Here is a 144,179-nt window from a genome sequence, read left to right as displayed (position 1 = left end):
TTCTGGAAGCAGCTGATAAGAAATTAACCGCAACATCTTACTGGTGGTGTTTGGAATTTGTAGCTGAAACACCTCAATTGGTTACTGCATAAAATATAATGACTAACTCAATCGACGATGCATCTCAATACAGGTACAATCAAACGCGTGAATGGCAAGCAGCGTTGAAAGATATCATCGAACAATATAAGGTAAAAGAAAAATATATCGTCGACGACTGGTTAACGTCGACGTGATTGTTTATTCAGTAGCCGCTGTTGTTGCATGAACAGGTGTTATATTGTCAACAATGACGATGATGGTACCAGTAGCCGTAACAATCTGTATTTCAGCCACAACAACAATTGCAGGTGTTTTTAATATCATAGCAAAACAAATATGCACCTGCATGAATGAAAAATTATCCGATTACGTAATAAAATTACATACAGCGACGGTCGCATACTCGAGGTTATCTTCGTTGTTATCTGCAAGCCTCAGCGATGGAATAATTTCTGTTTTTGAGTTTTCAGAAATGATTAAAATATATAACAGTGCTGTTAAAGGTACGAGTATTAATAATAACATCAGTAGAGCTACTCCAGCAGATCGTGACAAACACAACCTCGCACAAGACCACGATGATATCGGTAAGCTCGACTAATCCCGAATTTAGTGTTAATTTTCCAACTGCGATTCGCGCAAATGAAATCGCGTTAACACAATTACGAGTATATTACAGCTGGCCAAACATCAGATCGAAATCATTTAATGGAACACCAGCAAATAATTCGCTTGTGTTCGCTAATAAAAACAAACCAGATGGAACAGCTGATTGGGTCGTTGTTGGAATACCAACTGTCAGTTATGAGGTCGAGGAAATCAATGAAGAATTTCAACGTAGAATAAAATCAATAACAGGAAAAGAAGCAAAAATATCAATTAACGTTCATGAGCCGACTTTATCAGCAACGATTGAAATACATTCACCTGATTACGCCGTTGATATTTATCAATCTTCCATAAGATCCGTACTAGGTTGGCCTGAAATTTCTCCACCTGAAAAACCAATACCACCAGAACCGAAAAAGTCTGATTATGTCACAGATAGGCAATCATATCATGAAATTACCCCATCATACAAGCAAAAATTACTTAATATAAAAGATTTAGCGTCAGTTAGTAATTTTATGTTCCTTGATGATAAGAAAATTAATTGGAGATTTATGCCTGAACTCCCTAAAGAGGTGGGTTTCAGATTTGTTACTGTTTATGATATTGACATAGATGAACTTATTGAGTATTTTAAAGAGATAAATCAACATCATAAACAACAACTAGAGCGACTACGGCAATATTTCCAAGAATGTATCTTTGATGCAACAAGTTCATGTAGAGAAATAATTGGTCGCGTGGATGTATTAAATCAGCTTGTATCTGACATGGAATATCTTAACCAACGATCAATTCAGGCGGTAACTGATGATAAGAGAGGCAAGAAGCAACAATTTTTAAACATGTATTCAATAAAAGATGTAGATCTACCGAATTATAAATTTCCCGGGTACAACGCAGATGAGTTAAAAAAATCTCTCAATGATCTTATCAACGAAAACTTTCATGAAATTCTTGAGGCATGGAGAAAAATGGTCCGACCAGCAACTGTTCTTAGATACAACAACGACCCACAAGGAGGTGGTACAAATGTTTCACCAGGAATCGTTAATATAACATCACCGATCGCAGTCAATCTTGTTTGTGACGTAATCGATGGCAGCTATCAAATAGCTCTTGGAAAGTCAAATCAGGCTCAGCAAGGATATATTTTATACACGTTCACACCACAAGTATCTCCTGGGAGTTTGATTGTGCAAGAGCCAACCATTCCTGTTTATCTACGTACACATAATCAGTATTTGTCACGAATCAATTTCAAACTCACCGACCACATAGGACGATTAATTGACCTGCGTGGGGAGAAATTGATTGTGAACCTACATATAAAATCTTAAAGACTTTTATCGTAATGATTTCTGTCTTAAAGACTTTTGTCGTGATGATTTTTGATCATAGATCTTTGATCAGAAATATTTTTATTTTTTCAGAAATATTTCATTTTTTCAGAAATATTTTATTTTTTCTGAAATTGATGGGGTAGTTGGTACTCAAAATCATGCAAACCAATTTCGTAATTTTGATGGAGTAGTTGGTACTCAGAATTATGTAAAATGATCAAATTTTCAGAAAAAATAAAAATATTTCTGATAAAATAAAATATTTCAGAAAAAATAAAAATATTTCTGATCAAATAAAATATCTCAGAAAAAATAAATTATTTCTGAATAATATAAAATAAAATAAAATATTTCTGATAAAATAAAATGTTTCTGATAAAATATTACACGTGCTCGGTCGTTTCATCAGTAACAAAGTTACTCGCTGACATAATTTTTCTTAATTGTCTTATACAAGTACTAATTATTTTTTTTTGCCTCGTATTCGTGGGCTAACTCCGATCTAATTTTTTCTACTGCAGCAGAAAGAGGAACGAATTCCTTCACCTGATCATCTTCTATAGTTGCTAGCGACTGAAACATCGCCGCCTGAATTCGTTTTATGAACCTGTATTCGGATGATAGTGTGTGTATTCCTTGGTTCTTACGTTCTTATAAAATTTCAAAATCAGAAATTATTTTTTTTCAGGATTTAGTTCATCAGATATATTAATACCATCTTTTTCTAATTTTTTAAATAGCAGAAATATTATCATTAATATTTTCGTAGTTCATTATTATATATATTTAAATCAAATTTTTAACAATGAAACAGCCGCAAATACCACCGTGTTCTTGGGTGTGTTTAGTGAATGACGACACGGTGGTATTCTCACAACAGATTTTTACACACTCTCTCTCAACCGATGCCAGTAATTTTCCATTGACGTCAGAATGGAGTAATAACCAGTGCCAGTAATTTTCCATTGAGGTTGAAATTGATAGTAACCGATGCCAGCAATTTTCCATTGACCTCAGAATAGAGTAATAACCAGTGCCAGTAATTTTCCAGTAATTTTCCATTGACCTCAGAATAGAGTAATAACCGATGCCAATAATTTTCCATTGAGGTTGAATGGATAGTAACCAGTGCCAGTAATTTTCCATTGACCTCAGAATGAAGCACTATGGACGATGCTGAGTTAGATATCGGATATTCGCCCGGTCTTGGTGTCGCGGAAAGTATAAAAATCACAAATATGCGTAACCACCGACATTTGTCAGCCATGGGGACTCGATCGCCGGGCCTCGAGTTCAGTAATTCTACACGCATGCAATAGGCCACGGAATCATCTGACAAATATATGTTTCAGAAGTTATTATATCGGTTTCTAAATGGATTATATATATTTCTGTATGGATATAATAAAACAGCGGTTTCTGAAAGGATTGTAAATATTTCTGCATTAAAACAGCGGTTTCTGAATGGACTGTATATATTTCTGCATTAAAACGGCGGTTTCTGAATGGATTTTATATATTTATGCATTAAAACGGCGGTTTCTGAATGGATTGTATATATTTCTGCATTAAAACAGCGGATTCTGCCTCGAAAAAATAGTCTTTTATCATAATACCTAATCATCCTAAAATTGACTATTTTTCACCCACTGCACCATCAAATATTTTATTACCTACGGATCAGTTTCTGAACACACTGTAAAATATATAAATGTAACAGCGTGTTCTGTCTCGATTTCTCGTAACAGATCGTAAATATCTGCACTCAAACAGCGTGTTCTGCCTTGATAAAATATATGTACATCTCCTACCATTGCACTATCGAACGTTTTATCACCTACAGATCGGTTTAAATATTTCTGCATTATTACAGCGGTTTCTGAACAGATTGTAAATATCTGCACTCAAACAGCGTGTTCTGCCTCGATTTCTCGGAACAGATTTAAAAATCACTCGCTACATTCTACGATGTAAAATACGTTCATTCTTCTATTTTGTAAGCTAAAAAACCAAAAATATCTTTCTACGAGTATAGTCATTGATATTAATTACGACGTAGATGGTTAACTGACTAATTACGACCATAAAAATCAGAAATCTACGGAGAAAGCTATATTACAGAATTATCTCCCTTTCGCTCAAGTCGAAAAAATAAGTAGTATAAGAGTGAGGATTTCTGACAAAAAAGATAAATAATTAAATAAATGTTTAATAAATATAATTCGAGGTAATTACTTGATAGTGATGATAATTTATCTCATTAACAATATTGGAAAATAATTTTGAGTCTGAGAGATTATCAAGAATCAAGCCTTGGAAAACAAGTAAATTCAACCTCGAAAGGATATCTTCTGATTTACCAATAAAACATCTAGTTGATAAGAAAAATAAACGTTTGATCAATAAAATTCACGACGCCAAGAAAGAATTTCATGCAGATGGTGCATCTCATGTTTGGTCAACGTTCAAGATTATACGCGACAAAGATATTGATGCTACGATGAATGACAAACGAGCGGCAGCTATTATTATATACCTTGATAATCGCAAATATCTTTTCAGAATAAAATTTGTCGTGCTAACAGAAACAGATAATTGGATTATCCGTGACAAATATGATCCTGTCATTGGTAATAAAAAAATATCGTTATATTAAGTAAAAATTCCAAACCAGGAGCGCTGACTGGTATTGACAAACCGTATTATGAGCGAGCGTATCCTGTAACAACAGTTATTTATGGAATTTATCCGATAAATAAAAAACCCAGGATTAATAAACTAGCCCCAATGAGATTTTCAAAAATAAGCTGTGTGGCTGAACGAGAAACAGAACATTTTACCGTTTCGACTCGTGGAAACGGTCTAACGGATAAAAGACGTAAAATAATAAACGAGTTGGGAGAAATGGTTAAAGATACCGGAGCGTCTATCAAAGATGTCGCTGAGTTAGGAAAAAAACTAAAATTCCCAATAACCGTAAAAACAATAACAGGAGAAATATTTTATGAATCAAAATATAAATCAAAAGGAGCTTCGATCGAAATTATTGATCATAACGCGCACGTATGGACCAGCGCAGTAACAGTGTTTCCACAAGATCGAACTATTAAATTTTACCGCGGAGACATGTTTGATTTTATTAACGAAATAAGTAAAAACGAGCCTGTGTCAGTATGGCTGTTTCAGAGTTCTGAAAACGACGATCTGATTATTAGATCAGATGGAATTATTTATACCAAAGAAAAAATTAAGTTCGATCAGTTTGTAAGACCGAATGGCGTTATTTATCGAACAGATCTTCTCCACGAAAAATTGAAAAATCTTGCGCTGCAATATACTGATGATACTGACGAACTATTGAGCAACTGTTTTACTGTTCCGTCAGAAAGAAAGAAAGAAAAATTCGTGGAAACCAACTAGATTTGATTTTCGTGATGATATAATATCAAGTTGTGTCGAATACGGACACGGTGGATTGTGGAATACTAAATACGATCATAAAGATGTTATTTCAGTTGATATGGTTGCATGTTATCCTGGAAGTTTTCTTGGATACGGAGATTGTTCTGTGTACTTTGAGCGATTCGGTTATCCGACACACGAGATGACACGAGTATCGATAAATGGACCATTACCGGATTTTGACCTGACTGGATTTGCTTGTATCGAGTCATTTGAAATGTCTAAAGATCTCCATGCGATTTGTTATACTTGGTTTGGAAAACATTTTTCAGAAAAAATGTGGGCACCAATAGTACTGTTACGGTATGTGCTCGATTGTGCGATGTTAACACTGTTGATTGTAAGTGAAGCAATTATATCATATTGGAAACAAACCGAAGTTTGGTTACCACAACAAAAGAAATATTCTGATGATGAAAACCCCGATATAACCGATTACGAGAACAAAATTACAAAAGATCTCGGTAGAAAAATAATCGGATAGTTCACCCAAGGAGGATCATATGATCACAGACGACATTGTACAAGACTGATTATGGATGATGCCGAGTTAGATTTTATAATCGCTGATACAACGAGCAGAAATACGTTTATAAGTCGAGAAATTGCTTTCTTGTCAAATGGAACTAAATTAGGTACAATTGTAAGTTTTATGGACGGTGAGTCACCTCAGTATACTCATTTATGATCTTCAATGCTCGCGTACGTTTCAATAAATCTATTATTGATGATAAATAAGGTTTCTACACTCGCTGTCAGAGTCGCTACGGATTCGTTTTATATCAATAAAAAATATTCAGGATTACTAGAACAACTACATGTCGGTACTTGTGCATCATGGGGTTCGTGGAGAATGATAAAGGAAAATATACTCGATTATTCCGAATCAGCCGATGTTGCGGTTAAAGATATTTATTGTAAAAAACATCAAAAACTACAATTATCATCTGCACCATCGGTGTACGATCCAATAACTAGAAATAAAACAGTTTATCTAAACGGACCTGGAAGTTCTGGTAAAACCACTTGAGCGATCGAACTGTTTCAGAACTCAGATATGATCGTGCTAACACCCACACACAGACTCACGCGAGAGATGAAACAACGAGGAGTATAATCATGTACTTATCATAGTTTCTTCCGATGGAAGGGTGATGCATGGACTCCTGATCGAATGGGGGAAAAATATATTCCGAGGATTATAATATGGGATGAAATATGCACGGTGCCGTTAGAAACATTAAAAACATTTCTAGATTGGTTGTTAACAAGAAATACTGCTGTGATAATGTGCGGCGATCACGGTCAACCACCACCGTTTGTTGGACCATCTCCACATGGATGGCTAAAGAACTTTGTCGATTATTACGAGGAAATAAATAATGATCATAGAGCGCTTGATGCAGAATTAAGAGAATTTAAAAAGTTAATCAGACTACAGCCGAATAAAATTCAATGTGAAGTAATGCGTGGGATAATTCCAGAAACTTCGATGAACAACTTTCTACAAACGTGGCGACCAAATGATTTGATAGTGGTAAGTAGAAAAATAGTTCGTGATACACTTCAACGGGAATTGTTTCAGTTACATAAAGAAAAATTTCCACCATTGCCAGTTCCGTTATGTTATCGACCAGCTGATGCAAGGCGGCAAAATATTGACGTTGATATACCAGGGCAGACCGAGAAACAGAATTTAGTATTAAATGATATTATCACAGTTGATATCAACGCTGTTGAAGATGCATTATCGTTGAACAAATCTCCGTGGACACTAGGATTTGCAATGACGATTAACTCTTCTCAGGGATTAACTATTTCTGATACAGTTGTTTGGATTATAGATGATCGTATCGAGTGGTCAAACTTAGTTTATCTCGCAGTGTCTAGAGTTAGAAGAATATCTCAGTTGCGGGAGAATTGTCTTGGACGAGTCAGTGACTAGTGATGATATTGACAACGATATAATAAGAAAAAAAATTAGCTGGTTATAAACAATCTGATAAAAAAAATAAACGCGATTTTGATCTTGATGTTGAATTTATCAGTACGTTGAAACAACAACAGAATAATCACTGTGCAAGTTGTAATTGTGTGATGTTATGGAGATATTCAAATAATAATCCAAGATAATTTATCGTGGATAGAAAAGTTAACAGTCGCGGTCATACACGAGAAAATGTAATGTTGACCTGTCTTGAGTGTAATCGACGTAGGGGTGCTAGTTAAGTGATCGCGGTGGTAATTGCGTATCCTCAGGAATCACCTGTAATTGTTCACGTGTAAATCCACGTTGAGGAGCAGTTGAATCTAATGTGTAGATTGCGGGTGTACCTGAGAATCTTGTCACGGTGGATATCTTATGTGTGGTAACACTCCAAACAGGATCAGTCGCTCTTTTTTTACCACCTTCGAGTTCACCGCGTTCATATAAATACCTTACAGTGGTATTACCTAAATCTGGTTGCGCTGAAAAATCACGTCGTTGTACGGGTATATTTTTTTTTGTAATTGCATTAATAGGTTTCATGTTGGTCGTTCGAGTTACTTCAGTATTTAACGCAGTTATCACACTTGGTAATCTTGCAGCCCATTCACGAGATCTCTTGTCTTGAATAAATTCCTTCGCGTATTGATATCCAAATAACCGCTCAACGAGTATTCGATTAAATCGTTCAACAATTGCCTGATCACGATGAATTGCAGTATGTCCTCGTCGTATTTTGACATTATATCGCTCCATCAACGATGATACTGGACCAAGAAATTCTTTGCCAGGATCAACCTGTAGCAGCTGTGGCCATTGCAAGGGTCCACGTTGATAAATTCGTTTAAACGCAGAAGAGTAGTAAATGGGGTCGGATTAGCGACAATGGGAATTAGCATTACAGAGACCCTTGGGTCCGATTAGCGACAAGGGAAATTTAACATGGAGAAAAATTGTGATTCTGATTTACGACAAGGGAAATTAACATGGAGAAAAATATCGTGGGTCTGTCTAGCGACAAGGGAAATTTAACATGGAGAAAAAAAATCGTGGGTCCGATTAGCGACAAGGGAAATTTAACATGGACAAAAAAATCTTGGGTCTGATTAGCGTCAAGGGAAATGGAACATGGGATTTTTTTTTTTTTTTTAAAAAAGGGGTAGGCAATTATAAAGGCTATCTCTTTTCGAGATATATGGCTGGCCCTGAAAAGGGCCTTTGGGTTTTCTTCTTCTTCTTCTTCTTCTTCTGCTTCTAATTTCTTCTTTTCCTCCACCAGCTTCTTATTTTCTCACCTACACTCTTTTTCTTCTTTTTTTTTCTCCTCCTCTTCTTTCTTCTCTTCCTCCTCTTCTTTCTTCCTCTTCTCATTTTCTTCTTCTTTTTCAATTTTTTCGTTCCATGTTCTTATTCTTATCTTTTCCTCTTCATCCTCCTTCTCCTCCTTTATTTCCTTCATCACACCACTAATCTTCTCCTTTGCTTTTTTTAAGTTGTTAATTTCCATCTTTACACGATGGGGACTATAGGAATAATGGTCTTCAACGAGTCTTATTAGCATCTGTTCCATTATTCCTAAGTTGTCTAAAACGTCTTGTAAGGTTTGTATTTTGTCCATTTGGTTTGACGCCATCTTCTTTTTATTCTTTGCAGAATGGTTTGAACAACGAACACTGTGGGTTCTTATAGTGAAAGCGCGAACGTGAAGGAAAACATCCCCCCTAAAAACATGAAATGGATCTTACCTAGATCATGACCCAACATCGCGCGTACGTGAAGGAAAACATCCCCCCTACTTTCTCATTTCATATAATATAACCCTAACTATACTCTCTACATACGCTAAGAATCAATAAATAAACCCATAATCTACTATTCACGCAAACTTACTTCATCATTTACAAACACTAACACACAAACTTACTTCAACATTTACAAACACTAACACATACACTTCCACTATTAATAAAGAGTTAGTGTTTATATTCACACTACTCTACCTACACACATTGGCAAATTGATCGTTATTTCTTTTCTAGAGTATTGGGTAGCCCTGAAAAGGGCTGTTTTGTTTGGAACTTCATGGACACCTGGTTAATGGTGGCACCTTCCAGGCCTGGCACCACATACACATCTTATCCCCCAGTTACTTTTTACCTTTTGGGGGGAGAGAGCAGAGGCAGGATATGTCGCTTCAGAATCCCAATTTTCGCTCTCTGGGATTCTGAAATTTTTTCTTCTCTCCTTTTCCTCCTCCTCTTCTTTGTATCTTCTTTCCTCTTCTTCTTTATATCTTCTCTCCTCCTCTTCTTTGTTTCTTCTTTCCTCCTCTCTTATCCTTCCCTCCTCGACAATGGCTTCCGCGGCCAGTTCATTTAATATGCGCTTGGCATATTCCAGATGCACATGAAGTTCCAACAGTTTCTCCAGTCTCGTGTTCATTTTTGGTGTTGATCAATCAACAAGGGTAACTAGACTGCCCAGCGAGTTTCAATTTATAGTGAAAGCGCGGACGTGATGGAAAACATCCCCCTAAAAACATAAAATTGATCTTACCTAGATCGTGACCGAAAAAAACAGCAATGCGCGGACCTAAAAGAAACACTCACTCACTTTTTTATGCTACCCATCACTATTGTAAAATTTTTTATAAATCACTTCAATTGACTATCCACATACTCAAATCAATCCAATCTAACCCCAAATATACACCTCAAACACTAAGAAAATATATCATTTTAATCTACTATCCACACCAACTTATTTTTTTAAGCTCTTACTAACACTAACTCACCAACACATACCCTCACATTTTTAATAGCAAGAGTTAGTGTTTATTTTCACACTACTCTACCTACTCACATTGGCAAATTAATCGTTATTTCTTTTCTAGAGTATTGGGTAGCCCTGAAAAGGGCTGTTTTTTTTTGTTTTGCTATGGCATTCTTTTTTAGTTTCTAAGAATGCGATGTCCTCTGAGGATAGACTTTCTGGCGATAGGTCTGCTTCTTCGGAAAGAGAAGAAGAACTCTTTGGTGTCGATACGACAATCGACAAAGCCTCTGTCAGGTTCAGGTTGCTGCTGCTGCTGCTGCTGCTGTTGCTGCTGTCTCTGAAGTCTGTACTTCTCTGTCCATTCTTCTTTTTCCCTGTTCATTTCTTCTCTGAAGAGCTCTTCTATCAGGTCTTCAGTGATTTTTAACATTCTCACATTCTCTATTTCTTCTGGCTTCGGTATCAGACTGTGTCTGACCCTATGCAAATTCACGTAGGCTTCGTTGAGCTTAGCTAGTTTGGAGCACATCTTCTTAGGAGGATGAGTCGACAATGGATGGTTAGACTGGGAACAAACCGGTTCTTAAAGTTAAAGCGCGGACGTGAAGGAAAACATCCCCCACACGGTTTTTCGAGCCGCAACGTTCATGAGAGGGATAGTAAGAAATGAAAGAGCATCAATCCAACATTCTTATAGCTAAACAAACCACAAAAGCATTTTTTCAAAACACATTTTTTATTCAAAAATCACTTAACACTAAACAACAACTCTAACATTTTTAACAATAATCCAACACTATAACATCAAACAATCTTTTCAAATACAATCTACTTAGAACAGGGTTGACAACGTTGTGAATGAAATTGTGATTTCCACTGTTGGAAATCATTAGGCCATTGATGGACACTACGTTTCCTAGCTTGAGACAAAAGATAAGCATAATGGTTACAAAACCATCGATCTACTTTCACATCGTTTCTAGCAGAAGAACGAGGATCGAAATGAGTCACTAAATGTTCTAAGGAATAGCCCAGGCTGCGATGATGCAGAAAATACACACAGTACTGTCCACACACCAAGGAATCTGTGCCTTGTAATTTCACGTTATTGAATCGGGTGGTTTGAGCATTTCTTCTCATAAAGTCAATGATATCGTCTTCCAAAGGGGGCAATCCGTACGAATCGAAATATTCCACACATCCTTCTTGAGGAAAGTAGACGGCTACCCAGTGGGTTCCTGGGAGATGACTGTCGTCCGTGTTGATCACGTAAGCTTGATGGTCTTTAGGTTTGCGATGAGGGAGTTCATCTTTAGCACAGGCGACAGGATTCCAAGAAGCCGTATACGAACTGTGGTTCAAAAGGTAATAAAGTTCCCAGGTATCCATTTGTGTTTGTGTGTTTTTTTTTCTTCACAGGTAATAATAAGTCGTCAATTCGATCCTGACTTTTTGCTTGAAAATGTCTGACGAATAAACGGTTATTCGTTCTGTTTCCTCACTCTGATTTAGGAGAGCTTCGATACGATGGATCTCTTGAGTGGTTAATGGTGGACAAGAATGTTCACGCAAGTCTTTATACCACTGGTGCAACACGTCTTTGTTCGAGATGAGACTCCAAGCTTCGTCCAGATACTCGTCCAATTTTTCTTCTTGACTCAGCATCAGGCATTTATCGTGTTGAATTTGACTGGGATGATCGTTTTGACATCCATAGCAATTTTTCTTGATCAATTCTGTTATTTTGTCGACCAAGTGTTTGGCAAAACAGGAGACTAAATGGGCTTCTTGTTCTGGCCATCTCGACTTCATCATGATCACTTCTTCTTCTTTTTCCAGGGTCTCCTCACATTCCATGTTCAAAGTTTCTCCACCAGGTAAAGAGGGATAACAATCTTCCATGACTTCTAGTAATCTAGAATGACTTCTCTCAAACTGTTGATTTCTATGGTATTATCGAATTCTGCATACAGGATGACGTTCAACGTTGGATTAGCAGTAGCGGGGTCTGGTTGGCTTGCAAACTGAATTTCCACACGAATCTAGCCGGATTTTATAGGGTGGAAATGTCCCTCGTCGCTGCCTTGGTCAGGAGTGAAATCGAAAGCCCACAAAGCATAGCCTCCTGCATAATCTTTGTACGTAATGCCGTGACTGGTGTTGGTTCCTAACTGACCCGTGTCTTCGTACAGGGACAAGTACGACCTCAAGTAATTCCCTTCACCAAACTTAGGTTCGAAAGGTCGGGTACACAAGGTCTTGCCATCGCGACTGACTTCGATCTTGGTCACGCCGAAGTGTTGAAAGTTGAACGGATTTTTATTGATAGCTCCGTTGAAGGCTTCATTCGAGACCATACCAAGGATTAAACGTTTGGGTAGCTGTCCTTGGAACAGATGATCTTGGATCATGGATCGCTGTCCCTTGGGAATGGTGAACGTTTTCACTTCCACGCGTCGGATGGGATATTTGGCAGTCGTTCTACTCAACGTCTGACTGATGTCGTTTCCCACTTTAGGTAACACTTCCACACGACGTACGTAGAGTCTGGCTTCTTGGATTTTGGTTTTGTAATCGTCAGCATCAGCCAATAAATGGAAAGCGGTACTGCTACGATTCAGTCTCAGGCGGACATCCACTCCATTCAGCAAATACTTTTCTTGCAACCACATGTCCAAATGCAAACGATCCATCAGTTCTAAACTTTTGTTGTCTCCTTTGATTCTGTTTCTTCGTTCTGTAAATCCCTCATTGTATGATTTAGTTTTATCCTTTGTATCAGTTTCGAATGTTTCAAACTCGTCTGCTTCGTCAGCTTCCCATACCACACAGGCATTGAGATGAGTGTTCTTGGCGTCTATTCCGTACGTCAAGAGATTTTCCAGGTACGCTCGATAAGGGTAAGTATCCATGCTGCTGCTGACCAGTTTGTTATTCAAGTACAAGTCCACTCCGCTAAACAAGGAATGCATAAAATTGTTGACGGGAGCTACTGGCTCAGTGTCTATAGCACCTCCAGTCTTATCTTGAACTTGGACTTTCAGGTACAAGTAACTGCTATTCAGATCGATGTAATCTTCGGGCTGTCCTTTGATTTCAAACTCGATGGGAGCGGAATCGATTAATGAGGAGACGGGGTGAAATTCCACCCATTGGGATTCTTGCATGGTCATCATGGTAGGGGGCATGGCAAACAGATCCAGTTCCGTCTTGGAACAAGCGCAAGACTCTCGGTGCATCATTTTTTTCTGTGTTTCAATAATCGAAAACGTCTAAGTCTCGAACGGTTTTTCTTTTCTTGGCCTTTCTCGCTTGAAGTCTGGTGAAAGGGTGTTTTCTTCTTCGTCGTCTCTTTCTGCCTTGTCCTTGCTGAATGCTTGACTCGGTAGCGTGCAGGGCATTTATAGGTGTGTCTCGTCGGCCCAAAATGTCTTTACCCGTTTGCAGCAAGACATTTTTGCCTGCCCTCATGAAGGCTTCTTTAGGGTTTTGTTTGTCGATGATGACATTTTGGAGAAATTCTTTGCCTTGCGTCAGTGCCGCATCTTTCAAGGCGTGCAATCCGCGTGTCACCATCGGTTTCAACACCGGGGCCACCGAACGAAAGGCCGATTTCAGCATGTCTCCTAAACCGTGTCCTCGCTGTCGAGCAACCCCTCGGTACACTGGATACATGACTTACTTACGAGTCGTGAGAGAACCGTTTTCGAAAATGGAGTTTCACCGTGACTTTTCCTTTGGTGAATGGAACATTTTGTCCCAAATCTCCTTTTATAGCAATGTTGACCGTGTCCAAATACGACTTGCTGACCGGCAAATAGTGAGGATGGACAAATTCGCGGTGAACGTGGTAAGTGTTTCCACCTTCCTGGTCACTGGTCGTGGTACTATCCACTTTGAAAGGAATGACACGCAGTAACGGTACGGAGGTGTGTCCCACCACGTTGTACTCCACCACATCGGAGTACACAAAGATCAAATTCAGTCCTTGGTTCAGTTCTACAGGGAATCGAAAATACTTGTAAAATTCCATATTGCTGTTGATCTTCGGATTAAAATTTGGAGCCATGTTTGTGTCTCCACCTAAAATATCAAACAAGTCACGATTAAAACTGATGGACAACGTTTGGGTGTCCTGAAATTTCATCAGTAAGCGACGAGCCACTTTATGGTACTCCAGGGTGACACTTTTTTTGATTCTGTTCAGGGCTTTGCCAAAGACCAACTCGAACCTCTCCGCAATAGTGTCCACCAAATGTTGGCCACTAAAATAAAACCCTGCCGGAATTTTCAAGGTGTAAATTTTGAAGTTTGAATTGATGGTGGATGTTTTTGTGATCCCTGAAAACCCGCTGATTTCATTCATGGTGTCTTGTAATTGTTGGTTTAGGATTTCGACCTCAAAAGTGTTTTGCGTTTCAGTGATATTTTTGATTTGTGTAGGGTGAATCATTTCTACTAAAGCCACTTCCCAATGGGCTTCGTGATCTAAGGGGATGGCTTGAGGTAATTTGGCCGTGTAACAGCACAACGTGTTGTTGGGAAACACTCCATGGAACTGTCACTGGGTAAGGTTAAGTAAAATTGGTTTTCGTGACTCATAATTCCAGAGTTCTGTGGCTGTCCGAGGGGATATTACTGGATGTCAGAGGTGTGTCTCCGCCCAAAATGGGGTTCTGGTTGTGGTTGTTGTTGTTGTTGGAGTGGTGACTGACACTGGCACTGGACACAACGTTCCCGTTCGAGGAGAATTTCAGGGATGGATTGGGAAGCAGGTAACCGATGCAACTGCTCAATAAAATGGTCCACAATTGTTTGTCTCCTTGTTGCAAACTCAAATTGGCAATGGCTGCCCCGATGACACAATACACCACGAAGATTTGGCAGAAAAAGACGATTTGCGTTTTAGGCACACGTTCTCCACACCACACCCACAAGGGTTGTTTTTGTAAATCTTGCACAGAAGAACTAGGGGAAGAAGGAGTGGTCGACGTAGCTGCGTCTGACGTGTGAAAGGGCATGATGGTCACTTCTTCTTTTTATAGTCGATGACTTGCGAAGCGTCGATCCAAGAATCGAAACTGGGTGGATATCCTTTCCAACGTACTTTGACTTCTTTGACACGTCGTTTGCCCACTTTACGGGTTCTGCGTTCGAGAATGCTTTCGATGTCGTACACGTCGTCTTCTTTTTTGGTGACACGTTGTAACTCGGGCAAATAAAACGTTCCTTTGAGTACTTCTCCGTTCATGTCTTCCAATTTATAGACGGTAGGATGACGGCCATGTACTCGTCCAGTGACGCGAAACAGTTCGGTCGTCCAGTTAGGTAAGTAACCTTTGTCAAAAGTGCGTTTGGTTTTGCCAATGCGCACCCAATCTCCTACGGTCAACTCTCCACTTTTCTTAGGGACAGCCCTCGTCGGGGACGTACCGAACAGGCGCTCGAACACCAGCACTTCGTTGTCGGGAGTCACGTCTTGCGGGGCACGTCCGATGCTTCGATGGTAAGATTGGTTGTACGCTTGCACCAGGTGCGGTAAGATGTCGATGTACTTCAGAGTGTGGTGATGCGTAAAATATTTCCACATGCGTTCTTTCAAAGTGCGTTGAAAACGCTCCACGATGCTGGCTTTGGTTTCGGGATTCTCGGTGGTAAAAAAATGAATGTCACGTTTCTTTAATTCCTTTTGGAAAGCTTGGTTCAGAAATTCGGTGCCTTTGTCCGTTTGCCATCGAAGAGGGTGACGACCGCTTTGTTTCAACACCCGTTGCAGGGCTCGCACTAACTCGCTGCTCGATTTGGAAGTCAAGGGCACGACCCAGGCAAATTTGGAAAAGACGTCGATGACACAAAACAAATATTTGTAGCCACGATTGTAGCTGGCCAAATGAGAGACATCAGCTAAATCGGCTTGCCATTGATGATCGATGCCTTCCACTCGGGTGCGACTTCTGGCAAACTTGCGTCGAATGGGTTTGTGTAAAGTGTAGGTAGCTTGTTCTTGTAACCATCGTTGCACTTGAGGTAAACGGAGACTTTTCAGTCGCGTTTTGGCAGCACGATACAATTTTTGAACTCCTGCGTAACCTGCAGGATGGGAGGGATCGTAGTAAATGCTGGCTAAGACTTTTTCCATCTTTGTGTTGGTGTGTGAATAAGTCACCCACTCTTCGGTGATGCTACTTTGGGTGGGTCGAAAGGGTGGTTTGGAAACGGATTTACGTGTCCGATGGGCTACGGGAGTAGAAGTCGAAGGTAGTGGTGGTGGTGGTGGTGGCAATGGAATGGCTTTGGTTTTCTTTTCTTTTTTCGCTTCTGGTTTCTCTTCTTTCTTTTTCACTTCTGTCGAAGGAGGTGTGGACATCATCTTTTTAACCCAAGCTTTCATTTCTTCTCGTTGGGGTGTGGGGGACGGGGTCAATAAGGATGCTGCAATCTTACTCGAAATGGGAGCTGCTGACGGTGTTTGAAACACTTCGCGCGTCTCTTCTTCCTCAGATCTTTGTGGGGTAGCATCTCTGGTGACGGTTGGGGATGACAGTAGTGGTGGTAATGATGATGATGGTGCTGGACTTTTCATCAAGGTCTTAAAATCTTTCAGAGTGGGTAAAGCTGTTTCGTCTAAAGCTTTCTGGTGAAAGAGTTGCAGTCTTTGCAAGAGTTGACCGTACTTTTGCGATTTTTCTGTTTCGGACAAATCTTGGCGATCCATCAAGGACTGCAATTCGTGTTGTAACTGGGACATCTCGCTCAAATTGGGATTGGGAGGTAAATGCGGGGTGCGTTGTTCTTGCCACCGATGGTATTCCATCCATCGTTTGTAAGGCACTAAAGCTAGTTTTCGTCCTTCCATGGGGTTGTCAGCGGTCGATTCTGAGATCTTGGGACTTCCGAGGGCCTTTTTATCTTGCTCCCACCAGTCCTCCCAACATGGTTCCCAAGACTCCTTTCAGTATGGGGCCTAACAAGAGAGGTAAAATGCCTCCACGTTGGACCAACATCTTCTTTTTTTGACGAATGGGAATTTTCTTTTGAACCATTTGGCGAAGAACGTGACGATGTTTGCCTAAGCATTGTTTCTGGTGTTTGGACAAAGGGATCGTGCCTTTCAAAACGTTCAAACAACATTCGCACACGGTATCGATGACCTCTTTGGAGGCCGTTTGAATGAGTTTTTTTCGTAGGGGTGGAGAAGCTTTGGACAGGACAGATAACATGTCCCCATGTTTGGCTAAACGTGGTGGTAGTCCTTTCCTTTTCTTTCCTTGGGGTTTTCTGGAGGGTGACATCTTTGAGTCTTCAGGAGCACCAAAAAACACTGATATCCTACTCGGTCACAGGCCTTTTTTATACTGGAACGCGTCGCCATTGATTGTCTTTACGTCGTATCAGTTTGAGGACAGGCATGACACGTCGTGCAGGGGTACGTAACGGACTAAATCGAGCCAGTTCTTGCTTGGACAAATCCAGTAAACTTTGTAACATGCCCGATCTTTCATGGACTTTGATTTTGGGAGAAGGTACTTTGTGAGCAGCAGCCACTGCCGCTAAATTGGAAGGTCCTGCCACTGGGGAAGTTCTTTTGGGGGTCATCAACGGAGAAGTTCTTGGTGTAATCAACGTCTCCAAGTACTCTTCAGTTCCTGGTGACATCAACGGAGAAGTGGACAAACGTGAGGCTGTCGGAGACGCTGTGGCAGGTCGTGGTTTGCGAGTGTAAGGCTGCGTCCTGGCCGCAGTGCCTCTCTTGCGACTAGTTTTCTTCTGTGGACTTTTCTTTTTCTGAGGACTTTTTCTCTGTTTCTTTTTCTGGGGGCTTCTTTTCTTTTTTCGGGGTGGTGTCTGGTAAGAGGAGGGTCCCGCCACTGGAGAAGTTCTTCTCTTTGGGGACCTGGTCTTTTTCTTCTTGGGGCTTCGTTGAACTTTTGTCTTAGGGATAACTTTGGGGGCATTAGGATCCCATCTTAAGAGTGAGCGAATGATGACCCCTCCTAGAGTACCGCTCCCTCCAGGTTTCAAAATGATTTGTTTTTTGGTTTGAGTGTCGATGCGGGGATCGGCCAGTTGGACCAAAGCGACTTTGTTTCGATCGAAAAAGCGTTGGGTTTGATGAGGAATCTGAATGATTCCTTGGAGTAATTGACGTGCCGTCACCGTGAACCATCGTAAGACTTCTTTGAGACTAGCTTCTAAGACACGAGCTCGTGTTTGTGGATCTTTTTCTCGACTGATGCCATACAAGGCACGAATCAATTTGACGGGAAGATGCGACTGAAGGGACGTCATGTTCGCACTGAGTGTGAGACAGACGAAAAAGGGTCTGAGGTTTTTATAGATTTTTTGATGGGGAGTGAAATGAAGTCGAGGACGGAGACGTGTACAGGACAGGCCCTCCGTCTTGGCACCAGTGGTGAAACAAGTGGGTACGAAATCGCAAATCCTCGGGAGTCGTAGGTTTCAAATCGACGAGTAAATAGGCGTGTGGCGTTTGAGTGGCATCGTCGTACGCCTGAGTCAGCCAAGGCGTTCCTAACTGTTTGGCTAAGACTTGCACTTGCGATTTATCTCGAGGGCTTTTAAACAAGACCACGTAATGCGCATTGAGACTGATGGTGCGATGGGCTTTACTTTGTTGAAACAAATTTTGGGTGATGTAAACGACACTGGCATTACGGTGATGCCCTTTGCGCGTGAACCACAATTTAATTTCTTCTTCGTCTTCTCCTAACATGTCGTCGAAAATGACCAAATGGGTTTGACGGGAGTCAGAGACGATGCTGTCGTCTTCTTTAGGAATGCCTTCCACAAACACGATGGAATCGCCTTGACTTTCTCGCAAAAGGCTGTACGCCGATTGCCACTCTTTGTAACACCACACGATCCGTTGAGGTGGTCGATCGATCAAATGATGTTTATGTTCGATCAAACGTTTGACGAATTCGGTTTTGCCTGAACCGCTAGGTCCAGCAATGAGCATGTTAAAGGGATGGCGAAGATACAAAGCCTCCCAACTGGCACGATCTAAGTGTTCGTCGATGACTTTGACAGTAGAGGAAGAGGGAGCAGAGACAGCAGAGGTAGCCATGGTGTGAGAAATGTCACTTGTGACACGAAAAACAAACAAGACAAGAGTTTATATACTTTTTTCAGAACACGTTTATTGAATGTTTCAAATATGAACACGAAAGACAAAAATACATACAACCCAAATAGTGATGTACAGGAATATAAAACACAGCAATGCGATCAAAGTGGAATATAAACAAGTGTCTGTACAACATGTTTTGGGTAACCAAGATGTCCTAGGGACAGTGTGTAATGTTCTTACAGTCTCTACATGAGGTATTGTCACACAAGTGTCCTCCCGGAATGACCTTTCAGGAATGTCCATGACAGTCCTGTCCTGAAGCGAGTGGTTGTTCTCGGTGACGGGTTCTTCTGGCACCGTCACTAACACAGGTTGAAAAGTAACTTTTTTCCTTGAACAACTCTTGTGCATACTGGGCCACTTCTTGGGTCCAAGCCTCAAAACCCCCCTTTTTCCACTCACGAACATCTGTCCAATGAGGGTGTAAGTCACAAGCTACACACACATCGTGATACACGTCTTGGGTAGCTAAAAGTTGACGAATCTTTTTTTCCTGTTGAGGTCGAGAAGTATCCAGATGAAACCGCAAGGCTTTGAGCAAAAGGAGTTTTTCGTGACCATTTAAGGCCATGGAGGTGGTAAGTACTGATCGTAAAAAGTCCACAAAGAATCGGCTGGTAAACGAAATCCCAGAAAACAAGTCACTAAGACACACACCACTTGTCGTCCCAAATTGAATGGATAAAGTTCTTGTAATAATCGATGGTAATGATCCACGGTTTGAATATGGTCATTGAGTTCCTTCCACGGAATCTGTTGGATTACATACGACATAAGTCGTGGCATAGCTGCCTGTTTTTATAGTCTCTTTGTTTCGAAAAGAATACACGTACTTTCTAGCCAGTGATCTTCGTTCTCCAGTGGGGAATGTAAATCTTGCATACTGTAACCGAAACGTCAGAGTTCGATTAGAAGTTTCCTCTTCCGCTAAGTAGATTCCACGTAACAAATGTTGGTAATCCTTTACCTCGTCTTCCTGAATGGGTTGCTCTAGGTGAATCTCGAAGTAACCAAAATGATCAACACGTGAATCATCGGGGGCCTGGAAGTATTGAACAAGGTCTGACCACTGAAACAATTTCTGACGAATCAGTTCTCTTATACCCTTCAGGTACCAGTGGTTAAAGATCTGTTGACGTAACGGATGCAATTGTTCTTTACGTTTCACTTGTATTTTGACCAGCTCTCGGTAAATGCGTTCTCTCAACTCCACAGGCAAAGCACGAATGTTCTCTTGTAAAGTATCCATGAATAGGTCATACTAAATCCTCTTTGGTCTGACACAAGAAATGTACTCTTTGCACAAACATGGTTTCACTTCAGTGTCGAATTTAAATCGTTGAGTCACTAATCTACACATTACAATTCGTTCAGAAGTTTCCTCTTTCACTAAGTTGACATTGTGTTCAAGATGTTGGTAATTCGTTAACTCTTCCTCTGGAATTCGATGCAGTACGTTTACAATGATGTAACTACAATCGTCCATACCAAACCAATCCTTTCTAAAACTAGAGGATCGTTGATCAATGTCTGTCCGATGGAACACTTTCAATTGAATCAATCCTTGTATAGCTTTCAGGTACCAGTGGTTCAAACACCGGTGACGTAACGGATGCAATTGTTCTTTACGTTTCACTTGTATTTTGACCAGTTCTCGATAAATGCGTTCTCTCAACTCCACAGGCAAAGCACAAATGTTCTCTTGTAAAGTATCCATGAACAGATTATTATGGTAAGAAGTTACTTCAATGTCTCGGTCCCACTAAGGGTAAGTAATGACAATTCGGTGACCATCGAGCATGTTCTACGTAGGCCGAATCTTGCGGTTCCCAGTGGTGAAGTGACACACCGCAACTGAAGCACTTGACTTTATCTCCTTCGCCCAAGTAGAAAAATCCGGCTCTGGCTAATTCTTCGGGGGTCGGTCCTCCCAGATACTTAGGCCATTTTCCTTTGAACGATTGAAGACGATTTTCAAAGTCGCAGTATTCCGACAAACGCACAGGGAACGAATATTCGTCTTTCACAGGTTCGTTTCGATGAGGGTTGAGTGACATGGGTAGGAGTTTGCTCAGGGCTGGATGACATCCGTAGGGGGGTAGACGTGAAGGTGAACATTCCCCTTTAAAACGAAACCCAGTAAAATGTCCAAGAGGACGAACGGCATCACTTTCGCATCCCACAGGTTTGACACGCACAGCATCACTTTCCATGATAGGGGTAGGGGCACTAAAGTTCCCATGATGCTTTACGGCATCGCTCAGGTCACAACGTACAGCATCGTACCCATCGCAAGGCTCACAATCGCATTCCACTTCCGAAGCCTCACACTTGAATTGTGCCCTTCTAAACAACTTGTTCTGTGTTTCTCTGAAAGTATTCATCTTGTTCGCTCGGTCTTGGTAGTCCCAATGAACTATCGATCTTGCCTAGGGTTCCTTTTTTATATACAGACCAATACCGACGTGACCGTACGGTAAGGTGAAATGATTGGGAAGTCGAACTCGCTTCTGGTATACAATTTGATAGACTTTTTCCAAGGGTCGACTGACGATGTGGTGAGTGGGTAAACGTACAATCTTGTTCGGTTGATAGGTGGTCACTTTAAAGTTTCCATCCTCTCCCGATTGCAAGGCTTCTTTCAATACCCCAAAGTTGACCACTCGACTGGTACGATGATTCAGAGTCAGTCCTTTCACTTTGCACGTCGTGTGCACTTCTCCTTGTTTGTCCCGGTATTCGTAGCCGTAATTTTTGGGACCGCCACTGACGAAACTTAGAATCTTGTCGTCGGGATGCTCGTCTGTCCAGGCTCCTAAACGGTCTCCTTCGATGTCAGGGTGATGTTGAATCGGGTGATGGATGTAAATGCAACTGTCCGTGTCAAAGTACAGGACGCGTTCTTCTAACAGTTCTAAAGCTTCGTACAATTTTAAGCGAGCATGGGCTGTCACGTAAGCCGCAATGATGACATTTCCAAAAGGGTCGTCTTGTACAAAGTCCAGATCTTCTTCGTAATTGACCAAGATCAAATCCTCTCGAACGACGTCCACGTGTTTCATGTATTTGGTTTTGTCGTGAATCATCTGGAAGTAGCGGGAAGGTTCTGTCAAATATTCCGTCTTGGGTAAACACGGTCGTTGTGCCATTTTACCCCACAAGCAATTTAACATCACTTTGGCAAACGATCGCCTGCCTTCGTTTTTCTCGATGTGGTCTAAAGTGATGCCTTCTTGTTCATAGTATTTCTCTTTGAATTGTATTTGGTCTTCGGGAGTGTGACACCAGGAAGGATAGCCGCTAGCTTCTTGCTTCAGTTTCAAAAAGGCATCCACGTAGTCGGCGAAAATGCCTTTCTGAGTGGGGTCACCTTTGCGGTATTGTTGTGTCTTGGGAAAGTGGCAAATTTCGTACACTTCTAACAGTTGGTATCCCATGTCCAGAGCTTTGAACAATTCCACGCTGACCCAGGTTCCCGTCAAGGCACGTTCTTCCTGGCTGTGATGGCAAGGTTGGTCCTGGTTGCACGTTTCGGCACAAGTACGGCACAAGGGAAACATCAGTTTGCCTTGACAATGGTGAGGTAAGACGGGATGGTATAGGTTCGTGGGAGGCAAAACTTTACACTTGATCAAGCCTTCGTATTGTCGAATGTTTTTCAGGTCGATGTGTTCCGTGAACAATTGCGGGTGCCCTACAGGAAAGCGACAATATTTGCACACGTAGGGATACAGCGAACACACGTCCAAGTATTTGATTTCTTCTCCTTTCTCTTCGTCGGCTTGGTACAGCAAACAGGTGGCATTGGTCCTTCCTCCGTACAAACTATCCCTCGGGTTCAGCGGGTCCATGAACTGGTAACTTTCCACGAGGCGTTTAAACTCGGGATCGGTTTTCAAACGGTGATCGTATTCGTGTTCCCACATTTCCACCACTTGGTATCCTTGCTGTTCTAACTTCAAGTGTCGCTGACAAGTGTCCTGGTACAGGTCTTCCATGGTTCGTTGTAAAAACTGATTTTTAGTGTCACGGTCAGGGTAACAGACGGGACATCCGTGAAATAAGCAACCGTTAAACTCGTACACGATCTTGGGGTTTTCTAAGTCCCAGCCATCGACCGAATACGTTCCGATGGTCTTTTCGCCCCCTCCGTTGCGGGCATGCTGAATCCATTTGTCTTCCTTGTCGCACAAGTAATGTAACCAACGTAGGGCTTTGACCGAGTATTGACGTTTGACATAGTGGGTCGTTTGAGGGCTGATGACAGCCACGGTCTTTTCAGGCATGAATCGTTGTCGATACACTAAGGAACACGCTTTGGCAATGGTGCAAGCTTCTTTCAAAGGATCGACCCCTCCGTGTTCCATGAACAGTTCTCGAAATTTTCCACAGCAACGCCGTAAAATGTCCACGTCGGAACGACAATACTTTAGCATTTCTTCCTGAAAGTCGAAGGGGTCCGAGGCGTGAGCCTGGTACCAAGCGTAGAAAGCTTCTCGTTGTTCGGTACGCATGTTGTCGGGGTCGTAATAGTGAGCCTCTGGTAAATGGGGTAGAACGGCATGTTGGTTGGCTTCCGTATTGAAAAAGTGTGGAAAGTACCCTTTAGCCATTTCTGTCATTCCAAACGTTTTAGGCATTCGACTCAAAGGCATGGCCAAGTAACTCATCGAATCTTTAAACTGTACTTGTCCCACTTGCATGAAAATGATTTTGGCTCCGTTCAAAGTCACTTTAGGACGCTCGGTGCCTTGTTCCGTATAGTACCTCAAAAGAAACTGTCCATCGTATCCGGAGAAATTGTGAGCCATCACCGTGGCATGACGATGACAATCTCCGTAACGTTCGATGTCCTCTTGGCTCCACGTCTTGTCGATGGGGTCTAAGACCCATCGAGCGAAATCGGCTAACGTGTTCGGTCCCCGAAAGATTTTTTCACGCCCTCCAGGAATCTTGCTGCAGTGAGGGCAATGACTGAAGATAGGTTCTTGAATGCACTTCTCGCACGCTCGATGAGCCACGCAGAAATTAGGAATGTGAATGCCAGTCTCTTGCATGCATTCGAAATCGAAAAAGATGAAATTGCCTTTCTTCTTGTGACCGTCCTCTTTCTCTGGTGGGGGCTGGTATTTTTGCACGTAACATTGGTGTTCCAAGTCCACGATGTGGTGACAAATGTGACATTTTTTCTTTCCTGAACATACGTGTGCCTTGACACTATTGGTACGTATGCCTTGTCCACACGCGGGGCACAATCTCAGCAGTTGACAAGCGCATTTCTGCTGTGAACCTTGCGTTTTCAAATGTTGTTGGTAACAGGTAGGGCTGACAAACGTGCGCAGACAAGTTGAACAAGGCACTGGTTCTTCGCTCAGACAGGGTTGAGAGGCCAAACATCCTGAGCATTTCCATCCACAATGTTTGTGTTGCTCTCGATTATTATAACCATAGTCACATTTCTCACAATAATAAACATATCCCAGGAATCCAGTGATACTGGTAATGGTATCGAAATGTTCATCGTGATAATAGACATGAATGTATTTTCCGTCCTTAAAGTCTTGGCCTCGAAACAACAGAGGTCCGCGCATTTCTTGAGGGTGCACTTTCAAGGTGTAGCGTGGAGCTAGGACATCTTGCAATTTTTGCATCTCAGGAATGCCACAGGGTGTGTCTTTGGACAGGCCAGCTTGTTGCAACAGGAGTTCTGCTTCATTTCGTTGTTTGGCTCGATCGGATCGTTGAATAGTTTTCCAGGTTCTTTTCCATTCTACCGTGTCGTTCTTGTTGGCATAGGTTCGTCCCACCACGATGGCACGGGCTAAACACATCTGGTCTTGAGGGTTGTGAATTTGGACGAGGCTCTTTTTGGTACTGCGAAGTTCGTTCACCAATAACACCTTATTGCGTTGTCCAGTCCCTTGAGGAAGAGAGACGTGAGCCATTTTCAGAGTGGCTTTACCATCGGTGATGTCAAACTGGTCATTAGATTGTTGTACGTGTTGAATCTTGTCCATGATTTTGGAAGGGGTTAGTTCTGCGGGTCTGCTAAACTCGATCCAAACAGGGGATTTCAAACCGTCGTGATCTATGGATAGTGTCAAGCGATCGTCTTCTTTGGGTTGACATTGTCGCTTAAGTGAAGTGAGCAAAGAATCCCACATCTCGGTGATGAACCCTTCTGCTTTCTCCAACGGTACGTCGGACTTGAAATCTTTAAACTTCACCGTGTAGGTGTAAGCCGTGGTTCTAAATTTTCTAGAGGAGCGCTTTTCAGTCTCTTGAATGGAATAGTACTTTTCAGGGTTGAGTAAGGGTGACGAACTTAGTTTAGAGGGTTCGGATTCTGGTTCACTCATGTCCTCTTCAAAATCACTGGCATGAATTTGTGCCAAGATTTCAGCCCTGGTACGAGGCGATAGATCACGTTTCTGCCTCTTACTTTCTTTTTCTTTCCTCTCGAATGAATGGGCTCGTTTCATCTTGAGTGAAAAACGTCAAATGACTCAAGTTCAAACACCATAGACTAATTTATAGTCATGGCAGACCAGCGTATATAAAAGGGTGTGTGTCTTGTTCTTTCACTATTCATTTCACTCTCAAGCCGAGCACAACGATGGAAGAGACTAACCAAATCGAACGTTTCGTCAGAGCTTTGCGAGGGGTCATTAGAAAATTCTCTTCAGACCAGCGTACGGACTACTCTCCTTCCTTTCGAGATAAAAGTCAAGATACTTGCTATATCTGTCAGAAGAAAGGGCATTGGTCTTCAGAATGTCCAGACCGTCAAAAAAGAACAAAAACAGGGGCTAAAAAGGACAAAAGTCAAGATACCTGTTATTATTGTAAAGAAAAAGGACATTGGTCTCCAGATTGCCCCAAAAAGAAACAAGAGGAGTCAGAAGAAAAGAGGAATTCTTCAGAAGAAAAAGAGAGGGATTCTTCAGAGGAAGAGAGGGATTCTTCTGAGGAAGAAAGAAGACAGGTGAAGAAAAAGAAACAGGAGAAAAAAAGAAGAAGGGAAGAAAGCGAGGAGGAAGAAGAAGAGGAAAAGAGTGTGACGGTGAAGAAATTCAAAAAACAGAGAGACTAAATAAGGAGACAGAAGAAGTCAATGAACTTTTAATTAAAGTGTTGTGTTATGAATTGTGAATTGGATTGTAACAATGGAGAAAAGAATAAATTAGGTATAAAAAGGTAAGTGTCTTTGAGTTATGATTTTAAAATAAGAACGTACACTCACGCACTCATACACAGACACGTACTATAAGGGTAAAATGGGCTGTTGAATATTTTTTTGTGAGTTATTGGCAATTTGAAATTGTATATCTTTTCGAGAAATGTGGCTGGCCCTGAAAAGGGCCTTTTTTCTTTATGGTGCAGGGGTGAGTTTAACCAATCAACTTTAACTGCCTTATGCCTTTGCCACGGCCAAGGCCTACTTCTGAACTGCGTAATGTTGATGATGATTGGGTTGAAATCACTAAGGGTGGTACGGTAGGCTTAGTCACAGGGTTAACGTGTTTAGCTCGGGAAGGTCGTATTCTCTTCGGTCGTGATAAAGAAGTTTGATACATTTGTTTCAGACTTCTTAACTCCGCTAAAATGTCCAACAGTACCGTGACCGTTTGATTTTCACCCTCTTGTTTCTTTGCTGTTACTTCTTCTTGCTGTTGCTGCTGTTGTTTTTTTCTTACCTCTTCTTCTTGCTGCTGTTGCTGTAGGAGAAAACTTGTTCGGCTTCCTTTTGTCGTTGCATAAATTTCTCCAATTCTTCTTTCTGTCTCTGTCTAAAATTTTCCACTTGCGGTAATGAAGAAGGTAACGAAGGTTCCGGAACAAATTCTTGCGAGGAGAGAAAATCCACAAAATCCCAATTCACCTCTTCTGAAAGTAAGTCCGGGTTCCCTTGGGCAGTCTCCCCTGCTGGTGCACCCCATTGGATCGTTTTCTGAGTTTCCGTCATGTTGAATCACTGTCGCATAGATTGACTGCACACAAGCGCTAGCGAATCTATATTGACTACGTGACGTCACAGACTGCTCTCTTCGGATTGGATGCGGGCTGACTGAATTCTGTAACGCGTGTTCGGATTGGTGAATGAACTCAATCCGTTTCAATCCTTTCTGTCCCTATAAATAAGCGCAGTTCACTGCATTGATTCACCTATTCTCGGAGCCTCAACATGTGGACCGACGTTGAATCTTCAACCCTTGTGTCAACAATGATGTTCAGGACGGACATGCTCATGTATGTCCGATCCAAGTGGACCGTTGTCCACAGGACCAGCAGCAGCCTGTGGATAAGAAGAGTCTATATAGAGAGACAAGGTTGCCTCAAGAGGACTCTGATGTATGGCCCTGCTGTAAGACGAAGTTTGAGGACAAGAAGATGTCGCAAATGCCCTTTATGTTAAGGGCATATTAACATAAACCCAAAGGCCCTTTTCAGGGCCAGCCATATATCTCGAAAAGAGATAGCCTACCCCTTTTTTTTTTAAAAAAAAAAAAATCCCATGTTCCATTTCCCTTGACGCTAATCAGACCCAAGATTTTTTTGTCCATGTTAAATTTCCCTTGTCGCTAATCGGACCCACGATTTTTTTTCTCCATGTTAAATTTCCCTTGTCGCTACACAGACCCACGATATTTTTCTCCATGTTAATTTCCCTTGTCGCTAATCGGACCCACGATTTTTCTCCATGTTAAATTTCCCTTGTCGCTAATCGGACCCAAGGGTCTCTGTAATGCTAATTCCCATTGTCGCTAATCCGACCCCATTTACTACTCAGAAGCTACTTCAGCAGCTGTCTTTGTCAATAATGATTCTGCTTCTTTATATCTACTTGCAACATCGACAACGGTTAGCGCGCATTTGTACGTTTTTCTGCGTACAGTATCATGTGGTAAAAATAGAATATCAGCTTGATGAACTTCATTAGGAACGCTAACATCGAAATACACGTACTGAATTTGTTTCGGTGGTGGTAGGGAAATTTGCCATATTGCCTGTTCGGATAACCACGCTTTAGCAATAACACGTGTAACTTTTGCTGCCTCGGCGAGTTTACTAATCGCTGCGTTACCTTTCCAGTATCCTCTTGGGGAATAATAAATCGATTCCATTTATACATTACCAGCACCTAGCGCTAATTTACCTTTCAACGCGGATCTTATTAACCAATTAGCTAGTGATTCTCTCACATTTTTATTTTTTTTTAGAATGTAACGCATGAATTAATTTCACATCTGCAATATGTCTGTCTTGTAGGTTTTTGTTTTTATATGCTACATCATGAACATGACACGCTTTATCAATAGCGTTTATTGGTTCCTCGCCTGGTTTTGGTTGATCCTGATTGTCAAGAATGATATCAAGTCGAGTACCAGGACCACAATAATTATATCTTGGTAGATGTTTTTTCTCCAGGGTATTTAGCCCACGGAGTTCCTGGGAACTTTGACATTAATTTAGCAATATCACCACCATATTTTTTAGGTAAAAAAAGAAAACTTTTTTCTGTTACATATTGCACATTTTCCACCATATGCTATTCTCGCATTTTTTGTTGTAACCGTGGATAGATCATTAGTTGGGGTTTTAGTTCTACAGCGTAAACAATATAGATTCATATGTTTATATAATATGGATATAATTGATTTCTCAGCGACTCGGCGACGAGAACCTGTCAAACACCATCCTGCGTTACCGAACTCGATTAAGATGATAATAATAGGACCATCTGGAAGTGGAAAGACACAGTTGTTACTTAATCGTATAATGAGATGGTTAAAATGGGACAAGTTATATTTGGTAGCACCATCAGTTGATGATCAACGATGTTATGATGTGCTTAAAGATTTTAATGAAAACGCGCGATTACTGGATGACGATGTCAGTAAATTTATAACCGATATTGATGAAGCACCATCTGTAGATGATCTAGATGGATTTATTAATAATTTAGTTGTATAGGATGATGTGATGCTAGACAAACAATCAAATCCAGCTAGAATATTTTCTCGAGGAAGACATAAAAACACTGATGTGATATATGTTACTCAGCGATACGTACAGATTCTGAAAGTAATCAGGGATAACTGTAATGTTTTAGTTGTGTTTAATGGCGTAGACACACATACGTTGCGCAATATTCATCAAACTTGGTGTAGCGGAGATATGGATATAAATAAATTTAGAAATTTCTTTTCACGAGCGCAGGCTACTCCACACGGATTTATAACGATACATTTACATGATCCTAGAACAAGATATCGTGTTGGTCTCAATACAATGTATGGATGAATAGCAGCAGGAAGGGTGCGACCTCAAGTTGACGTAATTGCGTAAAGCGCGTGCATAATAAACTAGAAAAAAACACCAACGACAATGGAGTAATATTATATAGAAATTCCATAGAGACTCTCTCAGTAAAGTGTCGACGCTTTTTTAAAATCTGTCGACGCTTTTCTTTTTTTCGATTATTTGTAGGAAGGCTTATTTTCGATATTTGGACGTTTTTCGACCATTGGTCTGTTCACCCTTCCTGCTGCTGCTTGCTTGATTTCATGAAGTGTACACATCATATCATTTCCGGTTTCAATTTTGCTCCAGTATATGTACACTCTCCCATTTTTTTGTACCCCCTACCGATTTTAAAACATGAAAATCAAGGATATAAAAAAAGTGCACAAAACTTAGTCGTTTCATTAACTGATTTATCATTTCTAACCTGATTCTCCCCATGAGGTCACTAACACTGTCGAATTATTTGCGTTTCAACGCAAACGGAAGTGCCCGATGGAAACAATCGACAGACTTCTCGCTGCCCATTTCAGTTCTATCGAATAGACGATTTCAGTATAAACTGTGTCGTCTAGGTCAATATCAGCAATGTCTAATCAGAATATTTATAAAACAAAATGAACAAAAAGATACATATACATGTGCACACACACACACACACACACACACACACACACATATATATATATATATATATATATATATATATATCCAATATTTACGGAATTTATTGAGATATTCCAGGATGGTGCATTTCGTATCTGCTGCTTGAAAATATAGACTAGAACTAACAAATATGCGACCCCATGTTGCTATGTAAACTCCTGTCTGATTCGCAAAGTCCACAGGTTGACAGTGTTTGGGACCCCTGGCAAAATCAAGTTAGGACTTGTCAACTAATGAATGAAATTACTAATTTTTTTTGTTGCATTTTTTTATGTCTTTGATGCATTCTATTTTTAAAATCGGCAGGCGGCTACAGCCGGGATGGTATGAGAATCATATAGTGGGACGATGTCGGAGGGCTGATGGTGGTGGTGACGCATTTTCGCTAGCCAAGGTTCCAATGTGTTAACCCTATCTATACCTTGGCGGATAGAAAAGATATTTCAGTACGTCAGGTCTGTGAATTTCACTGGATGCGGCGGCAAGCCATCGCATCGAATCAAAATCAAGTTACTCAGATTTGAACACTGTTCCTACATGATCGTGACAAGGGGAGCACACAACCCGAATGGACTAATAAATAGCTGCCGTTCCATGTTTGTACAAAAATATCCTTTCCCTCGAATACACTTGCCATGGCTTCTCTCTGGTACTTAGTCATACTTACAAAGTATCCTTTTGAAGTCAACTAACTTCACCAATTTCGCCCTACGTACAATACCCCGCTGTTACACGCTATTGGTTAGTTGGCACTACATACTAATGGAGACAATTCATAAACCCCAATAGATGTTGCTAGGTGTACATAGGGTTAGCACATCGGAACCTTGTTTACCGAAGATGGTGGTGACGTAGTCCGATAAATCCCCCCCCCCCAAAAAAAAAATCTGTGTTGATACTGATGGATGATTTGTGGACGAAAATCAATATCATCATGGGTGAAGGGCTGATTCATCGTCATAGTGGTGATGTTGGTGATATGTATACTTCGATTCCTTACATTATCACGTTGTAATTTTTAGCCTTTAAATAAGGAAACTATTACGTTTTTGGCGGTTTCGTCTTCATGCTTGACACACAAAATGCCAGTAAAGACCTCGGAATTTGTATCCAAAAGATAACTTTAAAGTTGTATTTATCTGAATACATCTTGCTTTGTTTTGCTTCTTACATTACTGTGAAAATGTGGACTTGCTGTGTGGCTTTGCAAAATTAAGGCCTGGAGTGTGAAAAGAGTGAGAAAAAGGGTGCATTCAGAGGGTGAAAAACACTGACTATTAATTTTATATTGTCATTTTTTCAATAAATATGCAGATTTCTAGGAGGTGAAACTAATATCAATACAACTGCAAGACCTGATCAGCCATCGCATAATGTGCCGGCAGGTCAGTATATTATGTTGTTTGTTCTACTGATTACTCCTAGTGAACTATATAGACCTGGATCGGCCAACGCTTTATGCGATGGCTGATCTGGGTCTGTCCGGTTTGCATTAGGGTTCGAATTACAAGCGAGCACATACGGTATATAATAAGTGGTTGATTAAAATCAGTTCAAGTGTTCATCTTATCTGTACTGAAACACGGGTCACGAGAAAGATTATCTCCACAAAACTAAATTTTCTCCATCTATAAATGAAGTCGTGAATTTAAATTTCAAAATTTTAGTGGATGCCATGTCAATTGTAAAACAACTGTCTTTCAAAGGCTACACCCCTCACCCCTCACCCAATAAAACAAGCAAAACAATAAACCAAACAAACAAGTACACTGTACATATAAAAGTAAAATACACACATACAAATGGAAAGAATTACCATGGAGAGATGCAAGGAAGCAGTAACAGGACTACAACTTGGGGGACAAAGTGGATAATACACAAAGAAAAACAAATTGTCAAACACTAATTACTGCGTTCATAAACCAAACTCGTGATAAAAGATACCAACACGCAGACGAGAATAAAGTATGACTATTAGAGATCAAACATTTCACATAAAACATTTTTTATTAGAAGAAAAAATGTATGAAAAATGTCTCGTGTCCTGCATCTGAAGCGTTTCCAGTGCACACTTTTAACTATCCAACTGTAAATAAAATGTATGCCCTACTCTTGGAAACGTTTCCGCTTGTTTAGCGATCTGGAGGTTGGGTTGGGAATACCTGGACAGCTTCTTAAATATGCCTCTCCCTTCTGATATTTACCTTCCCATAATAAATGAGAGCCTGTTTGATACGAACCTTGTTGTGTTTTAGGCTTCTGAGGCATTGGAGAGTTTCGTTTGGGGGAGGAGTGTGTGCTTTTTGTGTTTATTTTGGAGGAGGGGTGTTTATTATTATTATTTCTTTTTTATTAATTAAACACCAATGGCCTTTTCTTTGAATGAGGTGAATTCATTTGAAAAATTACCTGTCCTCTTCAGACACAAAGGTCTATAGTATGGGTTATTTAAGGGGTATAAAAATGTCTTGCCAAAAAATAATAATTTAAGGTTTGTGTTATTACTGAATTGGTTTAATTACCGATATTCAACATACACTAAAACTCTGTAGGTCTTTATAAATATAGAAATGATTCAGAAGTTCCTTTCTGCTGCGGCATGTACATTGCATTGACGTCATATTCGTTCCAATTCTCTTGAGGTACCAAATCAAGTGTTCTGTTTAGTACGATTTATATTTACTTTGACAAGCGTTCCGTATTCTGTTAACGGGATCAGTTTAGACCAGTTGCAAATATTCGTCAGGAAACGAAAGGAGAACAAAACATAATGGATGACATTACTGGAATAGCACCTCTTCAGTTCGTTCATGTCCTAGACATGGTATGCCAAGGATTTAATTTCATTTAAATTTGTGCATTTCATAAAGTGAAAGGGAAATACGATCATATTCATGCCTCTTGTCGTAGTTAAAGGCGGTTGGGGGTGAGTGGTGATGGGAGCTGCGGATTTTGAACACTGTAGTCCTACAATGTCAGACACATTACCCGATATATTTGTTCTGGAGGGTGATGATAGCACTAAAACAAACCCAGCGTGTGCTATGTCTTACACTGTAGGACTATGAACACTGGTGTTTGACGCGAGCTTGATGTAGAGGAAAAAAATAATCTGAAGGAAGATAATCATAAGGAAGAAAAGTCAATGATGGCTTGATGAATATAAAAATATCTTGGGAGTAAAATAAGCCATAGAGTATGGTTGTGTGTCTTTAAAGACGGAAATAGCAGAAGGAAATTGAGGGTCATGGGTGGAACCAAGTATTTGGAAGCTATGTACCTTCTCTCTTATGTAGTATGATAGAGAGGATCCTATGTCAGAACGGGTCATGGGGGTAATCTGAGGTATTTTTATCACTCTGTGTGATTTTTTTCCTTCTGATTATTTTGTTTTTTTCCTCAACATCAAGCTTGTGTTGAGCGCCTGTGATTTTAAAGAGCCTTGGAGTCCAGTAGTCACACTACCAATCCAGCCAGGGTCAGATGTTTCTTTGTATCTTTGGAAACATGCATAGTTCCTATTTTCTGGACATGATTAGTAAGGAAAACTATTGGATCTCAACATTTAGCTTCTCACATTTACCAGAAATGTCAGGGAAAAAAAGTCTATCTTCTTGTTGGTCTAAACACAAGTAGTTCTCCACATTTTTTTGGGGGGGCCCCGAGTGGCCGAGTGGTCTAAAGCGCTCTTCGTTACGGATCACTGCCATCTCACCTCTGTCTGCGGCGGTTCGAGTCTAAGATTCAGCCAATGTGGGCATGTGAGAGAGCTTGCCAGTAGCTTCTCGTGGGTCGGTGGTTCTTTCCAAGGTTTTCCGGGTTCTTCCTCCACCATTAATACTGGCCGCCATGTATAGCCTATCGTGCTGTAAAATGGCGTTAAACCCCACAACAACAACAACAACAACATTTTTTTTGACCACCAGTAATGTAAAAAAACACTAAAAAAAAGAAGAAAAAGGCAGAGAACTACTTGTTGGTCTGTAGTCACACAGGTCATGTAGGCATTCAGCACTGACTATTTCAGTAATGTGTGTCATTTTTTTAGAATTTGATTCTATATACCTTTAAGTGGCAAGTATTCACTTCATTTGAATTTTTATAAGACCATATTTCTTTTGAAGGTCATTATTTAGATGCTCCAAGAAGTGAATATGGCAAAATTAATGTTAAAGTATGTAGACATTTTTGGACGAAATGAACCAAAAAGTGTGAGCCAGTACAATACGGATTGAATGTCGCATGCTGTGATGTCACCATGAAAGCTACGCATATTGATAAACAAATTCATACTACCCTATATTGTAACGATTTCACTCGATGTGCTCTTTTCTTGACCCAAGCTAAGCACATGGCCACCATTGTAAAAGACCATAGAGATAGATTATTTTCGTCTGGAAGTTTCTTGGTGACAGTTAAGGTGTAGAGTAATCAATAATCAGGATTGAATAGACTTTGGTTAATGAAAATTAGTGTTAAATTTTAATAGAACAATTTATGTTCAATTTAAAATGAGTAAATGCGCATACATAACCCATGTGACTTACTGTAATAAAAAACAAACCAAGTGTAGTCCTATAATTTGAACAGTTCATTCAGCTCAACATTGCAAATGATGTCAGCAACTGTAATACGGTGAACTTTCATCTCCAAACAAAGGTAAATTTACCTGTATCATTTCACGCATGAATTATCTATCTTTTGACACAGTCACATGTGACTATTAAGCAATGTGTGGAGCATGGTCAAGAATATAGGCAAACAGGTAGCAATTTGACATACAGAAGAATTATGATAGGAAGGGCAGAAATAACAAAGTGTATCTGTCAACATTTTTGTCTCATCATTCGCAGACCAATAGGAGAAAAGAAATCATCTTCTGGTTTCCTCATCCTCAAGGGAATCATATGATGAAGACGGGACAAATGCTGGCATCTACTGAAGTAAAGACTCAAATGGAAAAGTCACCTTATTTACATCATACATTTTAACCAGCACTGAGTTGTTCTGTGCTTTGAAACCCATTGGAATTTATGTATGTGGCCCAGTGAAATCATCCATATCTGGTTTCCATCTGGAGCTTTAGGGGCTTACCAGGCTACATAGGACACAGCCTTTTGTTGTTGTTGTTGTGGGGTTTAACGCCATTTTTCAGCACGATAGGCTATACATGGCGGCCAGTATTCATAGTGGAGGAAGAACCCGGAAAACCCCGGAAAGAACCACCGACCCACGAGAAGCTACTGGCAAGCTTTCTCACATGCCCACATTGGCTGAATCTTAGACTCGAACCGCTGCAGACAGAGGTGAGATGGCAGTGATCCGTAACGAAGAGCGCTTTAGACCACTCGGCCACTCGGGGCCCCCACAGCCTTTTGTGCAACTAAGGCAAAATAGATGCAGTTATATATATATATATATATATATATATATATATATATATATATATATATATATATATATCAGTGCTCGAATTTAACACAAATTTCTTTGTAGCCAGAAGGACTAGTATATTGAGAAATTTACTAGTCCTGCCAAATCTTTACTAGTCCTGTTCACAAAACAATGTCACACAGCTTTCATGTACGTTTACCGATTCAGTTTTAAAGTTCGAACAACCCGCAACAAAACTGGATGTTTTCTGTGTGTTTGTTTTTGTAAATTGCATACACCAGTTACACCACATAATGTTCCTTTCCTAGTCATAATTCAGCCATTCCCTGTCTTTTGTCCGTTTCTTCTAAAATTTTCCATAACGCTTTTCGCTATCATAAGAATTATTCCTCATCATTCTCATTCAACTTTTGCTTTTTTTCCGGTGGCTGAACACCTTCTATCAAATGCCACATTTTGTCTGTCTTATAAGGAGTGAATTGTGCCTTGTTTTGAAATATGAGCTGTTATAGTATAGCACACGTGAATTATTTAAAGCAAGAAAAGAAATGGCACAGTGTCCTTTATATAAGAAAGTCAGAGCAAGAAACACGTTTCAAAACACGTGTCTGCCCGCTCCCACAATTAAATGCCTCACCCTAACAAAGACTTAACGTCAGCAGATGTTCCGCATGATCAAAGCAGTGTCTATTGTAAACACTGTTATAAAATATTAGCATCAGAAGATAGTGTTAGTTTCAGCTGTGACTGTGTTTACAATAATGGCCACTGCTTTGATTCTACAGAACATCTGCTAAGTCAAGTCTTTATTAGGGAATGGCGTAAACAAACATTGACTATTGATAACCGAAACTTACTAGCCCTTTGGACTATTAACATTATGAAAGTTACTAGTCCGACAGGAAATCTGCTAGCCTTGGGCTAGCGGACTACTGCTAATTTTGAGCCCTGTATATATATATATAGAGAGAGAGAGAGAGAGAGAGAGAGAGAGAGAGCATTAAGAAATAGACATAAGTTTTTATTAATCATGTCCATTTATATTCATTTTATTTCAAGCATGTTCATTGGCAGTTTACTTCAGGTTTGTGCTTTTTTTTCAGGAAAAACTAACGGTAGACAAAAGAACAGTGTTCTCTGTGCATCTAATACCAGTACATCATAAAGGTTAATAAGAAATTTTAAAATCATATTTTCAATCCCAAATTGATGGAGAATATGTTCTGTCTAATGATACATGGTTACATGGTTTTACAATTAAATATCACATGTAATCAATATTCTTGTCCTATTGCAAAGATATAAGCTTCTCCATATGTTAAAAAGACATTTAATATTGAAATATATAAGGTATTGTGCTTTTGCAATAGGTGTACTTTCTAGAGCACAGTCTTATAGGAATAGGGTGGTATTTCTTCAGGGTTGGCTTACTTTCAAGGCTGGCTTATGTTCAGCTTTCTCGTGTGTGTACAAAAGCACTGATACACACATTTAAACTTAAATATGCACTCCTTGCTAATTGATGGAGAAAAAAGACATCAGTTATTTCACTGAACTTAAATAACATATATATTTCATGCAGTTTTTAATTAAGCTGAATCATTTACAGGCATCATGACACACACACATTTCAGGTTCACACATTCAGCAAGATGTAAAAATGCAAATATACTTAGTAAAGATTTTGAACTCTCAAGAAATAGATTTTATGGACAGGTAAACTATGTCTCCAGTGAAGTAAATACTTCTCTACTCAAGAAATAGATTTTATCTACAGAAAAATTATGTCTATTGTGAAGTAAATTCTTCTCTACTGTAGAAATCAATTTTATATACAAATAAAATATGTCTCCTGTGAAGTAAATACTTCGCTACTCAAGAAAAAGATTTTAGGTATAGATAAAATACGTCACCTGGGGAGTAAATATTACTACCATCATGTCAAATATGAAACAATTTCCATATAGTTATTGCAAAAGTCTGATTGTTTTTAATTTACACATCATTTTTTGTCCACCAACACTGGAGCAACTAACAGTGTATCCCCCAGGGGTGTAAGATTGAGGGTTAACAAAAAACCCTTGGTGTCAGAACTGTGGGTCAAATAAAAAATGTGGGGGGTCAAAAATGTACTGACAAATTTTCATATGACTCGTACTTTTTTTGCTTGAAATGGGATATTGCAACTTGCACAACATTCTCTCTCTCTCTTTCTAAATATACAAATAAACCAACATGCACAATTAACAAACAAATGCATTGTCCATTCAAAGAATAATTTTATTAGTTCACTTTTCTTTTAAAGTCATACTTTAACAGTCTTCTTATAATCAATAGGAAGCAATATTATAGCCCAACACATTACATACAAGCCAATACAAAAAGCCAAATAAATCTTTTTAACCAAATGGCAGTTAATTTACTGCCTTTCATAAAATGTGTGCTATCATCGGTTTCATTGCACTTCGTCCTAGAACACATTTATCCAAATATCAAGGAGGATAATGATTCATCTTCTTTCAAATAAGCTACACTTGAACTTTAAGATCTTTCTTATATTGCAGCAAAGTTAAAAACCAACAACATCTGCAATGACCTGCTGACTTTGTAATCCAAATAACACATTTGTCTCTGCAAATTTACTGATTTCTTTGTTGTGAAAGAATGTCTTAGGTTATAATGTGTTCTCCAGATATCTTGTGGTGAACGAGGGCAGATTTTTTAAAATTCTAAAACCCTGTCACGAAAGGATTATTCACTTTTGCAGTCTTTGCAGTCACGCAATCAGAAGTCACACAGGTAATCCTAACGGATGTGCCATATTCCAGTCAAGGGAATTATTTTCTCCATTTTTCATTAAAGTTAGATCAACAGTTACTCTTTTGTGTTCTGCTTCTTTCACTTTCTTCGCTAATGATTTTTAATCTGGAGATCACTTTCTAGTGCAACAAACATTGAGGTTAAACATCTAGATGACAGTGTGCTGAGCTCAATGGAAATCTCGTGAAAGCTCGCAAGATTAGGGGAAGCTACTCCATCATAACATTGCCTATGCTAGTCTGGTTCATTGTTTCGTATGTTCCCTGTGTTGCACTCTGCTATACGAATAGAGGAGCGCAAGGCAGGGAACAAAGCGGGGAACCAGTCAATGCCTATGCTTGAAGTGTATACGATGCCATCCATCGTCGAATGCATTGGATATTAAATAAATCCTGATCACATTATGAAAATCCTTTGTGTCAAAAAAATGCATGGCAACAAAATGTGTGCATCAATTTTCTCCAGCGTGCGTCCCTGATGCACAAATGTGTGTAAAGGGAAACACTGAAAAAGGATGGATAGAGGCTTAAGATTTCCAGCATCATTAGTCCACAGATGCTAGATCCATATGGGTAGGGTTGACTACAGTTTAGGTCCAAATATCTGATTGGAAGGACCAGCTAGAAATGGTGGAAATACTTTCACATTTCCTCATCAATTCCTTTATTATATTGTTTGAGACGGGCACTTTAATGAAGACAAAGAAGAAGTAACACTTCTGGAAATCCAGAATACTGATTGGTGACTTTTACAGGTGTAAAGAACAAAAAGTTGTTCCTTTTGCACAGACTGCACATATTTGACACTTTCTGACTAGATAGTGCAAGAAGTGAAGCACATTCAAATAGTGTTCCAAAACTTATAACAATAAAGTTTACTGTTTTATGTGTATTTAATTCGTATTGTGCGATTGACCCATGTCGAGAATTGGGATTAGGAGTTTGGGCCTGCCTAATTTTTGTTTTTAAACATTATATTACTTACCTGATTTTTGTCTTTGATTATAGATTACATATTAAGATTAGCATTATAATTTGTGGGTAAATGTGTATACTTGGTTTTTATTTCTAGATACAGCCTTGATTCATACCTTAGAGGAGTCCAGAAATGAACTTAGTTTACAGTTTGATGGAAGTTTCCATTAAGATGACCCTCATCCTACTCCTCTTATTGTGACTTAAGTTTTATATCTGGGATGTTTATATTACAATTACACAGTCCTACTTTAGCATCCAACTAGTGGAAATAGTCTTTTAGTTGTGTTCAGATTTACTTTGAGAGGATCTATTTATTTAAATTATTCTTTGGAATTACAAAGTGATCATTAATAATTTCCAACTAAATCACTATTTTGGGATTATTGTGAATTCATTTAGAGACATTTTGGATTATGTCATTGTGATGCATCAAGACTTTTAGTACATCAGCACTGTTCCAGGCTATTGTTACATTAGCAAATTCATTCAGAACACCAATCAAATTCGTTAGGAACAATATACTTTTGGATTTACGTTAGAATATTTATGACTATTTGGGATCTAATTCACAACACTGGAGTACATGAGATTAGTGTTGACAATTCTTTATTTATTTGCCTCTTCCAACTATTTTTGTAAAATCATTATTAGTGAACTTTGATGTTTTTATATTTGCTTTCATGATTACCCATCGTTTACTGCATTGGTCAAATTAAAGTCGCTCAATGTAAGGTTGTATTTTCCTTCATTATCCATATTTTTTGAGGAATTCCATGCATACATATGGTAACCCCATGCAGTATATAAAGTAGAAGCAGAAGCCATTTTAAGTTAACTTAATTTTTACTGACAAGATTATTCTTATAGTATATAAATCAGCTGTCATGTTTACTTTGAAAGCTGGCACATTAAAATAATTTTAAAAACTTAAATTGATAAACTGAAATAAATTGATAATTTTCGTGGAAGAAAATGAAGTCTATTCTTGTATCATTACACTCTGTAGGTATTTTAGAAATGCTTGCCATTACCATGGCAGCTGGTGTTCTAACACTTTCTTTATGATGTTTTATGTCAAAATACTTTAATATTCAAATGATAGTTATATACGTAGTCTTCTTGTTTTACGGTAATTGCTTCTAATGATAAAATTGGGTCCCCAAGTGGTCTGAACTGTTCACTGTCCAGATCACTGCCATCTCACCTATGTCTGCATGGGTTCGAGTATCAGGCTTGGCTAATGCAGGTATGTGAGAAAGCCTGTCAGTAGCTTCTCGTGGGTCAGCCATTCTTCCTGGGTTTATCCAGGGTTATTCCTCCATCAGTTATACTGGCTGCCATGTATAGCCTATCTTGTGCTGAAAAATGGCGTTAAACCCTACAACAAAAATCCAGTAAAATCAACCCACAGATGTGCAACATATGCTTTGTATGTATTTAGCGGATAGAGCAAATAAAAAAGTATTTGTGGTTATGATTACCAACTGATAATACTTTTTTCCTCCAAGCCCTATTTTTGTTGGGAGGGGGAAAGAAAAAATTTGGGAGAAAAAAATTAACAAAGGGATGTGACTGATTCAAGATGCAAATGACACTTATTTTCTAGTATATACTTCAATTAAATTTGGCCAGACCCCAAAATAAATAAAAACCAAAAAAACAAAGTTTGTTTTTACCTTCCTACCATACATTTTTTTCTTCATTGTGACCAGAACCACCCTTTTTTATTTAGCCTTAGGTTGTATTACTTTTCTCTCACAGATCTGCAGAGAAGAATATGCACACAAAAAACCCCCTTGATTGCTTGAAAATTTATTCACTTCAACTTGTTCTTTTCATGTTGATGTTGTTTAAAATTTTTTTCTTGAAGGCTTATTAAAAATTTGAATTATGTTCTACAAAAAATACATTATTTTATATTTTATACCATAATTTTACCATGCCAATGGTCAAGTACAAATTGCTGTACACTATTGTAGCCAAAAATATAAAGCTTTTAATTGTTCCTAAATCTCATATATAAATTTGATCAAGTTAGGATAAAAACGGTGTGAAATATCCTTTTCTAAATACAACATGGCATTTAGATTGTCAGTTTTAGGTCCTCTGCCAAAATTTCTGAGGAAATCAAGCATGAAATAACTGGGACAAGTTAGGAAGAAAGGGTTCATGCCTGTTTATATTACAGATTGTCGGAGTAGATGGTATTTGTTTACCTATAGCACCATTAACTCTTACTATCCTGTGTATAAAAAAAAAAGCATTCTTCCATAATTCTAGGACCATCGTGGCAGATTGCATGCATGCAGTTTAGAGTCTTTATCAGCATGTATCAGATGAGTGGGTGATGCTATGAGTATAGTGAAACAAATGGTGTTAAAATCATTTGTGCATAAATATGTTCATTAATGTTATCTACATTGTAGAGATGTCATGAAAATTCCGTAAGCTACAGACACAATGCTGAGTTGAATGAACTATCGATTCCTCTAACTTTTAGCACCACATAACTATCCAGGAATCTAAAATGAGAGAGGGAAAAATCAGAAGTAACGAGGAATTTCTAACCCACAGGGTGGGGGTAATGCATGTGGATGGTAGTTTTTTTTCAACACTAAATTGCATATGTATCATGCTTCTTATTTGCTAATGCTTACTTGACTTTGAAAATTATAATGAATATTTAATTGTCTATTAGGCTATTGTTTAAGAATTGCAAACTGCTCCAAGAAAATGTATAGCAGGACACAGTTTTGAAAATGTGATGGCTGGGAGCGATGGGAATAACACAGTACAATAATAAGGCTTGGTGGGGCAGAAATTTGTATGCTCATTTATTCAAACAGTTGTAAGGAACACCACTTGAATACCTCAACAATGTGTGAAATAGATTATCAGCAATCTTTATCAAAGTCTGCATTCTTTAAATATTAAAAAATAAGCAATCATTTGAAAGTATTTATAAGCAGGTATAATTTAAGTTTGTAAATGGTAAAAATGTGTTACAAACAGAAATGTATTGTGTCTTGGGGAGCAAATGATGTTTATATCCAATTTTTAAATGTTGCTGCAATAAGCGTCATAAAGATGGCAAAACAATGAGTTATTGCCTACAAATGTTACTTCTTACTCCTTAAAAAATACATAAGTTTTATTTTTATCTAAGATGAGTCATTTCTGCACATGTCCAGATATGGTCATGTCTGTATTAACAAGCAGCCTGTACGTCTAACATGGAAATGCATTTGTTGAAATTGATAATTCTATCAAGATATAGCATTATTATATCATTTCTTGGACTGAGTCTGAACTAACACAGTAAAAAATATGTATTTTTTAAAAAAATGTCCAATTTTAATATTTAATAACTGAACCAAACTTTGGGTACCTTGCACTTTGGGGTAAGAAAGAAGTCTATTGATTTGGGGTCAACAATTTGATTGTAAGGATCATTGTGATTGAAAACATTTAAAAAGAACATTTTTGCCTAATACCTTAAGTACTTTCACCAAAGTTTGTGAAGGGCTTGCACTTGTGTATTGAAGAAACCTTTTGATTTGGGGGTCAGAAGGTCAGGGTCATAATGGCCCAAAGGAAAATTGGTTTTGAAAAATAACATCTTTCCTGTCGCTCTAGTGGGACAAGTGGTTATAATATCCGTCTTGGACGCAGGATGTCACTGGTTAGAACCACAGCCGACTCGTACCTAAGACTTTTAAAAATGGTACTTGCAGCTGTCTCACTTGGCATTCAGCATTAGGAGGTCAGTGTTAGGACTGATCATCCTGGTGTCAGAATAATGTGACTGGGTTGGACATGATGCTACATGTCTGCAGCATGATGCAACCATTCTAAACTTAACAATAAACTGCCACACTTCAAACATCGTAGCGATATGATTGAAATTTTTGAAAAGCCGTGTTACAAATCCAAATCACACTCATGCACACTGTTTTAAAGTGAGTTCCTTGACCAATCATTGTGGATGGCTTGCATTTTAGGTAATAAAGGGACCTCTAGGTTCTTGGATCTGAAGGTCTGATTCCTGGTCATGGTATACATAATGGTTTCTGCACAATAAGATTTCTTTGAAAGATAATGAGAATGCTGTGCCAATCTTATCTTAAAGTGACACCAAACATAAAGGCAGTCTACATTATTTCATTGTTCATTCTATCATTTCTTTCATGATATTCAAAATATACACATTTTCTTTTGACAGAACACAAACATTACCAGATTAGAGGTGGGACCCCAAACTCTTGTTTTGCAGTCCAATGAGAGACTTGTAGCTGGACCTCTCCCAATGATTGTTATTCCACCTGCCCATTACTGTGTTGTGCTGGATCCAGTCACGTAAATATTGACTTGTCATTGTATTAGATGACACTTGACTTTACTATACCCACTGGCATAAGTACCTAGTTTTTAATTTGCATATGATTCATAAAACCCTTGATAGATGCTCTTCATACATGGAATAAGTCATTACAAAGCAAAGAAAATTCATTTAACATGTTTTTTGTCCTTTTTATATGGTCAGAAAGTCTTAGTTATATTAATTTTAGTCTTTGCTGGCTAAGGATTATCGATCCACTTTGTTCCACATCAACCTTTGGCATATTTAGCTTGATTAATCAAGTGCCCTCTTGCAGAACAAATGGGTCCCTATCCTAACAAAAGAAATAAATTAACCACTGAAAATCACATATTGTAACCGGTTAGGTTTTCATTAGGGGGATTTCTATGATTCCCACATGCATTATCTCAGAATTAAAACTTACAAATTGGAGAAACGTATGTGTGATGTGCTGTTACATTCAGAGGCCACTGATTTATCCTAAGAATCTCACAATTTAAATGTAACAAGGGATCTGACTGGCTCATTTTCTTCCAGCTGCATCAGATGGCAAAACAGATACCATTTCAGCTTCGTAAATACAGGTACACTGATGATTGATGCCAAGTGCTGATGAGGAGTGAAGTCGATTGATGACCCATAGCCAGCAAAGATTACAAAATATCTTTTATCATGGTTTTCTTTGTCCACGTGTTTTCATTTGCATGTTTCTTAAAGACTTTGATGGATTTTCATCCTACTTGGCAGGTACATTATAAAGCTAAGATAATTTATTCTTGTGACACACCTCTTATAAAAGTCACAGAGAAAAATCATATTTGGCTTTTGGTTTTTAAAAAAATTGTGCTTATTTTTCCTAAACTCCTTGTTGGATTTTCTTAAAGTTGGGATATATCATTTTGTAGCCAAGACAATTTATTCTTATATTCACACTTGCCCCTTTGACCTTGGACAAATGGTCACAAATAGAAAATTTTTAGTTGGTATGAATCATTACGAAGTTAAGACAATTAATTCTGCATTACTCTTATTCACCCATTTGAGCTGCCTCGCTTGGTGTTCAGCATTATAAGGTTAGTGTTAGGACTGGTCAGCCTGGTGTCAGGATAATGTGACTGGGTGGGACATCATGCTACATGTCTGCGGCATGATGCCCCAGTGCTAGACATCACTATAAACTGCCACATTGCAGACATCATAATGATATGACTGAAAAATTGTTAAAGCTATGTTAAAAATCAAAATCACACATCACATCACATCACCCATTTGACTAGGACATGTCTGTCAGAGGAAATTTGCTTTAAGGATTTGGTTAATTATTATGGATATCCTTCATACTGTGGATGAATTATTATGACACAAAGTTGATTCATTCAGTGACATGCTTGCTCAACCTGTTAATCTAGGGACCAACTTCACATGTTTTACAGTTGTGCTTTGATCATAGGTTCAACTTGCTGGCCCTGGGCTTCTAGTTGGTAATATTTATTAGTAGGCTTCGTGTTTTAATCAGCATATGACAGCATGATTTGTAAATTTGAAATTCAAGAAAACAAATCATGGGGTAGCAGGGGTCAAGTTGGACTAGAATTTTAGGGAGAAGTGACTTCTACTCTTGGAGAGAATAGAGAGATCAGGGTGCAATGGCAGCAAAGTAAGTATATGTATATAAGTATATGACTAATACATAAACATTGGCCTACCTGTCCACCAGTTACTTCACTATTTCAGTGTCTGATGCCAGTCCTAACTCTTCCATCAATGCTCTTCATCGAACAAACTGTCCCCAAGACGAATCCTTAATTGGTCCTGTTTGGTTTCTCTGACAGTTTTTCGACATTTCTTCTCAGAAAGCTATAAGCGCGGGCAATCATTGTCTGGTACCTTATCTGTGCGTGTGTGTGTTAATCCACAAAATCTGGTTTAGCCAAACTGACCATGTTATGATCTTGACAATAACGCCAATCATAATCATCAATTTAAAAATAAAAATCCTGTGTGAAGCAAAGCTTTACGAAAACATTGCTGACCCCATTTCTATCTGACCATGTTGTGATCATGACAATTACATCCAGTCATAATCTTCAAAAATAAAAAAAACGTTGTGTGAAGGCCAAAGTTCTATCAAAACATTGCTGACCCCATTTCTGTCTTTCTATATGACCATGTTATGATGATCTTGACAATTAAGTCTGGTCATAATTGGCAGGTTAAAAAAAACAACAAAACAACTGCTGTGTGAAGGCCAAAGCTCTATCAAAACATTGCTGACCCCATTTCCTGCAAACTTCGGCGTTAATGATATAATAATAACCTTATTAGGCATGTACTTTAGCCAACACTTCTTTCAATAACAAAAACCTGGCATCCATAAATGGACATTGGGAAAGATAATCAGATTACTTACCATACTGTAACTAAATATTGGTTCTGGACACATATTAATTATAAAATGTGGCCTCTTGTGAGGGGTAAATTTTACATTTGTGCACTAATATGTTGGTCGCTGGTCATGTTAAAGGAGTGGCCTTTCTAGAGCGGTATGTTTGAACACAAACTCGTCGGTGCCAAGGGATTCTGGCCACAAAGAGTGAGTGGCTGCTGGTCAGGGGGGCCATTAATGAGGGGGACCACTGTACTTTTAATCATGTAATGCAAATCTGATGTAAAAAGGAAAATCTTAGAGTATGGCTGGTGACCATTAATATATGTCACAGAATTTGTGTTGTTTTTATGTTATACTTCATGTTTATCATATGCTTTTATCTGTTGTATTTTGGGTCTTATATTGTACTAGTAAGCGTCTGTTAGCATATCTTATTAATCTGTTTTTTCAAAGATGTTACCCAGTCGTCGTAATACATTAGGAGAACTACTACTACCTCGCAAATCCAGCCCTTACAGACTTAAAGTGTTTAGCTAAAAAGCTAAAGGTTATTGTTATCACCTCTTGATACAGGTATTGGAGTCAAATCCCATGAATACTTTAGTTACTAATTCTGCTCTTAAGACTAAGCGGCCTTGCAATTCACATACCAGTATTTTTAAAGTTTTCAACCTTAAAGCAAGTTGGAGGAGTAATCTTTTAAAAGGGAAGTAAACTCCATCTTTGAATTTCCAATTTTTATTTTCTTTCTTTCTTCGGTGACAAAGTTTCTGGGTTTTCAGTATCATCACTTTGCCATTTTCACACACTTAGGTGCCCTTTGTATATATATGCATACATTGATAGTACATCCCCTCATATTGCTGGTTGTGTGATCTAGAAGACTTGTATAATATTGCTTTACAATTTTGCCTACGGTTGGATACATACAGGTAAGTCTTCTATATTAGCGTCCACTTCATTTTTATATTATGTAACACTTTACTAGTTTGACCTTTCCTATAGGTAACATTGTATTACAACTGTTATTATAGTGTCTACTTCATAAGTATCAGTAGTGACACTAAGTACATTTTTGTGTGCATGCATTGTGTGTTCTATAGAAAACTCAATTAAATTACTGTATAGATTCCACCACTGTATATTATTTATAGGTTACTGCATTTGTATGGGAAAATATGAACAAGTTTTTTTGGATGTAAATACTGCACGACCTTGGGAGTGCAGTATATCCATCTGACAAAACGAGTTCATATTTTCCCATACAAATGCGGTAACCTTTTTATTATATGCTAATTTTTTCAATCCTACCTAATGCTTAATTATATTAACAAAATACACTACACGAAACAAAGTAACCGAATGTATGCCGCATTTCAAACTAAATACACAAGCGCATATTTATCATTACACAACAACAACATTATTACTGTGCACATAACTCCGCCCAGATAAATTTGAACTTAGTTGTGTGCTCGACATAACTTTCAAAAGAAAATGGTGTGTCTAGTTAAAATTGAAATTTTGAGTCATATTGTGAATGAATATGCATTGCAACAACTTTTCCATTTGATCTGGAATGAATAGATTTTGATCTTTTTTTCGATTCTACAAAATTTCATGATTATGGACTCTTTTTGTATGTGACAATTCCACATGAAATACTTGGGATTGAAGAAGCTAGGGAGAAGCATGTTGACATCTGCAAATGTGTTTCTGTTTCTGTCATTGAATGTTTGAAATCATAATGTGGGAAAAATATGAAGTCTTTCATTGCAATTATCAAAAAGGCGCTATGGAATTTAATGCTTATTTCATTTTGAGTGCAGTAAGGAGGATGTAATTGCACTATCATCAAAGTTACAGTACAGTTTTCAAATGTGTAATCAAGATTGAGAACCCATGACATGACTCATATAATTCAGATTTGCAGAACTAAAAAAGTACATTTTGAGGAAATTCAGGATGTAAAACTGTAAGTATATTTTTTTGCCATTCTTATCACCAGCTAAAGAAGGCAGGATATGACTTGTCACTTGTATGTTATTAGTAAGGACCCTTTCTTGCATCTGGTGTGTACTGTAGCTAGCCTAAATCCGAAATATTGTATCAACGTGGAATGTGTCAAAGCAGCTGGTATGTGGCAGTCCACGAAACATCTGTTTTAGTTCACTCAGAAACATTTAAACAACCACAACGTAAAGTGCCTCTTACGCAAGTGTACATGATTTGTTTACAAATTGAAAGTGCTGGCGTCTGCGTCCATTGTTTGTTTACAGTAGAAAGTAGTTCCTTTATGCACGTGAATGCTTTATATGTATTGGCATGCGGGTTCAGTATCGGGTAATACTGCACGATTCTGACAATGTAAAGTTAACGGGGAAAAAGATGAGCATATAATAATCATAGCTTAATCATAGAGTCCTCTTCTATTATTTATTCATTATCTGAATCTTGTAAAATATTGTTAATTGACCTATGCTTTTCAGGATGATTTTTAACCATTTAGCCATGAAATAGATTGCTTAAAAGACAGTAATAAGCACCCCATGGTCGTGTCTGCACTGTTGATTTGTGTTGATAAGACATTAACACCTGTACTGGACAGTGGCATTTATTGCTGCTGTATTGCCTATAAAGCTTTCATTCAACTTGAACATATTATGCCCCTCCTTCCCCAAATGAAATGTTCGGTCCCAGTTATGATGATAATTTTTCCATGTAGACAAGCATATGTCATGATTAAACTACATCAGATACAGTTTTGACAATGTTATGGTTGTCCAGAAGAACTCAGTTCTGACCAGGATTGCTTAGAGAATCCAGCAGAGAAGTTGGAACACCAGTCCCAACTACCATCCAGTTTCTAGCAAGTGTAGTGATGAACACTGATGACATTTGCATTACCTTCAAACTCACTACTGAGCTATTGAGAGTGACAAAGATGCATCTGATTAAGACTATATTTTGCCATCCATTGGATTTTAAAGACAAAATCTTGGTGTATGTTTTAATTTAATGTCAGTATGGTTTTGATTACATGTATGTGTTTGTACATATGTATGTGTATGGTGATGATATTTGACAATATACTAAGTCTACCAACTATTTGTTTTCTTTGTAAGTTTATTAAATGATTTGAACAAGACAGACAAAAATTTTATGCTTTGAATTTCCAGTCATTTTATGTAGTCTTATTGAAAAGTTAGCTTATATTCAATTGGATGATGTTGGTTTATTTGGTCATGTGCACTGACTCCCTTAGGACTTCAAAATACACTTTTTAGGTCTCAAAAAAATATAAAGTTGGTCCTAAATAAAAATACTGCTTGGACATCCAACATGACTGCCTTGGCACCCATCTTATTATCACTACTTGGCCTGAATGGAAAGGCATGATAGAAATAGTGTTTTCACCAAGAGACTTCAAAATGATATCTAATTAGCCCTAATTTAATACGGTGCCAATCTGACCTCCAATATGGCTACCATAGTGAGCATGTTAAAAATCTTGTTTTTGCTACTCCTGTAAGGATTTAAGTGACTAAGCTTTACTTTATAAGGGTTATTTTTCTCACATTATTTAGTTAATACTGACAGCATGCAATATTTTCTTTTCCAGAAAATTTGTTCCAGGAAAAGGATATCAGCAGAAGCTTGGGCAGTCTGAAATCAGGTTTCATAAGGTAGGTTGGCTTTACAAATAAGTATGGTGATACATAGATGAGACTTTGCTGGTTGTGTTGATGGTTGATGACATGCTTTTTCAGAAGATTTCATCAGCTGTTCATTACATTTGCTATCTTATTAGCATCAGCAATCTGTTCTTGTTTGGTGTACAAGCTATTCAAATTCACCCAATGTAATTGATCATCATATATTTCTTTGGCACTGATCACACACTATTCATTAAACTAGCTTGGGGTACACTCAGTTCTTTCGGTCTAATAACAACTATAACAGTCTTATTTCTTTACTTTCTGGGTTCTTTTGATGTGTCCAGTTGGCACAATAGACCCAGATTTCTTGTGGGAAAGATGAAATGTTTGGGTCACTAACAAAACCTAAAATGAACACTTAACACTGCTGGTACTTAGACTGTAGTTTCTCATTGCAATGGACCAAATGGACCTGGCCAGCAAATATTAAGGCTGAATATGTTAAATATGTAGAAATGATGAGGATCTAAAGATGGAGATCATTCTTGAGGAAAACTAACATTTATGGTTATCGTTTTGGCTGTCAAAGTTGGAGATACGGATGCTTCTAGAATTGGAGCAATGAATACATCATTTAGTCCAGTTGGATTTTGTTACTGACTGTGCATGTGTACCCTATATATTTGTTTATAAGTTGGGTCCAACTGCAAACACCAAATATCCTGATTTACCATTGCATAATTGTATGAATTAATGAATCCAGAATACCATTCATCATTATCAGTCTCTCGTGTCAGGAGTATTCTGTACTGGGACTTTAATTCCTGATGGCCCGAGTGACCATTCTCCATGTAAATTAATTTTGAACATTTGAGACTAAAGCTTTTCTTTCCTGTACACTACTATGGAAATAAATGCAGCAGTTTTTCAGTGAAGATTTCATCTTCTTTACATTTTCTCTCAGTGATCATGGGCATATGCCTAAGATCAAAATCAGAAAGATATTTCTGTCAGCTAATGAAATTCGTGACCTTATACTTTCTTGTCAGTGAAAATACTCTATTAACTAATCATGTTATATACTTATTTCAGTTTCAAATCAACTGTAAGGATCTTTTATCCTGATTTTCTTGTTTATTTTTTATGAGCTCTGTGGGCACCTTGCAGGGAACTTTCTTATGCCAAAGATGAAAAATAAGGATAATTACTGCAAGGCTGCAGCCTTGAATGAACCCTGGTTTTACTCACAAGTTCATTTTGATTGTTAGAGTGTTTGTATTTTAACAATTTATTTTGATGTTGTGTTCCTTGACGATAGAGCTTTATAGTTGTATAGAGAGATATTGGGTTTGAAGGGCAGGATACTGAGTTTTTAAGCTTGATAGAGTGTGTTTGTGTTGTTTTGGATTTTTAATGTAGCTTTAAAAAAATTCATTCATATCACTACAATGTCTGCAGGATGGCAGTTTATAGTGATGTCTTGCACTGGGGCATCATGCCGCAGACATATAGCATCATGTCCCACCCAGTCACATTATCCTGACACCATGCCTACCAGCTTGATAGAAGTTACTATTTCAGATCATGACAAATCAGATCCTTTATTTTTATAAAGCCTTGATGGAGTTCAATTTTTTAGCTTTCCATGACATCATGTACAGGAGTTATGCCCCAAGAATGTTTGTCTTACTGAATTTTGTTTACACAGCATAATTACCTAGATTTTTTGGATTTCAACCAAATTTAGCATGCAGTTATAAGTAATGATGTAACCATGAATTTGTTGGTTTTCCAGCATTCTACAGTGCATACAGGAGCTATGGACTCCTGATTGACCTTCCTCTGGGCGGTGGTTGCAGCAGCATGACTTTAATTAGGTTGTTGGATTTCAACCTAGTTTGTTTGTTATGGTGCTTTTTATTGATGAGCTATTGAAGAAGTCTTCAAGTCTTCCACAGCATCATTTACAGGAGTTGTAGCTCTGAATGTCCACCCTCCTGACATTAATTTCTACAGAATTGCATTACCAAGGGTTTTTGGATTTCAGCTAAATTTGATATGCTGCTTTATATTGATAAGAACATGAATAATTCTTATTTCCGGCAATCCACAACTTCAGTTAGAGACGTTATGGCACTGGATTTCCTATCCTCCTAACATAATGCAATATAACATTTCTGAAGATTATTGGAGTTCCAACTTTAAACCACTTTTATATTGATAAGGCCTTGATTGAGTTTAATTTCTAATATTCCATGACATCATTTACAATAGCTATGGCTTCTGATTCTCCATCCTCCTGACCATGGAGCATTACTTTACTATGGATTGTTGGATTTCAACTAAATTTAGCATATCATTTATAATGAGGAAAGTTTTAATTAAATTTTGTTTCTAGCATACCACAGTATTATTTAGAAGAGTCATGGTCCCATATAGCCTGTCCTCCTGGCTTTGGTTTCCATGGCATAAACATATTTAGGAATGTTTGATTTCAACCAAATTATTCATCAACCTTTATATTCAGTCTTTTAAGGAGTTGGCTTTCAAATATTCCTTATCATCATTTAGAGGAGTTATGGCCACTGGATGCTCATTGTAGTGAGTTTGGCCTTTGGAGATACACCCATCAGCTCAAGTTCAGTATTTGTTGCAGAAGGAAAGAAATATAGAGAAAGGAAATAAGAAGTTTCATCTGATGGCAATATTGAATGATAAATCTTCAATAAAAGAGATCAGATTGTATGAAAGGAATGTGAATTCTCAGTATCTTTGAGCACTGTTAATAATTTTGAGGGATAAGACCCTTAAGATGTTGAGATAACTAATTCTTCATTTATAATACAATGGTGTATAGGAGGCTGTAAAACATTTCAGTTGAATCTGAAAACTGCTAATCTACACAACTTTTTGTCTGTTTCAGGAGCCATTCCCTCTCTATCCAGGGGAGTCTTTACAAAATGCCACAGATTTTGGAAAAAAATCCAGCAACTATTCCCCTGCTATCCTCAAACTGCCAGTAGTTAGAGCTAACCATGCAATACAACTGGAAGCTGTCCTTGATCATGATGATGAGAATGGAGTATCTCGAAAAGCTGGAGACAGATGGCAGCTGGAGGGACCTCTCATGTATATGCCAACTCCCTACAGTGTATGGCAATTTGTTTTTAATACTGGAAAACTACCTGCTTCAGCAGTTTATATTAACCTTAATATGAAATATGTTAATGTACCTCGTCATAGACATTCCACTTTTTCATATACCTTTGTCAGAGTGAAAAGTTTCACTTCTAGAAATTCATAAAATCAACAGCAACAACTGTTGTAGCATAATTAGACCACTAAAAGAACAGCAGTAGTTTCAACAGATAGCCAGAATTTTCAGCAGATTGTCAGTAATCTTAACACAAGGGATAATAATTGGATCTTTCAGAGAACAGCAGCAATACCTTTAATTTAAACAGATTTTCAGTCAACCTTTACACAAGGGAATGTTAAAGATGACATTAATGTTACAATAGACTGGAAATACTGCTCCATGTCTTCAAATTGTCCTGCTTTTTCAGTTACACCAAATCATCTATTTTGGTGTATAATGAAACAGTTTTATCAGAAACTTCTTGTTACTAAATCATAAGAAAATCACACTTAGAGATTACCTACAAGGAAGTTAGACATAGAGATATGTAACCTGAAATCCTTCATTACTTCAAGTGAACTATTTCCACCTTAGTTTCTGAATGTTGTTTCTTTATCCATATTCATTGCTGCCAGAAAGGTAAATCTCACTACCAAATCTGGCCTAGATATTGTAAAATTCTTGAGCTGTAGCTGGAGGTTTAAATTAACTCCCAGCCTACCAGTGGTGACTTTCAAAAACAAAATGTGAATTGTCAAATAAAAGTCTCAAGCTTAGTGCCTGAAAATCTTAAAAACTTTGAAGTCCAAGTTTTAGCTTGAGATCTTATTTCAACCAATGACAAAGGATTTTGTATTTTTCGACCAATATTGCTTGATTGGTTGAATGTGGAAATTCAGTCTCAAACTCAGCTTCATAGTTTTATGGTTTCAAGGTCAGGCTGGGACTGAAGTTTTGGTCCCCATGGTGGCAGGATTACACTGTTAAGACTCATGTTTTTCTTTCAAAGTTTTGAAGAAGGCTATGCTATTGTATATGTATAGCAGATGTGGATTGAGGGAGTCAGATAACTGCACAAAAAGAACATCTATTTTCAGAGAATAGTCAAGATAGTGGATCCTGTCATCATAAAGACTGGGGAGGCCCTGGTCCTCAGAGCAATTCAGGATTGTGAGGATATCAATGGAGAGTAAGTTGAAGCTCGTTATACTTAATTCAAATTTTTTGTCTTGTTCATTAATGGTACAAGTCTGGTACCAACTGCAATGTCATCATTGTCAAAAATTCAATGATGTTAAGATTTTATCTTAAAGTTGTTCAAGGGTGCATATTGTAAATCAGTAAAGAACAGGATGTCTGGTACAGTATTACTGAAGGCATATTTTCTTCCATGCCACGTAGAATATCTGTCTCCATGTAATGGTCTTTACTGAGATTAGTAATGAAAACTTGACCCATGTCACAAAATTAACAATAGCTTAATGAGTATTTAAAAATAATACAATTTTCACACATTCTAGATCATAGATTCTTCTAATCAGATGCATCAAGACAAATGAATGCTGCTGGGTAATTGTTTCAGTTAGACAGTTTTTTGACTCAAATCAGATTCCTGATGCATAAAGCTGCAGTGCAGACTTAAAGCAGGTCATAAATTGTAAATAACTTTCCAGCTGTCGAGTAATTTTCATTTACTTTGCCGTTTTCTTTTACAGCACTTATCTGTGATTATTACAATGGTATACAAAACATTTTTATGTTATAATTAAATAAGAGACAGAAGTCACAGTAACCTTATCATGCACCCAATCTCTCCCTGATTTCATGGCACTAAGACACACTGCAATAACACGTCAAGTCACATCTGTTAATACAATGGTAGTTAAATAATACCACTTTCATCTGTTATGGATTCATTATTAAAAGAAAGAAAGAAACTTGATTTTGCTCACCCATATTTCTTGGCCAACTGCCAACGTATTAACATTGAGGTAGACGTCTTCCTGGTGAGTGATCTCAGGCCTGCTTAGACTGCTTGTTGAAAGTTGTTAAACACAGCATGGTTGTAAGATTAGACTTAGTGTTTTGCAGAACCCGAATACCCAGAATTTCATTCCTGTGCCATTTTGAGGACTGACGGCAGACCTCATTCCCCTAATCCAGTCATGGTATCTCTTTACTGATCGTGATATTTTTTTAAAACTCATTTCAGATATCAAAATGTACAAATTTGTTTTGTATGGAAAATAAAAGAATAGGATAAACAGTTATTTTTATTACTTACTAATAAAAATTATCTGTAAAACTGGTCTCTGGTACAAAACATTAGACCCTGAAAAAAATTTCCTTTCTACAGTCCAACAAAATCAAACAACAAACCTGAGAAAGAAAATTGTAATTTTTACCATTTAGAGGGTGGTGACTGGTACATGGAAGTAAAAATGTTAGCAAGAAGCAAACCAGTACATTAAGTTATACTGTGAAATGTTGTAAATTCACTGGGTTCCAGTTTTGGTAGTTTTTGTGGCTGAGCTAAACCTCAGATTTAATGTTAGAATAAAATACCATAAAATGAGTTATGAGCGACCTCTGCTATGAATGACAGCTTGTCTTTCTGACCACATTCATAATGCCTGGATTGATTTTCTTATATAAACACTCTGTCATGAGCGACCATCTGCTGAACGAGACCACCAACTGCGATGTCTTGACAAAATATGCATTGCTATAAACGACCACATAGCAAAAACAAGGAAAAAGAATAATCTCCACTGACCTTTATTTAATCCCTGTAACAATGACTGCTTTTACTCTCATTGACATTGTTCAGAAACCTATTCCCTAATTGTTTAGAACTTTTTGTTTTGATAAAGATATTTAAAAACACCTGAGAACGTAATTAATTAGGAATAAAATAGGGGTATTAAATGTATTAGCTCAGACGTGTGGAAAAAGAAGTTGGCATTTTCTTTAAGATCACCACATTTAAACCAGATGTTATCAATGTATAGCTTAACTAATGAACTTAATAACTGCAGTATGGATTAAAACTTTTTGCTTATAAATGCACGGAAATGAATGTTGATTTAACCTTTTACAGTGATATATGCAACATTGGGATTTCTTTTGCTTTATTTTGTAAAGGAAAGATCCAGCTAAATTAGGTACCCACAAATATATACTTTTTATCCAAACCATGATATTTGAAATCCACCAAAATACAGTGTTTCACAGTATTATGAGAGGTAAGTTAAAGAGTGGAACCATGATCGTTGGTTTTATGTAACATTTGGACAGATTTGGGAATACTCTAAAGTTATTTTCAAAAATAAGTCCTGCAAAAGAATTTTTATATTTAAATATTTTTCCACTTTCACTACTTGCTGTAAAATTAATGTGTGTAGAAGACACATTTCCAGCATGGACAGAGGGGACCTATTTATGTCATAGATGTCCATTGCAATTGCATAATATTAATAATTTTACCTTGTCACATACTGATATTGGCACCCTCTGTGAAGGTGTCACAACGAGTGTAAATGTACCAGAGTACTGGTTGGTATATATATGCTTGACTAATGTTAAAATGTAATATTCATGCATTCAACTAAAAGGAGACACAAAAAAGTTCATGAGATGGTTAGTTAGAGTTTTACTTCAAATGTTTTAATTTGCTTGACAGCAACCAGAGGTTAATATAAGTTGCTTACAGAATGAGAAATTTGCATACAATAATATTTTTAAAACACCAAGGAGGATACTTCCTTATGACTTGCTTCTTTTATTAGCATCTCAAATTGTGCTGCTAATAAAAGTGGTACATTTGTTTACTTCAAATATTTGTCTTTTGTGCATGCAGGGAATATTTGCACTTCATTTTTAAAAATGTCCTGTTAAAGGGGTGTGGTCATGACAGTTTCTCTGAACCTGAAATGTTAATGTTTTTACATTTTGTGCCAGGAAGCGAGTCACTGGGGAAGAGTGGTTGATCAAAGAGGAAGGAGCATACCTAGCAGGTGTAAATGAAGAGGTGAGTGGGGAGTGAAAATACCTAGCAGGTGTAAATAAATAGGTGAGTGGGGAATGAAAATACCTAGCAGGTGTAAATAAATAGGTGAGTGGGGAGTGAAAATACCTAGCAGGTGTAAATGAAGAGGTGAGTGGGAAGTGTAATATTAATCATAAATGTATTTTTAAAAATTTTGTCTGAGTTAAAAGGAGCTGCTGCTGTCTATTATATGTGTACATTTATGTTGCAGATGTTTATCAATTTTATTTTCAGAATTACCTATCAATTTGAATGCCTAGCAATATTAAAAGACAAATTGAAAGTTCTTCCACTTAGGCTTGCCCCATAAAAGAATTCCTAAGACCATATTTTGAAACCCTGAAGTTTGAAATGGTTTCCCGGCTGGTGTATGAATTGTAGATGATTTTTCCTTTATGGAATGTCTCATTGTGTGTCATCAGTGCTGCAACTGGGAATTGGATCATCAGTTGAACATTCTGGAAGTTAGATGTGTCTCAGTTGTTCAGTTGAAGTTCATAGAACACTGCAGTTTTTTCATCTTCTGTTTGTCCAGAGTTTTCTCACGTGGTTTTCATTATTGATTTCAATTTAGTCATGTCAGCAGGGTGACACTTGAACCACAGACCATCGGCAGTTCTATTGTGACAAATTCTTAGGTGATAATGTTATTCAGGGGTGGCAGTGGATATAGGCATATGGCTAGCATAAATTTTTTAAGCTAGAACTGGGCATCTTTCTGGACATTCTTTATTTTAGATTTGCTTTGGATTAAAATTTGTAGATGACCGCTGTTACTGTCCCTTGTTCTTGTTGATCTTTTATTGATTTCTATATACTCCTCCCCATTTTTGTCACTTTTTAGTGTAATGTCTTCCTGCTTCAGTTGTCGGTTTCTATCAGTGGCTCTGAAAACAAATAATTTTATATTGTGGTACCAGACAGTATCAAGTAAGGCATTAGGGTTGTAGATACCATGTTGACCAGAATTCCATAAAATTTCTTCTTGTTTCGAGTTACTGGTTCACTTTGTTTGGGCAATTTCCTAAACCTTTCAAGATCTTTGTGGCAAAAATTCAGCACTTTGTGGCTGGTAGCAAAATCATTTGATGTTGAAATGCTGTAGTTGTAGTTCTTGTCCCTTAAATATCTGTCCATAGCTATGTGGTAACTAGTAAGAGTATCTGATTAATTGTACAAATCATCCAGTTTCAATAAAGTGACATGGTAAGCATTATTGTAAGTGTCTGAATCAACAGGAGTAATATTGAAAATGTCCCATTTCTCCGAACGTGGGGGCATTTCTAACCAATCACTAAATTGGACATGACTCCCAGACCTTTAAATATTTAGGTTTTTTACTTTTAGTATGAGATTTCAGATCCCTGGCCATAGTGGCAAATTACTTTCTCATGCGATGTTTGGTGTTATTTTGCATACCAGCCTCATCTGAAAAAACATTGTCAAACATTCCATCCAAAATATTGTCATCCTCAACTAACTCTAATTTTCAGCTATAAGTACTTTGAAATTCCTATAAAACTCCTCATCACTTCGTTCAATATTCCCCCTTGTGGCCCCAGTGAAAAATTTGGCCTTTTTCACCAGCCATGATTGCCGACAGCAGATAAAGAGTCATTCTACCAAGCAAAAGACAACTGCATTTTTATTAAAAAATCTGCCAACATTTGTTAAGATTACAGTAGGTATAGCATTAAATAATTTTCAAATTTTAGGTAGACTATTATTGAATATTTTATGAGGTACAAGTAGTTCCAGGCTGTGTGTATGATATGGATAATTTTTAGCTGTGTCATATGGAAAATATTGAACAGCTGTATCAAACACCAGATCAATCATGTAAGATTAAATGGTTTTGTAATAAATCTAAAATATATTATACACATGGAGTTTGCACATGTGGCCAGTTATGTGATGACCTGTTATGCGGCCAGTTTTCATTGAATCTAACCTTCTTTGTGCATACAGTTGATATGTGAATATATGGTTGAATGGGAGATTTATCTCTTCTATGGATAGACTCAAATATCACCAATTTATGTGTCATCTTCAGGTGGTACGTGTAGAGAAGAAACAGACCCTAACCCCAGAAACAGGTCTTATATTGAAAGCCAAGCAAACTCTGGTGGATTCCGAGGGAAAAGACAGGTTAGTTACCACAGTATACCAGGCACATAACAAAATATACCATATCTGCTTCTTCTTTATATGGCAAAAAATAATATATTTAGTGGGAAGGCGCTATCAGTAATCAGTATTGAGCAATCTCTGAAGTCAAGCAGCAGATTTATGCTTTTGTGCATTGTATTGAAAATGAAAAATAAATGTACACAATATATTTCTTGGCAAACCTAGTATTGTCTAAAAAATTTCAGTTACAGAAAACTGCAGGTATATTGTCAAGCATGTCACATCAAGTGAAAAGCCATTATGTTATATCTCCTATCATTGACTATTTACCCTTTATCTTTTCTTATCTTGTAGATGTACATGTTTTATTTGGAAGGGTTCTATTCATGAAGATTTTAGCAAATTTAACTTTTTACCCCAGGTGACTTAGCAGTCTAAAGCACTTACCTGTACAAATTTCTGACATATATATCTCTCTGCATGGGTTAGGGATTCTGCCTGGCCAACATGGGCATGTGAGACAGTTTGCCAGTAGCTTCCCATGGGACAGTGGTTCTTCTAAATGTTTTCCCAGGTGTTTCCTTAACCAAATATACTGGCATCCATGCATAGCCTATCATGTGCTCAAAAGTTTTGTTAAAATTATAACAAGCAACTTTTTATACTTGTACAACTTTGCTTTTCTGGGCATCATATAGCCTGGATTATGCTGATATACCATTCAAACCATGTATATATATATATATATATATATATATATATATATATATATATATATATATATATGTATGTATGTATGTATGTGCCATCTTCTAGACTAACATTCATGGAAATCTACACAAATATTTCTTAGCTCATTGTTGAGAATTTATTTAAAATGAAGCACAGTGAGAATATACATTCAGACAAGACTTAAATCTGGTTATAATTTGGCACATTATGTTGGATATTTTCATAGATAAATGTTAACTAACATTAATCAAGTTGACATCACGGCTTGTTTACTACATCATAGCAGAGATAGCTGCCACAAATAGGACTGTGACTTAAGTACCTGGCGGATTGCATGGAATCTACATGTATTAATCTAATTGCCAAAGACTAGTTTCTGCAAACATTTGTGCACAGTTGTTACTTTATGCATACGTTTGCAGAAACCAGTCGGTCTTTGGAATCTTGCAATATTCTGTACTCCCTCATTATTATGCTGTCTGTGAAAGCCATGGATTGTACCACTTTATAATGAAGTACGTATAATTTTACTACACATAATACAATGGGATCCATGACCATTCCTGCCTTTATAATAACATGAACTGTGGTCTGATTTTAATCTAATATTATATCAGTATAGTTCACACTCTGTTTTCCCCTGTTGGATAGGTCAGTAAGAAGAAAACATCAATAAAATACATACAATTTTGATAACTTTACCATCACAACAAGTACTTGAATAATAGGATTCACTTTGATGCCTTGTTCAGTTTCAGCAGAAAGTTTTTTTGGCCTGAAACCTAAAAAACTGAAAACTCACAAACTAGAACAAAAACATTTGAGTCCACACCAATTCAAGTTGTCAGTGTTTTATTGAAAAAGCATGTCATCTTTTATTCAGACTTGCTGGAGAAATGTGGCTGGTTACTGGAGAAATGATGACAGAATACTTAACTGAAATTGGTGTTGTAAGTATAGTGTTCCAGCCAGATGATTCTTACTCTTCCAAGGTCAGTGCCCCAGCTAGATATTTCTTACAGAAGGAAGGGCAAGATGTGATGTGTTACATTGCTCTGGGGCACTGTCTGTCAGATTAAGTTTAGTGTTTAGATTAGTTTTCAGGCTTCTTTTTTGGGTTTTCATATTCCATGAACACAGTTTTGCTTTTGGATGAATGGATGTTTTTGACTCACCTTCTTTAGACCTAGTTATCACTTATTTGATTTGCACTAGCAGTGATGGGATCAATATTGGTTACAGTTTTAGTTTAACATTTTGGTTCCCTTACAAAGTATTTCAGTTTGATGGATTAATAATGTCCGTCTCAAAGTAAGTCTATCAACAACACTGAGGTTAGTGTTTGTGTTTATGGTAATTTTCTCTGTCACGTTTGCTTGAAGAGTCACTATAACTGTTGCTACAGTCACAACTTGGTTATTGTGACCTGTGTTTCATTGTTCAGTGACTTGTTCTTACCTATTGCATTAGGCTCACTTTTCTAGGTTGGGTTGGTGTAAAGTTTCTCTTACACAATTGCCAGCAGAGTAATGTAATTTGGGATAAAGGTACTTCATGACAAATACTACACCTGTCAAAATTAGATCACTGTGATCGTTATTTCCCACCAAAATATTCCTTGTTAACCATTATGGTTAGCTTAGTTTTGCAGACACCATTTTCAGCAGACATACAGCTTGGTATGTAGATGCATTATAAAATCTATTGCTGCAGCATCAATTTGAAGTTCACATGCAATGGAACTATGTTACTTAAGTTAGGTGCTAATTTGGAACAACATTTAAAAACATAAGCATAGACTATGTTGTAATTTCTGGAAAAAGTTGCATTTGAAATAAATGATGAATTTGTTAGTGCAGGTGATCTTGCAGAATCGCACTTATTTGCTTGGTCTTCATAAGCAAAAAGGTCAGCAGACTGAACTGAATAAGCATTGTTTTTTCTGTTTAGACTTTATTGCTGCTTTCTGTTGAATGCAAGTAACATTTTAAATAAATATTAAGACAGACCACATAGCCAGCCAGCTGAACTACAATGCATATACTATAATTGAACGCTGTTCTAACTGCTGACTATCTAGTACAATCATTTGAATGAGCTATTTATGTTTACAGTGGTCAGGAGTCTGTTATCACCTGCTAGCAAGCTGATTGACCAGACTGACCATTCCTATGAATTCATAATGAACCAGCATTTCTTATGAGACCTCTGACCAGCATTCCATGATGCAATCACTACAGACATGATCAGTTAGCTAGGTTAGGGTTTGTTTAAAGTTTCTCTTACACAATTGCGGGCAGAGTAATGTAATTTGGGATAAACTGGGTCTGCAGCAAACCTCAAAAAAACCTTGAAAAACCTAAAATTTCATTTTGCCCTTAAAAACCTAAATAAGAGCCTTAAAAAACAGAAGAAAACATAAAACAACCCCACAAGACCTAATAATGTGAAAAATGATGAATGGCTCTACCTCAACCAGACAAATTAAAGACAGTTGTTTTATTCCATCATTCATTTGATAGACCCATAACAGCACATCATTGTCAAGATGTTTAGAAGAGCAACAGTTGTGCCATTTTTAAAGATATTTTTAAAAATTGTAACTGATGTGCCTTGCCTAAAATTGTTTTGAATTAAGTGAGTCAAGCATGTAATCGAAACTAGAAGATGCATTGCCAACATAGCAAAAGTAGTACATATAGTTAGTGACATCATTCTAAAGGCTCAAAAATATGTTACACTGCTAGGTATGTTAACATTTGGCCCAAAATCGGCACACTATATAACAATTTCATAACTTTTCAATCACCACATATGTCATTTTAATAGATCTGATCACCAGCTTAAGGGGTACAGACTTCTGGACTGCACCTTAGGCAATTGTTAGCACCAACCTATAAACTTATAAATATGGATGAATCCCTTCATTTTCTTGAGGAATGTTGTTATTATCATGACTTCAGATTTACTTGTCAGTTTTCAGGTGCGCGAACATGTGCAATTGAAACACCTATGTACATTCTCTTATTTGCCAGGATTATGTTCTGTTTTAGAGTAAATCAAAGCAAGGTGTATTCAGATTTACAATTGGGGATGATTTATCCCAAATTACCCTAGATAGGAATTTAGGAAAAACATATTATCACTGTCTTGTTAATTCACCTTGATGAAATATGGAATATAACAACATTTAATTAGTTTATGGTTCTATAAAAAATGTATATTTTGACATGTTTGAAAATTTGCTGTTGATAAGAAAAATTCTGACCTCTAAATGGCACAAATGTTGATTGTATGCTAGTTTTAGATGTCAACTTTTTGTCAGTTCCTTGTGTAATATTTTAGGGTTTATATGGAGAAAAACATGAATTTGTAATAATGAAACCCCAGTAAATCCAGAAAAGGTAATATTACTCCTTAAACATGCTTAATTCAAAATACCATGAGCATAGCTGGTAACAAAGTAAATTTTGTTTCCAACTAAGATGGCTTTCAAAACCAATGGTTGGAAAGTGACAGTGACCTTTTTGATGCATGTTGTGAATATAAAGTGTGCAGGGGATAAAGTAGAGGAAATCAATGCTCTTGAAAAGTATCTGAATGAGAAGCTTTAAGAGCTTAAAAATTCCACGTAAAGAAAATGTATTGGTACTATGATAAGGTATTGTTTATAGTGTACAATGTATTATGTATTAATTGTGTATAAAACTGCAGGTCTAAATATGACGTTGGCAGAATGTTTAAATTTCTTTAATTGGGTATTTTGCTGGGAAGTATGCAGGACTTTTTAGGTGTAAATTTCTTAGCATTTTCAGGTATTTGTTTTTAATTATTTATTGATTTTCACTTTATCTTTAATTTCATTTTATTTAGAAACTAACTCAAAAGCATACTTTTTTCAAATTTTTAGAAAATGTTATTCTCACATTAACTGCTTTGTGCCTTGGACCTCAACATTTTTTAAAAATGTTTTTTAAATCCTGAGAAAATATAAGATAAACTTCAAATTTTAAAATTTAAGATTACTTCTAATCCTGGGTAAGGATGCTTCATGAAAAACACTACATTCTTCCATCAAAATTAGAACGTTGTGGTCTATATTTCCAACCAACTGTTCCTTGTTAGCAAAATATTCCTTTCTTAGTTGCCTCATGGGTGAAAGGTCATATGCAGAGATATTTTCTCCACATGTACCTTATCTTGATGTTAATAAAGCACACAGACAGGTCTTTAATGCCACATCAAAGTTAGTCATGTTTGTTTTATCAATTTATCTCTATTTGACTTCATCTAATTATTTTTAGGTCTATCCAAAAAGACATTCAAGAAAATGTTAATGGAATTGGTTTGTATTCATTACTATGCTGTGCATTTTTGTAGAGAATGATGAATGAAATTAATAATCATGGTTGAACTAATAGAGTATATCTCTTGCATAAAGCAGATCCATTAAAAAGCAAAAGTTCAGTAAGAGTTTTTCATTTTTTAGTGTTGTAAAGACATGAATTTTATATGGAGTATTTTTGTCCCTTACACTAAATTTCATTTTATGATAATTAAAAAATTAAGGAATGAAAGAAATGAAACCAGTGGAAGAAAAAAATAAGGATTTCAAAACACTTGCTAAAAAAGTTAATCCTTTTCTTAATACATTGCAGGAGGTTGTATCCCAAGTGAAAATAACAGTTTTGAACCGCCACCAGTTTTGTGTCATTATGAACCCTGTAGACCCCAAAACAATGAAACCTCATTTTGGTCAGAGACAACTAAGGAAGGGGGTTTGCACCTTCTTCCTCCATCCAGGTATGTGACATATTCTCTGAATCGCTGATTTTTCGGGCAATTAAATTTTCATGGAAATATTACATGTCACAAATCATAAATTGAAAGACCTATCTGAGATGTCTCTTGGCTTGAAATTAAAGACAAATGAAACCCTTCCCCCCCCAGCTTCAAAAATTGGTATGGTGAAGAACGTTCATGGTAAAATTATGTGTCTGGATCCTGCAGTAGTATTATGCTTGCATTGCACCTCAGTGGTATGTAGTTAAATCCATTGACACCTCCCACCCACCCCATGCATATCCAACCCTCCAAATTATGAAAAACCTTTAATTGGTATGATGATAAAAGTTATTAGCTTTGAAATGAAACTTAATTTTTTCTACATAAGCACAAAATTTATTTTTTAAATTTGTCTCCATTTTTTATGAACCACAAGGCCACTTTAAATCTGGGCATCTTCAAGCAAAGTTAAGCATTCACACTCAGCTCTGCCATTTGGATCCATTATGCATGTACAATATACAGGGCTGGTCACTGCGACTGTAAATATAATTACTTCAACTTATATACATGAACATGTGAAAAACTGATCAGTTGATGTTATATTTTCAAGCACTGCTTAGGTTGATGCTTTTACTTTAATTAAATTGATTGCGCTTAGTTTTTAAATCATATGGTTTGAATTTAATTAAATTGATTACTCTTTGCCTTTAAATGAGATGGCTTGGGAAAATAATCACAAGTGATAGCTCTTTCATACTGACCACCCATAAAAGTAAAATACTTTGTTAACAATAAACAGATTTTTTGGATTTTAATTGGGCCCCACAACAAACAGAAAAATTAGATTCACTGTTTCACTGCTGACCGATATTATGATTCTTTCTGGAATATTTCTCAGTAAATTTGATGGTTGATCTGAATTTCTTCGTAGTAGATAACCCGATTAATTTCTAAACTTATTCTTAGAAAGCATGTAAGCTCTTTTAAATAATGATGTGATCAGTGAATGTAAGAAGATTTTGGAATTCAATTTCTGCCAGTTAAATAAACATGGATTTCAACATTTTTGATGTTTCAAATCAATACACAGCTAATTGTTGATCCGATTTTTAAAAATTCTTCCTTAGGTGAAGAGATTGAGAAAGGGATTCAGCAAGCATTTGTTTTATCAGAAAATGAAGCTCTGCTTCTTCGTGCAATTGACAATCATACAGAAGAGGTGTCATCAGAAGACAAAAAGAAAGGTAAATCATCAAAAGATTTTGTTTTGCTTTTGTTAGCAGATGCCACTTCTAATCAAATGTATTTATATATCTGAGTAGAAAACATATGAAGTCACCATGGGACCTGTGATTCCCTTGTCTTGATTCTGAATCGCTGTATTATTTTTTCTTTAAATATGTTACCCAACCAGATGATACAAAATAAAATACAACAGAACAGTTCTATAATCTAATTTTTATTTTTTATTTTTAAGCAAACAAGCAAGAAAATAATTAAAGGGGTGCCATTTTAACTGTGGTTTACATCCAATAATTCATATTTTGCTCCCCAGGCAAGATTCAGCGTAAATGTGGAGAAAGATGGATGATCCTGGGACCCACATGTTACATCCCTCCCATTGAAGTGGAAGTCCTGAAACAAAGGTATTCATTTCATACTCTGTGTATCTGCCTCATCCCCCCCCCCCAAATACACACACATTCTCTCATGTTAATGTCAGGGTTTTTAAGTATAAAATTATGGGCAAGTAACATACCATTTTAGTGGTCATCAGAATTATTAGGGTCTTGCTCATGGAAGTTGATGGAATCCTGTAGTCCATCTGTCTCTCAACAACTTGGTTTTCCACAATATAATTTGACTGGGAATTGTTGTATTTTAACCACATTTGGTATGGAGCATAATACTGATGACACCTAAAAGTGGGTCATTATTTAAAGGAGTTATGGGCTGTTAACAAGACTGAACTAAATGGATATGGATTAGGTGAAAACACAGAACACCATGTAAGTGAATGAAATGTTTCTGATAATGAAGTATGAGAGTGTCTGTAAACCCAAATATTAATGCAAAATTAAATTTAAAATAATGATGAAAAAAGATGCAAACAATCAAGAACACTCTCTTAAGACTTAGCTTAGGGCCACAATATTCATTGCATATTCAAGACTTTAACCCCAAAACTAGAGCTAGACACATTCATAAATATTTTATAGAAAAATTCACTGGATGATATTATGATACTGAAATGGTCATATACAGATCCTGAAGTTTTGTATTCACCATAATGTTAACATGCTTTTCATAAAAAGGTGTGTATGTTTCATATGACCATATGTCTTGTCAAAATTTCAAATTCACAGTTCAAGATTCAAAATACACAGTTCATAATTCACATTCTTTGAATGAAATTATGCTGTGGCCACTCTACCCTCTTATGCCACTAGGTTGCCAACCATATTGCTCTCCCAGCTGTGTTGCTTTGCTACCAGATATATTGCTCTTTTGAATTGTTACAAAATCATAACAAAATATGAAAGAAAGTATATACTCATGATTATCACAAAAAGCCATTGCAATACACACTGCTTTTAACTCCCAGCTTCTATATAAATATGTTCCACAGTAAACTGAATATTAAACTTCATATCTCTAGTACAGTATAATTTGCTAAAAGTCGATCTGTTGAGAATAAAAGCTGAAATGGTAAATTCAGGTGACATTTGTGACACATTAAGACAATCAGGAATAGAATTTAATAATATTGTGAACTAAACTCATGCTTACCCCTGTGACTGTAGTAAACTCTGTAAAGTAGATGCTGCCTGATAAGATCTCGGAATCATTGTACCAGCATACAGAATATACAGCCTATAAATACTACCCAACAAGCGCAAGACCCAGGTTAAGATATCGGTGCACATCATGAGATTTGGATATCTTGATGCAATCTACGAGATGCAACCATTAATTGATATTTTGTTTGTTCAAGGTAAAAAAGTAAAACAACACTAGGTAACACTCTACGCATCCACTATACATAATCATTTGAGTGCCATGTCAGGTTATTTTTTTTTGCACCATCCCTTGACATGGCCCCAGATGGCCCATCTCCCTATCTTTGTTTCTGCAGTTTAACTTGAGTTATGGTTCAAATTACCTACCCCCCTAACTTATCTTTTTACAGCTTAAGGTTCCCAAGGATTGTTGAACTTAAACCAAATTTGACCACCATCTCTGTGTTGAAGAGACCTTGTATGCACTTTATTTCCAGTGTTCATAGCATCAGTTACCAGAGTTACGCCTATCCTCATTCCTTTACTTTCTGCAGCATAACTTTACCAAAGATTGTTGATTGTCAACCAGATTTGGTATGGGGCTTTATATCAATGAGACTTTGAATGATTTTGATTTCTAGAATTCTGTTATGTAATTTATTCGTGTTATTCCCTTTGCTTGCCACTTCTAAACCTAGATTTTACCCGCATTACATTTCCAAGGATTTCTTGTATTTTAACCCAATTTGGCAGGCATCTTTATGCTGGAGAGACCTAGAGTAAGTTCAGTTTCCACCATTCCACATTGTCCTTGAGACAAGTTATGGCCCCTTATTTCCTGTTCACTTTGGTTTCCATATCATAACTTTACTCAGGAATGTTGGATTTAAACTAGATTAATCATGCACCTTTTTGCTGACAAGACCTTGAAACAGTTGGCTTTTCAGCATTCAGTGTCATTATTTAGAGAAGTTATGATTACCCAACTTCTGACTTTTGGTTTCTCAATACAAGTTCCTCAGCTCAAGGCCCACACACACACACATGTGAACTATAGTGACTGGGACTATTTGCAATGCACCAGTCACTTAGTAGCTCTTGGTAATTTGTCCATGGTTGCTAAGAGGATTTTTTTTTGTCCAGTGCTATTAGCCTTGATTCCTTGCCTCTTATTATAGGTTTAGAAGAGCCTTATCACAAGACTTACATAGTCTATAATGCTGTTTAGAACTGGTACACCCATGTATATTATGTGCAGCAAGAGATAAAAACCTCTCCCTCCCTGCCTCTATTTTTCCATACATAACACACACAAAGTATATACCCTGTGTGAAATAGAAGACAAAGTGTGATTAATTTACATTATTTTTCTTATGACTGAGAAACCATCCTAATAAATTTCTTAAAACAAAGAGTGGGCTTATTATAAAACATTAACATTCTTAGTAAACATGTGCCACATTTTTTAACAAGGAGAGATTAAGCTTATCATTGAGCTTGTGTTATCAGCTGATTGGTATCTTATATACTCTCATATATGATAAGTCAAACTGCAAACAGCAAAGACCTATCTGCATCACATAATATGCCAGCATGATCTAGGTCTCTACCATTTCCTTGGAGTAATCAGTAGAACAAACCACATTGACCATGACTATTGGCACATTATGCAGCAGCAGATTATAATTTATATATATATATATATATATATATATATTATATACATATACCACCATGTCTGCCAATTTTGCGCATCAGGTAATTCTGTGCAACGATACATCATTTCTGTAAACATTGGATCACATGTTATTTTGGGTAAAAAATCCATTTTGTATCAGAAAGAACGATTGCAATTTAATTAAGAAAAGTGATATTCATAAAGTGTACAAAAATATCCGGCATTTCAACTCAAAATGCATATGAAAATGTGATTTGTAAATGTCAACATGAAGACTCACTCCATGAACTTCTTGAACCGGTAACCCAGAAAATCCGATTTACTATGTATCTTTTAGAATCATACAAATAAATACATTAATATAAACGATGGAAATGTATACCTTAAAACAATACTGCAATTTAATCCAAGTTTCCATTTTTGCAAGAAGTTGTCCCACACGTACAAAATTGTCTGCTACCCAACGTGTCAGCTTGCTGCTACAGTATAAATTCTCAAGAAATCCACAAGCGTATAGTCTGTTTCTAAATTCTTCAGTAATTTTTCCCCATCAGCAAGATGTTGTAAACACATTACATCATATTCATTGTTGTTTCTCTTCCACATTCATTATTACGATGAATTTTGTAAAACTAGCTATAAACCTGACCTAATTACTCGACTGAAATGCTGACAGAAACAGTCCAAAGTAATGCATTTCATTTCTGTTGCCGGATTAATAAATATTACATCTTTTCAACGCTGTGCGCAGAATAGGCCAACATATTGCGAGTCAGGAAAACATGGGGGTGGTATCCCTATGTCCAAAATTAATATTATTTTGAGCAAAATATTCTGGTGACCATTGCCTCTTCTCAAATGGTAAACATTGCAGTATTTTATTTTTGTCAATTGGTTGAATTTGTTATGTGTTTTGCTTCAGTATTGGAGACGGATACCTTAAGTGCACAGAAATGCCCGACATCATTGTATGTATCCTCGATCTGCCATGGTTTGTGCCCTAATGTGATTTGTTATGATATATTTTGACCATTTATGATGTCCTGTATTATGAAATATTTGCATCTGTAATGTATTTAATTTCTTTTACAAGCATATGAACTGCTATAAAACAATGATGGCAAAAATATCAAAGAAAAAAACTAAGAAGGATTTTTATTTTTATTTTATTATCAAATATTTGATAAAATTATACCATGTTTACAAATGTGGTGAATTTTTTAAAAGATGTTTTTCAGTGTTATTAAATAACAAAGATTTTTTCCCTTATATTTAAATACATAAGTGAAAAATTTCATTCTGTATAGTTGTCCATTTTATTCATTTTTCCTAACATAGTATAGGAAGTACATGTTACGATAACCAAGTTTTTGCATTGCTTTGCCATCACAGAAATAATTGTCTTTGGTTTGCCACTTATAAAAAGGTACAGTAAACCAAAATGTGAACATTAGCCCTGACTTTAATGGTTAACATTCGCTCCAGGACCACAAACTTGAGGCCAAATTGGCATTATTTAAAATGAACTTTTCTATTGTACTTTCTTTTATTTTAATTGTATTAAGTATATAAATCTTATTTTGTCAGTATTTCTTAATCAGTGCATACTGTTGCTGTAGACAACAGATACTGACCTAATTAATGACACCAGGATCTGAAAACAAGCATTCAAGGTCATGAGAGACATGTCACATGAACTAAGGACGGACACAAAGTTAGGATGTCGACAATATATATATATATATATATATATATATATATATATATATATATATATATATATATATATATATATATAGACTCCATTTATTTCATATCAGATAGCACTGTTTCAGTACTTTTTGTCAAGCCCACATTAGTGAGATGTGAGATATAGCTGTCACTTTTCTGCCAATAGCAGTGTCATAATTTTTTTCAACAGTTTCTTATGGTTTTGGTTAGTCTTCAGCAATGCATTGATCATGCGCTAGATATGCCAACCATGGCCTTGATATTGAATGGAAAGCAGTTGTAACCTCACTTAAAAACCATTATTGATACTAAATAATAGCAGTGGCCTTGTTTTATTGACTCAGCACCTTTTATGGAAATATTTGTAATATGTTATACATAACATTCTTTTTATTTCAGGAGTCAAATTCCTCTTAGCAAGAATGAAGGGATATATGTGCAGGATATCCAGAAGGGCACAGTAGGTTGAAAGAGTTAAAAATAGAAAGTTCTTCAGGATAGCAATTTTTAGCTCTTTGTGATGGTCTTGTATCTATTCTCTCTCTGGCATCTGTTAGCAATTATTTATTATTGTTATCTCTACAAAACTATCTGCAGGAAAGTCACAAAACTTGGCATGCAGTTTTATCCTGAGGTAATTTTTGTCTGCAGTGAAAATTGTGATCCTTGAACATACATATTGGATGTTGGACACTGATGGTGGTCAACATGGACAGTCTGCAGATCCTTGTCCTTCTAAATGGGAGGATTTGCAGTGGCTCATTGGTTAGTATGCCTGATTCGTGTATGAATGGGGGTGTAGGTTCAAATCCTAGCATTGGATCTGTCTTGGTCAGCTACTATGGTGTGTTCTTGGGCAAGGTACTTTACTCCAATTGCTTTGGTACTAAATAATCTAGCTGTGTTTTTGTGCTGTAAAACACCAAATGAAATCAATTGTTCTGAATGGATTGTCATATTAGGATATGTGGCCGAGTTCTCCTCAGGGATTTTAAAGCTGTAGTCATAAAAGTGCAAGCAGTTATTCTTGGTAACTTTTAAAGTTTTTACTTCAGAAATAATTTTCACAAAAGAGATTGTGTCTATACTAGCAGAAATGATGGAGAGTATGTAGATAAACTGTTGATAAATTCAGCTTAAACAACAATTTAATAGCAGTAATACAGTACCTTCTGTTGTCCATTGCTTCCCTTTCCATAATCCTGGTCCCCAGTCAAAGCCAAGTATTCCCTCCTCCAATTAGTGTTGGAGGCCAGAATTGTATAAAAAAATTGATCACAGTCTGACTCCTTAATCACAGCCAACATATGAAATATCTTCCTCTTTTTACCTTAGATTTGTGTATAATAGATGTGTGCCTCATTACTTATTAAACCTGGCCTTCATTGTTGATTTCAGATGTCTTTCAGGCATTTCACATAACAGTTCATGCTGAATGAGTGTTTTATCTCCTTAATCCTTGCTTCATTTGTCTTTGCTGTTCATTTTGTTAATTTTGAAAAGTTTTTGCATCTTGCTTAATCCGTGTTCTGGGAGCTGGTCTCTGCCACCAACTATCAAGTACATTCTCTTGCTTAAACCCTTAAACCCCACCACCACTTTGGACTCTGGTGAGATTCAAGCGAGGATATTGGTTGAGGCTCTGGTTTTTCTCCTGTTAAACACCTAGTGACAATCACATCACATACTGATCTCTTTTTGGCAGCCTCCTTCAGTCCCTTGAAGGAGTAAATATTATCTCCAATGACACTTAAGCACTTGCTGGAGGCTGTTGCAGTGATGTCAATTCATGCACTCTCCATGTCAATGGCCCTCATGGTGGAGTTTCTTCATCAGGGATTGGAGACATTTATGGTCCAGCAAGAATATTTTAAGGGTTGCACTGCTTGAGACAGATACATTTTTGAAGGTCTGATCCCCTCAATAGTGGACTGAATTTCAGTGATATGCAACAACAGTCCCTAGCAGACTCCAGGCCCATCAAAACTGACCAAGAAGTGTGCCCACTCTGACTGACTGTGGGACCTTTGCCCCAGTTCTTCAAGCAGGTGCATCCATCACACAAGCAGCCTTAGTTCAAAGTCCCTTCAGACCATCATTCGTTAGGTGAGGTAGTTGGAGGGGTCACGGGAGAAAGTATTCAGACTCCTCCTCCAAGGATAGTGATGGGGCGGCCCTTGGGATTGCTTACACTCCTGCCGAGTTTTCCTCTTCCCAGGGTCCCAGTAGGTGCTAGTTGAGCCCTCTTTTCAGTGGTTTGGTCACACATCATGGACAGTGTGAATGTCCATTCCACTTTAAAGGACAAACATTGGATTTGGGGGAATGTCCTGCCCTATCAGGGACCCCCAGCTTTCACTAGTTCAGACCAACTCATTTAAGGGAAAAGTTAACACCCTTCTGTGAAATGGCATAGTTATTTGGGGGGGGGGGGTGAGCAAACTCAGGGTTTCTATTCCCCAGTTTTTGTGATGTTGAATAAAGATGGAAAGTTTTGGCTCATAATCAACCTTTCTGCTGTGAACAGATTTCTTTGAAAATAACTTTTCAAGATTTTCATACCACCTCCATGGATGTATAGGTGTACCTTCACATCCCCACCATCCTGATGTACAGGAATACCTTCAATTTTGTCTTGACAAGGAATTATTTGAATCTCAAACTCATCCATTCAGCATCACTTAAGCCACCTTACCTCTACCAGAGTGATAGTGGCAGTAGCATCCTGCTTGAAATCTTGAGGGTGACTCATTGGTGCACAACGTTCTAAGAGATTTTCTTATGAAGGTCATATTCTTTTGTTAGTCTACCATGACTCATCTTGGTCTTATACCCTACCTTGAGAAATTGAATCTCAGTTCTTCTCAGGACTTCATTTATGTGCGGATGATTTTGCTTCCAGCCTTGGAAGGGTTTGTGAACCTCTGGACAGAATTGACCAACTCCTGTCCCTCATAACATCTTTTAGCTAAAGCTTTGTTAGTGTTCACCTTTACCTGTCTCCATAGAAAACTTGGAACTTAGCTGCAGACTCAGTTTCCCTTGGCAGATTTTACTTGGGCCCTCTCCAGTTCCCACTTCTGGCAAACTAGAACATGCATTGGAACCTTCTATCAACTTAGATTCCTTTAGGATATGATTTTCATCATCACCTATAGTATCAGTTTCCTCCTCCAACAAACTTCATTCCTTTCTGTACATCAGTTACTGGATGGAATGCAAACCTGGAGTCAGAGAAGGGAGTTTCTTTTTATGGATATTTTGGTCTCGGGGGAAAAAATGACAACACATATAAGCAACTTAGAAATGTGAGCAGTGTTTGTACCCGTTCTGGTGTATGTCACCTTCACAACCAACCAGGATGAGATCAAATAAAAATTGTATGAAGACCTGGAATCTTATTGCAGAAGTACCAAAGGCAGACAAACTCATCATCCTTGGTTACTTTGGTGCTAGAGTTGGCACAGATCACCAGACATTGCCAGGCATTGTTGGCAGAAATGGATTTGACAATGCTACAGCAGTAGATACTTCTGTTGAGAAAATTTGCTGAAGATCTCCTTCTAATCACCAACACAGTCTTCCACTGCCAAAATGCAACAAGATGTCTTAGATGCACCATGCTCCATGCACTGTCATCTTATTGACTATGTCATCATCAGGAGACGAGATAAGCAGGCTATCCAAGTGATGGAGGCTATGAGAAGTGCAAAATACTGGAGTGACCACAGGCTCGTCTCCAAGCACACTATCCCAATACAGCCAAGCAAATGACCAAAAAAGCAAAAACTTGCCCAAAAAACTTCATGTCTCCAAATTGAAACAAGAGTGAAGCATGCATTTGTTGAACAACTGCAGCAAATTGATACAATCGATGTAAGCTCTGAGAATGTAGAGAAAAATGGCATTCTCCAGAAACTTGCACACATAAACATCAAGATTGGTTTGATGAGAATGATGCTTCGATACATAGACATTTGACTGAGAAACACTGGCTGCAGAAGACAAGTTTAGAGGATAGTGCTTTACCATCCAAGAAGGCAGCCTTCAACAGCACCAGTAGGACTGTCCATTGCATACTTTGAGAGTTGCAAGACTCATGACTGAGTATTAAGCAGATGAAACGCACAGGCAGGTATGACATGAAGAACTTACACTATACTTTAAAAACAATCTACAGATCACAGATAATCAGGAACATCTCCAATACTAACAATTAAAAGATGGGCATAACATTTCAGAAACATCCTCAATTAACAATCATCCATCTGGGAGGAATCAACTCCCCCAGTTCAGACCTGCAAACTCTTAGCATTTTGCTGTCTTACAAAAATTACCCTTAAAAGATGGAAGCATACTAGCAAAAATTACGGAAAAATGATTGTTGTAAAAAAATCTGGATAATTGGTTCATCCGTGTTTTATTTTGATCCAGGTTTCATCTTAGAATTAGTGAAATTAGTCAGGGAACCAGACTAACTTTACAGCAGCACCCCAGATGCTTTAAACTGCACCTATTTGTTCATGTGAAGCATCTGCATGATCAAACTCTTGCTTACAGAATTTTTTTAAAAAAACATCCAGAAAGCGATGCATGTTTAAGGTGAAAGGAAAAATAAACTTCTAGAAAAGTGTTAATAATCAACACACAAGAATAAAAAGGAGTATTCAGATTCTTGTGAATAAAAGGTGGAAAGGACACAATTATGTTTATTGGACATCACGTGCCAATTTGAGTATGTCTTGTGGCAGGAGATATGATTGCCGTTTTCATGTGAAATGGAAACAAAATATCCAAGAATTATGTAAAGTTAAGAGATAGCAACAAGCCGTTGAGCTGCATAGGGTTTGGAACTAGAGTTTGTGCAACTCTACTAGTGGTAAATAAAGTCTGCATGTACTTTCCAAACTTCTCAGTTGAACATAATGTTTATCGTCGATGCTTCGAACTTTTAGTTATGTTTTCCAGCTTTACAGTAGCAGTTATTGATATTTTGTTACACCTTACTAAAAACCGGTCAATCTTACAGAAAAAAATCAACTGCATTACTGAGACGGACTCATCAGGGTTTTCCGGTCTGCCAGTTGGAAATCAACACATCTCTTGCTGATCCTCAAAAGCTAACTGAAACTGAAAGCAGTTGACCTGCTGTCAGATGGCAAAGCACCAGGAGCAGATGCAAGCAGCAGAAGTCTACAAAGCCAGAGGCTTGCACATACTGACAACTCTTTCTGTTAACATCAACTCTGGGAACTATACTCAAGGAGTACAAGAATGCATCCATCATCCACTTATAGAAAGGTAATAGACAATCCAGCAACAACCATTGAGGTATCTCCTTGTTATCAGTACCCAGCAGAATCCTCACCAGAAATCGGTGCAAATGCCGTATGCATCACATGGATCAAGGGCTCCTGCCTGAGAATCAGTGTGGTTTCAGGAAAGGACAAGGGACCACAGATATCATGTTTGCAGCTAGTTAACTCCAGAAGAAATACCAGGAACAGAACTCCACCAGTACATGACATTCATCGACCTTACAGAAGCTTTTTCCAGTCAGACGTGGAAGCCTTTGGAAGATCAAAGCAAAATTTGGTTGCCCAGAGAAATTCATCATGATGGTTCAGCAATTCCATGATGGCATACTAGCTTATTTTGTGGAGGATGGCAAGTCATCTGAACCATCCTCAGTCAATAACAGAGTTGAGCAAGGCTGTGTTTGCTCCACCCCTCTTTAGTGTGATGTTCTTTGCCATGGCCATGCTTACTGATGTTTTGACTATAAAACTGGGATTGCCATTAGATACCAGCAGATGGCAAGCTTTTCATTCTCACAAGGCTACTCTTATGTCACATGTGTAGGCTTGAATAAACAGTAACACAAAAAAGAGTGAAAACAATAAGCTCTGTAAAAAATATAATAATTTATTTTCCTGGAGAATTCTTTAAAAATGAAAACATTATGATCTTATGGTTTTAAGACTCAAATCCAAAAATAATCCAAGAATAATCCACAAATAACATTTTTGAAGTCCTAATTACAAAGTGTTATACTGATTTCAAGTTCAAATCCTGACGAAGACTCCAAGATGGAAGACGATGATGTATGCTGTAATCTGTAGTATTGAAGTCTTCAGTTCCTTGTACAAACAAGAATTATCACTCCGGTTTTGGATAGCTGAATAAATTTTTATGAAAAAACTGTCCTTGTTAAACAGTTTCACATGAGCACACATATTTTCAAGAAAAATAACAGAATTAATCCTTTTGAATCCAAATAATTTGAAATAACTCCAATCCAAGCAATTGGAAATAACTCTAAACAGCACAGCATACAACATTCAGTGTAAGAGATCGCCCAGCTGCAACTGAGAACAATTCTCCAAAACACAGGTTATATCGTGTTTTAAATATGAACAGGGTCATGTGGTCATGTTCTGGAAGCTTTTAGAAATTAGGTACTTGGTAAAGGTCACATACACCCAGTGTGACCCTGATGAAAACCAATCATTTTACTCTAAGAAATAAAAAATTTAAAAATTTGTTTACATCTTAAACACTAAGTCCCATCATGACCTCGACAACAACCAATCATTTTAAAATAAAAAAAGAACTTGTTTACATGGTTACTACAAATTTTGAATCAAGGTCAAGATCTAGATCAACACCTGGTTTTATAAAAGGAAGTCAAGGTCAAACTATTTTCTGAAAAAAGTATCTCAAATGAATAAATTTACATTACAATATCATGTGATGAAAATAACTTTTTAAAAACTAACAAGCAATTAAGTTGAAATAAATATATATTAAATATACATAACACTACAGTCAAAGACAAAGTGACAGGAAGTGACTTTGTGATCTCCTGTTTGCTTACAATTGTTCTCTGAATGCCATATTTGAGTCTGACATGTAATAGAGTATGGACCATTTCTCTTCAGCATTTGACAGTTTCTTACAGTCAGTATGTAGAAGACATAGGTGATACACTAAGGTGTACCAGTAAAGATTTACATAGAGCCTACCATCATAGTAAATAGCCAAACCCTCTTGGCAGTCGGCAAGTTCATCTAGGCAGTAGTCTCATGTGCAGTCCACATTGATTATGAAACCAATGCCAGAATTGCTAAAGCAAATGTGACCTTTGGTGAACTAGGCGCAAATATTTGGGGGTAAAAAGACATCAGTCTACAAACAGAGCTTAAGGTCTACAATGCCAACCCTGCTCTATGCTTGAGAAACCTGGACTTTATACAGATGCCATGCCAAGAAACTGGACCATTTTTACATGGACTGGCTGATGAAACTAATAAAGATGACAGGAATGGGTCTCAGCCATTGAGGTTCTCGCATGAGCAGGCATTCAATGCATCCTCATTTAGCTGATGAAACCACAGATGAGATGGGTAGGCCATTGCACCATGATGTCAAAAGTGTGACTACCATAGGAAATCTTTTATGGCAAACTGAAGAAGGGAAAGCAATCTCAGGGTGGTTGGAAGAAACACTTCAATGATTCCCTCAAGTCATCATTGAAACACTTCACCATTGACCCAGGGTCTGGGGAAGATCTCACACAGGTTCACTCTGGCAGAGATTCATCTTTATTGGAGTGACAGACTTTCATTTGAGATTTACAGAGACAGTGCAAAAGTGTGAGTAGCATAATTCCCAGAACTGCAGAACCTCTTTTGATCAAGTAACCAATGTGGCATCTCCTGTCAAGTGACACAGACAGTTCGCAGCACAAATTCCCCTTATCAACTAATCACATACTCTTAGAAACCAAACTAATTAGTCATATCATAGTCATCTTCTAACTCAAAGAACAAACAACAACACTGAGGTGTGTCAAGCTTGTAAGGCATGTTGTTTCATGGTCACCTCAGCCAACACATCAATATCAGCATAGCTCCAGCATCAGGGAGGTACATATGCCCTTTATTTTTGCATTAAGTCTGGAACCTCCTTGGATGGGCAGCCTTTTAGTAGATAATTCTTTGAGAATACCATATTCTGGGCAAATGGAATATCCAGGTGGACAATCTGTCCAGACAGGGCTTCCAGGATGAGCCATGAAGTGGAGATGGATCTTGCTGGGGAACATGTGGAACTATATTGAAGGGTGGGAAGGCATATGAATATGGACAGATCAACTTTATAATGAAAATATTAATTGCACAGGCCTTCCAGTCTGATACTCAAGAGAAATTAGGAGGGAGCTTCTTGTTCAGTCTCGTAGTGAACAAATCCATCAAGAGTTTTCCCCACAATTGATAAAGTGACTCTGCTGATCATGATTTCATTTAGCAAACACTAGATGATGATAACAGTGATAACAATGATTTTGTAAGTTTGGAAGTATATCAGATTATTAGAGCTTGGAGAGTATTACTGGAAATATTAGTGAGTGATTTTTAGACCCAGAATGGTGTTGAATATGAGTCTGATGTACATGCTGGATAGACAAAGGCTAGCTTTATATAGGTACACCCTATTCAACTGTTTTTAAAAATTAAATATTGAAATGGAAAATACCAAGCCAAATTAAAATACAGGCATTTTAAAAGGAGAGTGCAATTTTCATTTCTTTTCTCAAACAATTCAGTACTGAAAAATTTTGTGCTACAAACTATATAGGACTTTAAATGTTAATATAGATTGAGTAAATAAAAATCTAAAAAGAAATTAAAAGTTAGGATATATATTTTTTGAAAATACCTCTGTATGTACAAGTAGACTATGACATTGATGGACTTAAAACACAAATACAACATTATGGAACAGATCAGAAATCTGGCATTATAGTAGTCATTAAAACAATGATTCAAGAAAGTGAAACTTGGGCAGATTTCATGTTAGTGACAAATCTTATTTTGGATCAGAGATTTCTAAGAGACTGGACCAGTGCAAAAGTGTATGTAACAACCACAGATTAGTTTACCAACTTATTCAAGCTGGCTAAACTAACTGTGCATATGCCTCTTCAGACAGCAGACTGTGAAAGGGGTTTCTCACACAGAACAATGTTCATAAACAGATAAGGAATAGGTTAGGCTCAGATTTAAGTGAGAGATAAATATTGGACTATGGTTGTATCTTAACCCACCTACCACATCCACCCCCACCCTCATTTTTTCCACTTCCCCCTTATTTTGATGACAAGAAAGGAGATCCTCACTTTTGATAAAATCCTAGCAGCATCTGTTAAAATTAAAGCCCATGAGGTAGGGCTATTGCTGTGTCCTGGGCCTACAATGAGGTTATGAGAGAAACAGTATCGTATTACCTTTTCATCCTTTTACCTTCAATCTTTGGTGCACTAGAGTGAATGAATTTACTTGTTAGATCCAATCTGAGAGCATAGCATGTGGCCAATCCAAGCCATTTACCAGCTTACACTATTGAAGCTTCCTATTGCAAAGGTAAGTGCTTTGTTTTCTTACACCAGTTTTTATTTGGGGCCATCAGCCTCCCTTCTTATGGGTAAATTCAGCAATGAAATAGTAGCAGGAAATGTATGAAAACTGTGATGGGGAGAGCAAAACTTATTTTAATTTTGTAGCACTTACCTTTTACTGTTGCAAACCTTCCCTACTCCCTCAACACTCTTATGTCCTGTATTCTCACCCATGTGACAGTAATCTACCTGATTTGCTAACCCTACTTTTCTTTTTTCAGTCTGGTTTTCTCAGTCATGGTGTCCACATGCTAGGAACTACTTTTAAAAAGAAGAAACCTTGTTGTCTTCAGCTTTGCCTGATTTGGTTGACATACAGTATTAAAAATCAACAGATATATACTAAAAAGAACTTCACTTGTAAAGCAGCTTATGGTCTTCCAACTTTGATAACACACCATACAAAACATTTTGCAATAGAGAGAGAGAGACACACACACACACACACAGGCACACAAAGTCGAGCTGTTTGGTTGAGCTCCAGACACACTGGCAAGACACATCTCTGGCTACAAAATTTCCGAACTCTCTCAAGAGCAATTGCAAAGCTGGCAACAACCAGAAATGTGTTTATCAGTCCTGCATTCTTCAAACTTTGTCAAACACCCCCAATCCAACCTAGTTGTATCAAACATTGTAATGCAAATGAAAACTCCTGCACTTACACTTTCAGAGTTGTTCATCCATCAGTCAATACACTATTTCACAAGATTTCCCTCAGCATATCATTGCACTAGTAATATAGTAATAGCAACATTTGCCATATTTCCAGGACAAAATATTAAATTTCCAAGAAAATCATGAATTAGAAATCCCACAGTCACTACACACCTTGTTAGTACTGTGTATCACCACTCCGATGGCCTAGTGGTTAGAGCGTCCGCCTCGGATGCATTAGGTCATGGGTTTGATCCCTGGCCGAGTCATACCAAAGACTTACAAAAATGGTACTAACAGCTGCCTCGCTTGGCGCTCAGCATTAAGAGGTTAGTGTTAGGACTGGTCAGCCTGGTGTCAGGATAATGTGACTGGCTGGGACATAATGCTACATGTCTGTGGCATGATGCCCCAGTGCTAGACATCACTATAAACTGCCACACTGCAGACATTGTAGTGATATGACTGAAAAATTGTTAAAGCTACGTTAAAAATCCACATCACACACACACACAGTACTGTGTATCCAGTATTGTACTGTATCGTACCATTGCCTACCATAAAACTTTTTCCAAATTAAGAACTGATGAAAGTTAAAAGTTATTCAGTCAAAGATATTAATTAATTATTATTATTTTCATATCACATCCATCAATTCAGTGTGATAATACAGTATTTCTTTCTCATGCGTAGAATTTGTGGAGTTAGGGTAGACAGGTCACCCCACTGCCCTCGCTAACATGTTCATATTAATGCACTGTGTTTACAAACATTATCACATGCTCCCAACGCTTGTGGTGGAAATACTTCCAAAATATAACAATTATTACATTTTAGCTGAATTTGTTTTGATTTTGTTTTTAGAGGGGCATACATAACTAGATTCAAGTTAGATAATTATTCAGATTTTCATAAAAGATTTCAAGACCTGATGACCTTAAATAAAGTGACAGGCATTAATAGTACATGACTAATACTGTATGTTTTGAATCTGCTAACTATATTGAAAAATTGTGGGTTATTTGAAACTAATTTGAAAACATTGGGTGAGAAAAATAATCGATGATGGTGTTTATACCAAGACAAGGAAATCCCTATCTTGAGGTTACATTATTTGTCACCTCAGATGGCAGAGCCTTGTGGGCTGAATATATTGTAACGCCTTGACTGAGATTTCCTTGTCTCTGTGCAAACCCTGAAAATAGATTCTGTTAATCTCAGTCCAAAACAAAAGAGGTAGATATTCTGTATCTTGTCTATGACTAAGGAATCAGAATGGGATCATGTTCTTTTCAATCCTGGTCTTCAAGTTACTAATTGGAGGAGGGAATATTTATTTAGGACCTGGAAAAGGTAAGCAGTACAATAGTAGCAGGTAAGAAATAATTAAAACTAGTTTTAACCCACCACCCCCAAAAAATTACATGCTGTACTTGTAAACATAATAACTCAAAGGTATAATTAAATACCAGATCATTTTCTCTAGGATATCTGAGACAGCTTCAGTACTTGGCAATTAGAAATAAAAAGAGTAAAAGGGGGAAAAAAATTGATCTAATGTGGATTCCTATAAATTATCAGCAAGTAGAGTTACTCAGTTCCACCACAGGTCACTTGCTTTGCAGCTTTGCATTCCTTTTGTTTGAGCAAAAGAATTTGAACCATCTAGTTGTGCTAATACTCTATGCCCATTACATGTAAGCATTTTCTCAAAAGGTTCTTTCATGTTTTGCTGACGTAAACAATCCCTCTAAGTGGTTAAAGCTGTTTTTGGACCAGTTTGCTGTTGCAGGTTAACATTGGTTTGCCCTTTTTGATGTACCATACATAATATTCCATTGTGATAAAATACCTTGAATATGAGATTTAGGGTATTGTTACATTATCTATAGAAAAAGTCTAGTTTCAGCTACGGCAGAAACAGCAAAGATAATACTTGCAGAAACTCCTTTGTAACCCCTGTTGTGTTGTACATCAGACTAGAAAATATACAGTTCTGTCAGCACCATAATTTATATTTTTATTTCAATAATTGCAGGTCTTTATTTCATTATCATTACATGCTCATAAATCTTGTACTGCAATCTCTAAGCACTTTACATTTTCTCAAAATCTCAAGTACCAGTATAATGGACTAAATATATTATAAACTTTATGGTCAGTAATATTTGTATGAACTCATTGCAAAATTTTAGACAATATTTTGCTTATGAATTTTTTTTCCCAGAGTAATTTTTAGCAGGGATTTGTAACATTTTCTATAAATGTATAAATGGGTTAAAACTTGTTACAATTGAAGAATAAAGAAAAATGCATAATCTGTGATGAAAAATAATGTTGAAGGTTATCATTTTGACCAAAAGTATTGACTTGATTTAAGTTTCTTGAATTTGAGTAATGGATACACCATTTGTTTTTAACCTTAATTATCACAGCACTTTTGGCCATGTGCTAAGTGAGAAAAATGAAAATTTAATAAAAATTCTTCAAAACCTGCTTTCTTCAGGTTCGCTTGGTAATGGGACCACAGTCATACATGCTGGCAGCCTATGAGGAATTATGGGAAAAAGAGCTCAGTGACATTACAGAAATATTGTTACGGTAAGAATTCTTTAGGATGTACCTTTGTGAGAGCTGGTATCAAAAGTTAAGTTCCTCTCGAAGCTTCCATGTTGGGTGCATTTGCTGGGTTCCATTGGATGAAGCTAATAATGCATAGATACCAGTCATTACAGATTTTGATAACTTGAACCATCTATAGTTCAAATTATGAATATGAATATTATTAATATTTCTGTGAAAATTCTGCATTCTGAAACATCTTGATGAACTTCAGACTTCCCGAGATGTTATTCAGTTATAATCAGGAAGACAGATGAGAGTTGTCTCCCCCAAGACATGGGATTGGTGCCCCTAAAATGACTGTAGACATCAATTACTACTTCTGTTTGTGCTGCTATGCACACTTGTGAGACCCTAGCAAATTCCATGTCTTATAGTACCAACTGACTGTTGAGTAAATATTTTTAGTTTTCATACTTCATGGAAGTATACTCCACCTGTTTTCTGCTTTTCTGATGCTATACTTGGGACATAGGTTGCACATGTCTGGCCTAAGAGATTCTGTTCAGTACTGTTTGACACTTGTTTTATCCACTTATTTACATCACTGGATGTCACTTTAATAATTAGTTATCTGATCCAACACCTGTAGGAAGTTACACATGTCTGGCTTAGGCCAACCACTCTGAAAGTTTTTAAAGACAAGTTTTCTCCTAGTCATGCAGGAAAAAAATCATATCAACCCATTAAAAGCCTCAGTACTACAGAAAACTCCTTTCCCTCTCTAGTTACCACTCTCTGATTTACTGACTTACTGAGGCATCATTGAAGTGAGGGCATAGGCCAAAATAATGACCTTTCCATCCCTCTTGTCAACTTCAGTTTCTTAAGACCAAAATTGTCTAAATTGGGACATATCATAGGTTCTAATGAGGTTGGGCAATACACAGTTTTAACCCTTTTCAAATATATTGGTGACAAACCTCTCATATATCACCTAATGTCCAGTCCTGATTAAAGCAGGCCGAATAAGCAATGATCTTTCAGTCGACTGGAGCTATCTACAGTTCCATCAAGATAGTTTGGTTTCTTTTATGATCATGGTCTTTGCATTCATAGCCAAGAATAGGTTCCTGCTCTTGGAAATTAAATTCTACATCATAATGCTACTTTTTTCATTAGACTTTCTTCCCAAGGGCCTCCACAGGATTCCACCAGGGCTCTGAAGCGATATTGCAAGTGCATTGAAAAACTTATAAGAGAGATAAATCTTATCTTTTGCTACCAGTCAAAGAAGGTAAAGTGGCATTACCATACAGACATCATAGTCATGAATACTAGGTTATCCACTCTGCAAATAAGGAACTAAACCAAAATCTGATAAGTTCTGAAGTAGTTTGGCTCAGGACAGTCACCATAAGCTTAGTATTTGAACAGGAAAGATGTAAGGGTCAATCTTTTCTAGCTTCTGTCTCAGAGACCTATTATCCAAAAGAACTTATTTTAACATGGTGGGGCTAATAGCAGCACATCAAGGTTCCCAGTCAAACCCATCAACAGCTTTGCAAGAACACAAAGTCGCTTCTGATGGATTTGCAGGAACAAACATGTTTTTCTTTTATTACATGAACTGCACTTTCTGTTGTTTATTCATAACAAAGCTGCTTCGTATATGTTATAATACTGGAGTCAGGACTGACTCTAGGGTAAGGGAATGTAACTGCCCCCACACCTTACCTATTCTGTTAATATAAGTTTGTCTAATGTATTTGAAGAAGAAATCAATTTTTCAGAGGTGAAATATATTTCTTCAGTACTTACCCAGTCATAATATGGGGGCACAATTTCCCCAACATCCCTGCAATTGCATGACTGAAGAGCTTGGAGCTTTGCAGTATGGATTTTTGTGTGAATCCCTGTATTCAGGGAAGATTGCTACCATTGCCATCACTGTTGCTAGATAAAGCCAAGACACTTGTTACGTATGTTTTAACTTGGGAGGGCTGGATTTACTAGTTGGTGGACATTCTACTGACATATTATTCAGTACCAGTATGTTAGACTGGTACATATAGTACAGTTTCTCAATGTAAAAAATGTGTGTATATAACAAGAAACCAGTTGATTTGACTGTAAATGAGTTCAGAATTGTGGCAGAGGTGAAGAGTAAAGGAAGCTACATAATTCCCGAGTACAACTAATGTTTGTGACTGTTGTTTTTGCCAAAAATTGCTGAAGGAATGTTAAAATTTCTTGAATTTGAGAAATGGATGCATTATTTATACTCACTGGACCTAATTATTGCAGACTGTATGCAGGTATGTGTAGGCTTATAGAAAGATGCATATGATTGTATAAAAGTTTATTAATTTTAATAAAATAATTATCCATTTTGGATGGCATGCCTAGATTCCAAATCATTCATGCCAGACCAGCCAATCCTTAAAATTTTTCCATAAGTCTTATGAAATTTACCCTTAAAATATGATCTAGCAGGAACTATGGATAAATGATTGTTGCTGAAAATCCGGATAATTGGTTCAGCTGTGTTTGATTTTGGATATGGGTTCATATTAGAATTAGTGAAATTAGTCAGGGAACCAGACTAACTTTACAGCAGTACCCTAGACACTTTAAACTGCACCTATTTGTTCATGCAAAGTGTCTGCATGATCATACTGTTGATTAAAGAATTTTTGTTTTAAATGACATCCAGAAAGTGATGCATGTTTAAGACGAAAGGGAAAATAAGCCTCTAGAAAAGTGTTAATAATCAACACAGAAGAATAAAACGGAATATTCAGATTCTTGTGAATAAAAAGTGGAAAGGACACAGTTATGTTTATTGGACATCACATGCCACTTTGAGTATGTCTCTTGGCAGGAGACAAGATTGCCATCATGTGAAATGGAAAAAGAATCTCCAAGAATTATGTCAAGTTGAGAGAGAGAGCAACAAACCATTGAGTTGCATAGGGTTTGGAACTAAAGTTTGTGCAACTGTACTAGTGGTAAATAAAGTCTGCATGTACTTTCCAAACTTTTCAGTTGAACATAATGTTTATCATCGCTGTGTTGAACTTTTAATTGCATTTTCCAGCTTTACTCTTATAGCAGTTATCGATATTTTGTTACACCTTACTGAAAACTGGTCAGTCTTACAGAAAAAAATCAACTGCCTTACTGAGACGGACTCGTCAGGGTTGGCAGGTCTGTAATGCTAGAACTCCCGATAAGTATGCCATTGGGTTGGCACCTCTGCACAACACACATGCATGCACACCCACACACAAACACACATGACTTTATAGTGGGATTCATCTTGTATTTATGTTGCCATAAATGTTAACATTAAAGGGTCAGGTTTTACATTCTCAGAAAAAGCCATTCCCCTACAGTCAATAAGAAATTATCACAGCAGCTCTAAATTAATATGGTTTCCTACTGTTAATGTAAGCATACATGTTTCATGAAAAATATGTATGAGAGAGAGAGAAATTAATAAATTAATGCTTGTGGCAGAAATTGGACATATACTAAAATGAATACAGCAAACAAGAGATATAATGAAGCTTGTCATGTCTTTTTTTATCGGTATGGCAGTAACTGATTGGATGAAAATTAAAGTTTAAATACTCCTTAGTTATATAAAGCATTTTGTGTCTTTGATAGAGAGATGATTTAGATTTTGAAGCAGTTTTATGTTTTTCAGTATAGTATTTGTGAGTAAATATGTAATGATTAACTTTTTCCTATATGTACTCATTATTTTAGTGGGATGCACCAGTTTATGTATTCAGAGAAAACAGAGAATGCTCTGCCTATTCCTTAGTACATCTACTCCAGACCTTTACAGGGGCCCTAGAAGGCCAAGTGGTCTAAGGTGCTTGCCTTTACAGATCATTCACACATCTCACCTCTCTTTGCATGAGTTTGAGTCTTGGCTCAACCAACGTGGTTGTTTGAGAAAGCTTGCCAGTAGCTTCCAGTGGGTTGCTGGTTCTTCACAGGGTCCCCCCCCCCTTCCGAGTTCTTCCTCAATCAAATATACAGGCTGTTAAAGAATCAAAATATTGAATTGAGCATGTATTCGGTATGATGCTAAGACAGTTCATAGCCATAAGTCTTCCTATGAGTCCCTGATGTTTATACTAGGTTGAGCTACTTATAAAAATTAATTTATGACATATTATTCAGATTGGTTTTATACAAGTTTAGTAGATGGTAGGCTGCTTGTAATAGCGTTGTATGTCTTTTCTGTCTGAGAGACAAGTAAAATAAGTTATATCAGTTTTCTCTGATGATTGATGTTTAGCCAGGAATAAGCCAATGTTAAGGACAGTATTTTATATTGGGGAATATCTTTTACACAAATCACTGTATGCTGTAAGATATATTTATATATATTTATAGCAAACGTTTATATTGAAATCATCAGCAGTCGGACTTGCAATATGTCAAGTTTTATTCTTAAGAGATTTTGAATTATGCTCAGATTTATCCTCTGTCACATTGTGAGATGTATAGCTTGTGAGATGATGGTGACATAACATTATTTAAGTTTTTTGTTAAAGTTTTTGTTCAAGTTTTGCAAGTTACATCCATGATGATAACATATAAATCAATATGGACACAGGTGAGACACCAGGTTCCAGAAAACACTCATTTTATCTTCAAATTTATTTCAGACAAGGTGGGGGCCATGGAACAGGAGATATTAGAAAGATGGCATACTTTGAGCAGTCCATTGATCCACAGATACTCAAGGTAGAAGTCAGAATCAGCTATTTATTGTCTCATCTGTGTTTGTGTATAGTGAGACCTAGATATATATTTTTCAGCAGTGACAATGGCTTCAGTAATGTTAATATTTGGTCTCAAGACTGAATGTGGAAACAAGAAAAAGTACCATATGTAACACTTGAGCTTTAAGTGGTTTGCTAGGTTGAATTAAGCCACCAGCCTATATAAAACAGGGTTTGAAAAAAACTACTATTGGTTTATCTCATTGAGGGTTTTCTTTGATAGTTAACCTCCCATTAAAGTCATTGACATTGACAGGTGATCAGTTTTCACCTGTCAGTCATTTTGTCAAGCTTCTTATGTCAGTAACTGTGTCAGTGAACAAAGCCAACTACCCAATCATTGAGGACAAATTTTATTAAACTGTATCAAAGTTTATTGTGACCTTATGTTAAGATCTTCCTTTTATAGTGCAGTCTCCATTTTGATTATTAGATGTTTAAATGTTTGAAAGCTACATAACAAAACTCCTGGGATAAGGATATCCTATTACAGAGGACAGTTTAGGATATGGCAAATGACTTTAGTTTTCATGGCCTTTTTAGATGACAAGATGGAAAATATGTCAGCAAAGACCTACCATATAGACTCGCTTGTAAGTTGTGTCCAGCTGCTCAGACCTAGATCTGCCATTGCATAATATGCCAACAGATCTGGGTCAACACAATTTTTTAGTAGTAATCATTATGACAAGCAATATAGACCCTGTTCTGCCAGAACATTATGCAATATGAGATCATGGTCCATGTTTTTTGCAATTGAACTCTACTTCTATGCAGGTATGTCAGTAATTTAATTATAAAGATATTTCATTTAATTATAATAAAGTTATTTCAGCAGTTGCTCAGGGAATAAAAATTTACACTCGTGGATTCTACAACACTATTGTACTTTTGCACTTTTTGACTGTAATTCAAACAGTTTTTCTTTGCAGTGATACTGCCTTATCATCTCATGCAACATCAAGATTTCTGAGTTAGAAAGAAAAGACTCCATGGGCAAATGCAAATTTAATGTATTCTGTCTTTTTTTTTAATTGGAATTGCATATTTGAGATATAGATATTATTTTGTAAATAGGCTAGATTATTTATTTAGATATTATCTGCACATTTCAAAATGAATAAAATTAAGTTTATATCATAACTTGAAGCAACTTAAAATCAGCACATTTACACAATTTTATTTTCAAAGGGGCGAGACAAAACAAGAATGGTTACCTATCGTTGCCCTGGCAACACAGCCGTGCAGGTGAACAATTATTTAGAAAAGACATCAAGAGTCGTGTTTGGTCCTGATCTTGTCATTCTTGATCCTCATGAAGACTTTACGATACTCAGCCTCAGTGGTAAGTGGAATTTACAAGTAACAATTAGAGATGATGTCCCTTTTTTAACAAATATTATTTTTGACCCACCCCACTCCTAGTGCCAGATCTAGTATCCACAACCTTTATTATTATTCAAACTTTTAACATCACACTAAAAAGTTCTTTCTTTTTATAAACCCACCATATCTATGAAGGGGTTTTACCCATGTCAGTCTCTACCTGTCTCGTTACTTCACTTCTGTCATGAATTTAATTTCAGTTCAATAACTTTAGAAGGACAGCATGACTTGAAATGTGGATTAAGTTTTGACATTAAGTACACCTAGATCAAGTTAGATTTTCACCATTTTCTCACAAACTTAATGATGTTCTTGACTCCGATTTTACTTAAAACATTGAGCTTCAGATGTATCATTTTGGTAACGGTTTATTCTCATCATTTTGGTGGTGGTTCATTTGAATAATTTTGGCAGGGGTTAAGAAACATAATTTTGGTAGGGTTAAGTTACATAATTTTGGGGATGGGTCAGAAACATCATTTTGATGGGAATTCAGTTACATCATTTTGATATGGATATAGTTGCATTTTGTAGGGATTCACTTGCATCATTTTGGTGGTGGTTCAGTCACATCATTTTGGTAGAGCTTCAGTTACATTATTGTGGTAGGGTTCAGTTACATCTTTTTTGGTAGTAGTTCAGTTACATCATTTGTATAGGGTTCATTGACATTATTTTGGTAGGGTTTCAGTTACATAATTTTGGTAGAGGTTCAGTTACATCATTTTGGTAGGGTTCAATTACATCTTTTTTGGTAGTGGTTCAGTTACATCATTTGTGTAGGGTTCATTTACATCATTTTGGTAGGGTTCCAGTTACATGATTTTGGTAGGGTTCGAGTTACATCATTTTGGTAGGGTTCCAGTTACATCATTTTGGTAGGGTTCCAGTTACATCATTTTGGTAATGTTGCAGTTACATCATTTGCGTATGGATGATTGACATCATTTTGGTAGGGTTCCAGTTACATCATTTTGGTAGGGTTCATATACATCTTTTTTGGTAGTGTTTCAGTTGCATGATTTATACAGTTTATATAAAAAAGTCTGAAGTTCCATTTATTGATAGCAATGATAAAATATTTTGTTTTGGAACAAAAGAATTTACACATTTCTCAGTCAGGTGTGTATTTCTCTAAATCAACCATAATTAACAGATAAGGCAACAGCAACACTGATGATCAAATCAAATTTCTTTGTTTAATATTTACTGGTCTACCCTATTTTTGTCATACCAACCTTGGTGAAAGCTTGATAGAGCAATCATTTTAAAATCTATTTGCATGTCCATCCATTCACACCCTAGATTGGGAGCCAATGTCACTCTGTTGGCAAACCGTCCAAGGGTTGAGGGTTAGATACCCACCCAGACCTGCCTGGTTCAGCTGCCTTAGTATATACTCTGGAAAGGCACATAGCTACTTTTTCCTTGGCAATGATATAACCAATAATGTGTCAAAAGTATGGTTAAAATCAAGGAAAGAAACCAATTCAGGATTAACCAGATAAAATGTGGACTTGACAATTGAATGTCCTGTTTCAACTTTGGATAAACAAAAAAAGGTATAACTAGATCTTATGGCATATTATACAGTAGGTCTACACTTTGTACAGTCGTATGTATTTTGCTCATGGATATATATGTACTGTATATACTTGCTTATAAGTTGAGTCCAACTGCTAACAGTTTAGATCCTGATCTGCCATCACATAACATGCTTGCAGATCAGGATCTGTGTTGTTTTGTTCAGCTGATTACTCCTAACAAACTGCATAGATCCAGATCTGATGGTGCATAATGCATCAGCAGATCTGGATCTGTACAGTTTGCAATTGGACTTAAAAAGTAAATATAGATGGTAATCAAAATAATCTGGCATTGTTGTGTTTCAGCTGGAAAACCTAAGAAAGAGGGTGCAATGAAGTCCCTTTGCCTTATGTTGGGTCCAGATTTTATCACAGATATCCTGGAGGTACAGTAAATCTATCTTTACACATGCATATGTGGAAACAACTGATTGTAACTTACTATAAATCATGATACTTAACAGTTATACAATTTTTAGAACACAGAAAAAAATAATGTTTTGTGAAAATATTTCTCAGGGTTAACATGATGATTCATAGTAGTAAATTACTGATTTGCAGAAATTCTCAGTTATAAGCAAAACTGAACGATGCTAAAGTATTAAGATTTACAGAATTTCACATTTCGCCAGCCTTGTTCCATGGTTGAAGCATAAATAGCATGTGGATAAAGAATTTGATTGGATATGTCCATGAATTATTATCAGCAACAAAGCTTGGTATTATAAGCATATTTTCCTGTTTCCATGTCCTCCATATGCCAATATATATTCATTTGGTGATGAACTTGATTATGATAAACTAATAAATATCATTTAAACCATCATGTTAAGGAAATCAGCAGAAGAAACTGTTATATAATTCCAAGTTATGTTACACAGGTCTATTTATTTATATACTTTAAGCCAAGTCCCATCCATTTTTAACTCGTTGATCATAGCAAAAAGAAGTGTATATGGGATAGCCTTATGTCTGTTGTCATATCATCAGTCATTTGATGTTCATCTGTCTGTTAACACAAGTTTTTTAATGATGTTCCTCCTAAACCACTTGGAGGATTTCCATGAAGCTTTATACACACATTCATCCCAAGGACTAGTGGTCCTAATTGAAAATTGTTTTGTCAGATATCCAATATGGCCACCACAGCAGCCATCTTGAAAATATTGTTATTGCTACTCCTCCTGATTGGACAGTCTTATTGACATGGGGCTTTCACCAGAAGACTTGTGATGTCTAGTTGGTCTTAAAAATGTAATTGTTCCACTTGGACATCCAGTCTGGCTGCCGCTATGGCCATCTTGAAAATCTTACCAATATTACTTATAACATGGGAGTTTCACTACAAGATTTATTAAGATGTTTGATTGGTCCTCAGTGAAAATGGTGCAATCTGACATCCAATATGGCCACCATGTCAGCCATCCTGAAAATCTTGTTATTGGTTTTTCCCTCTGAGTGCCAAAGTCATATCAACATAAGGTTTTCACCAGAAAACTTAGTTGTTCCTAAATGACAATGGTTTCCACATTACAGCAATCATCTTGAAAATCTTCTTATTGCTTTTCTTGAATGAATGATCATATCAACATGAGACTTGCACTAAAAGACTTCTTATGTCTAGTTGGTCCAAAATAAAAATGTGCTGATTTGACAACCAATATGGCAACCACAGCACCATGTTGCAACTCTTTTTATTGCTACTCTTCCTGAATAGAAAGTCATATCAAGATGGAGTTTTTACTGGAAGACTTCAGACAACTAGTTATCTTGATTAAAAAAAATTGCAAATCTGGCGTCCAGTGTGGCTGCCACAACTGTCATCTTGAAAATAGTATTGCTACTATTCCTGAGTGGAAAGTTATATCAACATTTTCAGCAGAAGATTTTTTTATGATATCTAGTTCATAAAAAATGAAAATGGTGCAGCTCTAACCTGCAGTTTAACCATCTTGGCAGCCTGTCTTGAAAATCTTGTTACTAGTTCTCATAAATGGTAAGTTATATCATCATGGGGTTTTCACCAGAAGACTAACTACAATACCTAGTTTGATCCAAAATAAAATTGGTGCTGATCTGACCTCAAATATTGCTGCCACAATTAGTATATTGAAAATCTTGTCATTAATTCTCTTGAATGCATTGTCATATTAACATGGGGTTTTCACCAAAGGTTTCTGATGGTGACTAGTTTGTCATAAATGAAAATGTTATCAGTCTTAAATCCAGTAGGACTGCTGCAGTGGCTGGTGAGAAAGTTTTGACGCTTAAGAATATCAGAGATGCTTTCAACACTCAGCAGTTATAAAGAACAAATGGTCTTAAATTAAATTCCTGGAAATTCTTTTTGAACAGTAATGTGTCAGTCCCTTCAAGAGACTTGTTTACTTTATTGATCATAGACCAGAACTAGAGATTATGCAATGGCCTGTTGTTTGTCATCCATCCATCATCCATTGTCCTTCTGCTAGCACAGTTTTGTTATTGCTACTGAACTTTATCTTAAGTTGACACCATATAGCAACTTGCTGTGACAAGGTGCCATAAAATGCTACCTAATGTATATTAATTCCTCTAAAACTCCTTGAAGGATTGCCTCATAAACACTACACACAGATTTATCACCAAATGAAACCAAACTGCCAGAATAGACACTCAGCAAGATATTTTTTGATGTGTAGTTGATAAAGAATCAAAATTATGCCAAAGTACTTCCAACATGGCTACCATAGTGTCCATCTTAAGCATCACGCTAATGGTGTTCATCCTGAATGGATGGTCATCTCAACAGGATTTTCACTGAAACACTTAATGTGGTGATCTGATATCTTATAGATATTTCTGATGAACAGATGTCATGCTTTTTGTGATACCTGGTGATCAAACCCCATAATTAAAAGTTATGCTGATTAGACTTCCAACAAGATGGTCATAGTGACAATCTTGAAAATCTTGTTGTTATTACTTGTCTTTAAGGGCAAGTCATATTCATTTAGGATTTTTACTAAAAGACTTTTCACTGTATATAGTTGGCCCTGCCCAGAGTACCTTCAAGTCCAGTGGCAATGTGTGAGCATCAAAGCAGCGCGTGTACATACTATAGGAACTATAGCTGCAGACATGCACACAGGCATCTCAGTGTATCTGGTTGCTTTTCCTTGGACTGAAGCAGCATTGGAACTTGGTAGCCCTCTTGGGAACTTTCAGCCCAATTTAGGATAACACTGCTTACTTCCGTATCATGAGGAATGAGCTAGAAAAGGTACCTTAAACATTGCCTGCTTCACTTTAACCCTGGTCAGCATACAATAGCTGATGGGGTCTAGTTAGCATGCTGATCCTGAGGAGATTTCCACTGTCTGGAAAGACATGCAACTATCAGCAGCAGCTCTGCACCCACCATAACCAACCCAGATAAGATCAGGGATGACTTTTTTGAGACCTAGAGTCTCTTTTCGCACATGTGCCAAATGTAGACAAACTCATCCTTGGTGGCTAGAGTTGTGCAGATCCCCAGACACAGCCAGGTATCATCGTCAAAAATGACTTTGGCAAATGCATCAACTGTAGACTCATTCTACTGAGGAAATGTGCTAATAAAACAACACCCTAATCACCTACAGAGTCTTCCACCTACCAACTGTGTGAGAAGACTTCTTCACTGCATCCACATTCCAAGCACTGGCATCTCACTACGTCACCAGTGATGAAGACCATGAGATGTGCAGAATGCTGCACTGAGCACAAGCATATAGTCTCCAAGCTCAATATCCTGATTCAGCCTATCAGATGACCACAATGCAAAAGAGCATACAGAAATCTCAGGGTCTCCAAATTGAAACAGGAGAATGTAAAACAGGCATTTGTTGAAGAACTGTGTGGCCAACTAGTAACAATTCATGCAAACTCAAGAATTGTGAGGAAAACTGGGCATCCCCAAGAGGCTCTGTATACTCTGTCGCATCCAAAACCCAAAGTCATACCACATGTAATGATCAAGATTGGTTTAATGAGAATTATGCTGAAATATGGATACTACTGATTCAGTGAGAAACATCAGCTCCAAAAGACATTTAGAAAACAGCACTTAATTATCTAGGAAGGCAGCCTTCAACAACAATGCAAACTCATTTGCTTGAATCGTGACTGAGCAGTAAGGCTGATGAGATTCAGTCCAATGCAAACAGGAATGACATGAAAAATTGCTTTGATTCTTTGAAGACAATCTGCAGGATACATTTATCAGGAACATTTCCAATACTGAGTGCTGCTGGCACCAAAGAGGTCAGGAATGGGCTGAATGCTTCATCAATATATCAGCAAGTAAGGAGGCAATTGATTGACTCCCCCAAGTGGAAATCAACACATCACTTGCTCATCCTAGATCACTTGAGAGAAACCGAGAAAGCAGTTGAGCTGCTGTCATACAGCAAAACATATGGAGTGCATGCTATACCAGAAGAAGTTTACAAAGCCTGATCTTTGCGCATGACTTCAGAACTTCCAGTGAATGTGGAATCAGGGAAATACATCCCAGGCATACAAAAATGAATCCATCATCCACTTGTACAAGCAAAATGGCAACAGTCTTGTGACAACCATTTCCAAGCTGGTAAAAGCTGGCAAAATCCTCAACAGAATTCTGCAGAATCACCTTATGAATCACATCAATCAAGGGCTTTTGCCTGAGAATTGGTATGGCTTCAGGAAAGGTCAAGGGACCATAGAAATGGTATTTGAAGATAATCAACTCCAGGAGAAATACCAGGAATAGAACACTAGCCTGTACATAACTTTTGTCAACATGACAAAAGCTTTTGACACAATCGATCATGGATGACTCTGGAAGATCACTGCAAGATTTGGTAGCCCAGAGAAATTCATCATAATAGTTCGGCAATTCTGTGATGACATTGAGGCATCTGAACCATATATAGTCACCAATGGAATCAAGGATGGCTGCCTGTTGGCCCCAGCCTTCTTCAGTATGATATCCATGTTTACAGAAGCCTTCTGTGACTCGGATGCTGGGATCAATAGATAGTGGACTGATTGCAAGCTCTTCAGTCTGAGGACTTTACGGGTGAAGACAAAGTTACAAGAAGGGACTATTTGTGATCTCCAAAGTTCCCATAATGCCAAATACTAGTCTGACATGTAACATAGTATGGACCATTTCTTTTCAGCTTGTGACAGTTTGGGTCTTACAACCAGTATCAAGAAGACAGATGATGCATCAGCCTGCACCAGGAAATTCTTACATACAGCCTACCATCACACTGAATGGCCAGACCCTCAAGGAAGTTGGCAGGTTTCACTTACCTCAGTAGTACAGTCATGTTTAGTCCACATCAGTGATCAAACCAAAGCCAGAATTACCGAAGCAAGTGTGGCCTTCAGCAGACTACACACAAATGTTTGGAGTGCAGAGGCATCACTCTGCAAACAAAATGTAAGGTCTACAAAGCCATTTTATTGCTGACCCTGTTGTATGCATGTAAAACCTGGATGGTATACCAATGTAATGTCAAGAAGATGAACCATTTTCACACGGGCTGCCTGAGAAAACTTGTGAGGACAAGATGGCAGGACACAGTCACAGACACTGAGGTTCTCATACAGTCAGGCATTCTAAGTATCCACACTCAGTTATCAAATCACAGCTGAGATGTGCAGGTCAAATCACCAGGATGTCAGACGAGTAATTGTCAAAGGAGATCTTAAGTGATGAGCTGAAAAACAAGCTCAGGGTAGTCAGAATTAATGCTTCATGAAAGACTTCCACTTCATGTTGACCATTGAGAAGATCTTGCAGTAGATTGTTCCACCTGACACTATTTCATCCATACTAGATCTAAACACTATGAGCTGAGGATAATTGCAGAGGCAGTTCCTCCGTTAATCAAACAACTCCAAGTGTCATTTGAAGTCCAGTTTACTACAGTGAATACAGAGCGTGATCAACCCACTCATGTGCTCACTGAAACCAAACCCATTAGTGATGTCATGGTTGTCTTTGACCTTGAATGATGAACAACAATCCTGAAATTGCAAAATTATTTAAACTCAGCTTTATGAAAGCCATGAATAAGTAAGACCAATCTCTGGGACATTTTAGCGTGAACTGCTTTTCTCAACTTAACAAAAAAGTTGCCACAGCCTGCTAATTGCATTGTAATGGCCATACGGTCATTTGATTTGTTCACATATGGAATAATGACATCCACATGACATGATGCACTCATGATGCAACTTTGTAGTCTGTTGTTTAAGTAAAAGATCATATAGATATGTTTAAAAATATTGCTAGGCTTGGTGTTGGCTGCATCTGCTTTGTTTGACGTTGAGCACTAGGATGAATAAATCTGCTAAGAGGAAATCATCTTACCAGCTGTTTGATTTGTGCTTATATTAGTGGTATTGTTGTTTTAACCATTCAAACAACCACTGCTTGCCATCAGGTTATTTTTGTTCATTTGTATTCTTTATTTTGGATATTTGTCAGTGTTAATCCCCAAAATTAAATATCTATAAATATGCAAACTGTAACAGATGCAAATCCAAAAATTGATATATTCATAAAAATATCTTTTTGTCTTTTTACAAAATCATGAATTTGATACCACAAAAATAAGTGAAACCAAAGTACAGTCAAACAATGGGGAAAAGTGCAACTGGCCTTTGAATATTGGTGATCTCATTATAGAGGTTCACCTTTCACACTTGATTTTTGAACAAATACCATGCATCAGGTACTATTATTATTGTTGTTGATATTATTTTTATTATTATTATTATTATTATTATGTTTAGTGCACTTCATATTTGCCATAATGTAGCATGTCACTTGAAAAACACAATTTTTTACTCCCAAAAGTGATTTTCAGTAATCATAGTATCAACAACAACAAAAAATTCAGTGTGAATCTTTCTTGACACTATGATATATATCCGTAACTTGAAGGAACAGTAGACTTGGAAAACTCATATTAGGGACAATTTATACAGTTGTCTTAGAGGTGATTGATAGGTAAGTTGATCAGAGATAAACAACCACCTTTGCACAGATGACTTAATTGACTGATAGTAGCTAGAGTCATATTATTAGCTAGTAATCTAGTATAGTATAATAATACTAACCTTAGTGGTACATGTACTGTAGCCAACACATTGATTAACAGAAACCTGACATCTGGAAACATACTTCGAGGAAGATAATTGGATTACTTACCTTGCTGTATGGATTGGTTCAGAACACATTAATAAAATGTGGCTGTTTGTGAGGAGTTAATTTTACATTTTTGCACTAATATGTTGTCTGCTGGTCACGTTAGAGGGGTGGCCTTTCTTGAGAGGTTCTTTTGAAAACATTCTTGTCTGTGCCAAGGGATTCCGGCTGTTAAAAGGGGGTGGCTACTGGCGGGGGGGGGGGGCATTCATGAGGGGGACCACTGTATTCTTAATTGTTAAATCCAACTTTATTGAAGATTATTAACTTATTTTGCGGTCAGTGGCAACATTTCTTTTAAGTCAGATTTTACTCCATATATCTTGGGTGGGGAGTTTGGAATAGTGTGGTAGTGTGCTCAATAATTAATAGTTTGTCAAAATGTAGCTGGGACCAGCCATTTGATTTCTGAATAATGTTATTTTTTCTTTTTATATCATAATAATTTCTTTCATTTAGTATAATGTATATAATTTCTTCCTTTTGTCTACAGAACAGAGCAAGAATAGTTTTTCAAGATATTTGGGGGTCAGAATTCTTTTTTTCCAAAAATCCCAGGCCCCTATATCCCTTTGTCCAAAATTAAATGGTCGGTCCCTTAATCATTCTGGCATGTACTACATAAGACATCCAATGACAGAGTAATAACATACAGCCATGACAGTTTAAGAACACAAAGCTTAATCACAAAAGTAACTAACATGCTTTAACATTCTAACAAGTGTGACCATTGCATGATTGACACTCCCTCACAGCAGTACAGATGTAGAAAGATCATTTTCTATGCTGAGAAAAATTCAACAAGATCTTCATGAAAATGTAAATGTCAGTAGCATCCAGTCTAAGATGGTGCAGAGATGAATTCTAATTACACCCCTAACTGAACTATTGAGATCAGCAAGAGCTACATCTGGATAAAACTCTATTCGACTGTTCTCTGCATTTTACAGACAAGTATTGTGTAGTTCATAATTTAGTGTAGTTGTAGTTGTCATTATGTATTTGCACATGTGTGTGTGTCCTGGTGATATATGACAATGCTACATCCAACATTTTCTGTGTTGAAAGCATTTTTAAATGCTTCAAAGAAAACAGATTTTATTTTATTTTACCAGTATTCAAATTTCAATTTCCAATTGTTTTTTTTTTTAGGCTCACATGAGTTGATAACTTAATTATCCATTGTTTTTTATTATTTTTGTGCACTATTTGAGTCTCCAAACACCCCACAACAGTGTAGGAAGTTGGCAGGTATAGCACAATACAACAAATCATAAAATGAATTTATATTGTATTTTTCTTCCAAAGTTGTGTTCCACGTAAGATGATTGTGTCCTGCTCACTCTAATCCATCTTATGAATTATGTTATCATTGACATGTACAAAAATATAATCTGTGATCTTAGCTTCCTTTGTGCACTATGACAAAATACTAATTTCTCAACTAACTGACAGCTTACATATGTCTATGAAACAGAGGAGTGACTCTTTATTCTGCCAACTCTGTTAATTAGAATTGGGAATTGCTGTTCGCACTTAAGACAGTACCTACATTAAGCAGTTGCTCAACTCTCAGAGATCAAATGACAGTCAGCTGATGTGAGAGGCTTGTGATGAATAGAAAATGAAAACTTGTGGCTTTTATTGCCTTTACAGGCATGTTTTGTAAATATTGTATGATCTCTGACCCTAATGAAAATGGATGTAACTCGTATCTCTCCTCAAAAATACTTATTTGTTTTATGAGACATAACCTGAATTTAAATCAAATAAAATACCTGTCACATTGGCACAAAATTTTACTCACAACCAGGGCATCTTTTTTTTTGTTTTATCACAAACTTTTTCACAACTTGTAAAGTGGTTACTTCTTCATTTTCTGCAATTCAAAACAAGAGTATTTTGTCTAAGTTTTTTAGTGGCCAAAAGATTTTTTTAAAACTCCTAGCCCACTGACCTCTACACATTAAAAAGCCAGTCCATAATGATAAAAACTGTCAGTTTTGAATATGACCTCTTAACATTTTTTTGATTTAAATGGACAGTAATAGAGTACACGGAGTACAAGTGAGATAAGAAATGTTTACACATTATTTTAAATGATATTCCTGTATCTAAAAAATCGTCTTCCTCATTCACATATACAGATTGGTCACCGTTGATATAGTTAATTGACTGCTTAAAGCCTGGAGAAACTATTATTTTATTAGTAAACATCTGGTCCCTAACCACAGACTGCAGGTGCCCATTATATACATTACTTTTATAGTGGAAAAAAGCCTGGGGAGAAATTAGAATGACCAGTGTCACAAGATGACCACTTCACGACTTTTATTACAGGTTTGACTGTATATTGATGGTTTCAATACTCAGCAGTTAAAAGAATAAAAGGACAGAATAAATTGATGTATTGTGGATTCCTGCCAGATCTTTCAGTCCCTTCAAATTATGCATGTGCATTAAAGTAACAATTTAGTATTTTCCAATATTGAGTATAGATAAGGTCATATTGTAATGGGTATTGTTTAAAGAAAATATGCTAATAGCAGGGAAACTAAAAATAATCCAAATTTCTATGAGAACTGCCTTGACAGAAGAAGAATATAATGTGGGCAAAAATGAAACCTCTTACTTTGATTTTAGAAGAAATTTCCAATATGATTCTGATGTTAGTGGAAGAAAGGCCAGTTTGGATAGTAGAGAGGATGGATGTTATTTACAGAATGACAGTTGTGCTTTCAGTGTAACCAACAAAAAAATATATATACATGTACTCACTTAAAGTTGAGTTCAACTGCAAACTGCACATACCTAGATGTGTGATTGCATAATATGCAAGCAGATCTGGGTCTACACTCACAGTAGTAATCAGCAGAACAAAAAACACAGAACCTTCAAAACATCTGCCAGCACACACTGTTTGCAGTTGGACCCAACTTAACAGACAAGTATATACAGTAGATAATAAATATATTATTGAATTTGTAATGAGAAATATGCATTGCCATGTAGACTCGTTGTTTTGACATGCCAACTTGCAAGCTTGTCGGCTATATCCAGAACAATTCATCAATCACTAATTGAATTGCCTGTTTATACTGTAATGACATTTTATTACCTTTCAGGTAGAAACATCAGACCATGCAAGACTTAGTGTCCAGGTGGCCTTTAATAACCATTTTGAGGTATAAAAAAATAAATATTAAGTACAAGACATGTTGGTTCAGAAACTTTTGAAATTAGTTATTTACATGACATGCCTGAAGCTTTTAAACCAGCAGTACCTGCAACTACTATTGTAGAGACAATCACATTCTTATCTTACCGTAGTCCAAAGCCCAGGAAATATCCCTATATATGGAAAACTGCAATGGTAACTCAATTCCACAAGGCATTGTCAAAAGATGATATAAATAGTCTTTGACCAATTTGTATAATTCCAGCTCCTTCACAGTTATTTAAGAAATTAATAATTAAGAAAAATTGTTTGGTTGCAAAATTGAGCCTGTAAAATTATACTTGATGCTCGAACTTGAAACATTAAGGATGCCATGAACTCCTTCTTAAGTAAAAATGTATAAAGTTTCTAGTAAGTCTGCTACAGTTTAGTAATACTTTTCAGTGCAAAGAATCCAACAACACTCCAAACCTTAGATCATGGGTCTCAAACATGGGACCCAGCAGGCCGCTTGTGGACGGCCAAGCCGTATCTTGTGCCCACAAAATGATTGGTGTCACAAGGTGTCATTAGAGATAACAAAGGTGGTGCAGCCCTTGGGCCATTGCAAATACCCCCATGTGGCCCTCAGGGTGGTTTGAATTTGAGACCCCTGCCTTAGATCAGTGACATCTATGGACATTTCATTTAATATCAGTAATGTGTAACCTGTTGTGTTAGCATAGCATAGCTTACACTTTTCTGGAAATGAAATAATATCAACTGTATAATGAGAATTCATCCTCTTTTAAGTTGACTTAATAGAAAGTTCTGAATGTGTAACCCGTGACCCTGGCCCATGCAGTCTAGACCTTTTTTTCCAGTCATTGTCATCATTTTGGCTGCTTAAAGTACTTAATAAAAAATTGCCTTTACTTCAAGTCATGTATTATGAATTGAACATTTCATTAGGTGCATTGTTCCTACAGAATTACCCTCTGATATTGTTCCAGTTTGGAATTAATTCTCTATCGAGTTACTGATTTTCTGGGTTACCTTGCATTAAGGTTACTCCCCAACTGGTGTCAACATAACTATTATTGTTGTTATGAATTTTTTTAATATCTTTTGGAGCTAAAGTAGGTATTTAGTTATCCCTATCCTTGCTGTTTTGGTTTGCAGATTCATGGTGTAATGAATCATCAGAATTTGCATTCAATTTAATCCAATTTTTTGCTATTTTTATTTTACGGAAGGAGGTTGCACACCAGTTTTTACTTTTTATTTATGTGCGTTTTGTGATTGACACCTTTGTTCCTTAAAAGTCAGATTAGGATAACATCCTTATTATTATTATTGTTATTATTATTATATTATTATCAACAATATCTTATCCAGCTGGTTTTTCGCTAATTTTCATCTACAGTACTCAGTAAAAATTGTTGATGATGATTTTGTTCTTAAAAAGAAAAACAAAACTGCATTGCTAATTTTATTGTTGCTAAAACATGGTGGTTTTAATTCATTTTATAGAAATGACACCTGAGAACATGTAAGATCTTACTGAGAAGTTTTATTATTCTCCTTTTTCAGATTTTTCTTTTGCTGCAGTGCCTAAACAGAGCATGAGCAGTGTGGGCACAAGAAAACCCCATGAGATGTCCACCCAACCTGTCTTGTTTGTCCAGATTGAAAAAGGACAGATAGCTGTCTTTTTTGCAGTCTCTGGTCAGATGAGGAGAGGCTTTCTGGGGCCTCCTCTTATTGAGATCTTTTGCTACTACTGCACTCTAACATGTCAGGGAGTATACACAGATCTTGAACCAAGGCCAGGAGTTTACCAGACTGCAGAAGGGGGGGTTTGTCCTCCATTCTATGCTCCAGCCGACAGTCTATGGCTCCAGGTATCAAGTTCATTCTCTTCTTGGCCCGTTAAACACCCACCCTCACCCCCAGATTCTGGTGTGTCCCAGTTGCAGATATTGGCTGGGTCTTTGGCTCACCTCCCAGGTAAAGCCTTGAAGGCCCTGTAACTTAATGCCCACATGCTAGTTATGGTTGTAATGCATGCCAATCTATTTGTGGTGGCTTCCTTCAGTCTCTTGGAGGAGTAATCAGTGTCTCCAGTGGCACTTATGTGTTTGTTGGTTGCCATAGCGAAGACATCACATTTTTATGTACCAGCCATGTCAATGGTGCTCTCAGCAGAACTTCTTCACTCAGCATGGATGCAGCCTTCAGGACATCCAAAAACTTGCTGGACCACACTAAGATCCTTTTAAAAGCTGCACTGCTTGATGTCTAGATGCTCTTAGGATGTCCCATACTCTCCATAGGGTCACAGGATTTGAAGGACCAGCAACATGGGTCATAGGCAGCTACTCAGTACCTATCAAAACTGGCCAAGAAGTACTCCCACTCTGATCACCCTTTGGGACCTTCTCCCAGATTCTTCAAGCAGGTGCAGCCTTAACAGTTTCATAAGTAGCCTGTGTTAAAGCTCACATGGCAAGGCAGTCAGATGCGATGGGTGTAGTAGCAGCCCATTTAAGGTCTTTTGAGTCCCCATCCTCAAGTATTTTGATGACTGGTTGATGCAAGTCCTTAGAGATTCTCATCTATAGGACCTGTTCCTCTGTTATTTGATATTGACTCATCTTGGTCTGATCTCCTACCTAGAAAGAAGTCAGATCTGATCCCTTCTCAGAACTTCATATATTTAGAAATGAATTTCCTCACAGCAAATACTGTCCCTCATGAGAGATATTCAGGCCAACACCTTGTTTGCTTGCCTTTAGGTCTGTTCCTTAGGAACTCTGAACTCGGCTGCAGACAGTTTCCCTACGGAGGCTTGTACTTGCTCCAGTTCCTGCTTTTAACAAACTGGAAATAAACAAAGACATGCTATCAACTCATATCTCCCTGGAATCTGACATTTGCCACCACCTGCAAAGGTGGCTGAATTGGGACTGATTTCTGACTGGAGTCCCAGTTCATACCTCTAAGTCCTACTTCTTTCAGTATACTGATGCATCAGATTCAGGATGGGGTGCTCATCTGAAGCCATCTTGAAACATTTGTGTGGCTACTTATTCTGACAGTAAAGTCATATAGGCAAGGATTTTTCACTAAAACACCAGAACAATATGTAACTGTTGTAAATGAGATTGGTGCTTATCTGACCTCCATCTTGTCACTACTTCTCATGAATGATTAACCCTTTACTTCACGTAAGTGCCTTTGGATGCCTCTACTCCATTCTCATGGAAGTGCCTTTGGATGCCTCTCCTCAGTTCACATGGAAGCACCTTTGGACACCTCAACACCATTCTCATAGAAGTGCGTTTGGTTTCCGCTGTAAATGTCAGCCATTTTGAGCTGGTTTTCGTAGCACTACCTTCGGGGGTAAATCCCTATTAGGTACTACATTCATTGATGTGAATAACCATTACGTCAGATCACATGGTTGCTATTTAAACTCTAGTCATAATCTGCTATTTAAAGTAAATTGGTTAGATTCTCCACTCTCCAAAATGGAGATCATGGATTTTGTTCATTACTTTCTGGAGTTTGCACGACTAGAATCACTACTATGAAAGTGTCAGTAACTTAGGTAAAGGCTCTGATATTGATGTAGGCAACACCGAGTTTTTTTCTGATTTATCAATTTCAGATGATTTAGTGATATATACATTGACAAAGAACTTGTTAATTTCAAGTATGAGAAATGGCAGCTATGGATCGTCACAAATGAATTCTCTTTTAAAGCATGTAAAAAGTTCTTCCATGAAAAATAATTGTACATATATAATGACCCAGTTTTACTCTTAAATCTATCTAGACATAATAGATTGTACAAAAAATGTAAGATGGTTAAAATTGATGTTGAAGTAAAGGGTTAATGACATTGACATGGACTTGTTCTAAAACTGCAATATTTAATTGGTTCCAGATGAAAATAGTACAGATCTGATGACCAACATATTTGCACTTTGTGTGAATGAGTTTTGGAAATTAAACCTAATTGTCCTAAGGATCAAGTCAAAAGTCATTGTTTGCATTTTTATGCTTCCATTCACTAATGAACCCAGGGACTTGCACATATGCAAATAAATGTTGATCAGACTTGTATTTAGTTTCACTCCATTAAATAAGTTGATAATTTGACATTGATTTTAAGGTGATAGGTCTCAACTCAGATTTTCTATCTGTACTGTCTTGTGAGCATGATAGCACATGAAAGTATGAATAGATTTTTCTCAAACCAAGTTTCTGGATATATCAGAAGAATACCCTGAATGATGCAAGTTTAATAACATTTTTTGGGTTAGGTTTTTTTCTTAAATATTTATGATAAATGAAACCAACCTTAGCATGTAGGTACATCTTCACAATGTATGAGACAGGTTCACATATCTTCTCTCCATGGTACATATACCAAGTTCAAAATCACTTACAGGTACCATATATACTCACGTATAAACCTGTTTGCATATAAGACACCACCACCCAAACTTAATAGTTATAAACACTAAAAAGTGCTTGACCTGCATCTAAGTCGACCCAAAAATCCAAGACCTCACAAGATGCATGTGGTAAGTTCTAAATGCATTTATTTAGGCAAACTTAATTAGCAAAAATTACCAGTATAACTCTTGGGTTGGCATGTATCATTATAAAAGTCAAGAAATATATTTTAAATTTTCTGTTTTCTTGTTGTTTTTGCCTAATTCAGATTTGTGTTTAACTTGATCAGATGATGACAAGAATTGAGCATTCGCAGGTTGCTGTAACACTACCTCTCCCTTTTGACTCGATTATTGTTTGTTTGTGCATTATTGCATTTGACTTTTTATATCACTGCACCAGTAATTACGTTTTTATTTTGCCTTGAAATTGTAAATACCTTACTCATTAAAATATTATCCCAGTATGATTCACTGCTTGCAATTAGTCTAGTGAGCATATTTACATAATGGTGCCACTGCATGTACATTATAGGTTTTAACACACACTGAATGAAGTACATCCCTTGGATTTGAATCATGGGCACCACTGCACTAAACTTTAATGATAAATAATGATACAGTGTTGAAGTTTCAGAAATAATACTTTGAGAATCATGCTGACACCATAAAAACTGAGTTGTAGTTTGCTTTGATGTAAGCAACCTTACACCCTGTTTTACAAAACTTAGGTAATCATGTGAATATTATGTATTGAAAGGCAAGTACACATCAAAGTACTGGTATAGTTGCCGGTCAAAATTCCCTTTTAACCCAAGCCAGTTTTAGTTTTCTGATGATTAACTTGCCTGTATTACTGTCAGAAAATAAAAAATAAATCTGTCAATTATAAACAAAGGAGACATCGAAACATCCAGCTTTCCATTTTGTAAAAAATTATGATTTTGTTCAGCCAAAACACAAAAGTAACATAGATTGATGATGATCTTGGTTGATCTATATTGAGAATTTTAGCCTTTATTATTATCAATCTTTCATGAACGTGTAACAGTTATGCTGGTTATGCCTTGCACAATTGAACATGTGTATCTTTTCATAGAGATTACCTCAATTTGTAGCATTGCTTGTATCAGTGAAAAAGAGTAACTCATGAGCGCATGGATCAGTGTAAATGAAACAGCTATTATTGACTAGCTGAAGTGTTATCTGGAAGAATGTGATTTGGTCAAAAAAATTAATAAAGCAAAACCTGCATCTAATCTGTTTGGGAATAAACAAGGATTAAAGTGACACTAGGCACGATTTGCACTGTGTAAGTACTGTACATTATAGTACAGCCTGGTCTCCTTTGGTACACTCGAACTGGCCCATGAATTATGAAGTCTTTATTTACCTTTATTTAATTTCATGTTGGAGAAATCAGAAAATATGCATGCTCAGAATAATAGTAAAAGCAATCATAGTAGTTTGTAACAGTTTAGTATGTTTTGGGACACCGAGAATGTATTTTTTTCACTTGTATATACATTTTAGGACATAAATTTTTTTCCGTGTGCCAAGATCTACAGCCATGATGGTAGTCAGCAACAAAAAAAATCTTAAAAACTTGCAAGGTTATACCTTGGCCTGTGGATAAGCTGACTCCTCTTTTTCCAGGCCTTTACTTTTTCCTAAATTGTTCAGCTTATATGCAAGTATACATGGTAGCTTGTGAATAAGTTAACTCAGACATGTAAGAAAATATTTTTGTTACTAAATTTGATATGTTGGAGTTTCCAAAAAATATGAGATCAGTTCAATATTCCACAGTAAAAATGAATAAAAGGACAGATGGAACAAACTTCATGTTCTTGGAAATTATTTTTGGTCAGTAGAGTATCAGACCCTTCAAGGGACTCTTCTTCTGACTTGCATCATTGAAAGGCCTTTTGATCGACATTCACTCTGAAAAAAAATCGCTTTTCCCATTAGCTTGTTTGCCACAGAATTGGTGCTTAATTGAGAACACATACCAGATTCTAGTTAATGTCAGGGGTCTCTTGGGATTGCCTTAAGGGAAAATTCCATGCAGGTAGGTCAGTGTTAATATCATACAGATACTAAACAGAGCTGTCTCCACTGCACTGTAACTGAGTTCATTCCCAGTTGAAGCACTATGCTATTACTATTAATAGCACAGTGGCAGGGTGCCTTCTAGCTTACAGCCTCAGTAGTGTGATCAACTATATGTACTGACATTTGCATGTTGGTACACATAGAATTCGTGTATTGAGTTGAAATCTGGGGCTACATTATACTGACTCTCTTTCTGTCTGGTAAATTATTAATGCTTATAGTCTATATTGCAAAACTTTGTTCTCAAGTCTTGTTTTAGGTATGCTAATCCAATCTAATAGCCATTGTTTCTTGCCATGTGGGTTGCAAAATATCACATCTAAGATAAATTAGGGAATGCTGAGAAACACTGGCAAGACTGGTATGTTATGGATGTAATGGTGAACCTGGTACAGCTGATTTTTAACAATCTCAATTTTGAGGGTTTTAGAGCTGGAGGGTTTTAGAGCTGGTTATGGTATACAATAGCTGACTCCATCTGGGTACACAAAAAGCTTATTATTGATATAAGCAGCTTGAAGTATCAAGTTTGGGCAATGCCAGACTTGGGTGAAAAATATTTTCATGAAATTGTTAGCTCATTAAAAATATACACCAGTAGAAATTTTTTTGCTTATTTGAAACTTTTAGACAGGGTTGATATTGCAATTGAATTATATCCAGAATCATGTTATAATGAAGGATACTGTGGTGAAAGAGAGCTGCATTATTATTACCAAGAGAATGATGTTGAATTAATAGATCCCATCTATTGGAGCATAATAGAGGGTTGTTAATGAGGCTTTGCTTAGGTTTGACTAACAAATTTATCATAGGATTATTTACTTTTATTGCATTCCTATGTCAGCAATGATGTTTTGAAGCAAAAATGCAGATAATTGACTTGAAATGACCTAAAATAGAAGCTTACATGTTCATAGAAGAGCATGACAATTTGGACTTTGCATATCATATCAAATTGACCTCAAAGATTTTTGCCTTGGTTATAAATCAGATTATAATCATTTTCAGTAAGAAAAGCCCTTTTCTTTTGCATGTTGTAGTTAAGTTCATGAGATAAAATCGTAACCCTTTGGTTTTATATTGTCTGGTCAAATTTTTATTTAGAATGTAATTGAATCTTTCAGTATACGAAAGGAAACCCAAGAAGTGAAGCAGCTATCTTCTCAGTTCCAGATTTTATTGGTTATGCTTGTCGACAGCTAGGTACGTTTTGTTGGAGGTTAGGAAATACTTCCTAATTGACCTGCACGGCAACATATGTTGATAGATATGCCTGAGCAATTGTTTCTGCTTAAATGTGATCTAGATGTCTAATTTATTGTCTGTAATAAAATTGACCAGGTTGAATTTTTATTGCTTAAAATGCTCCGATTTCATTTGAGTAGATGATTAGACATTTTCTTAAAGGATTGGCATGGAAAAGATAGTAATAATAATAATAATGTTGTTATTTAAAGAGGGCAACTCAATTAGTTAAATACAACTAATCCCTTAAATGTACATATGAAAGTTATATGTCACTTATTGAATAGATTTGGGAAGATATATGAAATAGAAGTTTTATCTCAGAAAAGAATTATAGGTTATGAACTTTGAGACCTAGGTTGGGGGTGGAGATAGAAAAAGTTTCCTTGGAGAACTTGCATGGAAAATAAATTTTGCTGGGATACAGTATATGCAACAGTACCATATATACTCACTTATAAGTCTTGTCCAAGTGCAAATTGCATAGAACCTATTTTGCTGTTGTATTATGTGCTTTCAGATCTGGGTGTTGGAAACATCAGTAGAACAAACAACATAGATCCTGATTTTTTATATGGCAGATCAAGGTCTGTGTTGTTTGCAGTTGGACCTGACTTATATATAAGCATAGATATTATATCTCACTTTTCTGGATGTTAATTTGCAGCTCAGTACATTGAATTAATTGAATTGTTGTAAATTTTTATCCTTTGACTTCTGCAAGTTTAAATTTTAGCAAATTATCAACTGAAATGTTTAGTTGCAATATTAGAAAATATCCTTAAAATTTACATTTCAGGCAGCAGAATTCGAGCAGCAGTTGCACGCACCTCATTTGATGAATTTCATCGTCATTCTTCCCAGGTTATTCTGAATGCTGTGTTCCAAAAGGATGGGGTACTGCAAAAAGAAATCAAATTCACAAATAATAATTTGGTAACTTTCAATTTTACTTTTGTTGGATATATATTAATCACCTGGAAATAACATGTTCATTATATATCTGGTGCCATTTAACAGCTTCCCATTTGCTTTTATAATAAGCTGAAGCTTTGAATTAAGTTTAATGTACATTTAGTGCCATTTGACAGCTTCCCTTTCAATCTAATATAATAACCCAAAAGCTTTGAATTAAGTTTAATGTACATTTAGTGCCATTTGATAGCTTCCCTTTCAATCTAATATAATAACCCAAAAGCTTTGAATTAAGTTTAATAATTAACTTCATTCAGGTAGCTGGGTAAAAGTCTGGTCATTTTCATTCACTTTTTGGAGAGCCCAGTTTTACTGGGCTCCTTAAGCTTCTGCTGAAGAAACTTTGCTCAAGGTTTATCCATACCGTTCTGTCAGGGAGCTTCACAGCCCATTTTTGACCTCTGTTTTGCCAATTTAGTAACTGTAGAATCACTCACTGACAGAATGAACCGATTACAAAAAGCACTTGAAATAGACAGTCAGATGTCATGGACATGTTACTTTATGTATTTAGGTTCCTAGTTGTACTTTCATCTTTTCAACCCCAGTGGGAAGCAAGATATAGCAGTCACTTTTCTGTCAGTAGTATCAACAGTTTTTAAGGGTTTTGGTTAAAGTTTTTCATTTGTTTTTATTTCCCTAACTCCATGGTTGATTTTCTTCATACTTGGGATGAATCATTATGAAATAAGACAGTTCATTCAGCAGCATTTTCAGTCAATATTTTTACATTGGTGTCAAGGGCATATGTTTTTTAATTGAATATTCTGATCACAGAAACATTGCATTCCAGTTTTTGGTTAAAGTGTTTTTGGTAGCTTATATTTCCTAAACCCTCTGATGGATTTTCTTCATACATGGGATGAATCATTATGAAGCCAAGAAATTTCATTCAGCAGCATGTTCATTCAATTTTTTTTTCCTTGGGGTCAATTGCATGATTTTTTACAACAATGTGTTCATCATAGGTTCAACATTCAGTTTTTCATAAATTGTTTAATTAGTCAACATTTACTGCTTTGGCTTGATTAGGGGCAATCACATTTTACAAGTACATGTAACTCTAAGAAATATATTAAAATAGAATGCATTCTTAAGAAGAAATGTCACATTAAGGCTATTGACATGAGAAACTACTTGTTGCTGATTTCAAGTTTGATGTTATGGTTAATTTCTATGTACATGCATTCTAACAATAAAGAAAAAGATTTTTTAAAAAGTAATCAATGAAACTGAAGAATTCCTAGAGACTTTTCTTGGATACAATCAGTCTTATGAGTATGCCATTGTAAACATATAATATTGTTGTACATAACGACCTGTAGATTTGGGATTGCTCAGTTTGGCATTATTTGTTTCCGATAATTTGAAATATCACCCTTATTTCTGTGTGCTTGCAGGTGATTACTGCTGTTGATGTCCAGAGCATAGAACCTGTGGACATGAAGATGAGAGACAGTTTAAGTAAATCTGTACAGCTGGCCATAGAAATCTCTACCAAGTAAGTACCTTTGTTTGGTCAAACTGGATATATAGATCTGCCAAAACTTATGATTTTGCTGTAAGTCTTACAGAAATGACCCTTAAAATACAGTCCACAAAATATCAGAAATGCAGTTGTTTGTGGCAAAATCCAGATACTGTCTTGTCCATGCTTGATTTGGATCTGGGTTTCACATTAGATTTAGTGGATTTAGTCTGGGAAGCAGACCAACTTCACAGTAGTACCTCAGATACTTTAAAATGGATGTATTTCATGATGCAAAACATCAGCATGATCAAGCTGTTGCTTATTTGTTTTAAAAATGGCATCTATCAAGTGATACATTTCCCAGACAAAAGGGACAATAAACCTTTTGAAAAGCTTTAATTTTCAGTACAGAAGAATAAAAGGGAATACTCAAATTCTTGGGGGGGAAAAAGAAATAAGGACAACAGTATGTTGATTGCAGTATGGCACATTGTGGGAAAGATGATAGCTGTCACCACAGCCCACATGAAATTAAATTTATTTTTTAAGATTTATATCAAGTTGACATATAGTAAGAAGGCTTTGAGCTCTGTAGGGTTTGGAATTGAAGTTTGTGCTACTGTACTGGAGGTCATTCAGATTTAAATTAACTTTCCAAATTTTTTAGGCCAGGAAGAACATGACAGTTACCATCACTACATCAGTCTTGAATCTCACTTCACGACTTTCAAATGCATGTTTTCCAGCTTGACAACAGCAGTAAATATTTGTTACACCTTACTGAAAACTGGTCTAACTTACAAAACAAATCAGTGGCATTACTGAGAAGTTCTAGTTAGGTTTGGCAGATCTGGATAATACTCCCATACTTTTCCATTGAATTTTGCAATATATTTGGTTGTGGCTTACAGACAGTTTTAATATTTTTATTGATCCTAGGGATAAAGGCTTGGGGCAGGGGTAGGGGAAACTTTTGAAGGGGATAAAGTTATACATTTCTTAAAAAAGATGTGATTATGCCGCTATGTTGCACAATTCTAGTTAAGTTATAGTTGTTATGCAGATATGAAAACAGGCTTAAAATTCACACTTCATTGTTTTGGAATGACTAGAGGGGAAACAATGAATAGCTAAGAGGAAAAAATGCTTATATAATGCACATTTCTAATTATATCTTGATTTTGTTTTTATTGAAATCTAAAATTTTAGGTTTTAGTGGTATATTTACCAAAATATTTGTCCAAACTGGTCTCCATACTTGCCTTTTGACAGTCAGTATTCAGTAGCATTACATCCATTTAACATTATCATAGTATCTTGTAATTGATAGATATTTACAGGTAATATCTATTCCAGGTCAATAGAAGCTGCAGCTTCCCATGAAGCTGGTAGGAATGAGCAGATATCACGAGGCCAGCTTGAGCGTCAGAAACTACATAATGAAAAAGAGGCAGAAATCGAGCGATGTAAACTCCTTGAGCTGAAGAGCATAACTGCTGCTGTCGAGTCCACAGGCCAGGCCACAGCAGAGGCTCAGGCACAAGCTGAGAGGATTCTTATTGAATGTGAAAGTGAGATCGAAGGTAGGTGTTATTCTTTGTGCATCTGGCCACATCATCTTTTGGTGTAATCCTGTGTCTGACATGCATCATCCATTGTGTGCCATCCATCAGCAAATGCTTTTTCAGCTTTTTCACAAAACACAACACCAGTTTCAGCCAAAATTGACAGAGAGTATCCTGGCACGAATGTGGATTTTATTACTAAAAATAGAAAAACCGTTGAACAGTTTTATTTCTAAAACTGTTGAACAGAATTTGACCAAGTTTGACAATAAGTATCCTGGCATGAAATCCTTTCAGGTTTTTACAGATATTGACAGTGTGCCATTAAATATGGCAGCTGTTTTTAAGAATACAAAAACTTTCAAAAAAACTTTTCCTAAAAAACAACTGAACAGACAGAATTGGTTGTGGAACCAGTCACTATTCATAATTGATAGTACATCTAAAATTTTATTTTTTTGTTCCTAATTTAAAGAATATTCTATTATATTCCAGGAGAATACACTGCTCCCTCAACAACTCCCTGTAGGATAATTTATGAACCCATTTATAACATGGGTGGAATGCATGGATCCCTTTTTTTCTAGAAAATTTCAAAAGGATTTATCCTTTTGTGGTGAACATGAAGAAAATCACAGTCAAAATTGATAAACAAAGCTGTGATATATTGCTCATTTTACTGTCTAAAATGATGGTTAGTATCCAGAAATTTGAATCAACACCTTGAAATTTCAGCTTTTAAAAAGAAGTCTGATACTTTGTTACATTTTCTTTACAAAAAATTCTCAGTACACTAAAGAATAGACCTTGATACAATTTTGATCAGTGAAACTGTCACTAATGCCTATATATGGCAACAATTAAGAAATAAATACCAATTAAATAATTTTTGTGAATTCAAATTCGTGTTTCAGCCCTATATTTTAATTAAGTTTCAGTGCAGTCATCATAAATGCAATATCCCCTCAAATGTGAAAAATGGCTATCTACTGTGATAGCTACGTCTGCTGGCATTCTGTGAGAACCTAATTAACTGCTGACTGTGTTTTGATTTCTGATTTGTGAATTTATTTGTTATATTGTTACACTTGATTAAAAGCAGACCTGTTTTGTATTATCTATTTTGTATCAAATGAAATAATGGGAATGGCATATGAAAAAGTTTATAAAGGCATGCATATCCTACCTGCATCAGAGCTAGCGACACAGTCATGTGTCAGGTCAACTCATTTCAGTTGACCACTCAGTCACTGTTATAAATATTATTATACAAGTAACAATTAAAACTACCTTAAATTATCCTAGTCATTCACAAATCTTATCAAAAAACAGCGAGGCAAAGAAGCGAAAGGAGAATAAGGTGAATTCAAAGCTTGTTTGATAGATATGGTGTATTATGGAGAGGCAAGTTCTAACTTTTCTTTATTTCAATGACAACAGTTCTGCCTTTACAATTTTACCTCACTTTTGTTTTCTTTACATATTTTATTGTACTTAGGTACTTGTACAGACAGCTCATGTGACTTCAAATTAAGTTTGGGCTGTAATTTTTATTTTATTTTTGTGCATGCTTATAAAACCTATAAAAAACTCAGTATATGTTTAATTTCACAACGGCTGGCTACATACAGGTGGAATTTCTCTACTAATACCTTTAGCATCTACAGCCACACTTCATTGCATTTATCTGTACAGGTCATCCTTGAACCACTTGCAGGTAGTATGGTGAATTATTTTGGTTTTAACCAGGATGCTTCATAGCTTTATTAAATTCATCTACTGTCACTATTTTCCAGGTAACACTAAAAGGTGTAATCTGCACCAGTTTTGTGTTCAACAATAGGAGACAGGTGCAGAGCTACAACAGGTTTATATGTTTTGCTCTATTGTCTTACAGATGAGACCATTGGCAAAATGCAGAAACAAATGGCTAAGGACAAAGACACCATAAGCCTACATGCTGATGTGTCCTCAGTGCAGGAATTTCTGGTGGATAAGGGAGATAAATCAAGAATGGGCTCTCCAGTCACACAAAAACCTGAAATCTACATGATCAGAGACAGCCCTGACACCATTGTCACCACCACAGGACTCCTTGTGTTGGCAATACCTACAGGCCTTGCCTTCTCAGGATTTGACTCCACATGTCTTATTGAACAGTAGGGAGACGAGCAAAACAAAGTATCATCTTGCATAGCCAATACACATACTGGTTACATGGATCAGACATCCTGTCACTCATCCTAACATTATGACTCAGATTACGTCCTCCCTACAAACATAGCCTACTTTCAGTTGACCGATGTAGGCCTATTTCAGGGATCATAAGGGACAAAGACCTCAACATGTACATGATAAGTTACAAGAAGTCAATCTGTCATCCAGTCTGTCGAACCTGGTATATACAGGCAATTTTAGACCAGTCTAACCCACACACTGACTCGAAGCACTCTTTATTTATGATGCCAAGCTTAGTACCTCAGATGTCACTTTTCAGTTCTCTCTGCATTTGGTCAGTAGAAGAAACTCTTAAATTAGTGACCAATTGGAAAGCATTGTTTTTACTTTAGGGTGCTCCATGAGTTTTCTCAGCAGCAGACCATGACACTCTTCATCAGTTCCTCTTCAGGCAACTCAAGAGACATCAGCCTCACCTCATGCTAAAAAGCTATGCTTGTTCTGAGACTGCTTCATCATTTCTTGACTATACAATGTCTTGGGAAGACTCAGAGCATCAACTGAAGAAATTTTCCACCTATTGCCCCTCCCTTGAGTTCTACCCTCCTCTTACCCTATTAACCACCTCGACCAGAGCTCCAGCATCTGTTGATCTTATCATGACCAAGGTAGAATCCAACTTCAAACAACTAAAATGTCTGGCACAAGACAGACATTTTGAACCGTTTACATCATCAATTACAAGATCCCAGCATCAGCCATCTCTTTTCTTCACAAATGTGCCTTCCATCAAGTTTTCATCGGCAGTTCTACAGTTGCCAAACACCAGTTTTTCGTTTGGACACCCCAACAGTTGACTGTGAAATTGCAGCTTTGGGGATGACAAAACCATACTTGATTCATATGGATGGAACATCTTTTAATGACACTCAACAGTTTGTCCGCAATGTAGTAGCTGTTGACTCTATTTTGGACTTGGTATCAATGGCTATCTTCTAAAAGTCAGAACAGAGCTATCTTCTCCTACTCTGAATTCCACAAGACATGCATCGGAGCTGGTCTCCAGAATAACCCAGTTTTTTAACAGAGTGGCTCAACATACTTTAGCCAATGCAATCAGAGGAGCTACAAATTTGCAATTATCTAACTGACATTATTCATGCTGTGGGATGGATGTCATAGTAGAACATTCTCCAATTTTTATCTAAGAGATTTTTAATCCCAAAGGGCTCAGCTTGCCATGGTGCAACAGGTCACCTTTCCAGGTTATTCAACAGCTTCATATGACACGGCTTCACAACTTCCACTGGATTTGCAGGAGGGTAAATTTTCCCTTTTGGAAGCTGCTCCCCGATATAATGGAGTCTTCTCCGGTCAGGTTTCTTTGAAGCTGTCTCACATAACTTAGGGGATTGGAGATGGCATATCCTTGGTAAGGGGGTGTACCTCCCTTCACCTTTTACTGATTCTCCTAAGGTATTATGATTGGGTAACATATTTAAAGAAGAAACTCGTTTTTCTAGTAAAATGTTTCTTTATGAACTTATCCAATCATAATACACATACACCCTCCCTACAGTTACATCCATGTAGAGGGGCCCCGAGTGGCCGAGTGGTCTAAAGCGCTCTCTGTTACGGATCACTGCCATCTCACCTCTGTCTGCATGGGTTCAGGTCTCAGATTCAGCCAATGTGGGTATGTGAGAAAGCTTGCCAGTAGCTTCTCGTGGGTCGGTGGTTCTTTACGGGGGTTTTCCCGGGTTCTTCCTCCACCATTAATACTGGCCGCTATGTATAGCCTATCGTGTGCTGAAAAATGGCATTAAACCCTACAACAACAACAACATCCATGTAGAGAACATGCCCTACACTCGAGTAGTAACTGAGATATTTATAGGTTTTGCTGCCAATTCCTATATCAATAGGAGATCACTCAACCTGACCACCACTAAATGGGCAGATAACTTAGCTCTGGGAAAGCTGGATTTGCAAGGTGGTAGTTCTAAAATATTATGATTGGGTAAGTATTAGGAAAGAAACCTGTTTTCCTTTGAAAACATTAGTATCCTTGGTTGCTGTATATTGACAGGGTCTCTGGTGTCATTTGGATAGATTTCTTGTAAAGTAAAAAATTTAATTGGTCTCTGCATGTGTATGTAATTTTAATCCATTGTTGTGAATATGTGTATGTAATGTTCATCCATTGTTGTGGATATGTATATGTAATGTTAATCCATTGTTGTGGATAATAGTTTTTATTGTGTTGCAAAATAACAACATATCATTAGCACTTTAATTCATGGATTGAGGAAGAGTTTCTGTTGTTTCTACAGAAGATTCGCTGCTTGTTGTGTCTTTAAATTTTGTATGTATCAACGATTAAAACCATGAAAATTGGTATCCCATGAAAAATGCTACTAGGGTTTTTCTCTGTATTTAAGGTGTGTAAAACCGCAACCCTCATGCACAGTTTTCTTCCATTTCAGCTGCCAAACTGCGTGCCCAAGCGGCTGAGATTGAACATCAAGCCAAATTGGAGACCCAGTACTTGGTATGTTCAGGGATTAAGTAAAGGAAGAATATTATTTTATTTACATGGACATACACACTCACACAAACATTTGCATATGAAATACTTTCCAACAGCTCAGCCAGATAATAAGCTAATGGCACAACAGAAGTACTGGTATTACAAGATATTGATATATCTGTATGCATCAATCCACTACAGTATCACTGTTTATATTTATAAGTATAGATTCATCCATATTGGTATTTTAACCCTTTCTATTAGTCTGATTGTGCAACTATTTTTGTTTTCTCAACATGTTATTTGCAACTAAGAAAGAACACTCTAATCCAGGGTCATCAACCTACAGCATGCATGCCACAAGGTGGCACATCAAGAGGTTTTGTAATGCATGCAAAGGGCAGCCAAAAATCTGGATTTTAACAGTGTTACTCTCTTAGAGGTAGCACACACTCGTTCATTTTGTAATTAATCAGGAATAGAGTGGCATGCTATGTCAGATAGGTTGCCGACCCCTGCTCTAATCAGTAAAACCCAAGTCTGATCAGCATAGATCAGTGACTACAAATTTTATAATGTGATGGCAAATAAGATAATGTACTAATGGCTGGAAATACAGGTTGAGTGAATAGCACAGACCAAGATTTACCATTGTATGTGATGACAAATCAGAGGCTATAATGTTGGCAGGAAATGTCACTCATTGATCAGTGTATATCAAGATCTACTATTGTATAGTGTGATGAGACATCAGAGATAGTACTGTTGGGAGGCATGTAAATTGAGTGAACAACATAAAGCAAGATCTGGCATCGTTTAATGTGATGGCAGATCAGAGACTGTCCTGTTGACTGGAAATATAACTTGAGTGAACAACATAAACTAATATCTACCAATGTATGTGATGAGAGATCAAGGAATGTGGTTTCACACTGGGGACTGAACTTTTGGCTGGAAATATAAGTAGATGAAACAGCATAAACAATGGTGTACCAGTAGAGCTAGATCCAGTTTCACTAAATTTCTCCTTAGATTGAGATTTTGCATTATTTTATAATATTTCTGACATTACTTGGATTTTTTCATGACTGGTAAATACAATACCAAGGATGAAAAAATAACTTTAGTTTAAAACTATACATCCAGAAGTAATTTTGTACTTGGAAATTAATTTAAGGAATTCTTCAAATTTGAGGCAATTTTGGTTTTCTTTTGAGATAAAACAAGACAAATTTCAGGAAAATGCAAGCCATTATGACAGTATTTTTAATGAGTATTTTAATCTTTAATGTATACTTAAAGTTTATTGAAAACTTCTTTCATTCCCAACCAAGCAATAGGAAAGATAGCTAAATATCTAAATTCGAAGAAATGTTTGAAAATTGATCAGTGCTATTTGTAACAGGGGCCTGGATCACAGGTTGATGTAACTGGGACCCAGATCTCTGCTGTTTTTAAGTGGAGTCAGTATCAGTTTTTTTTGTAACTTGAGTCTTGATCTTTGCTGTTTGTAACTGGAGCTTTGGATCTATGCTTTTTTTAGCTGAAGCCTGGATCTGTGCTGATTGTAACTGGGACCTGGATCTATGCTGTTGGTAGCTGAAGCTTGGATCTTTAGTATTTGTAACGGGGGCCAGTATCTTTTATTTGTTACTGGTGTATTTGGGTACACATTAAACACAAATATAATAGAATTTTGTGAGACTCTCATTAGTTTTTACTTTCATTTTTCTGTGGACTATCCTGAACTGTTAGCATTTATGCATCTTATTGACATTGTTGTAATTTGTTATCTAATTTCCTGTATTTCAGCTCAGAAGAAGTGAGATCGACTACCAAAAAAACTTGAACTCTCTGGAAACTGCCAAAACCAAAAAAATGGCAGATATTGAGGTAGATATTATTCTAGCATTATTGTTTTTGTTATTGGAGTGACATTTTGGGATTATTTGCCCAAATCAGACATGATTTATCTCTGTTTTAAAGCGGAATTCCGCTTTTCTCCTGACTTGAATCTGAGTTTTCTTGATATAGTACGTTTTTTTATCATCTCTGATCCAGTTTTTAAAAAAACGGTATATTTTTTCCCATTCTGCAACGACCCTTGTAATGCATTCGTTCTGTATATTAGCTAGCCCACAATTCTCGTAAAGAGTATTCTGATTGGTCAAAAGTTTAAATTCATCCAATGAATCTTTGTATAAAGGAAACTGATGGCAATGGAAAGAAGAAGCGTGCTTGCAAAATATGGCGTCCCAAGTTGTTGAGAGAGAGACCATGACATTAGAAGTTTAGAGAAAGGTTTAAAAAATATATGGGAATGGCTGGAGTGAAATGTCGACAGAAATTTAGTTGGTCAGTTTATAAGAAAACTGAATGCTAGAGTTCTGGCATTTTGTGACCTCTGCTTTATGGTAATTGCGGTTGGAAGCATTTTGAACAGCACCTACAAAAGAAGCTGCATACGGAAAAATTGAAGCTTATAAGGCATCTGGAAAAAGTGCATTTAATTACTATAAGAAGAAAGATTTATTGCATGATAGAACAGATGTAGCTGTCTGTCAGAATATGCGCACTGCATGTCATCAATACAAGCACCAGCTTGAAAGGAAAAAGGCTCTTATTGAGAAGGAAAAGAAACAATTGCACATTGAGCCAAAAAAGTCTGTCAAAAAGGGAGACTAAAGAAATCTTTGCCAAAGCCGCAAAAAGAGATCAACAGGTTTTGTCCATTGGAGAAAAAGACAAGTGAATGTATGGCATTATTTGTATATAGTTGATGTACTTGGGTGTTTATTTTACAGATTTGTTATGAAAAGAGAGAAGTATAAAATATTTGCTGCAAAAATTGAGAAATTATTGTGGCTTAATTATGATGTGAACATAAAATATTGTGAAATTATTCAAGTCAAGTTGAAACTTTTTGGTAAGTTTGTTAGTTTTTCAAATGATTATTTTGTTATATATTATGATCATAAGTTGCACCAGGAGCAGTTTTTTATGATTGTAAGATGCATTTTTGGCCGGGGGACCTACAGCCCCCTGAACCCCTGGATCAGGGGCACTGCCCCTCGAGACCCCGTTGGAGGAAGACCCCCAAACCCCCTTTCAAATTTTAAGCTTTTTTTGTGGAATACCAAAATCATGTCTGCCAAATGCCAAAGAAACTTTTGGATTTTCTCGTTTGAAATTGGCCATGTGTCAAATATTTATTATGTTAACATTCTTATTTTTCAGAAGTTTTTTTATGTTTCTGTAATAATTTTCATAATAAGACTTTAAATCTATATGTTATTGAGCTCAAACCCTTGCCAGTAGTTAATCGTGTTTACATGGCTGACCCTTGTCTCGCATTAGCCATATTGAAAACCAGCATGACTGTACACCTAGCAATACAAACATGTCTACCTCTTTTGGGATTGGTTAGAGATGTACAGAAACACAACAATCAAGTTAGTCATATTTACATGGCTGACTCGTGTCTAGCACTAGCCATATTGAAAACCTTTGTAACTTACACCTAGCCATGCAGACATAACTAGCTCTTAAGATAGGTTAGAGATGTACAAAATCTTTACACTTTCAATTTTATATTTGATTGTTCAAAAATCAAACATATTATTTTGCGATAATGACAGTAGTGAATGAAAGGCGAGGCTAATAAAGAAAAGTCATAGAGTAATAAAAAGAGAGATAAAAGGTTAGGAACATGTATGCAAACTTATAAGGTTAACAGTTAAAGTCTTATTAGTCTGTACTGTGACTTTGATTACCATGTAATGGGACAAGTGGTACATGCCCCATAATTATAAAGAGCAAAATGCATTTTACAGAGACATTGACAATGACAAGAATAGTTATTCCTCTTCCTTTCCTCACATATTTGAAATTAAAATTTCAGTCAGTAGGGAAACTGATTTTGTTATATGTGTTGTCAAAATGACTTTTATCAGACTTTACATTATTTTGAGGACAAATGATATGTTTGCATGTCAGTCTTTTCAAGCATGAGAATCCCTTCTTAAAGTCAGAAAATTTGTCACACCCCTTCCCCCTTTGCTAATGTACTTTTCAGCTCCCTTGGAATAATCCCTAGGCCTCAGAGTGTGGAGGCTTCCAACAGATTGGGAACCACTGCTTTAGACCAATATTATTGTTGAGTACTGGATAGAGCAAGTCTTCTCATTATATTGAGGGCCTGGGAAGACACACATTTAGATTATTACTGACACTCTAAATTAGAAGTCAAAAACAAGTGACAGGAATGCTTACATTCATTACTTGTTTCAGTCTTTGCATTATTTCAATGGCAATAATCAGTCTTGTGAATGCTTATTATCAAGTACATTATACCAGCCGACCAAACAAGTAACATCCATCCAACAATACATCCTTTTGCACAAGTTTTTTTTCTTTCCGCTCTTCTGGTCATAGACCTGAGCAACTTATTAGGATAATCTGTTGTCCTTCAATTATCCATCATTCAGCACAAGTTTAATGCTGCACTTCCTAACTACTTGCAGGATTGCCTTGAAACTTTACATACACATTCAATGCATGGTCTAGTTTATCCTAAATGAAAATGGTACTGCTCAGACTTCCAGTATGGCCACTACAGCAGCCATCTTGAAAATCTTGCTATCATTACTCCTCCTGAATGAATGGGCATATCAGCATGGGGTTTTCACAAAAAAATTTCTTGTGATGCCTGGCAGGTCCTAAATGAAAACAGTGCCAATCTGACATTCAATATGGCCACCATGTGGCCATCTTAGGTGGCGCTATACAGTTTCGCATTTTGCATAGGGTTATGATTTTAAAGAAAAAGAATGTCCCCGGCTTTCCTCACTGGTTATACTAGCTATTTAAAAAAGACCTTGTATATCTTAGGTATAATGCAAAGAACCTTTAATTCCCTTTATTTTGGTGTATGATTTCTGGGTGTACTATGGGTTATAGAGTATACAGCTTGGCCTTACTTCAAATGTGCACCTTTCAAAAAAGTGCTAGCTCTACTTGGTCATTTTCACTTCCTGAACTTCAGAGGTAAATTGTATAAAAAAGAGCCGATAACTTTTTTTACATTTTATATATTTGGTAATTCATTCATTGCACTTTCAGAAGCTGGTATTGTCTAGTCTGGCAAAATTCATTTTCCCTATTTTAATAGCTGCTATGTATAGTGTACTTTAGACTAATTCAGACTGATTTTTTAACACAAGGGAGCAGTCATTTTAGTTAGCAGTGTGCTTAAATCATGTAAAATTTCCAAAAGTACAATATCCAAAAGAAATATCATCCACATTACATTAATGTAGCATAGAGGTATGCAAACATTCTCTCCACTGTGCATGTTTTAAATGCGAACCACTTCACCTTACATACGTCACTCTCTCAAAAGTACATATTATCTGGTGAGCGCCACCTTAAAAGTCTTGTTGGTACAACCCTACTTGAATAGAAAGTTATATTGACCTGGGGTTTTAACTAAAAGACTTCTTATTATACCAAGTTGATCTTAAATGAAAATGGTGCCGATCTAAGTCTAATATGGTCACCACAGCAGCCATATTGAAAATCTTGTTATTGCTACTCCTCTTGAATAGAAGTCATATCTTGAAAATATTGTTATCTATATACTCCCAGACCTGCCAACTCTTACGATTTTGCAGTAAGTCTTACAAAAATTACCCTTAAAATACATATGGCATACTAGCAAAAACTATGGAAAAATTATCTTTGCCAAAAAGTCTGGATAATTGGTTCATCCGTGTTTTATTTGGATCCAGGTTTCATCTTAGAATTAGTAAAATTAGTCAGGGAACCAGACTAACTTTACAAAAGCACCCCAGATGCTTTAAACTGCACATATTTGTTCATGTGAAGCATCTGCATGATCAAACTGTTGATTATAGAATTTTTTAAAATGGTGTCCAGAAAGTGATGTGTGTTAAAGGGGAAAATAAGCTTCTAGAAAAGTGTTAATAATCAACACAGAAGAATAAAAAGGAGTATTTAGATTCTTGTGAATAAAAGCTGGAAAAGAAACAATTACAAAAATTGGACATCACGGGTAAATTTAAGTATGTCTCGTGGCGGGAGATATGATTGCCGTCTTCATGTGAAATGGAAAAGAATTTCCAAGAATTATGTCAAGTTGAGAGAGAGCAACAAGCCATTGAGTTGCATAGTGTTTGGAACTAAAGTTTGTGCAACTGTACTAGTGGCAAATTAAGTCCACGCGTACTTTACAAACTTTTCAGTTGAACATAATGTTTATCATCGATGCATCAAACTTTTAATTACATTTTCCAGCTTTACAATAGCAGTTATTGATATTTTGTTACACCTTACTAAAAACTGGTCAATCTTACGGGAAAAAAATCAGCTGCCTTACTGAGACGGACTCATCAGGGTTGGCAGGTCTGTACTCCTCTCCAGATGTATGGCTATATCCGCATGGAGTTTTAACCAGTAGACTTCTTATGATGGTTAGTATGTTCTAAATGAAATTTGTGCCTGTCATACATAACTTAAATGTAATTTGCAAATTAAGTCATCCTTGAGTTCCTAATTCAACTGAAACATTTACATGGAGAGGATAAACCATCACATGATGTTTTGTGACATATATTACAGGTGAAGAGGTTCAGTGACATGGTCAAAGCACTGGGAGTGAAGACAATAGAGGCAATGGCTAGAGCAGGCCCAGAAGCTCAGGTACGTTTGATTAAAAAAATATCAAATTCATTTCCCTGATGTTGACAAAGAAGCAAAACTAGTATGGTAGTAAAATTGAAATGGTTTCATATAAGTTGATGGTCCTTCTATTGTGATAACTTGGAAAGCAATTGTCATAGCAACACAGTTGTATGCAATGTATCAGGCAGTTTGTTTGCCCACAATGGCTGTTATATAGTTTTATAATTATCTGTCAATCTACGTCCATACGTCTTACCTTGGTTAAGTTTTATGTTGAGGTCATTTCAAGCACTGTGGTGGTGTATGCTGTAATCAATTAACACATTACTGGTATGCAGCGGGATGGTGGGAATACTTATTTTAGAAAAACAAATCTAATATCTTATATTTCTGGTGTAATTTTGTTCAAAATATTTTCAATAGTATCTTTTTGTTGCAGGCTATTGATGAAAATTTGTGAAGAAAATCTTCTTGAAAATTTAATGCAGCCTAACTCATTAACCCTTGGAGGTTTTTGTCGTTTTCGTCTGAAATGCGAGTAGAAAACACATTTTGTGGGCTGTTTCTGAATACATCCTAATACATTGACTTGCAAGAGATTTCCCGTTAACCTAATCCCTAGTTGTGTTATAAACATCGTTTTTCATTGGCTATTTCACTCGTGCAGGAGCAGAAGGGTAAAAATTGGAGTTCTTTTTTGTATTTTTTATTATTTGCTTAATGGGCCCATCATTTTCATATTGAGATCACTCTTTATTCCAAATGCACATCTTATCATACTTTTTGCAAAGGTTCATCTGTCTGTGTGCAGTTCAGACCAGTCTGCCTTAGATCTGAGGCCAAAAAGTCTAAAATCTGAACACAAGATTGGATTCTGACCACAGGCGAATTTTGGGTGGGGAAAAAATCGGGTCCGAAAAATTAGGTTTTTCCCTCTGTATTTTGTAGAACTTCCAGGTTATATGGTATCATTGTAGAGCTACATCTGTCTACCTTTCTCTACTACCACCCACTTTAGTGTATCATACATGACCTTGACACTACAGAGCTCAGCAGTAGGCTACTACCTCCTGCCACATAAACGCAGCTCCAGGGGTTAATGAGTTTATACATTTGACTCAGTTATATCTATGAGTGGCCAAATCTGAAGGAAAGAAAAACCAATTTGTTCTGTACATTATGATTAAAGTTCCGATTATCAGAATTGTTTTATTTTTCCTCTGAAATATTTTTTTTTAAATCAAGGAATAAACCCTGAATATTTTCTTTGTTGCAGATGAAGTTACTTGCAAGTTTAGGCATTGAGAGCACTTTGATCACAGATGGAAAAAGTCCAATCAATCTGTTTACCACCGCCAGTGGACTTGTAGGAAAGGTGCAGTGAATGGACTTAAACAGAACTGGACATTATGCTCAAGACCATATATAAGATGTAATGTGTACCCAAATATTTTTTCTATGGTTAAATTTTGCTTTAATTTTTGTTTTTATCTTTTTTGTCTTTACATTTTCTGGGAGTAACTTTGATGTTTACAATATTGTTTTTTTTTTTTAATGGATGTTGTTACTTTGATGTTTTTGTAGAAAACTTCAATTTCAAATAAATGATTATTGTCTAAAAAAAATCTATTATGCTGACTTTACATACAGATGTAAAACTGAACAATTAAGGAAAGAACATAAGACATGGAGTATTAATTGATTATCAATGATAGAAGCCAAAATATATTTTAATAGTGACTGGATTACGAAGAAGTGTCTTAATAAATTTACATCCAGTTCACTTTCTTTTTTTTAACTGCAAAATTTGAAGAAAAAAATTGTACTCATTTACAGTAAATTGTGCAGAATCACAAAAAGAATAAGAGATCCACCAACAATCAATAGATTGAATTGTATACTTAGTTTATCATAGATTTACAATTTTTATATTTCAGTTATTTTTTAAACAAACATCTATATTTTAAAATGAACATTTTAATTTGACAAGTGATAATGAATACACCAATATATAGTATTCAGATTTGAGTAGCTGACTAACCCAGTAATCATACATGCCAACCGACTACGCTTTTGCTGTAATCATTATGCTATTTTTCACTAAATTATGCCTTATGCATAAATGTAATTGGATTGCGTTTTTGGTATATTCCCCTCCAAAAAAAAATTAATAATTTGTTTTCTCATTTTTTTGACATCCCATTAATCCCAAAGACTGAAATCTAGAAAAGACGGCTTCTTTGTAACCACGACATAAGAGTAAGCTTGTCCATAGACTTGCATGCACTTTCCTAACAGTATTATGTTCTATGTATAGTGGCTGCCCTATTTCCAAGATACATACTGGTTCCAAATTACAAACTTTTGCTCTTGGATTCCAATTATAGCAGCTGTATGGCTTAGTTAGGAAAGAACCGACTGGTTTTCAAACTTTTAATCTTTGCTCACAGATTCTTTGTTCTAATTCATATATGGTACAAAACTAGTCTGTAGGTATTTGGCGCTAAAAGTCATCAGATTTGTTAGGTGTTTAACAGAAGATACTTCACTTAAAATTACAGAAGCCATGAAAATTAGGCCGTTTAGTATTGCAACAGACTTGAGTAGTGATTATGATGGCAAAAAGATGACAAAAAGTTGTACCCAGTCTGTGCAAGAGACTGACAACGAAAAGGGCCAAGTCAGAATGCTCTTCTTTCATTACCAGAATTATCAGTAGATTCCACTGGAGAAAACATTTTTTTATTTGCTTGATAATGCTTTGAATAAATTTAAGTTGGCAGAACTGTATGGGGTTTTCAGCTGATACTGCATCAGTGATGACTGGAATTAATAAAAGAATTGCATTCTATATTTTGAAAAATGTCGCTATCACTGCACATATCAGATTGTCTCTGTCATATGATGCACCATGCTGCAGGAAAAGCTGTTGATAAATTAGAAGAACTCCTGAAGTATCAAGTTGGCACTCTGCTTGACAGTGTACTTCATGTGGGCAGAGTTGATTTTTTTTCATCTTATTTCCCAGCTAAAAGACGCAGTAACTGGAAGATATAAATTTCCTCTTCTTTGTTAGGTTATTAAAGGAATATTGGTTCTTTACCATTCTAATGCTGACTGTGAGAGATTGTCAAGTATTGTTAACAAAAATAAAACTGAATTCAGATCCAAGCTCTGTAACCCAGCACTTAGTGCTCTACTGGTGTGCAAAACATTCATAGTCTCAGCTGGTACAAAGTGTTTTGAAATGCAATATGAGAGTCAGTTGCTCAAAGTGTTACCTACGAAAACTTGAAGCAGTAATTGATATTAAAAGTCCAGAGGGATAAATAAATTATTTTGTAAATATGCTCATTGAATTTTTATCATGTTATATGTAGATTACTCTTTTTCTGCTCGGATTACTCTTTTTGTCCACTTGGATTGCATTTTTTCCTCACCAGTGGTTGGCATGTATGCATAATGACTGTAGCAATAGTAATTGCTTTTCCTAATACATTCAATCAGCCAATTTGTCATATTTTAAATTAAAACAGAATTTGTATGTATTGATACATTGTTCCTCACATTTTCCTTATTGTTTACATTAAAATATGTGAAGTTATGTTTGGACACAAGGATATAATTAACAGTGTGTGATACTTAACCCCTGTTTATATGAGACGGCAACTTTCCTTTTGCTAAATTGATCTTAACACCATTCAGAAGGTATTAAATCTTGGTATCGGCAGTTTTACCCTTATCTATGCAAAGAAATTATTTTCAAGTGTTGTCTCTTTCGTTGTACACCATCATATCAGTGGAGATGCCATGTAATAGTGTTTTCATGCCTATCTGTCACATCAAATCATGTCCATTTCAAATTTCTTTTTGAAGGATTTCATTGATTTAAATCATATTTGGTACAAGGCTTATTATTAAGAAGGTCTGGGTCAGGTTCATATTTTCACCATTGTCTGAGAAAATTTTATAATATAGTTATGGCCTGTGTTCGACTTGAAGGATTTGCCTTCGATTGTATTATATTGGTAGTGTATCCATTTCACGGGGACAGATTTCAAGGTTTCCACCGTCATGTTTCAGATAAATTACAAATGTTTCTCATTAGTCCAACTTTATCACATTAATAATAATAATAACTTTCTTAAATGAGGTGACACAGTGTACCCTAATCTTTCCTGTAAAACATGATATATGTGGACACGAATTACAAGCTGTCAATTAAAATCTAATCCATTCATCTAGCTGTTTTTTTTCCTTCAAATTGTTTAGTGGGATGGTTTGATTTGGTTTAAAAGTGTAGACTGTATTTCAGTATTTATACTTTTTACAGATTAGGTCATTTACATACATGTAAACCAAATCCATTAATCTTGAGATCATTGTGAAAATGCTTTTCCATATCTATTGTTGTAAGTCCTATTGTATTCTCATATTCATGCACTAAAATATTGTTCGTTGTTTAAATGCACATGTATTGGTTTTGTATCCTACATTATTTGATTGTGAATGTGATATTTTGATTTATTTTTTATCTTTTTAGTATAAAATTTTATTTATCAAGACTTGTCTTTATTCCTGAACAAGATATGACTAATAGGGTGTTAAAAGTCCCATTAAGACCACTATGAAACAGATTCTTTCTTCTTGAAGTAATGCAGTTACTAAATTGTTTTCCCTTATGTTAAGATGCAAAGCATTAAAACCTACCTTGGATAAGTCTCATTACATATGCCTTAAGATGGAGCATATATTGGTATGATGTCCAACTGTCTGTCTTTTACTAATTTTGTTTCTCCATAATAAATCGAGCTCTCCAAGATGTATGTTTACCAAACTTTGTGGATGGCTTGCACTTTGGGTAAGGAAGAACACTATTGATTTGGGGGCCAAAAGCTCCAAGGTGAAGGTCAGTGTGGTTGTAAGAACAGAAATAGCTACCACACAATAACTCAAGTTTTCCACTATTTACAGTTACCATACTTTTATGATTGGCTTGTACATGGGGCAAGGAAGCAGCCTATTGAGTTTGATATCTAAGATCAAGGTCATTGTGAGTGATAGAAAAAGTGATTTCCACATAATTTCATTAATCCTAGATAACAAACATGGACAAAACATTTTGTATGACTTGCAGCTAGGACGAAGCCTATAGATTGTGTGATCAAAAGGTAAGAAATCAAGGTCACTTTAACTGTAGGAAGGAAAGTGGTTTCTGCATACAAATTGCAGTTATCTATGTAGAGGATCACATGGCAGTGGAAGAATGTGCCATATATGGTATCCATGTTACTACTTCATATTGCATTATTTGTTAGAGGTCTATTTTATAAGAAAATGTTAAGCATGTGATAAATGTGATATTTTATGACATAATTTAGCTTAATGAGGTTATATTGTATGGACATGTGATGTGTGATAAAAAGTCAGAGCCTTGCACTATTTTTATATATCCTTTGACGATCTCAAGGAGTTCCATCAAAGGTTATATCGCTTTATAATTTCAGCACTTATTATTCAGAGATTTTCCAGCCAGTTCAGATCCCAGTTTCATGCAGTCTTTTGGTTTTTTTCTTCTGTATGCTTCAAGTTTCTTCAAAACAATTGAATGAAATTGCTTTTACTTTCTTAAATTTGAGAGTTTTGTTTTAAATGATCAGATGTGTTTCACCTTGTCTGACATGTGAGGACATGCCAACCATTTTGTTTTACCACAACTCTTTCTGAAAAGACCCTTAATTTATGGATTTTAGGAATAAAAGAAAAATATGAAAATATTGTTGTTATTGTAAGTTCTGGATATTAGTTTGTCCAGGTTTAATCAGGATCTGAGTTTTCATGTTGGATTCATTGGTATTGGTTAAAGACTCACACTAGCTATACAGAAACATTTCACATGCTTTAATCTGCCAATGTTTTTTATGCATAACACCTGTATCATCAAGATTTTTCTTTTATGTTATAGAATTATATAGAAATTTCATCCATACAAATGAACAAAAAAGCACTGAAGGCAAAGGGACAGTCATCTTCACAAAAAGTTAAAACTTTCAGCACAGAATAAAAAAGGAATTTGTGTGCTTGGGTTAAAAAAAAACAGGATGGACAATGAGTACAGTTATTTTCTATCATGTCCATTTAGCAAGAGATGTGATTGCTGCTGCCATGTTAAATTACAAAATACAAAAATTATATAGAGTTCACAGATCCATCAAGAGGTTATTAACATCCATTGGGCTTGGAACTGCAGTTTCTGAATCTGAACTGGATGTCATCAGGGTCTAAGTGTTCATTTTTAACATTTTAGTTGAATATAATGTTACCATTGCTGCATCAGATCACACTTCTGAACTCTTTAAAAATTTTTTTTTTAAAGTCAATATAGGTACATGATATTTAGTTACACCTTGCTGAAAATTTGTCTGAGTTATCGAATAATATTGACTGCCTTACTAAATTGGTCTTGTTAAAGTTTGCATGTATGCATGTGGTTTTTTTTGTTTATGTCATCCATGCTTAAATGTTGAAACTGCATATGCTGTTTGAGTACAGATATTTTTTCACATTTTAAAAAAATCCCTATTTTGGGTATTTGGTATATAATTATTGTGATTAGTTTTGGATCCTGAAAGACAAGTTATCACACATGCTTTGTTGTGTGTGCCAACATTTGCTGGAACACCCAGGCTTAACTTTGAACCCTTTACTTAAATGTATCTTTCTTGTTCTAGAAAATGTTTGCACTTGTATGGTCTGTATTTTAGATCAAGATACTGTTGGCAGAAGAAGTGTTACAAGTTGGCCCAGTTTCAGTAAACATAAGTATTTCTTCCTCATATTGAGATCTTTAAATATCTATCTTTCTGCTTGATTTTTAACAATTATTTTTTTCTGAGAACACTCAGCTAGCATCAGGGATTAAACTACAGTAATGCAGTATTGAATTTTCATTGAAGGAGTCTTGCCGTATCTCATAGGAATATTTGATGATTTCATCAAAGCTGTTTTGAAGATTAAATTTTTTTCCATAAGCTAAACTATAAAGTGGTATTGTATCCTGTCCATTATGTCTACCTCTGACAGAAATTTTCGTATTGACTAAAGTATTAATAAGCAGAATAATGTAAATTCTCAAATACAGGAGAAATTTTGACAATGTTTTTTAACCAGGGCATGATTGTAATCTGATGCCCCAGTGATGAAGACATTTTAGGGTGGTATTCATTTGCCATGTATTACTTAGAATGTTTAGGGTAAAGGTGTCGTCATTTTTCACTTTTCACATTGGTGTGAACTTAATATCTGTGATCAAATCTGTTTTCTTCATGTGTGACCTTTTAGCTTGCCTGGCCTTAAGGTCAAGTGAGTTTATGGTATGTCACTGCATGCATCATGCATGATCCATCATGGATCTGTCAGCAATTGCTGTGTTCAACTTCTTTGAGCAAAAGCTCCACTGATTCAGTTTTAATCAAGCATGGTGACATGAAGGCCTTTCAAGTTTGTACAAATTATGCTGATATGCCATCAAATATGGCCACCATTACTAAAAATAGACAAATCTCTAAATTTATTTCTAAAAAACTACTCATCATAATTTGACCAAACTGATAGAAAGCATTCTGCCATGAAGCCATTTCAGGTTTGTACAAATGAAGCTGATCTGCTATCGGATGTGGCCAACTTTACAAAAACTTGAAAAAACTTAAAAGAACTTCTTTTAAAAACATTCAGCAGAATTTGAGAAAATTGAAAGAAAGCATCCTGGGATAAAAACATTTAAGTTTTGTTCAAATGAAGCTGACTTGACATAAAATATGACTGCCTTTGTGAAAACTAGAAGAAAAATTTAAACAGCTTCTCAAAAACTGCTCAGCAGAATTATCCCTACATTCCTCAAAAAGTATCCTGTCATGAAGACCTTAAATTTTCAACAAATCATGACAATGCACCGTCAAATGGCCACTTACTGAAAGTAGAAAATTAAATTAATTCTTGTCACCTCTACAGTGGCCTGGTGGTTAGAGTGGCTGAGTCATAGCAAAGACTTACAAAAATGGAACTAATAGCTCCCATGCTTGGCGCTCAGCATTAAGAGGTTAGTGTTAGGACTGGTCGGCCTGGTGTCAGGATAATGTGACTGGGTGGGACATCATGCTACATGTCTGCAGCATGATGCCCCAGTGCTAGACATCACTATAAACTGTCACACTGCAGACATCATAGCAATATGACTGAAAAATTGTTAAAGCTACATAAAAAAAATTCAAATCACACATACACACATTAATTCTTGTCAAAAACTGTTGTTTAGAATTTATCAAAATTTTACAATATTTATGTATTAGGGCCTTAATATTGTGTGCAGAAGATACCATCCACCATCAGATATGGCCACCATTACTAAAAATAGACTTCTCAAAAACATCTGATCTGAATTTAACCAGAATTGACAGAAAATATCCTGGCATGGATATTTTCTAGTGTTCTAGTTAATCAAACCTAGAATTGAGAATGGAAGATGACAATCCATGCAGTACTTAAATGTGGCAATAGTTCCTAAAGGAGAAAAAAAATGCTTTAAATGAATAATTCTTCTAAAAAGCATTGTTTGCACAGATTATGCTACCATCCAATATATTTAAAAAATGAAATTTTGAAATACAGCTCAGTGGCCCGGATTTCTTGGCAAACTGCCCTTGCACTTAGCTGTTAAGTACACGTCAGTCATACGAGCAATTTCAGGACCACTTAGGACCCTTATTCTAGCATACTTTATTTTGTTTCATTAATATTTTGACTGTGTTTAAATATATCTCTGCACTATTATACTCTTTTTATCTTCACATGTTTTAGTTTTGTAGTGGGTTTTTTTCTTCGTGTACCGACCATTGTAGGAATAAAAGCACTAGAGTTATCTCATATACTTGCTTATAACACAAATCCAACTGCAAACAACATAGACCCTCATCTGCTGTCACATAATGTGTTGGCAGATAAGGTCTACGTTGTTTTTATACAGATTACATGTAATAAGCTGCGTAGACTTAGATCTTACAACTATAGATCCAGATCTCTGCAGTTTGCAGTTGGACTCCTAAATGAGTACATAAGGTTTGTTATTTCATAAAATTTCACCAACTCTTACCAGTTCCACCATATAGGTATCTTAAAAATAAACTGGCATCATATTTTTTTAGTGTTTTGTGCTATTGATTTCAGTGAAATTTTCCTTACTTTAAATTTATTTTCCAGCACCAATTAAGACCCATTAAAGTAGTACAGTAAATGTATAATGTGGAAAAAGAATTGTCATATCAACTCCTTAATACTAAATTCCATAGAAAAAAAACTATATTCACAAAACTTCTTGATACAAGTGCACGCCATTTTTAATTTTATATTATTGTTAATGGAATGCAAATTGATCTGCATACAACAAGATTGAAATATTGTAGCACAAGTCCATGGAAAAGATCGAAGGACCAAGTAAATATGTTTCTTATAAATAATAAACGTGAAAATGTGTAAAGTTTTTCAAGAACTTTTTTTTTATCTTAGATAAGCATTTTGGCATAAATCAATACATTAACTATGGGATTAAATGATCATGGTTGGGTATTCATCAATGATTAGGTAACAATTTGCACATTGATGAATACCCAACCATGATCAATTAATTCATTATAGTTCCAGTTTTCTTCCTTTCTGTCATCTGATTTCATCAACAAAGCATTCACTTTAGGTAGCTCAGATTTATTTCATTGTAAAGGCTGCCGTGTGCTTTTCTTTGGCAGAAGGAATGTGTGTTGTAAATTTTGATCAGAAATCACATGGGGTGTGGGGCTTGTAGTTATGATTATTATGGTTTGTGGCATTGACATAGATAAAACTTAACATAAAATTACAAGGAAATACAGAACCAAAAGTAGTACAGAATTGACAGATCTATGAAAAATTCACAATAGTCCTAATACTGTAATATTTGAGTTCAATAAGCACTTTGTAATTCCAGTGAGTAGTCCAGACAAATGTTTCCTCTCAAATCAAATAATATCCAAACACAACATTACATACATCAATAGACTTGGTTTACAACTAGAACTTAGGAAATAAAAATCCAAAATAGGAATGAAATTAGTTGCTCAGTTCTCTCCTGATATACAAGCATAGAGCGCTAAACTGCATTTTTCTTCTACTTGCATGGCATTTTGCAAATGCCACACATCATGAAAGAACCTACCTGACCTAACCAAACCAGTGGAAACAAATTCTTCTAAGAAACTACCTGACCAACCTATCCATTGGGAAATAACCATAAAATTGTAAACGGATTGTATTATTTTAAACATTACCTCATATATTTAAAGATCCTATGAACTATATAGGCACTGTTAATATCTTAAACAAGAATTTATACCTATGTACAAAAATTATATATGGATAATCACTTCAGTTTATAGTCATTAACCAAATTTACAAAAATAAAGATAAACCTAACACCACTGGCTTTTTTTAGACCTAAATTTAGGCATTTTTTGACGTAGCCAGAAAAAAGAACGTTTATTGGAACCTTCGTTGTTTCAGTATTTTTTTGTGGTAGGAAAGTGCCAAAATGACATTCTTTTAACAAGCGGTATTCACGATCCAGACCATGGAACAATTCGACACTCGCCCATGTTCCAGGCAAAGCACATTCTTTATCCTTGTGCAACATTTGATTTAATTTTTCGGCATACGTGTAGCATAAACGAAACTTCAGTTTTGTTGGGCAATGATTAAGACGGAGCGGTACAAGTTAGTTGGAGACAACACTTTGCATTTGATGAACCATTCGTGTCGATAAATGAGTTCCAAGTCGTTGTGTTCTGTCAACATTTCAGGGTAGACGGTAGCATATCGAGCATATTTGCACACCCAAAGGATACAAGGAACACACAGCAAGTGTGTCACACTGATTTGTCCTCCAAACGAACTATCGCGTGGATTCAGAAGTTATATCTACCACATAACTTTTGAAATGGATTTAAATTCTGCATCGGTTTGTTTCATCATAATCATGCTCCTCCGTTTCTATCACTTGGTAACCTTTACGTTCTAACCTTAGGCGTCTTTGGTTATGTTAGTATTGAAACTCGTCCATGGTAAACTGTAAGAAAGGACCGTTCAGGTTTCCTTGAGGACAAGTGGGTCGTCCGTAAAATTCGTACACCGTCAGGGGATTTTCTAAATCCCAGCCATCATCTGCAAGATTAAAAACTTTCGTTTCTCGGCCATTTCTGCTTGTTGTTTCTATTTGTCTTCACTTTCAAATAAGTAATGAAGCCAGCGCAAATATTTCGCGGAGTATCGACAGCTAACTGAGAGAGATAGGGTTGAGTTGGCATAGGGGCTAGTTTGTTTTCAGGCATGAACTTCTTTCGATAGACTAATCCACACGCTTTGGCGATGGTAAAGGCTTCCTTCACAGGATCGATACCTCCCGTGATCCAGAAATAATTGTGGAAAATTCACACATTGGATCTGCAACATTTCAACATTTCTGTTCGAGTTTGGAGAGTAAGGTTAGTACGTAGCGTAAAATGCTTTTAGTTGTTCTGTGTTCATACCATGAGGGTGGCGAACTTCATGCAAATGGGGGAACACAACGTGTTAATTAGCTTCAGTACTGAGAAAATGGAACATAACCATTGGCCATTTCGGTTATTCTAAACGATTTAGGCATTCTACTCAAAGGCATCGCTAAACGGCTCAGAGAATTTGTAAACTGTACTTGCCTACTTTCATGTCAATCAGTTTGGATCCATTCTTGATGATGCGGGGCATTCAGTACTTTGTTCGGAATAATTTTTCACAACGAAATTGTCATTCGTATCCCGAAAAATTGTGAGAAATGACTAGCATGTCAATTGCTGTCACCGTAATGCTTGATGTCCTCTTCGCTCCAAGTGGGGTCTAAAATCTATTCCCGCAAACCCCGAAAGATTTTTTCCACGTTCTCCTTGAATCTTACCTCAGTTTGGGCAGTGAAAACTTAAAACCCCTTACCCTTCTCTTGTGCTTGTATGTATAAGAGGGTATAGTAGTGTGGCTATAGACACTTCCAACCCTTGTTTGATAATGTGTTTGTGTGTATGTAAAGATATGGTTTGTGTATAATCACTCCTACCCCTTTAGTTGGAATGTATGGAGGGGAGGGTTTTTTGTATAGTTATCAAAAGCGGCTGCTACATAGCATAGGTAGAGTGTTGGCTTGTAATTAAAAGCGGATGGGAGAGTGGCGAATTGTAGATGAAACTGTTAACATTATGGTATGTATATTTATATTTTTTGTAACTCCTGATATATGTTTTTTTATTCATTGCTATACATTGAAGTAATTATCTATAGCTGGATTTCGTACGTGTTTTGAGCCTACTCTATTAAAGGATGTAAAACTGCATCTGGTCTATAAATAGATCATACGTGTGTGTGTGTGGACAGTTACTAATAACAAATTAATTAGTAAATATGTTTTTGTGACACGGCCTTTTTCCTATTAGACAGATGGGTCAGTGGTATCTTAGAAGAATTAAGTTAATTCTTTTTGGTTGAGTTAGGTCACATGAATATATATTTTGAAATATTAGATTTAATATTAGATCTGTCACGTGGGGTATATTGCGACATATAGTCGTAATAGACTCTTGAAGATGTATATAAGGACAGAACTGAACAATCAGATTCATTGATATGTTGGAGTCATTCTGATTTCCTTTGTTCCTGTTGTAACATGAAGTCTGCAGTCGTGTGTTTTGTGTTGTACTCGGATATTTTTAAAGTAAAAAAAACATCTGTTTGGACTGTTCAGTTTAAATAGAAAATGCTCATTTCTTGGACTATAATATCATTTTTGAACTATTGTTAATTATTCAGAGATGTTCTGGATAACGCCAATTTGACAACGTCACGGTTCTTGGCAGACCAGTACATTTGCGGTTCTGAAATGTATTTGGAAATTTTCATTCTTTCTTACTTTAATATAGCTTTTTCAGCATTATTATGGACTCACATCATAATACTGTTAAGTTCCTCTCACATTTTTATTTATAACTTTGATAATTAAATTATTTTGTTAAGTTTAACAAACCTTCTGTTACTTAGTTTATTACCATTCCCGTTTGTTCCTATAACTTTGACCCTTTTCCAATCACAATTTTAACATTGCCATTCAGACATAAACATTTCGATCCTTTGTCTCTCTAAACTTATGTCCGCATACACACTTTTGTCACTATAAAACACCTCTGTCCACATAATACAACTCACATGTTAAACATATTACTCGATTTAACAAAAGATTTCCCGTACGTTCTCCCAAGTGTCTATTAATGTAAGCCTATGGAATTATGTAAATTCCCGTACGTCCACCAAGTGACCCATACAACTACTGCCACGTGTATATAACCAATCCTATATTTAGCTCAATATCTTGGTGATTTTCCTTAAGTGTTTTTACCAACTGAATTTGCATTTATATTCCCTGATCTTGATTGATACATTATTATATTGCATCTTTCATTTGAGAGGAGGAATCACTTACATAGATACATACATTACACTTATGATTAACGGATATTCAGTGATATGACAACAGCTGCATCCTTATGTTATCCTGACTTGTAAACACAACCATTAGTAACACTGATGTGAGCAACATTTCGGCTAACTCTAAAATTGTGTCTCGCCCTCGTTTCTGTGTTCTTTTCTTCTAAGGAATCTGAGTCGGTGTATTTTGCTAAATTGTCGATCAAAGTAGCAACATTGAATTTTGGGAGCAGACCAATTATCTTCAGGATTTCAGCATGTCATGTGATGTATGCTTAATATGCAAAGTAGTCCCCAAAAATTAATGCACTCTGTGTGTTTTCTTGCTGTTTAACATTCTCCTAAATTTTTGTTCTTTGTCTGAAAACCTCACAGACTGAAATCTTTACATGATTAATGTGAGGGTTAAAATTCTCAAGTCTCAGTAAAGAACGTGTCGGACTCGTGATCAGAAGGGCTTGGAATGGATTTCGATCACCAAGTTAACCAACATCTGTTAATATTGTTGTCCTTGGTTACGCTACATCTTTCATGTGTCATTTAGCCGACGAACACCGGAAAACCAACACTCAAGCTGCTTTATGCGGGGGAAATGGGGGAGATAACCACTGTTCAGATTTCTCTATCTACTCCATTCAGCAATCTGATTAAAATCAGATCTCCGCTGTCCTACGTGAAGATATGACGACGTTCGCTTAAGGGTCATGTTCTGGTGACCTTTAAACTAGCCAATTGAAATGCAGCTTTCAAAAATCTGAAAGTGAATCAAATTGTTTGGTACACATTTGATGCTCCTCACCAAGGGTGCTCTTTCTCCAAACGCGTAGATATAAGACTTCATCTGACTGGTTGATAAAATTAGAGATGATGGTAATAGCATAGGTTACCAGAACATGACCCCTAAGCGGTCGATGTTAGATCTTCTTGTATAACATCAGAGGTCTGATTTTAATCAGATTGCTCCATTCAGCTTATGCTAAATCTCGCTGCAGATTTGTTACATCCTTGATTTATAGTTTGACTGCATATGTGGACATATTATAAGTGGTTGCATATATAGTGCCTGTAATAGAAAATGTATAATAGACCGAAAGGAAAGAGTCACTCAATTAATTTTTATTTCATTCAAACCATTCTCCTCGTCTGCCACTCGACCCCTGTACATCACAACATAACTGTACTAATTGCTCTGGTATATACCTATTTTGGAAGAGGAAATAACAGTTTTCATGGGCACGATATAATATTTTCTGCAACAGTTCCTGGATGAGTGTTCCTATATGTTGTACAGTCAATCTTTAATTTCATTGCCCAGTGATCGTACAGTCTTGTCCAGTATCTCGCAATGTTTTCATGTTTTTTTTTTCTCTCGCGATAGTCATCACATCTGTGATTTAAACATAGGTCCAAAAATTAATGTTTTCTATTCCAGTCTGAAACCCTTTAGTGGGACATTACTTGGTACTTAAATTGTTAGAAATACATATTGACATCGCAAACCCATTGTCCAGTGCATACTATTACAAATGAATATTCTGTATTTATGATTCTCAAATCTATCTACAATATATTTAAATCAAAGCTAGTATTGTTCTAACAGTCATTAGAAAAAGCTTAGATTAAATGCTTTATTTTGATTATTAAGAGAGAGAGAGAGAGAGAGAGCATCGGAAATGAGGTGCATTCAGGCCTATCTTCATCCTGATGGTCACATGCCATCGGGAATCCTTAGTAGTTAAGTGGGATACTATAGGGACAATGGGACTTAGCATTAAAAAGACCCCTGGGACAATATAGGGACAATGGAAATTTAACATGGAGAAAAATCGTGGGTCACTCTAGGGACAATGGGAATTTAACATAGAGTTTGGGACTGTCTAGGGACAATGGGAATTTAACATGGGAATAGAGTTTGGACTTATCTAGGGACAAGGGGAATTGAACATGGGGGAATAAAGTGTGGGTCTATCTAGGGACTAGGGAAATTTAACATATGGAAATTGAACATGGTGGGTCTGTATAGCGTCAAGGGGAATTGAACATGGTGGGATTGTCTAGGGACAATGATGGTAGAGGGTCAAACACAACAGAGACAGAAACATACATACACTAGTACAAGCGTGAGATTTATATATAAAGCATTACCAAGACCTGAAATCTTGCTGGGGTGTTAAAAATTTGCATAATTGTAATGATGCTATAAATAACTATAATCAAGGAAATGCTCAACGACAAAATGGATGTGACTAAAAGTAACGCTAAAATGACGAAATTGTCCCAGAATTTAAAGGAAAATAAACATATCCCTGAAAATTAAGTTACAATGGTTTAGACTAAAATGGATAAAATTAGTAACTACTTACAATATCAACTTCTGTGACGATCGTGGATAAATACCTATGTATCGATAATCAGCTGAAATTCCTATGAAATCCCACTATCTATTTATAGCTCCAACTTGTGGGTTTTTCCTTTCGAAAATCCCACTATCCTTTTATAGCCTCAGCCTGAGTGACGTTCCTGTTTATGAATTCTAGTATATATGTATAGCTACAAAATGTGGAAATCCCCAAGTCGATATTTATAGTCTCAAAATTTCCAGCGTCAGTGACGTCACTGTACTGAACACTAGGGGATAAATGGCAACAGTGTTGCAAGTGGCTGACCTGAATACGCGCTACTGTAGGTAGGTAGGTAGAGTGTATCTGATAGGGATAAAGTGAGTTTTATAGGGACAAACAGAGACCAATACACACACACACACACACACAACATACGCGCGCAGACTCACACACACACACTCACACACACACACACACACAGAGGGAAGAGGAAAAAACAAACCCCAAAATATACTATCCACACTCGGGAGGAAGAAAAAAAAACAACCAAATATACGATCTACACAACGTACGCGAACACACACACACACAACATACGCGCGCAGACTCACACACACACACACACAGAGGGAAGAGGAAAAAACAAACCCCAAATATACTATCCACACTCGGGAGGAAGAAAAAAAACAACCAAATATACGATCTACACAACGTACGCGAACAAACACACACACACACACACACACACAACATACGCGCGCAGACTCACACACACACACACACACACAGAGGGAAGAGGAAAAAACAAACCCCAAATATACTATCCACACTCGGGAGGAAGAAAAAAACAACCAAATATACGATCTACACAACGTACGCGAACACACACACACACACACACACACACACACACACACACACACAGATGGAAGAGGAAAAAACAAACCCCAAATATACTATCAACACAGAAGGGAGATAATACAAACCCCAAATAAACTATCCACACAAACGTACGCGAACGCATACAAACCCCAAATATACTATCAACACAGAAGGAGATAATACAAACCCCAAATAAACTATCCACACAAACGTACGCGAACGCATACAAACCCAAAATATACTATCCACGCAACGTCGCTAACGCATACAAACTCCAAATATGCTATCCACACTCGGGAGGAAGAAGAAAAAACAACCAAATATACGATCTACACAACGTACGCGAACACACACACACACACACACACACACAGAGGGAAGAGGAAAAAACAAACCCCAAATATACTATCAACACAGAAGGGAGATAATACAAACCCCAAATAAACTATCCACACAAACGTACGCGAACGCATACAAACCCCAAATACACTATCAACACAGAAGGGAGATAATACAAACCCCAAATAAACTATCCACACAAACGTACGCGAACGCATACAAACCCCAAATACACTATCAACACAGAAGGGAGATAATACAAACCCCAAATAAACTATCCACACAAACGTACGCGAACGCATACAAACCCCAAATATACTATCCACACAACGTCGCTAACGCATACAAACCGCAAATATACTATCCACACTCGGGAGGAAGAAGAAGAAAAACAACCAAATATGCGATCTGCACAACGTACGCGAACACACACACACACACACACACACACGCACACCACAGAGGGAAGAAGAAGAAAACCATTATACACTATCCACACGCAGTGAAGAAATAACCCTTTATATATACTATCAACAGAGAGTGAAGAAAATAACCCATTATATTCCATCAACACAGAGTGAAGAAGAAAAAGTTTTTTGAAAGCACCTAAACCCTCACCTGCAATGACCAACTCTGCCAAACACCTACACCCCACCCACCCCCACTCCCAACACTACAAAACCCATTTAACCCGTTATTTTATGGCATCAGTGTGTGATTTAGGAAACATCAAGACACAAAATGATGGACGAATAGACTGACTATTGTTTACGGACTTGCATGCCTAAAGAGCGTGCGTGAAGGAAAACATCCTTCCATTTCAATTCTAACTAAAACATGATCCAGAGGGATAGAGAGAGGTGAAAGAGCACAATTTCATAAAGTGTGAGTAAAAACAAAACACGCCATCCTTATTATACAATGTCAAGACCAAGAGACACTTACGTTTTCTTTCTGGTCTATTCTCTTTTAGAAGGTAGTATGAAATTTCACATCAGGGCCAACGCATCGGCTCACATTGTCAATTTTTCCATTTCCATGTTTTTACTGGCACAAGTTCTTCATCATCTTCAATTTCTTCTTCTTCTGAATCCCTCTTCTCTGTTTCGTCTTGTTTTTGTTTCTTCTCTTTTCTCGTAGGGCACTCTGAATTCCAGTGTCCTTTCTCCTGACAACGATATTAGGTATCTTGACTTTTGTCTCTCTTTCTTAGACGAAGCAGGTATTCTGGAGACAAATACCCATTTACCTTTGCAGATATAGCAAACTTCATTAGCACTTACACACTTTCGTATGACTCTCATCAAATCAACGACCAAAAGAGTAAGTTTTGTTGCCACTTTCGCATGTGAATTATGCTTTCGTATGACTTTTAGCAAATATTTGACCAGCAGGTCGATCTGTGCTGACTCTTCCATCTTCTTGATCGTTTGAGAGCGGAATGAATACTCTGACGCTAAGATACTCTCCTTATATACATGGACCCGCTGCGTATGAAACCTAGTCAAATGTAATTTTGCAATAAGATGAAACGATTTCATTGAGGAAGTAAAAAGCAATGATGTACCGTATCGCCTCACACAAAACCTGAAGTTTTAGTTCAAATCGGTGTCAGCGATTTCGAAGACGACATAACTGAGCTTTAATCAATGCTCTCCAATTATGACACAAAACCACGAGTCCTGATTCACGCCAAAAGAAATTTCGTTCGGTCCATAAAAAATAGTATCACATCTGAGAAACGCAAAAACGAACTTCCAGAAAACTGAGAACGACGGCTTACACCTACAACGTAAATGTGTGAGTTCAAGTAGTGCGTAAAACTTAGTCAAATTAGATTTTTATAGTCAAGACGAAACGATCTCTTTTCGAACAAGAAAGCAGACACCAAGCGACAATGGCGATCCGTGTCACACAACACTTTTCCAAATGTATATTATCAGAGGTTTGTTCTAGCGATCTGCACGGTTAAA

The 144,179-nt window shown here is 36.7% G+C and overlaps 1 protein-coding gene across 1 annotated transcript; it reads left to right on the top strand.

Moving 5' to 3' along the window:
* Positions 1-33,016: 33,016 nt before the first annotated feature.
* Positions 33,017-134,250, top strand: LOC149795350 (major vault protein-like). Its single transcript, XM_089965125.1, has 25 exons — positions 33,017-33,164; positions 43,754-43,887; positions 49,903-49,966; positions 52,863-53,090; positions 54,176-54,267; positions 57,039-57,108; positions 59,180-59,274; positions 60,872-60,938; positions 64,647-64,791; positions 65,904-66,020; positions 66,332-66,422; positions 71,365-71,425; positions 83,589-83,683; positions 88,333-88,411; positions 89,641-89,794; positions 91,728-91,807; positions 101,775-101,834; positions 109,515-109,593; positions 110,435-110,571; positions 112,011-112,111; positions 113,438-113,664; positions 118,311-118,375; positions 120,167-120,247; positions 124,994-125,074; positions 126,333-134,250. Exons 1-25 carry the CDS (start codon positions 33,111-33,113, stop codon positions 126,438-126,440), a joined length of 2,565 nt encoding a protein of 854 aa, XP_089821251.1. The 5' UTR covers positions 33,017-33,110; the 3' UTR covers positions 126,441-134,250.
* The last annotated feature ends 9,929 nt before the right edge of the window (positions 134,251-144,179 follow it).

Source organism: Sinohyriopsis cumingii, chromosome 7, assembly GCF_028554795.1.
Source record: "Sinohyriopsis cumingii isolate HCF-2022 chromosome 7, ASM2855479v2, whole genome shotgun sequence".
NCBI lineage: Eukaryota > Metazoa > Mollusca > Bivalvia > Unionida > Unionidae > Sinohyriopsis > Sinohyriopsis cumingii.
This window is presented reverse-complemented; position numbering and strand designations above follow the sequence as displayed.

What these genes read in the sequence shown, in the direction of transcription:
- LOC149795350 (XM_089965125.1), top strand. Translation starts at nt 33,111, where the DNA reads ATGGATGACATTACTGGAATAGCACCTCTTCAGTTCGTTCATGTCCTA. An exon ending in ACTTAACTGAAATTGGTGTT is followed by an intron (nt 60,939 to 64,646) that starts GTAAGTATAGTG and finishes AATACATTGCAG; the next exon opens with GAGGTTGTATCCCAAGTGAA. An exon ending in GTGGAAGTCCTGAAACAAAG is followed by an intron (nt 66,423 to 71,364) that starts GTATTCATTTCA and finishes TTTTTATTTCAG; the next exon opens with GAGTCAAATTCCTCTTAGCA.